Source organism: Equus asinus, chromosome 6 (assembly GCF_041296235.1).
Source record: "Equus asinus isolate D_3611 breed Donkey chromosome 6, EquAss-T2T_v2, whole genome shotgun sequence".
NCBI lineage: Eukaryota > Metazoa > Chordata > Mammalia > Perissodactyla > Equidae > Equus > Equus asinus.
The window spans coordinates 16,798,534-16,939,474 of NC_091795.1; the positions used below are offsets into that span (position 1 = coordinate 16,798,534).

Below are 140,941 nucleotides of genomic sequence, written 5' to 3' on the forward strand. Positions count from 1 at the left end.
GTCGAAATGAGATACTGGACGTGAAAGGGCTGTGGTTCTCGAAATTGGTTGCACATCAAATTCTCTGCAAGAGATTTTCAAAACCAAATCCCCAGGCCCTACCCCAGACCTATGAATCGGGTGTCTGGGAGTGGGAACCAGGCATTGTGTATGCTCAAAGGACTCCAGGCTATTTAATTGTGGTTGTTAGGAGGCCAAAATTCACAAGTTGCCACTGGAAAGTAGTTGGCTAGTTTGTGTTAGAGCTACCATCCCCTTCTATGCTCCAGGGTCTGCTTGGAGAACTAGAGGTGTGTGTGTGTGTGTTGGGGGGGGAATGTCAGCTGTCAGCTGCAACTTTGGGGCTGAAGATGGGCCCAACCTGGATCCCTGAGGAGGGAGGAATGGTCTACCTGGTTTTGAGCGGGTTGACATTAGGCCCTGCTTTGGGTCCTGAGTTTTGGGTGGGAGTGGATTTAAATGGAATGGCAAGGTTTAGAACTGAAGAGTGGCGGCCAGCGCCGTGGCCAAGTGGTTGGGTTCACACCCTCCACCTTGGTGGCCCAGGGTTTCGCTGGTTTGAGTCCTGGGTGCGGACATGGCACCACTCATTGAGCCATGCTGAGGCAGCATCCCACATGACACAACTGGAAGGACCCACAACTAAAGATACACAACTAAGTACCGGGGGGGCCTTGGGGAGAAAAAGGAAAAATAAAATCTTAAAAAAAAAAAAAAGTGAACGGTGGAAAGGAGAGGAAATGATGGGGCCTAGTGACTGTTTTGGAGCCTTTGTCATGGGGTGGGGGGCATCAGGCTTCAAGATGCTCCTAAGTGGAGGTACCTGTTTGGTTTTGAAGGCAGGAAAGTAGAGGAATCACCCAGAACTACTAGAATGCACAGCTCACAAGGTATATGAATGCTCCCTGACCTGGAGGTGTACAGGCCCAGATAGTGGGAGACATTCCCTAGAGAAAAAGAAGAATGTTAGGCCGCTGAGAGGAGGGTAGGTCAAGATCTGACCCAGCTTTCAGGAAGTGCCTCCATGTGTGTGTAGGGCAGCGTTGGAGGCGGGCATGGCTCCTTTTTTTCTGTCCCTTTATCTCCCTCAACACACTGACGGTGTTGAACTTCATCTTAACCCTGTGCTTCTGGAAAGCAGCTACAGTCAAGAAATTCCCCCACCCTTTTGTGTCCCCGCTCACCCCATTTTGAGTTCTGAGAAATGGCTAACCTCAAAGGACTATCCTGCTCTAGAATATTCCAAGGTAAGACTCACTTCCAACTTTCCTCACTAAGTCAGATAAGACCCCTAGCATCCTTCTTCATGATGACTCCCTTGTATGTCTGCCTCTGTAAAACCCCACGTCCCCTTCCTTTTCTTGGATATGTTCCTCATTAATGAGCATTCTCCCTATTGCAATAGTCTGAACAAAATCACCTGATTTATTGTCCTGTGTATTTCAACTTTCATATCCTTCTCCTTTCTTCCCTTTTTCTTCATCATAATGAATTTTCAATGAGAGAGAGATCTACTGAGATGATCTATCAAAAATCCAGCTGACAGGTCACACAACAATGTGAATGTACTTAATGCCTCTGAACTGTATACTTAAAAATGGTTAAAATGGTAAATTTTATTTTGTGTATATTTTACCACAATAAAAAATTGCAGCTGACAGAGACATAGAATGGAAATAATTTTATTCGAAACAATTAGAACCCCTAGTATGTGCTGGGTGATGGGTTCTGGGGTGAGAAAGTGGGCAGCGCCTGGGATAGGAAATGAGTAAGACCTGCTTCCTGTGATCCAGGAGCTCCTGGCCTTGCTGGGGAGACAAACACATAACCAGCTAATTGAGCTACCTAATTCAGGGTGACACACATTATAATAGACATGTGTACAGCTTGATTTGAGTCAGGTTATGAAGGGCCTTCAATGCTACACTAAGGAGTCTGGATTTTATCCTATGGTAATTGGGAGCCATAAGCGGTTTTAAAGCCTGGGTATGACATGAATAGATTCATTGCAATTCCTAATGTCTTATCACCAAACATCTGCTTTTCGGGGAGGATATAAAAGATCAATGGCTGTGACAGTTTTAATTTTAAAAAGTTGATCCCCTGTAAAACAGGCTTATATTCATGTTTCTGCCCATATTCATGTTTCTCTTACTAAATATAGTTAAGTTTAGGAAAGAAAGAGTTAACTTTGATTACGTCTATTGGGAAGACAGGGACACAGATCTGGCAAGTGCTCTGTAAGAAATGTGCTTTGGGGCACATTCAGAGCTCAGAGTCAGGCAACTGCCCCTGGCTGAGGGAGTCAGAGAAGGCCTCCAGGAGAAAGTGGACCGGGAAAAAGGAAAGGGAAGAGGGGAAGCTGGAGCATATAGATGAAGGAAGGGGGCTGTGGACAATAAGGCCAGAGGGCCAGGGCCAGATGGGAGAGGGCTTTGTGTGCCAAGTTGAGGGTCTTGAATCTCTTCCCCACAGGTGATGGTGAACTATCAACGGCTCAGTTAATAATAACAGTGATGATGATATAGTGCCTACTACATGCCAGGCACTATTCTAAGAGCTTTACCAATATTGACTCATTCCATCTTGACACTAAGGAAACAGTATGGTTAGATGGTTTTGATCACTTGGGTGGCCATGTGGATCATGGTGGCCAGAATATCAGCCAGCACACATATTGTTGTGGTTCGGGCCTTGTTATGAAGGGCCTTGAACGCTACACTAAGGAGTCTGAATTTTATCCTATGGTAATTGGGAGCCATAAGCGGTTTCAAAGCCTGGGTATGACATGAGACAGAGAGAGGGATGGAAAAGATTATTATTATTTGAGAAATAATTAGGAGTAAAATCATTAAATTGATTATTTTGGTGGTGGAACTGGAAATTGTGGAGGAACTGGTGAGGAAAAAGAGAGAAGCTGGGATGACTCTCACTTGTTCGGCTTTGGGGCCTGGGTATATCATTTTACCACCCAGGTAAAGAAATGATTGCTCTACTTCTTGGAGGATTTGCTGAAGTCCTCCCGTCCCTTCTACTCTCTCGGATTACTGATTTTAGAAGTGAGTTGTTTAATTTCCAAATATTTGGAGATTTCTGCAAAATCTTTCTGTTACGGATTTCTAGTCTAAGTCTATCACGATAGGAGAACATCCTTTGCTTGTTTTTGATTCTTTTGAATGTGTGGGGTTTTTTTTTCTTGATCCAGACTACCTTGGTAAATCTTTCTTTTGCACTTGAAGAGAATGTGTCTTCTGTTGTTGTTGGGTGGAATTTCTATAAATATCATCAGGTCAAGTTGTTTGATAGTGCTGTTCAGGTCTTTTATAAATTTGATAATTTTCCAGCTACTTTAATTGTGGGTTTGTCTTTTTCTCCTTTCAGTTCTATAGCCTCCTGATTGATAGCTCGGCACAGTCAGGAGATACTACGGGCAGAGAGGAAAGAACGTTTGCATGAGACTGGAAGAAACATTTTATCTCTTTAAATTTTCTCTGGAACGCTGAAACAAAACGAAAATCACTATGTGTCCCAGCAGGCCTAGTGGAGCTTAGGACAAATGCAAATTAGGGAGTCCAGGCATTCGGTCACGCCCCTTTCCAGGGTTGGCAAGGCAACTGATACCCTAGCCAGCCAATTGGAGAGATGCTCACCTGCGGGGGCGGGGACTCGACGAGAGCCAATGAGACGCGGGGCAGGTGGTTCCATGGGCCAATGGCTTGGACGACAAGGCGGGTTTTTAGTGAAGGGACGGCGGTGGGAAAGATGGCGGCGAGTCTAGGGTCTTCTGGGTGGTGGCAGCGGTGGCGGCGGCGTTTGTCAGCCCGAGATGGGTCCAGAATGTTGCTCCTCCTCCTTTTGTTGGGGTCTGGGCAGGGGCCACGGCAAGTCGGGGCGGGTCAAACGTTCGAGTACTTGAAACGGGAGCACTCGCTGTCGAAGCCCTACCAGGGTGAGGCGCCCGGGGCGAGGTGGGCGCGCACGGGGAGGGCTTCTGGACCCGAGCTCTTCGGTAGAGGCGGGGGCGGCGCAGGGCTGCGTGGCCCTGAGGAAACTGCCGGCGGTGGGTGGGGCCCCACGGGGACTCCCACCGCGTTTGGGAGCCACGGGTCCGAAAAGCAGGGGTCAGCTTCCCCTCTCCGCCCCGCACTTAGCGCTAGAAGTTTCCAGCAGGTCGAAGGAGGGCCGTCGGATGTCACTAGCGCTAGGCCTGGACGAAGGGGAGCTTGGAGTTGGACGGGAGGAATGTGGGAAGGGGAGAGAACGGCGAATGGTGAGGAGTGATTGAGGGCCACTAACGACGAGCCGGTCTCGCGATGGAGCTGTGGATGTGCTAGAAATAAAGCAGGAGGCAGAACAGGGTAGAACTTAGACTGAAAAAGAGGATAGCATTCTGTTGCCGATTAAAACACCTGTTCTCCAGTCGAGGAGCTCTACTGATGAAGGAGGCTGGTTAGCTTTGCTCTGTTTAGGGTCCATAGGCCCCTAGGCACAGCGTATCGACTAGAAAATTTATATAGTTAGCTACAAAGAGGACCAAGTCAGTGCAGATGGCTTAACTAACACAAGTCTGTTTCCCCAAGGGAGTGTGGATAGGGGGACAGCAAACAAAAACTCAGACTGCAAGAGCGTAAACACTGTTGCCAAGGGTGATCACTTGTTCACTTAGCAGCTGTATTGAGTGCCTCCTCTGTGCTGCTCTCTGCTGATACTGTGCTCTCACTCTCAAGGGATTTATAGTCTGAGATAGGGGATGAAGTAACTTCACACTTGGATTGTTTAAAGAAAGACTATCATTAAGTCCTAGAGGCCTGAGGGTCAAGCTCTTTTTGGTATAACTGGGGGATGTTTTTTCTTTCATGGTGCTGAAATTTGCTCATAAAACGGGAAGAATGGATCTGAGCTATGGTTACTGTGGCATGGATAAGGTAGAAGCTCTGATGTGCTTTGGGGTCTTCACCTGAGAAGGGCTTTGTGAAAGGAAGCTGTAAAGATGGCAAGGATTTAAGATTTATGAGTGACAGAAAGTGGGAGATTGAGTGACATGAAAAGGAGAAAAAGATGATGACTCTAGCTTTCAAAGGGTCCACGGTGGCCTTCTGAACAGGTTGGTGTTGAAGAGTATGAACTGATCTCCTTCTTTCCATAGGTGTGGGCACAAGCAGTTCCTCCCTGTGGAATCTGATGGGCAATGCCATGGTGATGACCCAGTATATCCGCCTTACCCCAGATATGCAGAGTAAACAGGGTGCCCTGTGGAACCGGGTGGTAAGAGTCTTTCTCTCTCCTGTGTTGGTGACTCAGAAAGTCCTAAAAAGTTCACCAGTGGCATACTGACTTAATTTTACTGTCTGTCTCCAGTATTCTGTCTTCTGTGGATATCAAGGATTTTCATTTCAGAGGTGATGATAACCTTCATAATGAAATCAGATATTAAGGGAAATGCTCTTTATTGCCCTAATTATAGCAAATAATTCATTTTGATTCTGTTTCCTGAAATGTCTTTAATTTCTGATTGACCTGATGGTATTACTCCTTGGAGGTTAATAACTCATGTTTAATTACTTTGCTTTGTAAAGTAGAAAACTGCTCTTTTAATGTATCCCAAACTTCATCCCAGTATCCCCCCTTGTTATTTCCCTTTGAAGAGTCTAATTTTAAATTTTATTTTCATGTGAAAGCCACTTTGAGCCCTTGGTCATTTTATTTGTCCTTCTCTGGACCTTTTCTAGCTACATTGTCTTTCTTGAGGTATGGCGGCAAGAAGTGAATGCCGTATTCCTGGTGTGGCTGCACTGTGATTTTGTACAAGTGTAAGATGATGCTTTCATTTCAGTTTCCAGGGCTCTTTCTAAATCTTTTACGACCGCTTTACTTATGGGAATGACCTTGGCATCCTTTAATACTTTGTCTTGGGTTCTCATAAGTTAAGAACTTACTTTTACATGGTTTTTATTATTAATTGTAGATAAGTGTACCTCAGAAAAGAGAACTATTTCTTTTCACTGTTCATTTTATGTGGCAGAGAATTCTAAAGGAGCAGAGGGATAAGAGAAGTTTCTACATGAACTATTTGCACAGGCTGGCCCCTTAACCCAGATTGTAGTTCCGAGCTCGTTCTTGGGCAGAGTGCAGGGCACTGTGCTCTGGTGGAAGAGGTGAACAGCTGGCAGTTGCAAGACTTGGGTTCTAGATCTGGCTGTATCACAGACCCACTATTAGCCCTGGACAGTTACTTAACCTCTCACAGTTGTCAGTTTCTCCATCTGTCAGATGAGCTTCATAATATCTGCTCTACTTGCCCACCACGGTTATTGTGAGAGTAAAATAAAACAATAGGTGTGAAAAAGCTTTGGAAAGTTAAAATGTTACAGAAATGTGCACTGTTATGTTATTACGTCTGTTATAAGATTCATTGACGGAACTCTCTGGGTTACTAAATGATTATATCCAAAGCTCGATACTTTGCTGCTGTCTTAACTCTTTTAGCAGCAATTTTAGTCTAGGATCTAGTTATCCTGCCCTTTTTCAGATTCTCTGATACCTGTATTTTTTGTTGTCTGACTAGCAGAATGAGCTTTGGAGGTGTTTCTGAGTTGCTTGAATAGAAAGCATTTGTTTGAGCCGTGGTTCTCATTTGGCTGTCCATTGGAGTTGATGCGTGGTTCCCCCGGAGATTTTGATTTAATTGGAATGGGTATGGCTTGGCAATTGGGATTTTTCAAAGCCTCCAGGTGAATCTAATGTGCAGCAAAGTTTCAGAAACACTATAGTTAGCCCTGAGTGAAACTGTATAGCACTGTGCTACTGGAGGCCAAGGATAAGGGGCAGACATCTCTTGGGTCATTGTGAACTTCTCTGGCCTTGCCCTCCTCTCAGGGGCATAATATACCTGCTGGCTATGGAGCCACTGAATTTCACTGGCTATGGAGCCCAGAAATCTAAATGAAACAGCGGAAAGGTCAGAACCCAGAATGACAATACAGGGACTGGGCTCATCAGAGCAGGTAAGCTATTGAAGATTTCAGGGTTCTTTGGTGAATTCGGAAGTATCAGCACCCTTTTCATTTTTGACTGTGTACTTCTAATACTATCACTTTTGAAGACTTCTCAGAAATTAAAAATGAAAACTGAAAGTGACCTAGCAGTACGTTGCTCGAGAGCCGGGATAACCTATTTGGAGAGCCTTTGGCTGCACCCCGCTGGTCTTTCTGCTCTTCCTTCCCTTCTTCCCTCCTTCCTGGTGAGCTTTAACCAGGAGCCTCTCTAAACTAGATACCCACTCTGGTTTCTCCTTGAAAGTGTTCAACTATTTAGAGCACTTAACCATGCACTTACCTTCTCCATTTTCCAAGGTTTTGATACACAATTCAAAAGAAGAAAAACAGGAGTCTCTCACCTCCTTAATGCTTTCCCCCTGGAGGCTGTCCCTGAGGTGGGGATGGTGGTGTTCTCCTTTAGAGCATTTAGTTTCTTGGCCATGGGCATGAGGTTTTGGGGGACTGTAACTTAACCTTCTTGCAGAACTCTGATTTGCGCCTCAGCTTGGCATAGGGCCAAGTCTAGCTAATGAGAGTTGTTTATAGCATCTGCTAATTGCTTCTGGAAACCTGAGAGTAATGACTTACTTTTCTTATTCTTGTGTAATGAACGAGGCATTGACCTTTAAATTCAAGCTTTTTAGAGTCTTTCTGTCAGAAGGGTGATCTTAAGTTGCAAATGAATGTTAGTTCAGCCACCTGCACTCTATGGTCTGAGATACTTTGCTGGGTGGGTGTAGGATCACAGTAGTCTAATTTGGCATTCTTGTCTTTTCCAACTTTGGAGTACTATCCTGTTTCTGTTGGGAGAGGTTGAAGATAATTGGGAGGTTTATTCACTTTTCATATTAAATCTCAGATACAGCTGAATGGCCCATCTCTTTAATTTTACGACACAAACATTTAGCAAGTCTTAGATTTCATTTTTAGCCCTTAACCTAGTGTTACCTGCATTTATGTTGTCCAAGTCCGTAGGCTCTCGACGAGGGCTTGAGGGGTTTCGCATTTCTTGCTCCTCATTGACTCCAGCGTCTTTTTCACTTTAGCCGTGTTTCCTGAGAGACTGGGAGTTGCAGGTGCACTTCAAGATCCATGGACAAGGGAAGAAGAATCTGCATGGGGATGGCTTGGCAATCTGGTACACAAAAGATCGGATGCAGCCAGGTATTGGGACCCTGTATTGCTCTTCTGCGGGGGTGTGACAGGCCAGCTTTTTCATCTGCACTCTTTGAGAACGGTGTGTCCCCACAATGCCAGCAGTTTTACCTCTACCTTGATGTCTGTGGATGAAGACTGGCCTGTCTAGTCTCTGGAATGGGGTCTAAGTCCTAATAAGCAGCTGAACTTGACTCATCCTGGGGCAATTTCTTGCTTATTAGTTCCTTCCAGATTCCCTTTGAAACCACTTGGCCTGTTGGCTGGGTGAAAGCGCTGTCTCTCCCAAACACCGATGATTGGGTTGGCCGCTTTCTTCTGGGCATGCACAGGGGACGATCTCAGCACTCCTGACTCAGGAGAAGAGTTATCTAGTTTTCCTTGTTGTGCGGGAGCCATTGCTCCAAGTAGATGGCAAACTCAGCCTGATTTGACCTGGTCTCTTTTGTAACAAGAAGTGGAACTTGGGAATTCAGTTCTCTCTCGGGGGCATAGTCATCACCAAGTGTTTGTGAAGCAGAATTCTTTCGGGGCGCCTTGGCAACCAGTTTGGATCAGGGAGCAGCTGTAGAGCTAAACACAGTTGCAGTGGCCTTCTCTCTTTCCCCTGCCTTCAATAACAAACAACTACGGATATTTACTGGGTGCTTGTTACAGGCCATGCACTTTGCTGCGTGCTTTTACGTATGTTTTCTCATCTTAAAGAGAGGCCTGGGAGTCATTTGACTTTCACTTTTTCCTCCATCATAGTGATATATTATTCCTTTATCAACTCTTGGCTTTATTTCATTGTTCGTCATCTGTTCTCTCTCTCTAGGGCCTGTGTTTGGAAACATGGACAAATTTGTGGGGCTGGGAGTATTTGTAGACACCTATCCCAATGAGGAGAAGCAGCAAGAGGTAATGGCAAGTGTCAGAGCTTAGGTCAGCTGCACTGACATCACAGTCCTTTGCCTCAGGAATGTCATTCAGGAGGGAACAGAGGGGAAGAAAGTGAGGGGTTCCGTTCTATTTTCTTCATTGATTGAACTTCAAAAGTTAATGTCCTTGTCAAGGTTTTTTCTAGAGAGAACTGTTAATGGTGCACAGTCTTTTGGGAATGGCTGTTGTAAATGGGGGCTTTCTCTTTAGGTTCACAGTATGCTCTCTTATGCACATTAGGTAGCGGATGGAATTGAGCATGTTTGGCTGGTTGGTGATGTGGCTACTATGCCAGCACCAGAACAAGCTGAATTTATGTAACTCAGCTCCCATGACTTAATATGTCACCGCTGTGCTCTCTTCTGCAGCTTGCTCACATTTTCCAGCATCCTTTTCTTCCTCTTCTCAGCCATGAACAGCAATTCTCTCCTATAGGAAAGGCTATAAAAGGAAATTGGTGAAATCCCAGCATTTTGTTGGAACCCAGGATCTGGCTGTTGGCAGAGGCTTCTTGCTTTTTGTTAGCTGACCCTAGGGTTCTTTAGTACTTTCCTGTACTGGCAACAGGTTTGTACTCTCTCTGCCCAATGGCCTTGCTATCAGATGGTGGGAAAATGATTATGACAGGTTGTTGCTGGGTATCCTGTAGCTAAATAATATTTAGCGAGAAAGGCAGAATTAGAAATGGAGGCAGAATTCACTTAATTTTTTCCCCAAAAGTTTATTATGAAAAATTTCAAACTTATAAAAAAATTGGAAGAACAGATCATCATATGTGCAACACCCAGATTCAATAGTGTTTAACATTTCCCACAGAGTTTATTTTAGAGGAAGTGGAAAGTGAGACCTGAGTTAGGAGAATAACCTTTTGGTGTGAGTCAGTTACAGAGTTGCATCTCCATGTTTCTTCTGGCCTCCTCTTCACTCCACCATACATTAAGCACTTTGTAGGTGCCAAAGAATTAGTGAGCAAGACCAAGCTGGTCTTTGCACTCAGTAGCAAAGTGAGAATGCCGATGGGGGAACTGTGGGGCGCTGTGGGAGGACATAACAGGAGCATCTAACCTGGAGTGGACAGTGGTGATGCTGGTGGTCCTTGGTGAAGACTTTTTTCAGGAAGTGACATTTACCTTGAAGTCTGCGGAATTAGGAACCAGTGTTCCATGCAGAAGGAAACGCTTGTGTTAAGGAGATAACATGAGAGAAGGGATGATGAATGTGAGGAAAAAAGGGGGGATCAGAGAGAGATGAGGCTAGAAAGAAAAACAGGGCCAGCAGTTTTGCTATGTTGCACAATTCCAGGAGCCATCATTCACCTTGCTTCTTTAGTATTAACGCTGTTCCCTCTTGGGCCAGTTAACTGGCCACTGAGATTGAGCAGTGTCTGGGTAGTAGGTGGTTTGGCTATTGAGACCAGCACCAGACAATTTGAGTATATGTGACTCATCCTCACCATGCACATTATGGGGCCGGGTTCCTCCTTTTACGGAGTCTAGACTTTATGCTAAGGAGGTAAGTGCATTAAAGCATTTTGATGAGGAGAAATGTCATGACTGGATTTGCAGTTATGCTGAGGAAATAGTGGTGATTAGAATGCGTCTGAATAAGAGGTGTGGGCTTCAGGGCTGGCCTAGAGTTTCAAACCTAGCTCTCTGCTTCCCCCAGAAATAAATTGTTCAGACTCTTCTTAGCTTCCATTTCACCATCTGATAGTAGTAATTCTGATATGAGGGGGCAGAGCTGATGGGCTTATTTTGTAAGGAGAGTAGATGTTAATCAAAAAAGTTAGTTTCAGATGGTAAAAATCAGGACTTCCTTTCTGGCTAGCTGTTATAGTTCTCACCCCCAATTGCGTATTGGCATTACCTGGAAAGCTTTTAAAAATGCTGGTGTCCAGGCCCCCAGCCCGGGAACTCTGATTCTGTTTATCTTAGGTGCAGTCTAGGCAAGCTTACTTTTTTGCAGCTCTCCAGATGAATCACATGCATAACCAGGATTGAGAACCCCTGGACCAACATCAGGTCCTTGCTTGCTGTTTATTTATTAGAACTACATTTTAAAAAGGTAGTAAATCAATTTCTCTTTATGAGGTGGCTATTATGTGGCTGGTACTTTACAAATATTGTCCTAATCCTCATGAAATCTTATAGTCAGTATTATTTTTGCTGTTTTACCAGTGAGTAATCAGAGGCTTAGAGAAGCTAAGTGTCTCCTTCAAGGTAACAGCCAATGTAAGGTGGAGTGAGATTTTGAACACAGGTCTGCCTGATTCCAGAGGCTGTGCTTTTAATTATGATGCTCTACCACCTCTCATCCATCGTTTCTTCTGCCAGGTTGATGTCCCTGAGAATGTAGACGTTTTATTATTTTCATGTGATCTATGCAATTTCATTTCTTAGAACTTCCACTCAATGCAGAGAGTTGTAGAAAGTGTATTTCCTTCTACATCCTGACAACCCGGAACTGTCTTAGAGGGTAAAATCAAATGTGTTTTGTTAGTGCCATGGTTTATTTTGATATCACACATAAAGGGGCCAGGCATTGTTCTAAGCACTTTTGCATGTGTTATTTACTTATCATAACAACCCTTTGGGATAGATATTATTATCCCTACTTGATGGGTAAGAAACTGAAGTGCAGAAAGATTAAAAAACACACAGGTGGTGGGGTCTGACTCCAGAGTCTTCAGTCTCATTATTTTCCTTTATTTATTTTGAGCACATAAGGAGAGGGTGACAAATATGGTACCTTTGACAACTTGAAAATGTCACGTATAGAAGATGTGCTGGACAAGGAGCAGGCAGGAGTGGGTGTGGAACAATTCATCCAATCCCTCAAGGTAGTGGTATAAATGTTTCTCTGGTTTCTTGTTTCCTTGTCACCAGAGTGCTCAACCCTATTGCTCAACTTACTTCCTACTGCATTTGTTCATGAAGAAATACTGGGAAAACACTACCAACCAGTAATGCATCTGAGAAGGGAGTGAGGGAGTTCAATGTGTAAGCTGAGTTTAGGCTTGACTCTCTGAAATCAGGACAGATTGTTGAAAGTTACATGACCTCAGTTTCCTCATCAGCAGTATAGCAATTGTAGTTTAGGTGAGTAAGTCAAGAGCTTTAATATTTGGGAGTACAGGATACTATCTGTGCCACAGTGAGGTTGCCGTATTATAAATAGTTGTTAAAATGATAGTTGAAGAAATAGAAAATCTGGATAGATCTGTAATAAGTAAAAAGATTGAATTAGTAATAAAAAACGAGTCACAAAGAAAAGCCCAGGCCCAGAAGACTTTACTGGTAAATTATACCAAACATATAGGGTAGAATTAATACCACTTCTTCTCAAACCCTTACAAAAAATAAGAGGAGACATTGACCAACTCATTCTTTGAGGCCAGTATTATCCTGATACCAAAACCAGATAAAGATATTGCAAGACAAGAAAACTACAGACCAGTATCTCTTATGAATATAGATGTAAATAAACATCATCGTAAAATACTAGCAAACCAAATCCAGCAACATATAAAAAGAATTATACACCATGGCCAAGTATATTTATCCTAGGAATTCACATTTGGTTTAATAATCTGAAAATTTATGGGATAAACCATATTAATAGAATAAAGGACAAAATCATATGATCATATCAATAGATGTAGAAAAGGCATTTGACAAAATTAATAGCTCTTTATGATAAAAACACTCAACAAATTGGAAATAGGAGGGAACTTCTTCAACCTGATAAAGGGCATCTATGAAAACCCCCCAGCAAACGTCCTACTTAATTGTGAGATACTGAATACTTTCCCCCTGAGATCAGGAATAAGACAAGAATATCCGCTCTTACCACTTCTATTCAACATTGTACTGGAGATTCCAAAAGTCAGGGCAGTGAGGCAAGAGAAAAAAAAAGACATTCAGTTTGGAAAGGAAGAAGTAAAATTATTTCTATTTGCAGATGACATCATCTTGGATATAGAAAATCCTAAATAATCCACAAAAAAACTGTTAGAACTAAGAAATGAATTCAGCAAGGTTGCAGGATGTGAGATCAGCATTCAAAAATCAATTATATTTATGCTTGCATTGAACAATCAGAAAATGAAAGTTAAGAAAACAGTTTCATTTACACTATCATCAAAAAGAATAAAATATTTGGAAATAAATTTAACAAAAAAACATATTCTGAAAACTATAAAATATTGTTGAAAGAAATTAAAGAAGACCTAAATAAATGGAAAGACATCCCATGTGATGGATCAGAAAACTTAGTATTAACATGGTGATACTCCCGACATTAATCTACAAATTTGATGCAATTCCTATCTATCAAAAGCATAGCTAGCTTCTCAGAAATTGACAAACTGATCCTAAAATCAATATGGAAATTCAAGAGAACCAGAATAGCCAGATTAATCTTGATAAAGAAGGGCAAAGGGGCTGGACTGGTGGCACAGTGGTTAAGTGCACATGTTCTGGTTTGGTGGCCCGGGGTTCACCAGTTTGGATCCTGAGTGCAGACATGGCACTGCTTGGCAAGCCATGCTGTGGTAGGCGTCCCACATATAAAGTAGAGGAAGATGGGCACAGATGTTAGCTCAGGGCCAGTCTTCCTCAGCAAAGAGAGGAGGATTGGCAGCAGATGTTAGTTCAGGGCTAATCTTCCTCAAAAAAAAAAAAAGAAGAGCAAAGTCAGGGGACTCACTTCCTGATTTCAAAGCTTAGTACAAAGCTACAGTAATAAAGGCAGTGTGATACTGGTATAAGGATAGACATAGATTAATGGAATAGAATTGAAAATCCCGAAATAAATTCTCATAATCAATTGATTTTTGATAAGGGTAGCAAGACAATTCAATGAGGAGAGAATTGTCTTTTCAACAAATGATTCTGAGACAACTATGTATCCACAGGCAGAATGATGAAGTTGTCCCTTGCCTCACACCATACGCAAATATTTGCTAAATGGATCAATGAACTAAATGTGAAAGCTAAAACTATGAAACTCTTAGAAGAAAACATAGTGTTAATTCTTCATGACCTTGGATTAGGCAATAGTTTCTTAGATATGACAAAAACAGAAGCCACAAAATGAAAAAAATAGGTAAATTGGACTTCATCAAAATTAAAAACTTTTGTGTTTTGAAGGACACGATTAAGAAAGTGAAAAGACAGCCCACAGAATGGGAGAAAATAAACATAAATCATATACCTGATAGGACCCTTGTAATAGTTCTTTATATATTCTAGATACAACTCAATAATGAAAAAGACAACCCTATTAAAAAGTGGCCGGGGCTGGCCCCATGGCCGAGTGGTTAAGTTCGAGCGCTCCGCTGCAGGCGGCCCAGTGTTTCGTTGGTTCGAATCCTGGGCGCTGACATGGCACTGCTCATCAAACCACGCTGAGGCAGCATCCCACATGCCACAACTAGAAGGACCCACAACGAAGAATATACAACTATGTACTGGGGGGCTTTGGGGAGAAAAAGGAAAAAAATAACATCTTAAAAAAAAAAAAGTGGCCAAAAGATCTCAGTAGATATTTCCCCAAAGAATATGTATGAAAGGCAAGTAAACAGATGAAAAGATGCTCAACATCATTAGCCATTAGGGACATACAAATCAAAACAATGAGATGCCGCTTCATACCCACTTGCATCGCCAAAATAAAAAAGATGATAACTGTTGGTAAGGATGTGGAGTAATTGAAACTCTCATACTCTCAATGTGGGAATGTAAAATGGTGCAGTTGTTTTGGAAAACAGTTTGGCAGTTCTTCAAACAGTTAAACATAGAGTTTATATGATCCAGCGGTTCCACGCCCATGTATATACCCAAGAGAAATAAAAACATGTCTACATAAAAACTTTTACATGAATGTTCATAGCAGCATTATTCATAATAAAGCTAAAAGGATACAACTCAAATGTCCATCAACTGATGAAGGGATAAACAAAATTAAGATATATCCGTACAATGGAATATCATTCAGCATTAAAAAGAAATGAAGCATTTATATGTGCTCCACTCTGGATGACCCTTGATAACATGCTAAGTGAAAGAAGCCAGTCACAAAAGACCACATATTGTATGATCCTATGTATGTGAAATATCCAGAATAGGCAAATCTATAGAGACAAAGTAGGTGAGTAGTTGCCTAGGGCTGGGCGAATGGGAATGGGGGTGGGGAGAGTGACTGCTGGTGAGCACAAGATTTCTCTTTGGGTGATGAAAATGTTCCACATTCATTATAATCTTAACTCTGAATATACTAAAAGACATTGAATTATAGACTTTAAATAGGTGAATTGTGTGGTATGTGAATTGTATCTTAGTGTTGCTTTTTAAAAAGATATTGATTAAAACGTGACCTGATCATCTTTTCTTGGCACTGTGAAGCCATCAGCTGATGGTCATTAGTTCTCATGAGAAGCCAGATGTTGGTGAAAAGTTGCAGGGAACTCAGTAGCAATTTTGGACCAGGAATGTTCTTCTTTCAGTGGAAATCAGAGTCTGATGACAAGAGGCCATCCTGGAATGAGAGCACAGAATTGCAGCCCTTTGCAGCCTTTGCCCTCCTTCTTCCCAGTAAGACCTTTGGGCCTCACTCTGTGGCGGCGGACACAGCTGGTTGGAGAGTGGGGAGAACAGCTCACTGCTCTTCCCAGGTCAGGCCAGCTTGGGAGTCTAGTTTGAAGCCCTTCCTATGTATTTTTTAATGTGATGACTATTTTTCCTCCTTTGAAACTGGAGAAAATTAACAATACTGTGCCATCCAACTTAAAAACACATTTCCTCAAGTCGTTATGTTGATAAAGACACTGATCCTCTTGGTCTCTTTATTGTTGGCAGAGAGAATCTTTACATTATTAAAAGAACGCCGTAACTTCTTCAATTCTCTTGTTATCATCCACCTTGGATGTGACTTAGGTTTTTTTCCAGTCTTAGGTGAGGCAGTGTTTTCCAAGAGAGACTCCTTTGGAAGCTAGATCTAGGGAGTATTGGCAAGCTCTCAGATGTGATTAAGCATTGAAGCTGAGCTTCATTGGTGAGAACTACTTTTCGAGGGAAGTAGAGATGTATGGTTTTCTGCTAGAATTAAATAAAGACCAGGAGAAGATGATCTTTCTTTTTCTGAAACAGTGAAAGAGGGAGAGAGGAAGTAGAAAGAAAGCAAGAGCCAGTGCTCCAGAGGACATTGGGTTTTGACCCTTTTGAGAATGTGGTCAAAGTGTGGGCCTACAGAAAGATACAGGTGCATGTGGGATTTTATATATAATTTTAGAAAGTTCCTACATTCCCCAAAGTAGAACTGTAGACAAGATCTCCTATTCTGTAGAATTGATGGCTCGTCTCATTAACAAGCAGTATTCACATACTATCAAAATGATGGGTAGCAGTGAAATTAAAGCATGCATATTAGGCTATTTTCTGAATGTTGATACTTGTACTTTGGGTAGATAAGTTATGAACTTCAGTTTTGAGGGTGTACCTCAAGTTTAAACTTTCCTGATTTTAGAGTACTCTTTACTGAATTCCTCAAATTATATCATTTGGGTTTGTTATAGTAGGGTCACAACTGAAATAAATGGGATTAACATCATTCCATGAGTGATTTAAACAAACACATGGACAAAGAAAACAGTTCAGTGGTTACCAGGGGAAGGGGGTAAAGGGGAGCACTGATGTGGTGACAAGAAATCATGTACAACTGAAATTTCACAATGATGTAAACTATTATGAACTCAATTAAAAAAAAAATCATTCCTTGAGTTTGAGAGATCAAGCTAACGTTCAAGTATGTGAAGGTCTTTCAGGCAGTCAGCTGGCCTGGAGGCAGCACTTTTCTGTATCCTCCAGTCAGGGAGCTTTGGGACTGGGAGACAGGGTCACTAGTATAGGTTAGCGGTTTGAGGGGCCTTCTCATCCTGCCCAGTAATGTGGTAAGAATCTCACTGATCTTGTTACACTCTGAATAGGATGAGTGTTGCTGAGTTAACCAGTCACTTCTTTATACAGATTCCTACATAAGGGTGAGTTGGATGAAGATTACTGTAGGACCAGTGACTTAGAAAATTTGGAAAGTCTGGGGCTGGTCCCATGGTCTGGTGGTTAAGTTCAGCATGCTCCACTGCGGTGGCCTGGGTTCGATTCCTGGGTGCAGACCTACACCACTCGTCAGTGGCCATGCTGTGGCAGTGACCCACATACAAAATAGAGGAGGACTGGCACAGATGTTAGCTCAGGGCCAATCTGCCTCAAGCAAAAAGAGGAAGATTGGCAACAGATGTTAGCTCAGGGCAAATCTTCCTCAGCAAAAAACAAAACAAAACAAAGTTTGGAAAGTTTGAGAAGCATCTGGCAGTGGCAGTGGCAGTGGCAGTGAGTGTGTTCCACTAGTGATCCAAGAGGAGGATCAAATGGAGGTGTGAAGGGAGATGCTGTAGAAGAGGCATTTGTTTTATTAATTCCTATCTTTATATAAAAGCTCATTACAGAAAAATCAGAAAAGGCCAAAACAAAAACAACACTGTACAGACATCTTAAGAACAAAAACTTTGCATCATATTGAACCTACTGTTTTTACCCTTTTTAAAAAAAGATTGGCATCTGAGATAACAACTGTTGCCAATCTTTTTTTTTTTCTGCTTTTTCTCTCCAAATCCCTCCATACATATTGTATATTTTAGTTGGAGGTCCTTCTAGTTGTGGCATGTGGGATGCCACCTCAACGTGGCCTGACGAGCGGTGCCGTGTCCGCACCCAGGATCCGAACCAGTGAAACCCTGGGCCTCTGAAGCTGAGCACACGAATTTAACCACTTGGCCACGGGGCCGGCCCCTTAACTTTTTTAATTTTGAAATTTTTTAGACATAAAAAAATTGAGAGTATGGTAAATACTAGATTCAGATTAATCTTTTAAAAATTTTTTATTTTGATATAGTTTCAGACTCACAGGTAAGTTAGAAGAATACAACACAGAATTCTGGAATGGTCTTCACCCAGATTCCCTAAAATGTTAATGTTTTACTACATTTGCTTTGTCTTTTTCTTTCACCTCTGTTTCTGTGTGTCTCTGTGTGTGCTCATGCATGTGTGTAGATTTATTTCTGAACTACTTAAGAGTAAATTGCCTTCATCATGCTCCCTCAGTCCTAAGTACTTCACTTGTTTTTCCTAGAAATGAGTTCCCTTAGACACAGCACAGTGATCACAGTCAGGAGCTTAGCGTTGACAGCAGCACCTCTCTAATCTACTGACCTTATTCAGATTTCACCACTTGTCTCAACGTGTCCTTCATAGCAAAAGAAAATCCCAGATCTTATGTTGTATTCCGCTGTCACGTCTCTCTTTTCCTTTAATCTGGAACCATTCTCTAGTATTTCTTTGTGTTTCAGGGTATATTAGAGACCTAGATTTTTTGTGTTTTGTATCTAACAGTATATACTAAACATTTTTCCGTATTGATAGATACTGAGAGCAGCATAGGATAGTGATTGAGCCAGGGTTCTGGGGCCAGACTATCTGGTTTCAAATCCTGGTTTCACTACTTAATACCTGTGTTATCTTCAACAAGTTTTGCCTGTGAAATGGGGATACTAACACTACCTCTTAGGGTTGTGAGAATTAAATGAACGCATACGTGTATGTTACTGAGTACACTGCCAGGCACAGGGTAAGCGCTCAGAACGTGCCAGCTATTCTTATTCACACCGCTACATGACATTCCCAAGGGACATTCTGCAGACATCTTGGCAGTAGTTGTGGCTTTGTTCGCCTCTCCCACCCTCCTTTTCTTCATACCTAGGTTCCAGAGGGCAACCTTGGCCAGCGAACTCCACTGCAGTGTGGTTTAGGTTGGCAAAAACTGCTCTAAGGGAGTAGCTTCCAGATGCTGGTTCGTGAACTCATATTGGTTGGTAATGGTGTCACTGGTCTAAGAATAGGAACATTGAAGTGACTTCATCAATGCTAAATGACTTATTATGAAAGCACATAGTTCTCTTTTTTTGGTGTTAAAATGTGCTTTTAAAAAATGATATTTATTATAGGTGGTTGTTCTGTCATTATTGTATTTTAGTATATTTAGTGGGTCAAAAAAAACAAAAATGGAGCTGGCCCTGTGGCCGAGTGGTTAAAGTTCCATGCGCTCCGCATAGGCAGCCCAGGTTCGCGGTTGCAGATCCTGGGTGCGGACCTACTCCACTCATCAACTGTGCTGTTGAGGCATCCCACATACAAAATAGAGGGAAGAAAGATTTTTAAAGATTTATTGCTAATGTGAGGTAAAAAGTGGAAGGCCTAGTCATGAGTTGCTGAAGTAGACAGATTCCAGCTCTAAAGCTGTAAGGCTGTGTGTCTAGTGCAGTATTTCTTAACTTTAGTGACACATTACAGCTGTCTGGGTGCTTTTTAAAAAGTACATCACCCTGCCACAACTGGAGGGACTCACAACTAAAAATATACAACTACATTAAACCAGGGGGATTTGGGGAGAAAAAGGAAAAGTAAAATCTTAAAAAAGTACATGATCCTGTGCCCCACTCTAAACCTACTGACTGAGACTCTGACTGCGAGACCCTCATATACGTGCAGTTGCAAAGCTCCTCCAAGTGATTCTGAGGCCCAGCTCACCTCTGGCTGTTCCCGGCTGACTGGATGCTTCACCGGCCCTGGGAAGAGTCAGACCCACTTAGGTTAAGGGTCGTTGTCCTGGGTACTTTCTTTTTTTTTTTTTTAAACTGAACAGTATTTTAAGATTTTATTTTTTTCCTTTTTCTCCCCAAAGCCCCCCGGTACATAGTTGTATATTCTTCATTGTGGGTCCTTCTAGATATGGCATGTGGGACACTGCCTCAGCGTGGCTTGATGAGCAGTGCCATGTCTGCACCCGGGATTCGAACCAACGAAATACTGGACCGCCTGCAGCGGAGCACGAGAACGTAACCACTCGGCCACGGGGCCAGCCCCATGGGTACTTTCTTGAAAGCTGCAACTTAAACTTCTGATCACAGGTGCTAGAATTGATAAATGAGGCAAGCTTTGGGATCATCAGAGCTCCCCAGGGCCTTTTTTAATCCTTTTTTTCCCCTAATTGTTCACTGAAGTTAGGAGCTTTCTTGTCAGAAGCCCATTTCTGTAAACTGCTTGATAATATACTCATAATTCGCTTATTCTAAATGATAGTTATAGAAGAGTAGTTTTATGGCAGTTTAATGATGCACTGATTCATTTCGTTCCTTTCTGTAGTCTTGTACATATTCCACCAGTGGCATAAGAGAAGAGTAGCTGAGCAGCTGCTCTGAGGCTCGCCCTAAACTCCTGACTGTGGCCTCTGAGGCCCAGTGTGCCCTGGCTCCTGCTTCAGCTCACACCAGCCTTGTCCTCACTACCTGTGTTTCAGATTCTCCTGTCTTCTAGTCCTTGAATATGCCAACTTCATTCTTCTCATACCCCCACATCTTTTGGTGGATCCCTCTAACTGCTTGGGTCTCAGCACAGATGTTGTCTCCTCAGGGAGATGATCCCTCACCAGTCTTTATTGTATTACCTATTCATAGTATTTGTCACTATCTGAAATAATTTTATTGATTGATTGTCTCTTCCCTCTAACGTCAGCTCCATGAGAGCAGATCCCTGTCCATCTTGTTCCCATTGAACTCCCAGAGTCTGGAACAGTGCCTGGCTCCTAATAGGTGCTCACTAAGTATTAGAGGAAGGAGTGCTTTGGACTCTACACCCTGGCCCACCCTTCTGTAGTGCAGGCCTGAGCTACGCTTGTGGAGGTGTCTCTTGTTACTAGGAGATTAGAACTGTAGCAGTTTTCTGGAGCAAAGCTAAATACCCTTGAGCCTTATGATTTTTTGAAATCTGTTGTGCTGCAATGCTCTCACAGAGCTTTTTCCTTGCCCACATGTTGTAGGTTAGAATGACAACAGCTATTTAGAAATATTTGTCCATAAGGCGCAATTAGAGGGTAACTGATCCCTTTGGATTAGAGTTAACTTCATAGTCTCTCAAGTGGTGGGATTTTTGTCTTCTGGGTAAGAGCTGTATCCTGAAATCCTGAGCAGTAAAGAACATCTTGAATTTAGAAGAACTTAGGCCTATTTGTCACTCCTGTCTTTCCCCTTGCTTCAGAAATATTGTAGTCTGGGTACAGATAAACTTGTGGCCTGCTTGGACAGTGTTTTCTAAAGCTTCTGAAAGCCTCATGACCTTAGAGAGGTCTTCCTGATGGACCCCTTTGAGAATCTGATGGTGGTAACAGACCTTCTCCTTAGAAAATGTACATATACCTGTGCATATAGTTTTGCCTGTAATTTTGAGGGGTGTAAGGACTTGCTGAATGCCCTCCATGGACCCTAAAATTCTGTTTGGGGATTTAGATTGCTTTGCTCATCCATCACAGCTGGGTCATAGCTCTTCCATGGCTGTTTCTTTCTGACCCGGTCTCCTGTGCCTTCTCTCGTTTTTATAATAACCTGCTGGACCCTCTCAGGCCCAGAAGAGGCGGTATTCTCCAGGAGTCCAGGTACTTAATTCTTGACCCACCATGGTCATCCCTTATTCCCTGTGTGTCCATCCAACATTTGCTACTGTTTATATCCACGTGGCTGTTGCCTCAAGAGTCACCAGTCTCTGATTTCGACTGCATCTCCACCTTGCATGTTGACTGTTTAGGACAGTGAGGAACTCACCAAAGAAGTGGCATGTCTCATGTTTCCTCTCCTGTCATCACTCTGCCTCTCTGCACTGCCTTAGCACTGGGCTTGTCTGGAACGGTTAGCTCATTGTTTCTAAGGAGAATTTGCTCCTACAACTCTATTGGAGAGAGAGGGCCCCTGAAGTAGGTGGGGAAATGGATGGGATATGGAGAAACTTTCAGTGGGAGAACCTTGCCTGGAGTATTATTGGGAGAAGTTATATGTGGGCTGGAAGGTCTTTTGACTAAGAACAGGTGTCGTGCTGGAGAACACCATCCAGCAGCCTGGTTCTGGCAGTGCTCTTTCTGAGTCCTAATCCATTTAGTATCATATGGTTATAGGATTTTAGAATTTGAAAGGAGCTATCCTGAATGGGAAGATTTCCCTCATCAAACAAGTATTTTCACAATACCTGCTGTGTGCAAAACACTTACCCTGAGGGGGAAGGGATGGAGCTAAGGTGGAGACATGCAAAGAAGCATAATAAATGATTTTTTCTTTAAGAAGTTTACGTGGCAGTTTGGGAGATAAGTGTATATACATAAAAAGAAAACCATCAGTCTTGGGCAATATATAGGTGCCAAATGGTGATCTCTGGGAGTATTCGAGTCAGACTCCAGAGGGCCCATTTCAAGCCCGTCCCAGATCCATAGCAAGGAGGATTCCTGAAGACAAGTGCAGAGTTGAGTCGCTTCCTGGGCCATATCCCTTGAGTGACCATCTGAGTGTGGGTTCTCATGGGCTGCTAATGATGAGGCAGAGTGGTCGTCTGGTCTGCTGTAAGGGGCTCAGCTTGTGTGTACAAAATTCCTATTGCTGTTTGTACGGGCATTCCCAAGAGTACTTCCTTACCATCCTCTGCTTTTCCTTCCCTGCTTCCGCAGCGGGTGTTCCCCTACATCTCAGCCATGGTGAACAATGGCTCCCTCAGCTATGATCATGAGCGGGATGGACGGCCCACAGAGCTGGGGGGCTGTACAGCCATTGTCCGCAATCTCCATTATGACACCTTCCTTGTGATTCGCTATGTCAAGAGGCATTTGACGGTGAGTCCCTGTTCTGGACCAGTTGGCGGTATGGGCTGTCTCTCTCCTGCTTTCGTGGCCTAGCCCTGATTTATCTCTTCTCTTTATTCTAGATAATGATGGACATCGATGGCAAGCATGAGTGGAGGGATTGCATTGAGGTGCCTGGGGTTCGTCTGCCCCGGGGCTACTACTTTGGCACCTCCTCCATCACTGGGGATCTCTCAGGTACTGCTGTATGCACAGTTATTTACCTGACTGAGGTCACATCTCCATAGCCAGGCCTTGGTGAGGCTTCAGAGGGGAGAACCAGATAAGCAGAGCTCTGAGAAGCAAGTGCCTTGGGAGTACTTATCTTCCTGCATTCTTGTATCCAGATCCCTTCCAACCCCCAGGCCTAGGCTATCCTGGGATAGTTGTCTCTAGGACATGGTGGGTGCTAACAGAGAGCAGTGTTGGCCTCTTCATCAAGCCAGCCCTTCCAGCCTGTGTTTTGAGTTCCATACTTTCCTATTTCTGGTGCCCCTTTTTACAGTCAGGTTCCCCTCCTTCCACCTTCTGATGTGGTCAGTTCTTCTTCTCTTAACAAAGCTTTTCCTTGGCTGTGCCATCCCTCTTCTAACTGACCCCTTGGACTCTCCTTTGTTCTCACACTTTTGAATGTGTCATGTGTATGGGCACTTCTGTTTCCCAGCCATCCACCTCTAGTCCGTGCTGCATTCGGACCTGTTTCTCTGCTGTGCTTTTAGCACTATTCTCATAAAATTGACTTCCATTTCCTTGCCGTGTATAGTCCTCTGTTCCAGTCCTCGCTCTTTGTCCTCTCTTCAGCTCATTTGACCAATGATTCTGAAACTTTTGCCTTCATTGACTTATGTGGCATAACAGGACCTAGTTCTTTGACTTTAATATTTCCTCTGGATTTTCTTCCTACTCGTTCCCAATTTGTAGCTTCTTTTCATATGTTTATTCTCCCCCTTGGTGTTAGCCCCAATCATAGCATCTTTTGAGAAGAGGTAAGGAACTGAACTTTTTGTTCTTTTGATTAATTTATTTTGAATAAAGCTAGTATGAAATAGAACTTTCTTGTGGCAAAAAGGAAAGGCAAATACCCATCCGAAATGGGCAGCAGCTGCTCAGTTCCAGCCATTGTCGCCAGGAGAAAATGTGGACTTAATGAGACCCTGTTCTCCAGTTTTTCAAGAGAAGCTGGAAATCTGGATTTTTTTTAAATGAAATCTCATTTTTAAAATCCTGGCAACTAGTTTTTTAAAACATTAACTTTATTGAAGTATGCTTTCCGTACAACAGAAGTAGACAGTTTGAAGAGTTTTGACAGATATTTACACCTATATAACCACCATTATAGTCAAGATATAGAATGTTTCCATTGCTGCAAAAAGTTCCCTTTTGCCCCTTTGCAGTATTTCTCCCCTACCCTGGCTCCAGACAACCACTGATCTGTTTTCTGTTATTTCAACAGATTAGTGTTGGCAGCTGGGTTCTAAATACAGTGCGGGCAGATCAAAGCTGGGGGACAGATCTCACCGTGGCACAGGGAGAAGAGGCACAGGCTTGAGATCTTTGCTATGTAATCTCGTTATATGACTCAAGTTGAAAAAGGTGTTCTTGTCTACACGTTTTTCTTTGAGCTCACAGGTTTCTAGTACTTGCTCAGTTAACCTCCTGATGTACTTTTTTTTTTTTGAGGAAGATTAGCCCTGAGTAACTGCTGCCAATCCTCCTCTTTTTGCTGAGGAAGGCTGGCCCTGAGCTAACATCCATGCCCATCTTCTTCTACTTTATATGTGGGATGGCTACCACAGCATGGCTTGTCAAGCGGTGCCATGTCTGCACCCGGGATCTGAACCGGAGAACCCTGGGCCACAGAAGCGGAACGTGAGCACTGAACGGCTGAAGCCACCGGGCCGGCCCCCTGATGTACTTTTCAATGGGAAATTCTTCCCAACTGTTAAAAATGGCTGAAGAGAATAATTTTTCATTTATCCTAAGGAGTCCTTTGCTCTAGGTTTTTAGTGATAACGCCTAGGTTAGTAAGTCTGTGTTCTCTGCCCATAGAATATCCCTAAGTACAAATTTTTGTCTTTTTCTTCAGGTCTTTCTTGTTGACATTTTCTTACTTGTTATGCAATGGATTGTTGAAAAGTGCTGAGAAAGTTAGGACACCCCAGCTTTCCAGTCTTTGGTGCCCCTATATTGTGGGGAACATTGCCCTGGCTTTTTATCCTGTCCTTTGGTTTGAACTCAGTCCTGACAGCGAAAACATTTTTCTAATTGAAGGTGAATCCAGTTTTTTCCTATCTGGGGGTCTGCTAAAGTTTCTAGCAGTCCAAGTAGCTGTAGATGCCATCCTAGTAAGAGAAATGGCAAGAAATCCAGTCCCCAGGAACCAACCTAGTAGCAGTGAGCACCCCAGCACTCAGATTTGTGGTCTCTTCATACCAATTCCCACTAAAAAGAATGAGAGCTTCTTGGGGAAATGGCTGATGCCAGGTCTGAGGCAGGAAATGTATAAGACTGGAACTTCCCAGAAAAGCAAGGAACGTATCAAAAACTTCTGGGTTCCTGTAAAAGGACTCAGGAGCCAACGTGAATTTGCTCTGACTGGACAAAGATGGGTCGAGTGGAGCACCAATAAGATGTACAACTTCAGTGTATGGACACAGAGCGAATATGTTTGAATCTATAAGTTTATAATGATACTTTAAAAAGAGAGAGAAAAAAATCCAGTGACTAAAATCCGTCCTTTCTCTGGTAATTATTAGTGATTCAGGGTCACAGTTAACAGGGAACTGTAAAGAATTAGGCCTAGTCCGGAAGAGAAGTGTGTTCCATGCCAGTAGCTCTGCCCTGCCTGAGGCCCATTAAACAGCTGCTCTGAGACGCTTTCCTGTCTTGCTCATGTGTGTCGTCTGATTAAAGGGGAGCTGCAGTGCTCCTGTGTCTCCTCTCACCGTGTTAGAAGGTTTTACATATAATGTGGGATTTAATTCTTATATTAGCTCTAAATTCTTAAATTATATGAGTAATGCATGCTTGTTGATAAAAACTTAAATATGGACTAATATAGAATACTCCCTGTTCCATATCCTTATTTTTAGATGAGAAAACAGAAAGGTTTCAGTTACTTTTTTCAAGGGCACTGCTAGTTAGCTGTAGATTGGAGGCTTGAACCATGATACTCCAAGATACCTGTTTTTGAGGTGGCTAGAGTAATTCTTGTTCTTTTTCTCTTTAGATAATCATGATGTCATTTCCCTGAAGTTGTTTGAGCTGACAGTAGAGAGAACCCCAGAAGAGGAGAGGCTGCATCGAGATGTGTTTTTGCCCTCAGTGGACAACATGAAGCTGCCTGAGAGTGAGCACGGGGGATCTTGGGAAATGGTCCCATGGTCAGAGAGGAGGTCGTAGTGCTATGGGAGGTCTGAGGTAACTTGCACCCACAGCTTGTAGGGCTGTCTCCTTTCCGTGTTCTTCCTCTAAAGAGTGTGGAGCACTTACACCTGCTTTTTCACTTGTCTCCATGTTACAGATGAGCAGTAGGAGCGCAGCTTAGTTTTTAAATTGAGACTCCTGGAAAGGGAGAGTCTAAGCTCTGGCTCCCAGAAAGGGGTGTCAGAAATTGGGGATTTGAGAGCTTGTTGGTTGGGCCTTCCCAACTGGGTGGGCTCCTTGATTTTGACTTGCTTCTCTCTTGCTTCCTCAGTGACAGCCCCACTGCCGCCCCTAAGTGGCCTCGCCCTCTTCCTCATCGTCTTTTTCTCTCTGGTGTTTTCCGTATTTGCCATTGTCATTGGTATCATACTCTACAACAAATGGCAGGAACAGAGCCGAAAGCGTTTCTACTGATCCCTCCTACTACCACCTCCTCTGTGGCAGTCCCCCATGAGGTGTGGGAGGAGCAGGTGCTGGCCTGAACACATAGCCCAGCGGGTCTTCTCCAGTCTCCAACAGCTGGTCAGGGACTCTGTTCTGTCACTGGAGCTTTGAATGCAGGGACACTGCTTCCCATGGTCAAGCATGGGGACATCTAACTCTGGTTCAGGAAGCCCACCCACCCCAGGGCAATGCTGCTGTGATGTGCCTTTCCCTGCAGTCCTTCCACTTGGGAGCTACGAGGGATGGAGAGAATATATGCTGTTATGATGTCAGAATCACAGAAGAATATTTCATAGCCCAGGCTGCCTTGTTGTTGGACTCAGAGGACCCTTGTACTTCATTTTTAAATCTGCGAAGAATAGAAAACTGATAAGTCCTCCTACCTTCTGGCCGTCCATTCACTGGTTTTTGCTTTTTGTCTAAGCCTCTGTTCACCTGAGGAGCTTTCCTTGGAAATCTGGATGGAAACTTTTTCCCTACCTTGCCTTCCTCTCCTTCCATTCATTGTCCTCTCTAAATGCAACCTGAGCTGGAAAAGACATTCGGATGCCTCTCTGTTGGGGCCTGGGGCTGCAGAACAAACTTAGGTTTCACTAACCCTCATTAGGTGGCCATAGGGAGAGGGTTTCTGCTTTGGGTCGCTGCTCTAGCCTTGGTTCTTCAGCATGGATCTTGGTTTTATTGGTGTGTTCATGACCTTCCCAGTTAGGTCTCTTTAGTCCTCGGTCAAGTTTGCTTGAAAGTTGGTGTGCAAGTCAAGAGAAGCTTGGAAGACTTCATGGATGCAATGGGATTAACTGTGAGACTGACCAACTCCACATTTTGACCTTGAAAGCAACATTTGCCATGTGATCTGTCCACGGGGAGATGTTTCTGGACTCTCTGGAGCCTGCTTAGCTGCATGTTTTGTGTTTATCATGATTTTTGGAATTCCACTTTGAATGTTCAAAATGTAAAGAAGCTTTCTTCTCATAGCCTCAGCTTGGATACTCCCCAAAGAAGAAATTTGGCTTCTTTTTCTTAATGGATAACAAACAGTTGCTGTTCTCGTGTTCCAAATCTGGGAGCAATAGACCCTTGTCTTCTGTGCCTGGAAGAGTTCGTTGTCATTGAGCGACAGAGCCTGAGTGTCATCCTCTGTGGGTCAACGCTTATTCCACTGCCTTATCTGACAAGGGGCCATGTGCTGCTCACCTGTCTGGCCAGTGATTAAATTGGCTGACAGGCCAGAGCCTCCTTGGAGGGCCTGGAACTCAGAGCTTTCCCAGCCCTGTACTTCTGTATTCTTAAAGTGGCGGAAACCAAACATGAACTTCTGACTCAGTGTCCCTCCTTCTATGGGTGGGTTTGGGGGAAGGTCCAAGCCTTTTTCCTGAACCTCAAGCCCTTCAACCCTTGCCCTGCCTGCTCCTGCGTTGGGAAAGCCCTCAGCCCAGAAGGAAAGGACAGTCACCTTGGCTGGGTATGGGTTTTGTCATCTGGGACTTTTTTATATCCTTCCCACGTGCTTAATTAAGCATCATGGGCTGTAGTGCTCTCCTACAGGTGGGATTAAAATGGGATCTTCCTAACACCCCCGTGACAGCAGAGCAGCTCCAGAGTGCCAGAGGACAAATTGTGACCTAGAGCTTGGCCTTAGGACCTGGGAGAACTGAAAAAGCAAATGGCTGTTTTGTCTTTTTTGAGTTTAGGGGCAGATTGGATGGAGCCCTGTGATGGGAGGCCCTAGGTGGGCTCTTGAGATGGCCCAGGTGCTGCAGGAGGAGGGGATCTCATCATGGGGGAGGGAGTGTATGAGAGAGAGAGAACTTGTGGGTTTTGTATGATTCCAGCTCAGGAGCTCCTTGAGGCTTTTTAAAGAGGTGGGGAAGACAGAAGTGCGGTTCCAGTTTCCACTCCGCTTGGGGCTCACCTTAGAGAAATGTGTGGTGCAAGGAAACTGGCTGACCTTGCATGATGTGTCCTGCCCTAGCTCTTGTTTTCTGTTGTAGAAACAAATGTTTCCCATCATGAATGGGGCCGAATATTGTTCTGGATACTGTAATCGCAGGTGTGCCCTAGAGGAGGGAGATGCCTGATCCTTGGCATGGCTCTTTTGTGTGTGCACACTAGCAGGGAGAGAAGTGGCCTCGGCAAGCTGCTTACCCCACGTAACCCATTTCTTTCCTCATAGTCACCCTTTCCCTCTGTTTTCCTCTGACTTCAGAGTCTTTTAGAGTAGAAGAGACCCTGAAAACTAGAGGGTGTATAAAGATGACATTGTTCTCTGTCCTTGTGAGTCTTGTTTGAAAGGCTGGCGTTTTCAGCCTTTCATATTGTCTTTAACCCCCCCACATTACAAGATGGCTCTCTGTTACAAAACTTGTTTATTTCTGTGGAAAATTACAACTCTGCCCTTCTTGTTGGAAGTGGTTTCTGAACACGATAGCCAGAATATCCCTAGCCCCTTGCACATGTCCTAGAGGAGAGAAACAAGAAACTGGTAGGAAGCCCAAGGGTAGGGCTAGTGGTGGTCAGGAGAAATCCAGGCAAACGTGAGTGAATCAGTCCTGTGGGACTGGAAGTTCTGGAAAAATATCTTGCAGGTGATTCATGGGTCCCTGGAGGAGTTTCAACTCATTCATAGGCTTTATGTTCGGATGCTGGGTGGTGAGGATGGAAGAGTTGGCATTGCTGGTGTTTGATGAACTGATGATATTGGCGTATATTTTAATGGGAGCATTCAGCCGAAGTTCAGGTTTGATCCAGCTCATGGCCAAATAGTTCTAGAGATAACAGGCAACAGTTAGCCTGAGGTAGCAACCTGAAGACTCTCTTCAGAGTCATCCCAAGAGCAACCAGTGCCTTTTTCCCTGTCCCCAATGGTGTCACTCACCGGAGCTGAATAGATAAAGTTGAACAGCAGAAGCCCTATAATCACTATCATTAAGAAGATTATCATTTTGAAGCGGTAGCGTTTCCAGAAAATATGGAAGATATTTTGAAGAGGTGACCGAAACCATAAGAACCACTTTTCGTTGCGTCTGTCCATGAGCAGAGGAAATGTCAAAGAATGGAGGGCAGAGGGAATTTTCAGGTCAAGTAATCCAGAGCAAAGAGCTTTCTTTTTGAAAAGCAACTTCTCTTTACCCCCGCCCCAAGTTCTCTGCTGACTGTAACTGAGCATTGAGCTGGGGTGGTGGGAAGTCATTTTCTCTCCCCACTTAGAGGCCCACTGGTCACCACCCCATGCAAACTACTGGGCCCAGCAGCTCGGCTTGGTGAACAGGGGAGAAAGATTTGGTGCCTTTGCCCCACAGGACCCTTACAGGGGAGGATGAAGTGTAGGGTATTGGTTGGGTTCTGACTGGCCTCGTCCTGCTGGCCTGATTAAGGCTTCCTTCTCGGACAGAATCTCCAGAGTCATCTTCACTTTACCCTAGAAACACCGTAGGTGGTGGGAGGCTGCATTCAGATAGCAGGAGCAAGAATAGTTTTAAGGCCTCTTCCCAGGATCCAGAAAGGAAAAGAGATTTAGCTAAAACTCCCAGAAGTCTGTTAGAGCCAAGTTATGTGGCATAGCAGTCCTATGCAATAGACACCTTCCCCAGCTCCTACCGACAAGCGCCATTTGCCACCATCGAGGACTTGGCAAGGCCACCAGCCGGTTACAGTCTTCTTCTTAAAAAGGGAGAAGCGCTTGTGTTGGAGGAGGTAGGGCCACTTGGGGTCAGCATCCATCATCCTGATGGAGCATAGATTGGCGTGCCGAGCTGGGAAGGGCATGTCAGACAAATCCAGCTCCAGGACCCCTGAGCCCAGAGAAATGCCATTAGCACCAAGGAACTCCCTGCCTTCTGGTCCCAGGCCTCATGCCAGGAACTTACCCAGAAAGTCATCACTGGTGAAGATGTCATTGTCCCAGACCTGGATGATGAGCCGTGCTGGGAACTTCATCACTGTGGGGTCCAGGCTCCATATGTAGTCCTGGAGGAATGGCAGAAGAGCATATTACTGGCCTGCCTCCTTTGAGATTTTCCTTAGCCACCTCAGTAGCCCACTACCCAGCAGTGATGGACTGTCAAGAAAGAGGATTTCTGCCTGAGGCCACATTCTAAGTGTTCTAGTGCAACTTACAGGTTTCCAAAGGGAGAGGAGGAGCATGCCTCGCTCCCAGGCCTGTTACCTTCTGGCTCAGGACGCACACGTGCTCTGCCATCAGGTAGTCCAAGGTGAAGATGAACCGCCAGTTGAAGTTGCCCTCCCCAGTCACGGAGTAGTAGTGGATATCTGTCTTCTGCATGTCCTTCTCTAGCCCGAATAACCACCTGGGGCCAAAGTCCTTTCACCTGAGGTTCATGTTTGTATTGTCCCCATCCCCGAGCTGGCATAGGTGGAAGTGGAGAGATGTCACCCCAGGATTAGAAGGACCCACAGGAATGACAGAACTGGGGAACTCTGAGGGAACTTGACTGGAGCCCTGTTCTTCTTCCTCACCCTTTGACATAGATGTCGCTCAGGTTTTCGGGACTGAAAGTGCTGTCCTTCAGGTCCACCTGGGCAGTTTTCCAGATGATGCAGCGCAGCTCATACCTGCAGCCACTGTGCTCTGAGGCTCTGCTGAGGATAGCTCCCCAGCCACAGCCTTGGTGAGGGGAGAGAGCCTGGGAGGCTGCCCTCCGTGCCCACGCAAGTCATCCTGCATTTGAGGGAATTCTAGGGAGGGAAGCTCCCGACACTCCCAGAGAGGCAAGTTATCACTGCCACTCAGCATGTGAGCGCATGGTGCTCTGCACCTTGGGAAGGCTGCGCCACGAACTGCAGTGAGTGGGAAATGGATTGTCACTCACCGTTTAGGTGTCCTGGGCTTGATGTCGACTGGGGGGCCAGGAGGCCCAAGCTCCGTGGGGAAGATGTCCACCCACATTTGCACCTTTCCCTAGAGTAGAGATGGACTAGCTAGCTGGGCTCTGCTAGCCTCTGTTCTCAGCATGCTGGCCTGGGGAGCCCTGTCCCAGGTTCTGAGGTCTATTGAGGCTGTGTTCCCAATGCTGGGGGTGAAGTATAGAGGTATCTGTGAGGTGGAATGGACTTCAGACAGGACATCAGCAACCACCCACCAGCTTCCTCGTTTTTCTTTTTTTGGCTGGGAGAACATTGCAGTAAGCTTGGTAGTGTAGGATGGCCATGGTGCTGGGATATCACTCGTGACTGGGGTCTGGAGGGTTAATGCCATTTAGCAGGTCATGCTAGACAGCCTTTCTGGATGGGGCTCCAGAATGGGACTGGGGTTTCATTTATTAATCAGCTTAGTGGCCCGTGAGTCAGAGTAAACTGGATGATCAGTCCACATTTCCAGGTCACTTTTATGTTATGTAACCACAGCCTAAGGATATGAAGCTATCCACAAAGCACAGAGATCTAAGAAAGAAGGGATGAAAATGGTGAGAAAAAGGGAGGAAAAAGTAAAAGGGTAGAACTACCAACATTGGAAGATAAATATATTCTTTCAAACTTTCTGACCTAATTTTATTCTTTTGAAGTTGACCCCATTTGAGAAAACAGCTTTAATGAGAATGGTTTTTTAAAAGCTCAGCAGAGAACTTTGTATCTAGAATGTGGTATCAGTTTGAGAAATTTGGAGAATGAGATGAGCCATTCTGGTGGCTGGAAGGTAGATGATAATTAGGGTGCCTGTGGGGATTTTCATTCCTCTTGTTTGGGTTCCTTGCCATGGAGAAAACAGCCTGCAATTAACAGCCATGCCAGGATTGTAATGTCTGCAGGTCTGACCCCAGGTGTGGCCTCCCCACCTGCCCTGAAGAGAGGCTAAGGCAGTGTTGGCATTGGCTGGGAGGGCGCCTTAGCACTTGCTACAGCTGACGCATGGCTTCCATTTCTGGTAGCTGACTTTTCCAGCTCTGAATTTCTCCATTCTGCATGCCCTCACTGGAACTTCTTGCTGATTAACATGTGCAGAACATGCTGGTCTTCTGTGCATATACATCTGTGAATCCTTGGCCTCCCCTTCTCCTCTCATCATGCGCCATTGTCCTGCATGGATGGACGCCCCTATCTCCTGATCCAGCCCCTCCAGCCTCATACCTGGTCGATGCCTGGCTGGCTGTCAGTGTACAGTGTGCGGGTCTCCACGTGCTCAGGTACTAGCCCCTGGGTGTGCAGGAGGTACAGTGCAAGGCGTTCTTTCTTAGGTCCCAAATAATGAGCAGTAGGGGGCTTGGGCTCTGGATTGGAGGGGGATGGAAGGAGGGGATCACAAGGTCATCAGCCTTCCCCTCTCCCATGTAGGCCCTCCACCTTCCCCGCCCCCAGCTGGGACAGTGGATATGGTCACCCTCTACAGGAGAAAAAGAGAAGGGGGTTGTCCTCTGGCAGCTCTGCCATGCTGGAGCCTCCCTGGTTTCAGAGGCCTGGCTCCATGCTTTCTGGCAGTGTGCTTTGCTTCTCACCAAAGCTTTGCAGTTTGAATTTTTTCCCATTGTAAAAAACCGAGTCATCCTCAGTGTTGAACAGCGGTGGAGGCAGTCCTTTCCGCTTGGCATGGCGTTCCAAGAGGAAGCTTGGGGGCATCTGATCCCGCCACCTGAAGGGCCCTGACCTGTGGGGACATGTGAGAGGGAAAGGGAGGAAGGTTTGGGTCCGGGAGAACACTCTGCTTGGAGCTGCAGGATGACCAGTGGTGGGAGCATGGGTGGAGACGGGTTCAGGCCCTGGTTCCCTGACCCAGGAGGCAAGCCTCCTCGAGGGAGCTGTGGGCTCAGTCCTCCCCGCTCCCCTACTCCTTTGCCCTGGTTCGGGCCTCTCACGGGCAGTATGATTTGGAGAGCCCACAACAAGCCCCAAAGCCAGACAGGAGTCGGTTTTCAAGGTCGATGATTGTGGCTCCAATCTTATCATCAGGTGAAAGTAGGTCAAAGTCATATAGCTGGATCTCCAGGTCCTTCTCCAGGGGGATGGTGCAGCTTAGTTCAAACATCCTAGGGGTGAGGGTGCAGACTGCAGAAACCGTGGACTGTGTTATCTACGTGCCTCCCTCTCCAGCATCTTGGCCCCCTGGGCCCGTGCTCCATCCCCTTGTTTGGTCATGGTGAATATGGAGAGCAGAGCCTGGGATGGCTGTTGTTTGCCAATAGCCATCCCCTAGTTATGGCTGGAAATAACTGTTGATGGGATGTGGGTGTGGGACTCTGAGCTCCCTTCCCAGGTAAAGCATGTGAGAGGGAGGGTAGAACTGGAGTGCCCATTCTTTCATCTTCTGTCTGTTGTCCACCTAGAGTGTGTAAGCCCCTATGCCAGGGACTGGAGGCTGGAAAGGAATGCACGGGTTCTTTGCTTTCTGGAGCTTACTGCCAGCACCGTGCAGATGGGAGTGGAGAAGTGGGCCTGGGTGAGTTGGGGCAGCTCACGTGCCAAAGATGGGATCCAAGGTGTTGGGCTGGTACTTGTCTCGGTTGCCACACGTTGTCTTTCCCAGTTTTAGGATCACATAAGGGTCACACTGGGGGTCAGACGTAAGTGAGGGAAGGACAGGAAATGGAGAGTCAATTCAGGTTTGTCAGGGAGTGGGGAGTGGGGAGCCCCTTGCACCAGATGGAGCCTGTGGGGAGTTGGCAGTCTGGGCGTCAGCAGACTGAGGGAGCTCCAGGACACTGGGGTATAGGACAAGGTGTGGGAGGTCCCTGGGCTGGGTGGGGCCCGGGAAGGTGAGCACTGCGGGTTTGGGGCTGCTCGTTACCAGGCCATTAAGGTCTTGGGGCTGCAGGTTGATGGCTCGCACCACGTACACTCGCACCAAGCACTGCTGAGGGAAGTCCTCCTTCTGAGGCCAAACCATGAACTGGCGGGGGGGCTTGGGCGCTTCTGGATTCTCAGGAAAGGGGTAGACACGGAAAAGGCCCTGTGTGTGTTGGGGAAAGAAGGTGTTGACAGCCTAGTCTGGCAGTGCTGGCCTGGCTCTGAGAGCCTCCAGGAGGTACCCCTGGCCCCAGTTCAGGGAGAGTGAGTTGTGTCGATGCTGCAGGGGCGGAACGCAGAAGGATGGGTGGAGGAGGTGCAGCAGAGATGCTCAACAGGAGCTCCCATGTTTAGGAGGGGTGTTGGGCATTAGACAAGTGCCCAGTTTCTGCTGATGTGAACTCTCATTCCACCCCATCTGTCCTCAGGCTTGTGCTTGTTCTCGAAGGCTTTCAGGCCTGGGGAGGCCAGCATAGGCCAGAGCTGGGGGTGAGTGGGCCTCTCGCCCTCTCCTGTGTAAGAGGAGGTCACCCTGAATCCCTGTGTAGGTCGATCTCTGCTCCTCCACTCCCAAAACTGGTTCTCAAGCCATCCCTACCCCATCCTCGCAATGAGCATATGGAGCCAGGGCTTTTAGTAGAGTCTTCTGGGGACGGAGGGGCACAAGGAGACAGGGGCAGCTAAGCTGGGATAGACACGCACCTTGAACTCCCCCACCACAGGGCTGTCCAACTTGGGCTGTTCCTGGTAGAGTTTGAAGGTCTGGCAGAAGTCCTGCAGGCCTTGGAATTCTGGCACAGCCTCCAGCTCACAGTCATACACCTGCAGGAGGGTGCGTGGGGCCCAGGGTTATGGGGAGAGTAGGCCTGGGCTTGACCAGAGGGGGAACATTCCTGGGATCAGGGGATTGAGAGACCACCAGCTCCCAGGTCTTGCCCCAACGCATCTGCCCAGTCAGCAGCCCCAGGGTGAGCACTGTCTGCTGCAGACGGGGCGGCCCTGGTTCCCACAAGCGCGCTGCTGGTGGAGGTGTGGCCTGGAGTCTTGCAGAGACAATAAGGAAACTCCTCCACTTGGTGGTTCCCAGAGGAATCAGGGCTGGGTCTGCTGGCCTCTCCCAGCAGATTTTATTCCATCTCTCTCAGCAATCTCCCCTCCTAGGGGCCTCCAAACCTTCAGGGTATGGTAGTCTTTGTACTTGTACTTGAAGGGCTGCTGAAGATCGCCTGTGGCCCAGAACAGCTTGCTCCACCAATCCACTTCATGCTCGTATTCATCCTGGCAGGGAAGAGGGTCATTCTGGCCCTCGGGGGGAAAAGACACACTGGCCTTTCTCTGCCCAGGGTCATGCTGCTCCCACCTCCCTGAGCTGCCTGGAGTTGTTCCTTGTTCCCTGGGGCTGAGCCTATATCACCTCAGCTTTGCTGGACTTGAACCAGAACTTTCCATAGAGGTAACCTAGGAGCTGAAAAATGAGAGCAGTGAGCAGGGTGAGGCCTGGCGGCCTGCAGCCCACTCATGTCTCCGACTCGGAGAAGAGTGGGGGTCGAGGCGGGCCTGCTTCCCTGGCCCCTGCCCTTCACATAGGCCTTTTAGTTCAGGAATCTTGAGATGTAGGATTTGGGGCAAGAAGGAGGGTAAGCACAGCTCTTAGTTCTCATTGCCCACAGCTTCAGACTGAACTCTGGAAGGCTCAGAAGTGCAGAAGCTCAAGCCCCACTCTCCAGGCCTACTGAATCAGGATTGGCTTTTGCTCAAGGTGTCCCGAGGATTCCTCTCCATTCAAGCGTGACAAGTGCTGTTCTAGAGCAGTAGTTTGAACCTTGCAAAGATCAGAATCACCTAGGGAGGGTGGGGGGGGGCCTTAAAAAATGCTGATGCCTGGGTCCTACCCCCAGCAGTTCTGAAGGAATTGGTTAGAGGTCTGGCTATCTGGATTTTTTAAACTCTTGGGCAGTTCTAGTGTGCAGTCCAGTTGAGAATCACTGCTTTAGAGTTCCCGTGTTCAGTTAGGGCTCACACCGGGACACATATCAGAGCTATGTTTAATCTACACCCCTCCTCAGGGACAAGCGTTGTTCCCTGTGAATTGTGTCGAGAAAGGTGGGACCTCGTGCCCTTTACTCACCTCCTGGTACTTCTTCACAGTCAGAACTGTGTGGAGAAAGTGCAATCATGAGTCTCAAGAGAAGGGAGGAGGGTGAGGAGGAGGGTTGCCAACCCCACAGGCAGCGAGGGCCCCGGGTACTCCCCGTGCCAGCCTGTTGGTGAGGCCTGGGGAAGGGCAAGGAGGAGGGGCCGTACTTGGACGTCGTGGAGGCATGTAGTCCTCAGCCCAGGGGTCACAGAAGTAGGGCTGTAGGGAGTCGATGCTGGCCTGACCCACCACGGTCTGCTGGCCGAAGTCCCAGTTGTCCACCACCTTCAACATGAGGGGCAGTGCGTAGGCCTCCTCTGTAGGCATGAACTGCAGCCCCAAGGAGAGGCCGGAGGGTGAGGCTTCCCGGGAGGAGAGGGCCGCCCAGCCCTTGCCCGAGGCCTTCTTACCAGCGTGAGGAAGAGGACGGACTCAGTGAAGTTGGGGTTGGTCTGGAAGCCCCTGATGGGTTCTGTCTGCAGGGACTCTTCCCAGCATTCCACCAGGAGCTGGGGCGCACGCACCTGCTTCATGTTCCGAAGGCCCCAGACCAGGATCTGCCAGAACAGAGAAGGGGCGAGGGGCAGGCAGTTCCTGCGTCACGGGGTCCTGGCCAGAGAGAGGGGGCTGTCCTGGGAGGGATGGTGCATCCGTGAGCACACAGGGCCAGGGCATGTGGCTGGGTGAAGTCAGAGTCTGAAGACTCCCCCAGGTCACCTGTCCTGTGGGATCAGTGCTTGTCCTCAGGGCCTGGCTGCTGTCCTCGCTCCTCCATGAGGGAGGTGCCCTCCGGTCCCTGTAACTGTAGCCTTCACTGACCTCCAGTGCCCCTTAGTTATGGCCCTTCCTCACTGGCTGTCTTATTTGGCCTCTAATCGGTTCTCAGGAGTGAGTTACTGAGGCTGGCTGCCTTGGAGGCACACAGAGTAGGGAATGCCTCACATTTCTCAGGCATCCCTTAGGCCATCTAGCTCATTGCTGACTTGTATCCCATAGATCTCCATGGCCATTCAGTGACCCAGTACCCTATGACCTTGCTCTAACAGACAGACACTGGGCACCCCAGGAAGTGTCCACGTCCTTACTCATGAGGGCCTCCTCAGGGGCCCAGAGCAGGCGTCCCTGATCTTGGGAAAGCCTCCAGTGCCAGGACCACCTGCCCATCTTTTGCTCTTTGGCAGGTTTGTGGCAGGGCACAAAGATTCCAACATGGGGACCTCCATGCTACGGTCAAAAGATAGATGAAAAACAGCCCGGCATTTGGAGTCAGGCAGGGCTGAGCCCAAATCCTGGCTCTGCCACTTAGCCCCTGAGTCACTGTGCATGGAATACATCGTCTCTCAGAGCCTCCATTTCTTTCTCTGAAAAGTAGTCCCCGCTGCAGAGGGGCAGCGTGAAGCTCGGCTGCCAGGAGAGCTGAAGCCCTTGTCGCCTACCTACTGCAGAGATGCGCGTTAAAGTAATTTACAACGTTCTCTCAGAGCTTCTGCTCTTCCTTTCTCTCCCGTCTCCCTCCAGCTCTCAGAGAGTATCTCCTTAGGGTCCAAGCTTTGGGTCAGGCGGTCAGGAAGGCCCAAGGAGGATCAGCAGAGAGAGCTCCATGGTGCTCGCCTGCCCTGGCTGCTGCCTGCACCCTGCCGGCCCTCCCTGCCCCACACCATCTTCACCTCAATAGCCATTTTCTTTAGTGTGGGTTCAATGCTCTTGGGGAGTGTGTAGACCCCATTCTTCCAGGGAACGCTTAAGATTGGCATCCTCTCTCTGAGACTCTGAAGGGATGAAGTGGGAGAGCAGAGAGCATGAGGCCCCATTGGGCCAGTCCTACTGTCCCCTACCCCCAACTCAAGCAGGTCCCTAAGAGGGCTCAACTGAGGAGGCCCCAGAGCCCCAGGGGCAGAAGCTGATGGGGGATTTAGGGGTGAGGTTGGGCAGGCCCACATCACCAAGCCCAGTGTTCTTGTTCCCAGGCCCCAGGCTTTTCCTGAGGAGGTGGAGTTGGGGACCGCTGGCTATAGGAACGTGGGATAGGGTGGGAGCACTGAACACCACACTCCCAGCCAGCCCTTCTCTCCCGATACCTCAGTCTCGAGGATCAGCTCACAGGATGCCAAGATCTCACCCTCTTCATTCCCCAACTCTTTCACAAGGGGATGCCACCTCATGGGGGGCAGGATCCGGTTTTGTACATCCAGCCAGACCACCGGGGACCACATGGTCCGTCCCCACAAGCTCTCCTTGCCCTGGAGTGGGGGGGAAGTTCACAAAACAGGGAGGCCAAGCTGGCAGGGTTCTGGCTCCTCCCCTGGGATTCTGACAGCTTCAGGATAAGGGCTGACGTCTGTCTACATGATGCACTCTGCGAATCAGGCCCCACTAGAGCACTTTCTGTATATTCTCCTCTAGAGTGAAAGCCCTGCAATGCTGCCCAGCCCAGCTTGCCTTACCTGGGAGCTCCGCTGCCACAGTTCCAACATAACGAGTGGTGGGCTCTCTTTGGTGTCCTGGGGGTTTTCATACAGAAAGAGGTGCTGGAAGATGAGTGTCTGTGCCCATGTGGGAGCTGCAGAGCTCCTAAGGGTTTGGGTGCACTGGCTGTGGTTCAAGAAGATGAGCCGAATGAAGGGCCCTGGAGGGTGGAAGGAGAGGAGTCATGCCTTTGAACTGTCAAGTGAGGCTCTCTTCATCTCTGGCTGCTGCCACCACTGGGCCAGGGAGGCCCATGGTGGGCAGCCACAGCCACTGCCAGCTGCCCAGAAGGCTACCTCAGTGTAAGCCGCAGAGCAAATGGGCATTTAACCAGTGGCCAAGGATCATTTGGTTCTATCCCTGTCTATTTTACACTACCATGGTCGAGGCCCGGGTGTTACAGAGATAGAGGGCCTGGTGGCTCCTCTGAAGGAGTTCTGCGGACCAGGCTACATGTGGCTGTCTTTCCACAGCATCAGAGAGTGGCCTTGGCATCAGGGAACATCATGTGTCTGTCTCAGTATGGGTGCTGATGCCCAATGGACACAGCTTTCAGTAGACACCCGCTGCCCTGGCTTCCAGCAACCTGGTTCCTTACAAAAAATGTGACTAACAGGACAGGGCAGGAGCGTGCATGTGACTCACCTGAAACCTTTGGCAGGTCCTCCTCTGCAAAGGGCCAGAAATCGCTACCCCTCCTCCCCACCCCTCACCTTCTGTCCAACACAAGGAACAAGTGGTTCCCAATGTGTCACCCTCTCTCTTGTCTTCATGTCTCCTCAGTACTCTGCCAGAAAACTCCTCTTCCCTCTTCAAGGCCCAGCTAAGTGGTCCCCTAGGGGAGAAGCCTCCCCAACTCCCCCATCTTGATTCCACAGCACTGGGGACACATCTCAAGAGCAGCCCTGCCTTATATTCCTTGTTTTTGTGTCTTTTCCCCAAACCAGGGCCATGAGCTGCTGGGGAGTGGTCTGCAAGCTTGTCACCCATTTGCTTGCCACATTTTTTTTTTGGAAGATTGGCCCTGAGCTAACATCTGTGCCCATCTTCCTCTATTTTATATGTGGGATGCCTGCCACAGCATGGCTTGATAAGTGGTGCATAGGTCTGCACCCAGGATCTGAACTGGTGAACCCTGGGCTGCCGAAGCGGAGCGTGCGAACGTAACTGCTATGCCACTGGGCCGGCCCCTGCCACATTCTTCATATTGCCGGGTGGCCACATCATGGGGCCCCTGGGCAGCTGGGGGAGAAGGGGTCCCTGCCACCTACCCTGGAAGGAATGGATCTGGTTGGACATCAGGTTCCGGGCCTGGTAGATGTAGCAGAAAAGCTGGTAGTAGTGGGGCTCTGGGTAAGAGAGAAGTCACGTCTGTCACCTGCCCCCAGGATTCCCTCCCTCGCCCTCCCACCTCCTTGCCCTCAGAGACGGGGCCTCTGGGGCCACCCAAGCAGACTCTCAATTAAGTGCTCACTGTCAAAGATGCAGTAGATGAAGGGGAGGTTGGGTAGCTGGATGTCCTCTGGGGCAGGCCTCCAGGCGTCCCCGAGCCTTTTGCTCAGACTCCGTGATGGCGCCCTGTCCACTTCTTTCTCAGTCTGCTCTTTCAGATCCATAGCCTGTGCCCCAGACAGTCTCCCCTGAGGCTGTTGGGGGCTTTTCCAGTCTCCTCTAGCCCAGGCCCAGGTCACCCTTCTCCCCTTATGGGCTCCACCCTCCAAAGCCTGAGGATGTGGATCTGGGACCCAGACTCCCCCACTCCCTGGAAGTCCATGCCCCAACCTGGGGCATCTCCGGCTGGCTGCCACCCCCAGGGTGGGCCCTGGCTCTGGGAGGTAGGGTTACAGGGAGGAGTCACCTAGCCCACTGAGGCTTTACCAAGGATCCCTCCAGACAGAATATGGGTGCAATGCCCTTGTCCTTGTCGGGGGCCAGCCTGCGGTGCCAGCAGCGGCGGCGGAACTGGCTCTGGGGCTGAGGGTTCAGGTGGAACTTGGAGCCAAAGGTGCCATATTCCCAGCCCTGCTCCTTCTCATCCAGGCTAGGGTGGTGCTGCAGGGGGAGAGCAGAGTCACCCGTCTGCCACACACATGGTGGACCCTGTCTGTGGCCCCACCAGGTCCCGGCAAGCGGCCCCCTCACCAGCTGCAGGAAGGATAGGGTCTCCTGCTCGTGGCTCAGCTCCCCGTGGTTCCGGTAGCGCACGCGTGCCCAGCGCCGCCGGCGGTGCGAATAGTAGGTCTTCTCCACCGAGTTCCAGACCCGGGGCAGGCCCGATGGCTGGATCCCCACTCCGTACTCCCAACCTGCAGGGGCAGGACCACGGCCAGGGGTTGCCCAGGTGCCCACAGGCTGCGAGGCTTGGACAGGCCTGAGAGATGGGCCCCAGAAGAGCACGCTAAAGAGGCAGTGCTTTCCCTCATGTCCAGGTCTCTCTGGCCCTGGAAGGTGCCAGAGAGGAACCTTCCTTCCACAAAGGAAGGTGTGGTCGCACTGGGTCACCTGGGAGGCCTGGGCCCAACTGCCCATCGTATAAATGAAGAAGGTGAGGCTCAAAGATGTCCTGTGACCTGCACAATGTCACACAGCCCATAAGTAGCAGAGTCTGCATCTTGAACCCAGGTCTTCAGACTTCCACCCCATTGTTCCTCCCTGGAGCTACCTTAAGTGAACCCAGGCTCCATGACCAGGTTCAAGTGCTCGGGAGGCACTTATAACCTGCCTGTCTCAAAACGGAGGCCCACATCTGCAGAAAGGGTGGAGGCCCTACTCTCTGGAGGCTGGGGAATCCCCAGGAATTCAGGCCCATCCCACCCGAGAGCTCAGCTGCATTCAGGCTGTGGGAAGTCTCGGACCTTGGCAGCCCCAGGCCCTCCTGGCCTCCGCCCATGACCAGAGGACTGACCCTCATTGTCCACTGCGTGGTTCAGCTCCACAGTCCAGTTCTTCTTAATGTACCAGCCTTGGGGGCACTTCATACTCTCCCGGGCCTCCATGGCGTGCCCATCCTGTGGGTGGACAGAGGGGCCGGGCTGAAGGGCAGCTGAGCTGCGAGGCCACTGTCACTCACTCTGCCCACACGATTACTCGCCTACTGTGGACACAGTGGCCCCCCGCCCCTCTGGAGCAGACAGCACTCGCTACGTCTGATGCCACCTGCATATTCACCTAATATGTTTTTACTGACTTGCCTTTTTGAACTGTAAACAAACGTATTTTTAAAAGGAAACTTTATATAACCACTATCAATGGGAAATCAGGGTCACTCACCATAAATAGGGAATAACCACACTATCAACTGTGAAAGCACAAGTGTGACTGAGTCTCGGCTAGATGCTCCTGCCCTGGCCCAGGCCACCCTGTCCTTGTGGAGGGAGAGCAGTGTGTGTGGGAGAGGGGCGAGACCCACACTGTCCAGCGCAGCGGCCACCAGCCTCCTGGGTCTACTTAGATGTAAGTTAATTAAAATGAAACAAAATTCAAAGTTCAGGTCCTCCTCTCACAAGGGCCACATTTCAAGTCCTCAATAGCTGCACGTGGACAGCGTGGATATAGAATGTTTCCATCATCACAGAAGGTTCTACTGGACGGTGCTGGCTTAGACTAGCCCCAAACAGATTCCGTCCTCCAGGGTGCACACAACCTTTGAAAGAGGCCTGGGAAGGAAACACTGCCCCGCTTTGTCGTTCCTTATGGTCCTATTTGAGGTCTCCCTACGCGCCATCTTGGGGTACAAACCCTATCAGTGCTCATGAGGGGTCCCCTGCAGCATGTGGGGGCAGGGCTCAGATGGTCCAGTGCTCTTTCCACTTGGACAACCCCGCCTCCAAGGCACCCACCTGCTTGCGCTGCTTGCCCCCCACATCCCCTGCGCAGCTCTGGCCTCTGCTCACCATGTCCGTGTTGGGGACAGCCGCTGGCACCCAGGCCCCCATGGTGTTGCGGTACTGGTTCTCGTACACCTCCTCCAGCACCTGGCTCTTGTTGATGTCTGTGTCCAGGAGGAGTCTGGGGGCAGCGAGACCCCAAGTTCCCAGCACACCTCCCCGAACTTACAGGACCCCGGGGTCCTCCTCTGCTGAGTGCTCCCTTTCCTGGCAGCCCCACCAGCTCTGTGCCAGGCTGGGCAGCAGGGCCTGGTGTGCAGGGCAGGGTGGTAGGCAGGGCCCTCTGTCTTGTGCACCCACCCCCAGGGACCAGGCTAGAGAGGCCGTGTGCCCACCTCTCTGGGCTGCTGCTAACCAGCCCTCCCAGGTGAGAAGAAGTGTCAAGTCCAGTGCTGCGTGTCCAGGGGCACACAGGCTCCAGGCCCTACCCCCCAGCCTTACCTTCTCTGGGGCTCCACTCTCCACTGCCCCTGCCAGTGCCATCCGTGGGGCGCCTTGAAATCCTCCTTGGGGAGGGCCTTGCGCCCCATGACGTCCGAGAAGTTGGGGCAGCGGGACAGCCCCTGCTGCCCCCACTGGTCTTTATTCTTCGCCTGGTTCTCGTACTGGGGGAGGGGAAGCCATCAGTGCTTGCCACCTCCCCAGCACACACTGGGACATTGGCCTTTCCCTGGGCCCCCAACTCTGGGCTGCAGGCACCTCCTAGAAGTGTGGTCATCAGGCAAGAAAGGGCCCTGTGGCCCCTGCCCTTGGGCCAGGAGCTTGTGTCATCACTTATCAGGAGGCATCCGTTTCCCCCCAGCTGTCTGTCAGCGCAGGCAGGCTGCATTCATCAGCCAAGGGCTTTACATGAACTATCCCCTATGATCCTCACATGCCCATTTCACAGGTGAGGAGAATGAGGCTCAGAGGTCACCCCTACCCAGGTTGCTCAGCTACCGAGGGGTGGAGTCGGGTGGATGCCCGTGTTAGGGCCTGGCAATGTCTGCGATGTGACCTGTTGCCCTGTGTCACTGCTGATCCTGAGGAGCCCAGTCCTGCTCTACCACTTGCCACATCTTTGCTGCCTCTGAGCCTTTGCTTCCAGCTTCCCCTGCTGAGCATGTAGTCCCTGCTCCCTGCCCCTCATCCTGAATCCCCAGTCCCTCTCAGCATCTCCAAGCCCCGAGTGAGGGCTGGTTACTCATGTTATGATACACGCAACTTAGGAACCATAAAGATACGTTTGAACTCAGTAAATTACAAAGCCCGAAACTCAAACTTATTTCTCTTCTGCTCTCAGGGGCTTCTCCTGAGCCATGTCCTCCCCGGGCAGCAAAGGTCATCTCCCGTCCTCTGATTCTAGAGAGGTCCCTAGCTGGCTGCTCACCCACCCGCTGGGTTTGTGGTTCTGTGGGAAGATGCCCCATTTCCTGATCCTCTGACTCTCCCAGGCCTCCCCCTCCCTGAGACCACCAGACTGGCCTGATGGACCCAGTTGGGGTCTGCAGGGGTCCCAGGCTGCCATGTTGGTGACGGACAAGGCCTCCCTGAAAGTTGGAGCCTTGCTCACCTCCTATGGCCTGAGCCAACTGGGAGAAATTCCCAATCAACCTCCACCAGGGAGAGAGGGACCAGCCCTGGGGGACCACTCAGCTGCCCCTTTTGTCACCACATGCCTGTGGCTTGTCAACAAGGGAACCGATCTGGCAGCCTGGTGAGGTTGTGGCAAGGTTGTGGCATCTGCGACCTCTCTCTATCAGACGCCCTTTCACAATTCTCAGACTGCCAGGAACGCTTTTCTCCACCTTCGGTGCTAGGCCCCTGCAGCTTCGCCCTCCCTCCTGCCCCGCCCGCCCCCGCTCACCGTCTCCGCATACACGACCACTTCGCCCTGGCGGAGGAGCTGCAGATGCTTGCTGTCCATGACGTTGCCGAGCCACATGCAGACCCGGAGGTGAGCTGGGAGCGTGTCCTTGGGTCCTTCACCCTCTGGGTACTGAGTCAGAGGCAGGTTAACCTCACAGGGGTGCGGGTCCCCCCAGGGGCAGGGGTGTGGGTGAGGGAGGGGCACACACACTTGCAACTGGTCATACACAGCTGCCCCTTCACCCTGAGCCCCAGAGCAGGGGCCTCACCCTGAGCTGACTGCTGGGGCTGAAAAGCGAAGGATGCAGAGTTCCTACCTTCCAGAGTGGTTATACCTGGGACCCCATGCATGACTGAGAGGCTGGTGGTGGTTGTGGGGAGATGGGCAGTGCTGCCTAGGGAGCCTGGGGAGGCTCCACAGCAGAGGAGTGATGATGGTGACGTAGACAGTGAACTAGCGATCATTTGTCGTGTGCATGCTCTGTGCCAGGCACTGTGCTAAGTGCTGAATGTGCAGTGCATACTGTGATCCCCCCAGACCACCACAAGGTGGGCATCATTATCACCAGGCCCATTTTACACAGGGGCATACTGAGGCCTGGGTACAGTCAGGAGCTGGCCTGGGGTCACACAAGCCAGTGATTTGTAGAGCCGGGATTCGAGTCTCAGTGGTTCTTGCAGGACGAGAAGGGCTCAGATGTACACGGGAGGGGCCTTCCGTGATGGTGGAAAGGGCAAAGGGCAGGCAGGTTTGGGGGCAGGGACGCCCAGAGTGTGGGGCCCAAGAGGGTTCATGCAGGGAGAGGTGGCTGGGGTCGGGCCAGGGAGGTCGAGCCTTCTTCAGAGGCAGTGGGGAGCCAGGGACATCTCCGAGAGGAAGGGAGTGTCCCCATCTGCCTCCCGAGAGGCAGGCTGGAAGCAGGGCTGGGCTGGTGGTCACTCAGCCTTATCTGATGTGATAGGCTGGTGCCCAAACCCTATAGGCATCAAGTATTTTGGACGGCACCCAATCGTGGTCCAGGGGAGAGATGACAGGGGACTAAACCAAGTGTGGCGTGAGGATGACAGAGGAGACCAATTTGAGGAAGATTTATGAGAGACATGGACTTAGTGTCAGCCACATGCTGGTGGTCACAGGCTCTGCCTTCCTCTGGAGACTGTTTAAACCCCATTTCACCTGGTAAAGGACCCCGGAGAGAGGAAGTGGACCTGCCCTCGGGGAGGCTCATGGGGGCTGCCCCGAGTTCAGGGCTTCTCCCTTGGGGTGTTTCTGGGCCCTCGCCAACCCTGAGGACTCCCCGCTTCCCCACCTGCAGGAGGAGGGTCTGTGTCTTCCCACAGAATCTGCCAGAGTACAGGGCCCCTGTTGGGGAGAACAGGATGCTGTGGGCGGGCACCTGTGCGTAGGCCACTCGCTGCTCCTTGGACATCAGCCAGATCATCACGTCCGGGAGGCTCACCTGGGGCTGCCGAGGCAGGAGAGCATCAGGCCTGCGTGGGCATCTCCAAGGCCTGCTCCCCCACCAGTGTGCCCAGTGCCCACCTCGGGGAGCACGGCATTGAGGCGGTACAGCCAGCCCTCCACGGTGGCCACCATGTCCCTGGGCTTGGCTTCCCTGGCCTTTTGGGCCAGTTCCTGCAGGAGGAAGCTGCGGAGCTGCCACCTCTTCCTGTCCAGGTCGGTGGCTTTGTGGTGATCGGTCATGCAGGGCAGAGGGCGCCTGTGGCCAGAACCGGGCAGCGGGGGTTGGGCCTCTGTCCCATCTCACCAGCTCCCGCCCTGCCTACACCAATGGGCCCTTCCTAGACTCAAGATCCTGCCCTGGCCCCTGCGGGCCTGGCCCGGGGAGCCTGTCCCACCCCTCCTCAGGAAGCCTGCTCACTGCAGGTCTGGCCCCTGGGATCTCGTCCATCCCTCTCCAATCCTAGCAGCCCCCACAGTGTGCCGGGCCTGTGCTCAAGGACCTTCTCATGGAGAGGGGGGTGTGTTGTGAGACACGGGCCAAACAAACCCTCGAGGGTAGGGGTGAGGATCCAAGTGGGGTGCGGGGCAGGGGGAGGCCTTGTAGCGAACCTTCCAGAACAGGGAGAGTCCTGAAAAGGGCACTGTGGATAGGAGGAGCAGCAGGGGAAAGGGGGCGGGGCCGGGACCGGGACGGTGCACGGCTTGTCTGGATAACGGGGGAGGCTCGGTTTAGTAGAAGCATCAGGTGTGGGTGTGGGGACAGCAGAGACCGTGCTGGGTGAGGAGGTCAGGGCCATTTCCGGGGTGCCTGAATGGGAGAGAAGCAGCTCTGGTGTTTGGGTTTCAGGCCGGGGGCCACGATCTGAGCAGACTCATATTTCCCGAGGAGGTCGGGGGCGGGGGGTGGGGTTGCCCTGGGTTCCTGGTCTGAACCTCTGAGCAGCCCCACTTGCAGCACGCCCACTCCTACTTGCAGTCCTCCACCAGCTCCCTCCGCAGTTTCTCCCAATGGGGGAGCAGAGCTGGGTCCCTCGGATTCCTCATGGACTTCAGGGTGTCCAGATTGGCTTTCTGTCCAGCAGGAGAGAAACGACGAGTGAGCACGGGGCTCACCTGGGACAGGCTGCAGGGCTGAGTGGCCCCAGCTGTTCTCAGCAAGGACCTTTGAGGAGGAACCTGGGATGTCAGTTCAGAGCTGTCGCATGCCCTTGCAAGGCTAGGATCCCCACGATCCAATAGAAGAAATGAGTGGAAGGAAGGAGCCAGGATGGGGCAGGACTGTGAAGGAGTACAGAGTCCTAACCCTGGGCTTCTCTGCTGTAGGTGCGAGAAAGCCATGTCTGAGGTGGAGGCGCCAGGTGGCTCTCCTGCCTAAAACTGTTCAGTAGTTTCCTTCCTTGACAGACACCTAAGACCTTTTGTGATCTGACCCCTCCCAGCTTCTTTAGCCTTATTTCCACAACACCTCCATGCCCCTGCCCGCCCGAACTTCACATCACCATGGCTTTGCACATTATTCCCTTCTCTGCACTCCCAGCATGCCCCCAGCAAACTCCTCATTCTTTAAGACTCTGCCCAATGTCACCTCCTTTTCAAATACCTCCTCTGAGCATCCTCTCTTCATCTCCCCTCCCCCACCCCAATCTCTCCATCCGGTAGCTCTCGGGACCTGTATCTCTACTGCAGCCCTGGTTGACTGCATAGTAACTATGGGCATGTCCGACTCCCAGATGGTGAGGAGGGGCTGTGTCTGTGCACCTTCGTGTCTTCAGTGCCTAGCACTGGGTCTGGCATTCCCATCTCAATTGGTGTGGGAAGCATGAGCGAGCTGAGTGACCGTCTCCTAGGACTGTGATTCACTTTCCCCCATCTCCCATCGACGATCCGGATCCTTCCATGCACCCCCCTTGCACCACTCACCAGGCGGTCCCGAGTGAAGTGGAGGAGGTTGAGGCAGTTCATGCGGACGCTGACGTCCTCCCAGTAGGAGGTCACGGCCACGACCGGCTTGGTGTTGTACCAGGGCACGTAATGGTAGATGTTCCCTGAGATACAGAGACACATGTGTGTGGGGGGGTCTGAGGGATTCTGGAAGGTCTCCCCTCACTCTGTCCCATCGGAGGACCTTCCCTGAGCTACTTCATTCCACAAGGATTTGATCTGCTAATAATCTTAACTGGACCCCTCCCACCAGAGGGTGGGCTGGGGGCCAGTTGAGAACTCATGCCCTTTGATGAACGTGGCCAGTCTTATCGAGCACCCATTGTGCTCAGGATGTCATGCAGCGTTTCAAAGTCCCCAGTTTACAGGTGGGAAAGTCCAGGCTAGTGGTGGGAAGCAGTTGCCTGGGGTGGCACAGCCAGGTAGTCATAACGCAGGCATCTAACTGCAGGGCCCCGGCCCTTAGCCTCAGGCGAGATGCTAAGGCCAGGGGCATGCCTCGAGGCAGGGCCTCCCTTCTGGGTGGTCTGCAAGGCCGAGGAGGAATGAGCCTGGATTCAGGAGGAGCCCCAGGGTTTGGTTGTGGTGGGCAGACGTCTACCGTAAGGGGCCTGCCAGTGCGGAGGAGTGGGGTCGGCAGGGCAAACACAGATATACAGTGATGGGTATGGCAGGCTGGGTTCCCTGGCGATGTTCCTTACTGAAACGAGGGGGAAAGCTGGATGAAACATAAGGGACTTTTTTCTGAGAGCTATTGCTGAATTGACATAAAAGGAAGAAATCCACAGAAGCCAAAAATCAAGTAAAAGCAGAAAGTCTGCGAGGCAAGTGGAAGCAAAGCTGACTTTTGACCTCTGAATCTCTGGCAAATCTTGGAGAATTTGTGCTTCTTTTTGGCAACTGGTGGGACACAGAGGGTCAGGAGAAGAAAGCCTAGCGCTGATCCAGGTGGGCGGTCTACCAGGAGACCCGTGTGTTATAGGTTGAATTGTGTCCCCTCTAAAGCTATGTTGAAGTCCTAAGCCCCACTACCACAGAAGGTGACCTTATTTGGAAATAGGGTCATTGCAGCTGTAATTAGTGAAGAGAGGTTATACTGGAGTAAGGTGGACCGTTGACCCGATAGGACTGGTGTCCTTATAAGAAGAGGAGAGAGACACAGAGAGGTGACAGCCATGTGAGGACACAGAGGTGGAGGGAGAACACCAGGTGAGGACGGAGGCAGGGATAGAGGCCCGTGTCTACAAGCCAAGGAACACCAGAGAGGGCAGGCAGCCACCAAAAGCTGGGAGAAAGGCAGGCAGCAGGTTCTCCCTCAGATCCATGAGGAGCCAAGCCTGCCCGCACCTTGACTGCAGACTTCCAGCCTCCTGAACTGTGAGGGAACTCACTTCTGTTGTTATAAGCTGCCCAGTTTCTGGTGCATTGTTATGACAGCCCCAGCAAACCAATACGCCACGAAAAGCTGGCGCTCCGAAAACAAACCCTCGGTCCCCGAGAAAGAATCCAGCGTACAGAAGACAGAGAGGAAACTTGCTAATCTCCAACGTGGATCTGGGTAGAGGGGGCGGGATATTTTCCTGAAAATTTGTCACCACAAGCGTGTGGCCTCAGGCAGGTTGCATTCTGCATTCATGCCCCCTGTGTGGTCTGGAGAAGACTTAGAGTGGTCTCTGGGTGGCAGGGCCCGAGGTAACTGGAGGAAGCAAAGGCAGATCCTCTCTGCAGCATGAAACTTTAGTCAAGTCCCAGAGGATTCCCGCCGATAAACTTGCAAGAAAACGAGCAGCTTAGAACCAACGCGCACACTCTGACCCAGCACTTCTGCTCCGTGGTATGCACCCAACACAAAGGTATACACGGCTTCATCAAAAGACTGTAGGAAAATGTTCATCGCAGCACCGTTTACAGTAGTTCAAAACAGGAAACCACTCAAATCTCCCTCCGTCGCAGAAGGATAAATTACGGTATATTTGCACAACGGAATCCTCTACAGCAATGAGAAGAAATGAACTACAACACGCCCGACAGCATCTAAGTCTGTGAATGCATTTTACAAACAAAATGATGAGCAAAAGAAGCCAGACTTAAAAGACTACATACTATGTGATTTCTTTTATATAAAGTTAAAAACCAGACTAAACAAATTGGAGGTTAGGAGAGTGGTGGCTCTTGGTGGGGGTGGAGGGGTAGGACCATGTCTCACGGTCTGACGTTGTCTGTGGGTGTGCTTGCTTTGTGACAATTCATTGAGCTGGACACTTTGGTTTGTGTATTTTCCCACAGGTCGGTTATACTTGAATCAGAAGCTGACTTAAGAATTTAAAAAATGGTGGGGCCAAAACGACAAATACATAAAATACAGTGTGCCAAATGGGGGAAAATGCTACGGAGAAGAATAAAGTAGGGAAACGGGATAAAGAGCTGCCAAAAAGTTTTAAATAGAATGGTTACCCAAGGCTTTTCCTAGAAGATCTAGAAGAAATTATGCAGAATGCAGCCCAGGGAGATGAAAAATAGGGAAGAGAGATTTAAAAATATGAAGAACAGAATGAGGAGTTCCACAGAGGATAGAGTGAATTCAAGGAGATAGAAGAGACAAGGTTGGGGGTGGGGGGGCTGGCTCAGTGGCGCAGCGGTTAAGTGCGCACGTTCCACTTCGGCGGCCTGGGGTTCGACAGTTCGGATCCCAGGTGCGGACATGGCACCGCTTGGCAAGCCACAGTGGTAGGCGTCCCACATATAAAGTGGAGGAAGATGGGCATGGATGTTGGCTCAGGACCAGTCTTCCTCAGCAAAAAGAGGAGGATTGGAGGCAGATGTTAGCTGAGGGCTAACCTTCCTAAAAAAAAAAAAAAATAGAGACAGACAAGGGGAAGAGGTAATTTTCAAAGGGAAAATATCTGATGACTTCCGAGACTTGTTGGAAGACACCAGCTCCAGACGCTGGCACTGAGCGAATCATTAGAATGATAAACAAGATGTCTATCCGTGAATGGGCTTCTCAGATATGAGCGTGGGGACACACACTGGCAATTTTCTTCTACTCTTGGATAGAATACAAAAGCAACAAGGAAGGAAAATAACTCCATTTTCAGTAAAACAAAGAGACAGATATAATCTGCAGACTCAAAATACACATAAGGACTGCCAAAAGCAACCGTGATTGCTGTGGAAGCCTCAAGGGGAGAAGCACAGGAGAAGCCACCTGGGGGCGAGCGAAAGGCAAGAGGACAGCAGGAGGCGCAGCCCGCTGGGAGCGGAGCGCGGAAAGGGCCAGCAAAAATACACTCCCAGAGCGAGCTCAGGGCTCAGGTGACAAATGTGAGCCAGGAACTCAGAAAACAAGTAGAAGAGAAAACAAACACATCACAGAAAAGACTATATAAAAAGGAGCCCAAGGGAGATTAGACCCTGCAGACAGTTCCGTGAGAGGCACCGAAATAAGAAAAGGGACCAAAATAAAATGGAAATGAAGAGTCAAAGAGGATTAGGGAGAAAACGACAGATAGAGAAGAAAACCAAGGAGAATTGTCAAACCCAGAAACGAAGCCCCAAGTAGAAAACCAAACAATGGAACAGGATATTGTAAAATATAATTTGAGAAAACTCACATGAGAAAAAAATAGGCTTTTTAACAAATGGTGCTTGAAAAGTCAGCTATCCTTATGCACATTAATTCAAAATGGATCATAGAGCTAAATGTAAGGGCTAGAACTGTAAAATCTTTAGAAGAAAAAATAGGAGAAAACCTTCATGACCTTGGGTCAGGCAGAGTTGTTAGATATGACACCATAAAAGAAAAAAACTGGACTTCAAATTAAAAATGTTTCAAAAGACACCATTAAGAAAATGAAACAAGCCACAGACTACTTGCAAATCATATATCTGATAAAGGACGTTTATCCAGAATATATATAGAACTCTTACAACCCACCAAGAAGACAAACAACCCAATTAAAAAATGGGCAAATGATTTGTATAGATGTATCACCAAAAAAGATATATGAATGGCTAATGAGCACAGAAAAAGCTGCTCTGCATCATTAGATATTAGGGAAATGCAAATTAAGACCACAATGAGATACATGCCCACTATAATAAACATAACGAAAAAGAGGAAATAACAAACCTTGGTGAGGATGTGGAGAAACTGGAGCCGTCATGCATTGTTGAGGGAATGTGAAATGGTGCAGGCGCTTTAGAAAAGGTTGGCAGTTTCTTAAAAAGCCATTCCACTTCTAAGTGTGTATCCAAGAGAAATGAAAGCATACGTCTGCGCAAAGACTTTACCCAAACGTTCATAGCAGCTTTATTCACAATAGACAAGAAGTAGAAATATGTCCAACAACTGATGAATGGATTAACAAATGGTGAATGGTACATGGTACGATGGAATATCATTTGGGAATAAAAAGATATCAAGTACTGATACAGGCTACACCATGGATAAACCTCAAAAACATTATGCCTCAGGGCTGCCCTGGTGGCGTAGTAATTAAGTTCGCGTACCCTGCTTCGGCAGCCAGGGTTTGCAGGTTCAGATCCTCGGCGCAGACCTATGCACCGCTCATTAAGCTATGCTGTAGCAGCATCCCACATACAAAATAGAGGAAGATTGGCACATATGTTAGCTCTGGGACAATCTTCCTCAAGCAAAAAGAAGAAGATTGACAACAGATGTCAGCTCAGGGCCAATCTCCCTCACCAAAACCACCCCCCTAAAAACATTATGCCAAGTGAAAGAAGCCAGACGTGAAAGACCACATACTGTATGGCTCCATTTATATAAAATGTCCAGGAAAAGTAAATATAAAGAGGCAGAAATAGGCTAGTAGTTGTGTGGGCCTAGGGATGGGAACAGGAAAATGACTATAAACAAGCATGAGGGATTTCTTGGGCTGATAGAAAGGCTCTAAAATGGGGCATGGTGATGGATGCCCAACTCTATAAATTTACTAAAAGTCACTGAATTGTAAAAAAAAAAAGTGAATTTAATGATATGTAAATTTTACCAATAAATAAATTACTAACAAAATAAAAGACTTGAATCTACATATTGAAAGAGTACACCACATGCCAGGGAAAACTGACCTAGAAGGACGAACACTTAGACATATCTTAGTGAAGTTACCGGACTTACAAGATAAAGAATCTTTGGGCAGCTGGCCAAAAAGATCAAGCGATTTATAGGGAAAAAATATCAGAAAAAGAAAAAGTGTGAGTTATGAAACTTTAAGAAACCAAAAACTTCTAGGAGAAAACATGAGATAATTCCTTAATAAATTTGGAGTGGAAAAGACTTTTCTCATGATAACTCAAAAGCCAGAACCATAAAAGAAATAGTTTGAGTACATGAAAAAAAGTCTTCACGGGAAAAAACCCTAAAACACTGTAAGCAAAAATATGAGACAAATATAGGAAATATATTTACAGCTCATATCACAAAGGCCTAATCTCCCTAATATATGATGGGATCCTAGAAGTCAATAAGAAAATGACCAACATCCCAATAGAATAAAAGAGAAAATTATATGAACAGGCAATTAACAGAAAAGAGAATACAAATGACTTTTAAATATAAAAAGATGTCTAACCTTACTTGTAATGAGAGAAACACAAATTAAAACTACACTGAAATACCATTTTTCACTTATCAGATTGAAAAAAATCCAAAAGATTATACCAGGTTTTGTTGATAAGGCGCTCACACACTGCTGGTGGGAGTATAGAATGGTACACAACACTTATGGAGGATTACCAGTCAGGGGCCAGCCAGGAAAAGAAAAAGACCATGCTAGATATTTTAAATAGAGGGATTTAAATACATTTAAAAAAATGTATTGAAAAATCTAAGAGATCAAAAAGGGGAAAGTGGGGTTACTCGGAGATTAGTAACAGGAGGAAGAAGCTAGTACTCCTAGGGTGGGGGAACAAAGGGAGGCAGTGGTGTCAACAGAGACACGTGCACAACCACAGCTGCATCACTGAGGTTGCCGCACAGGGTGCTGGAACCACGGAGAAGGCGATGCCCAACCAGTAGTGGCATTGCAGAGGAGGGGCTCCTGAGCTAAGGCTGGAACCACGGAGGAGGAGGAAGCCGAAGCTGGGATCTCTGAAGGGATGCAGCTATTTCTTGAGATGCCTCCAGCGAGAGAGAGAGAGACAGAGACAGAGACAGAGGGGAGGGGAGGGGAGGGAAGAGAACAACAGTATCTCACCTTGTATCAGCGGCAAGGGAATCTAGGAAATGTAGTTTGCAGGTGTCCAGCCACTAAGATACTGAGTAGAGCAAGGAGGGCAAGAATGGAGCTTGATATAGAACAGAGCATGCAAAAGTCTCTCTTTGCTGGAGGAGCTGAAGGCAAACAGGAAAATGACCAGCACAGTTTTGCAGTAACTGCCAAGATGCAACTACACTTTGACCAAATCCACTTTGGGAAATTTATCCTACTGATATACTGACTCGTGTGAAATAACTTATGAATAAGATTATACCTTGGTAGCATTGTTTGTAATAGTAAAAGATTGGAAAATTCTGTCAAAACTTATCAAGAGAAAAGAAAGAAGGCACACACATACAAACCCCACAAAGCATAAAATAAGGGGAGATATTTTTAGATATTGCAGAGATTAAACAGATAATAAGAAACCTTGGTGCTTCTTCAAAAAGTTAAAGAGAATTAGCATATGATCCAGTGATTCCACTCCTAGGTATACACCCCAAATAATTAAAAAATAAAGACTCAAACAGATATGTGGATACCAATATTCAAACAGCATTATTCACAACAGCCGAAAGGTGGAAACAATGAAATGTCCATCAACAGATGAATGGATAAACCAAATGTGATATATACACACAATTGGGATGCTATTCAGTCATAAAAAGGAATGTAGTTCTGACACACACTACACATGGATAAACCTTGAAAACCTTATGCTAAGTGAAATAAGACAGGCAAAGGACAAATATTATATGATTCCACATATATGAGACATCTAGAATAGGCAAATTCATAGAGACAGAAAGTAGAATAGAGGTAACCAGGTGCTGGGGGGAGGGGGAAAAGGGAATTTATTGCTCAATGGGTAGAGTTTTTGTTTGGGATGATGAAATAGTGGTGATAGTTACATAACACTGTGAATGTATGTAATTGCACTGAATTGTACACGTAAAAATCATTAAAATGATAAATTTTGTTATATATATTTTGCCACAATAAAAAGTTTTAAAGATATTATGAACAATTTTATGCTGAAAATTTTGAAAACTTAGATGAAATTTATAAATTCCTAGACAAATTACACTTACCAAAATTGACTTAAAAAGAAATAGAAAAGCTGAATAAAGTAAAATAAATCTATATTTAAATTATTGCAGAAAAATCCCACCAGGCTCACAATTAGAGGTGAGTTCTACCAATCTTTCAAGAAATAGATGATTCCAGTCTTACCCAAATGCTCCTAGAGAGTAAAAAGAGGAGATGCTGCTCAATTAATTTCATGAAGCTAGCATAACTTTGATATTAAAACCAAACAAGGACACTACAAGAAAGAAAATTATAGATCAATCTTACTCATGAATATAGATGCAAAAATCCTAAACAAAACATGAGCAAAGCAATTCCAGAATGTGTAACAAAGATAAGGTAAAAATGCAATTATACTATTATAACTGCATTGTATAAAATGATATAACTATATTAATTAAATAATTACATTATTATATGTGAAGTGGTATAATAACTCGTTAGCCTATGATAGGTTAAGGATCAATATTGTAATCTCTCGAGCATCCATTAAAAATAATCCATAGATGTATAGCCAGTAAGTCAATGGAGGAGATAGAATGCAATACCAAAAACAAAACAAATAAAAAACACTCGATTAAAACAAAAGAAGACAGGAAAATTCCAGCAGGCTTTTTAGCTAATGCTAAAATTTACATGAAGATGGAAAGGAATCGAAATAGTCAGAAATTGTATTATTTTGTAAAAGAACAATAAAGTTGGAGGATTTACTCTACCTGATCTCAAGACTTGCTTTAGAGCTACACTAATCAAGTCAGTGTGATATTGGCATAAAGATAGACAAATGGATCAATGGAACAGAACAGAGGTTCTAGAAAGAGACCCACAATATATGGTTAATTGATTTTCAGCAAAGGTGTCAGAGTAATTCAATGGGGGATTGAATAGTCTTTTCAGCAAATGGTACTGAACTGGATGTCTGTATAGAAAAAAGGATCCTGACCCCTCCCTCATGCCATATACAAAAAATTAAGTCAAGTTAGATTATAAACCTAAACAAAGAAGCTAAAACTACAAAACATAGAATGAAACACAGGATAACAGCTTCATGATCTTGGAGTAGACAAATATTTCTTAGATCACATAATGTACCACCATAAAAGAAAAGATAATCAATAAATTGGACTTCATCAAAATTAGGAACTTTTGATCTTCAAAAGATACTGCTTGGAAATTGAAAAGTCAAGCCACAGAGTGAAAGAAAATATTAGCAAAACATATATCTGCAAAGGACATGCAAAATATAACTCTTGCAATTCAATATAAAAAGACAAACAACCGAACGAAAGATAGACAAAAGACTTGAACAGTCCCTTTACTAGAGAAAGATATGAGAGTATGAAAAGATGCTCAGGATCATTAGCGATTACAGAAATGGAAATTAAAACTACAGGTACAACTTGACCCAACTAGAATGACTCTAATGAAAAATACTGACAATAGCCAAAGTTGACAAGGATGTGGAGCAAATGGAACTCTCAAACATTGCTGTGGGGTGTAAAATGGTACAACCATTTTAGAAAAATGTTAGGTATTTTCTTATAAAACCCAAATTCCATCCCTAGATATTTACCCAAAAGAAATGCGAGCACATTTCCACAGAAAGCCTTCAAATGTTTATAGCACCTTTATTCATAATACTCCAAAAACTTGAATCAAGGAATGGATAAATGAACTGTCATATGTGTATAATGGAATACTATCAGAAATAAAAAGGAAGAGAATACTGATAAATGCAACAACACGGATGAATATCTGAAACACTACGCTGAGCCAAAGAAGCCAGAGAAAAACAAAGAGTAAGTACCACATGTACAATTTCACTTAGGTGAAGGTGTGCACGAGCAGAACAGTCCATAGTGATAGATGTTACAACAATGACTGCCTCCCAGAGGTTGGGGAGATTGACTGAAAGGGGTACATGCTGCTTTCTGGGGCGATGGAACTTCCTACGCATGGTGGTGACAAGGGTGTATGTATTTGTCAAAACTTATCAAACTGTCCACTTAAAATCCATGCATTTTATTGCTTGTAAGTAATACTTCAATAAAAAAATAAAAAGTCACCATGAAGAGAATGAAAAGCCCCAAACTTGGAGAAGATCTTTACGACACACGTCTGACAAAAGATTGTTCCCAGAAAAAAATAATGTACAAATAATAATGTACAAATAAGAACAACAAAGCCACATAGAATAATGGATAAAAGATATTGCTAGGCTTTTTACAGATGAGAAAAACAAATGTTTGTAAACCTGTGAAAAGAGGCTCAGCCTTCATTCCTAATCAGGAGAATGCAAATCAAGATCATGAGAGAGAGCATTTTCTATCCACCAGATTGGCAGAAATTAAAAGGCTGGGCAACATCAAGTACTGGTGAGAATGCAGAGGGACAGGACTTCTCATCCCATATGCTGATGACAGCGTAATTTGCTGGAATTGCTTTTGCTTTGAATTTCTCTTCCGCTCCTGGGTATATAATTTAGAGGAAGTCTTGCTCTTGTGACCAGGAGACATGTATGAGAATGTTTATAACAAAATTATTATAGTAGAAAACAAAGATACAACTTAACTGTCCCCATATACCTCATAATTCGTGGGAAAATCATACGGTGGTCTATATACAGAAATTAAAACAAACCTCAGCTACACAGACCAATTTAATATTGAGCAAAAGATGCAAACCGATGAATACAGACGGAAAGATTCCATTATATGAAATGCAAAAATAGTATGGTGTTTATGCTGCATACATAGGTGGTAAAAATTTAAAAGAAAACGAGGGTGTGACTATCGCAAGGGTCAGGTGGTGGGTATTTCTTGGTAAGGGGACCTGGGAAGAGCGTCCAGGCAACTTCTCAGATGCTGACAATTTTCTATCTTTTAAGCTGAGTTTGTGGGTACTCATTTTATTTTTCTTCTTTAAACTCTACATTATATACATTTTATATACTTTTTGTATAATACTTCATAGTTTAAAGACAAGTAGAACATTATGCTAAGTGAAAGAAACTGATAACCGAGGACCACATATTGTACGATTCCAGGTATATGAAATATCCAGAACGGGAAACTAGAGAAACAGAGTAGATCAGTGTTTGCCTAAGGTTGAGGAGATGGGGGGAGAAATAGAGTGACTGCTAGAGGGTACAGGGTTTCTTCTTGGGCTGATGAAAATGTCTTAAAAGTGACCATGGGGATGGTTGCACACTTCCGTGAATATACTAAAACCACTGAATTGTATCCTTTACAAGGATGAATTGTATGGTGTGTGAATTATATTTCAATAAGTCTGTTCTTAAAAAACCAGGTAGAGAAGAGGGATGCATGGAAAGGCTCTCAATGGGTGACAAGATGGGGAAGCTGGGGAGGATGAAAGTGAGACAGCGTTCTTCTAGAGCAGTGGTTCTCAAACTTTAGCATGCGTCCGAATCACCTGGAGGTCCTTATCCTGTTAGATCACAGACTGTGGGTCCGCATCCCCAGATTTTCTGATCCTGTAGGACGGGGGTGGGACCAGAAGCTGCATTTCTAACAGTTCCCAGGTGATGCTGACGCTGCCAGCCCAGGGACTGCACTTTGAGAGCTGCAGGTAGCTATCCACTAAGTATGTATCAGAGGAATGGATGAATGGATGGATAGAAGGTGGGCAGATGAGGGGCCAGCCTTGTGGCATAGCGGTTAAGTCTGGTGTGTTCCGCTTCAGTGGCGTGGGTTTGTGGGTTTGGATTCCGGTCATGGACTTCACACCACTCAGCCATGCTGTGGCAGCCATCCACATATAAAGTAGAGGAAGATTGGTACAGATCTTAGTTCACGGTGAATCTTCCTCAGCAAAAAAAAAAAAAAAAAAAAGGGAAGAAGGTGGGCAGATGAGTAGAGTATGGTAGTTGCATGGATGGATTGGCGGTGGTTCAGAGTAGCAGTGAATATAATAGTAGTGTGGAATGCAGTGGAGATGACTTCAAGTCAAGACCTAGTTTCAACTCTTGTGGGTTCACCACCTACTAGCTGTGCAGTGTTTGGCAGGTGACTTCAGCCCCCGAAGCTCGTTTTTCTAATGTGGGTTAACAATGCCTGTGAAGGTTCCATGCGCAAATGCCCTTAGAAGGGCCTAGCACAGAGCCTGGCATGCGATGGATGCTTGCTACTCTGTGGTTGGCTCAGACTATTACCATCATATATCACTGGGCTGTACTGTGTGGTTGAGACGAGAGGCTTGTAGCTCAGGTCCATCTTGTTTCCATAGTGGCCGATGCTGACCTCGAATTGGATCAGGTCCTTAAAGTTGGGCATCATGGTACAGGAAAGGAAGATGACGCACAGCCCATACTTTTGGCGGTACTGTTGCTTCTAAAACAATAACCCCCCACATTCCCAGTACATAAGCCATAGGATGAACAAGCCTATAGACACAGTCAGGGAGGCAAGATCGAGGTACCCTGTTTCTTTCAAAAGCTGTCTTTGCTTCTCTTCAGGGTAAGCTAGACTATCACTGACCTCCGCACCCCCCTCAAAACCCTCCCTTGACTCCCATTCAGGGCAGATCAAGGGCAGTTCTTCCATCACCTCCATCACCTGGCCGCCTCCACCCAGCCGGCTCTGCTTCCTTCCCTTCCTGAAACTGGCCACGAGGGTCTTCTCCCTGGTCAGGCTGGGCTCTGAGTTGGGCTCCCGCACCCACGTTGGGCCACCCCATCCCTCTCCTTTTTGCCTAAATGCCCTCCTTGGATGAGACAGAGTGTGGGCAGGAGTGTGCGGTGGAGGTTGCACACACACGCACATCTGCTCTTGGCCCTTCTCCAGCCCCCTCCCACCATGTCTCCCATCTGCTCGGGGTCCTCTCTGCATCATGTGAGCCCCTCTCTCATTTCTGTTGCCAACCTCTGCCTACTCCTGCACTCTCCCAGTCTGCTCAGTAGCTCACGTCTACCCTGTCTTAAAAAAATAACCCTCCTTCTCCCCTCTCAGCCCTTATACAGCTACTGCCTGCTCTTGTCTCCTTCCACTTTCCAGCCAAGTTTCTATGCAGTTGCCTCTATGCACCATCTGCAACCTCTCCCTCCCACCTACTGTGGCCTGGCTTCTCTCCTGAGCCAAAGCTACTGAAGCCCTCCTAATAACCAGGGGACACTGTTGAGTCCTCACCCTTTCTCTCTGCCACATTCAGATCACCAATTGTTCTTGTCTGCAACTCTCCCCTCCCGAGGCTGCCTCAGTGCTCCTCTTTGAAGACTCCTCCTCACTCTCTTCTGCAAACCCCTCCTCCTCCTCCACCTGCCTCTTCGGCTGTGGCATCCTGATAGGCTCCAGCCTCAGCTCTCCTCTCATTTCACTCCGCCTACTCCCCTTGGGCAACTCCTCCACAACCAGGGGCTCAGATCCTGGTGTGCGGATGACACACCCATCTGTCCAGCAGCCTTGGGGACTGGTCTATGTGGGTGTCTCACAAGCACATGTCAAAGGTGGGATTCATCCCCTCTGCCAGCCCTGCTCCTCCTTCAGGGAGCCCATGGTGAGGCGCCACCCCTGACCACCTTGCCACTGGAAGCAGCGGGCGTCAGCTCAGGGGAGCCAGCCTCACTTCTCAGGTCCCGTTAACCGCTGGCTCTGGCCATTCTGTTTCCAAAGAGTCTCTGGAACTTGCTCCCTCCTCTCCAGCTCTCCTCCCCCGTGACTGTACGCCCATTTCTCTACAGTGAGTGGCCCAACTTACTCCACTCTAGTCTATTCTTAACGCTGCTCCTCCTGTCCTCTCCTGCCCCACGGGCCCTCCCCTGCCTTCAGGAAGAAATCCAAACTCCTTTGAACATCATTTCTCCTTAACTAGATTACACATTCCTTAAACCAAAACTTTATCTTGTCTTTACTGGGTCCCGTGACCTCCTGGGATTTGGCATAGCATGAAGCCCCCCAGGGACTTAGTGAAGACTCAGGCGGGTTGACCAAACATCCTCGTGCACCCAGCAGTGCACTCAGCTGGTGGCCAGGGCCTCCTGCAGTGTCAGAAGATCCGGGGCAGGCCGCGGGCCTCTTTCTTCCTGGGTTACCTGTTTCCGTGGTTACCTCCACACTGGTCACTTCATTGGAGAGATCCTTCATCCTAGAGTCTTGACGGGACTTGATTTGGGTGACTACCTCCAGGAAGACTCGGCCTCGATAAGCTAAACCATCTTTAACAGAGTGGGGAATAATCTAGTAACAGGGAGGAAAATGGGGAGAAAAGAGATGAGAGAAAAAGAGCAGGCCAATCTCCCTGGAAACCCGTGCACCAAAGACGGGGCTGTCTGCAACTTCCTCCCCAGGGCCGCCCACAATCCCAGTGGGGAATTCCAGAAACCCCAGACGCGGCAGTGCCAGGAAACCCCTGGTTCCTGACCCCTCTTCTCCACCCTTAGGCCCACCGCTCCTCTGCTGCAGTCCACCTGCTGGCCCACTCGAAGTGCCGCGTTCCCCACAAAGGCATCCTGCTTGGAGGGGACCGTGGTAACTGCTGAGTTGGCTCTCCCCGCCTGGCCAATCAGGGCATGCCCCGCCTCCTTGGTGACAGTGATTGGTCCAAGGGGATCACACATTGACCTAAGGAGGCCAATTAGAAGGCCTCCCTGGCCTCCCTATTAAAGGCTTCCACCGCCGCGTTCCCAGCAGGGAGGCCTGCCGGCAGTAGGAAAGAATGAGGCCCCGGCTAAAATGATGCGAGATGCAGTGAGAGGGAGAGCCACCTAATGGCCGGACGTCCCGCTTCCTGCAGCTCTGCCTCGCTCGGAGTCCTTCCTAGCTCCATTCCCCGAGTTGAAGCCGACTGGAGTTGGCTTTCTGTCATTTATCACCAGTCTGAAATAATCCAATGCTTTTCCACATTTACTGGTGCCCTTTCTTTTGTCTCATGTGTCCTTTCCACCTGTTGAAAACCTTACCCGAGGCCTCGTGGCAATGCCCCCTCCTCCGTGAACACCCAGAGCGCTCCATCTGTGCCTTTCTTGTGCCACAGCACAAGTGCCGTGTCTATGTGGCCATTTACTGCAGACCAGGCGACCTCTACTAGAGTGTGGCGGCCAGAAACCAGGACCGGGCCCTGCTCAGGCATTTCCCAGGCCCCAGTGCCCTGCATGTGGTCAGTTTTACCTCCACTGTTCCCCAGAGCGGACATGAGAAGCTTACAGTGCCTTCCTCCTGGATCCTGAAAGGGGCCTTTTTACCCCCATAGAGAGTCAGGAAGCTGGGGCCAAAGCAGGGTAGGAATCCCGAGTACATTCCTGCAAGAAGAGAGGGTGAGAGCGGCCAGGATGCCGGTGGGCGAGGCGGCAGGCTGGGGCCGGGGCTCGCTTGCCTTCGGTTTCTGCTCCGGTGGATGAGATCTGGTTGAGGGACAGGCTGACAGTCCCTATCTCATCCCGGCAGTTGTTCCTGGGGCTGGAGAGAAACACGCTGCTAGCTGAGCCCCTGCCGCCTCTGATTTTCTCCTCCCCGCTTGTTTTTCAGCCTCCGCCCGGTTGCTCACCAGTCCAAGACTCTGAACCTGATGTAGCTGGAGAGGCAGGGCAGCTGCAAGGGGAAGGCGAGAGGAGCAGTGGGTGCCCGCTCAGATGGTCTGGTCCTCGCGGAGACTGAGAGCGGTTGGGAAGTCCTGGGTCTGGGCCCGAGACCTGGCTCAGTTACCGATGAACCGTGTAACTGCAGCCCAGATGGATTTGCCATGGGAGGTTACGGACCTTTGGCTTTGGGGCCCTTTGTGAGGCCCTGGGAGAGACCTAGGACCGTGTCCCATGATGGTTTTGTATTCTTGTTCTTACAGCAGCCCCCTAATTGCATGAGCCTCAGAACCCGCAAGACCCGGGTCCGCCTGACTGTGGGCTCGATGACGGCCGTCCACACACGGCCCTTCACAGTCCGAGTGCATGTTTACCAAACCATCTCCTGGGGAGGCTGTGGGCCTGGAATGTCTCCATCAGGGTTAGCAGTTGACTTTTAAACAGCAGGACATCTATCTCTTCAAAGAATAAATAATAATAGCTGCCACTCTGGGGAGGGTTTCCATTGTCCCCTGGCCTGTGCTCAATGATCCATGTGGATCACTGAGTGACTCCTTCCAACAACCCCACAAGCCAGGTGCTGTTATTCCCATTTTCAGACAGGAAAACTGAGGCACAGAGAGATGGAGTTCCTGAAGTTCTTGTGTTACACGCAGGGGCTGAAGCAGCTTCAGAGCTCCTAACCACTAGTCTGCCATAACCCAGCGAGGGCTGTGATTGTTCCTATTTACAAATGGGCATTGAGGCCCAGAGAGGCAGAGGGACTTACTCGCAGTCACACAGTAAGGGGTGGAGTCAGGATTGGAACCCAAGCTTCTGAGTCTTATCTCTACTCTGCCACAGGCTTCCCTCAATTATGAACACAAAAAAATCCGTGTGGAAAACAGAGCTGCTGGGGTTGAGGCCTGGGTGGGGCCCAAATCCTCTCTGCTGAGGCCTCACCCCCTCACGGTACCTGGGGCACAGCCGGGAGCCCTCCCAGTTCTCCCCTCTCCTGGTCCATTCTCCCCTTGCTGCAGAGGCTGGGGACCTAGGGGCAGTAGGGAAAGAGCTTTCCAGCTGAGCAGCCCGGGTGTAAGAAATGAGGAAATGGCCAGGGTCAGGAAGGACGCTGGGAGTGGAGAGACGGGTGCCGTCAGGCGTCCAGGTCTTCCAAGGTTCTGAATCCTCCAAATTCTGATTCATGGCTGAGCCATCTTTTCATCCACCCTGTTGAGATTCTCCTCCCCTTTCCCAGTTCCCTGTCTTGATTTCCCTCTTGTCCTGGGGTCCTTGGACTGTAAACTGGCACACCCCCGTTTTCACCAGTGCCTCCCCTCTGCATCCTGCCTTGCTGGGCCCTGACCAGCTGGCCTCAGATGCTACCATCTATGTGGTCATCCTGCCACTTCAGAGTGAGTTCCCATCTGCCGATTGCATCTCCAGAGGGTTAGCGACAATCAGGCCTGCATCCAAATGGCCCCAGCCCTAGAAACTGTTCTGTGGGAAATGGGGGAGGGTCCAGGGACTGGACATCTTCAAATGTTGGAAGGCCGCTTTCACGACAGAGGAGGGCCTGGCCTGTGTCACTGGCTTCTGAGCCCGAAGGCAGCTGAACATGAGGGAGGACTCCTAAGGCTCTGAGCATCCACAGAGCAACTGAGAATCCTGGCCACGAGTCTCATCATAGCCAGGCAGAGGGGGAAGGGAACAAGGATGGGGGATGGACGAGGCCCCCTCTAAAATCTCCCCCTACTCTAAGAGTCTATAAAATCACCCAAGAAGGTGGGGATTATGAGGAATGGTTAAAAATTATGACTCACCAGGAGGCACATTGGGGAAGCTTCTAGAAGCAAGGTGGAGGGTAGAGGGGAGCTCGTTAGCTAATTGCCCATCACATAAATACAAGATACGAGAAAAGCGAAACTCTCTCTGGGTCACCAAATAGATGCCACACAAAGTTCTGTGCACTCCCCCTCACGAGAGCACTCCGGTTCCCTCTCAGAATTGCCTGCTCTTCTTTTACACGCAGCTCGGGAGGCTGGCATGGAGGCAGAGGCACTCAAGGCTCTCCCAGGGCTTCGAGAGAACGGGCATCCGCACCGCTGACGGGTGACTGAGGAGGACTGAAAGGCTATGAAAATCAGACCTCAGAACCCCACAAAGAAGAGCATCTCGGGGCCACTTAGTACAGGAACAAATAGCCCTGTACTACATGTAGCCTGCAGAATAGCTATGTTCCCATGACGCCTCTGCACCACCGACAAACAGCTCTAATCATATTCAGGCTACTTTGCCTAGAAGATAAGAAAATGCACAATACAATTTAGAATGAGTCTTTAAAGTGATTTTTTTTTTTTTTGAGGAAGAGTAGCCCTGAGCTAACATCTGCTGCCATTCCTCCTCTTTTTGCTGAAGAAGACTGGCCCTGAGCTAACATCCATGCCCATCTTCCTCTACTTTATATGTGGGACGCCTGCCACAGCATGGCTTAGCAAGTGGTGCCATATCCTCAACGGGGATCTGAACCTGCGGACCCTGGGCCGCTGAAGCGGAACTTGTGAACTTAATGGCTGTGCCCCAGGCCAGCCCCTTGTTTTGTTTTATAATATAGGTGAAAGGGCACATTTAAGTTCTCTGGGAAGTTCAGCTGTATGGCCCACTCATTTCTTAGTACTAGATAAATAGCGTAAAGTTTTCTGTAATATGTTCTGGGCTTCCTCATGCTCCCTATCAGGCAGAGCCCCAACTTCCCCTCACATGCTCCTTGGCCCCTACTTTCCATCCACACCCCAACTCAACCACCCAGTTGTCCCTTCCGTTTGTGGGGCAGGAGGAGGAAGGTGGGCATGAGGGAACAGCGGTACCTGAATCTGGAAGGTCAAGATCTGGTTCCATATCGGGTTCTCGGTATGGTTCTGCACGTTTGTCTTGAGCTGGGAACATCCCAAAGCAGTGTCAGTGCCAGCCTGTCCCCTCCTCCCTCCGCTGGCCTCACCTTCCAGCCCGTCCCATCCAGCCCACAGGTGGACGCTGCCTGCAGCACAGGGCTGATCGTGGGAGGCCCCGGTCTGCAGACACTCTGATAACTTCTCATCGGTGGCAACTTCAGGCCTTCGTGTGCCTGCCCAGATCTAGATTCCTTAATACTTTTCCATCAACTTTCAATGGACTTAATTTAAAAATAAATATAGTGTTACCAGCTTTATTATATGAGGGCATACACATAGATTTTGTTAGATAAACACTAAGATCCCAACAGAAAAGTGGGCAAAAACAATGCCAATGGCAGCAGCACACAAGGGCATGCCCCTTTTCAGAGCATCACTTTACTTAGTTTTTAAACCTAGCCTTCTTCTAAGCAATCATGTCAGTGAAATCCAGGGTTAGTTGGATTAGTTAAATGTTTTAATACACACTAAGAAAAACACAGAAATATTAAAATTTTTGAAAAATGTGCGCCACCTACCACCCAAGAGCATCTCACCTAGATCAGGAGGACCCAAACCACTCGTTGGGAAAGAAATACTCAGTGTGGTGCTTTAAAATTATGTCCACAAATCCTTTATACTCCTCCCTTCAAAAGGTGTACACTAATCTCCCTCCCCTTGTATGAGCTGAATTTAATGACTTCTTCTAATAGGTAGAATATGGTGGGAATGATGCTTCATGCGTCCTGAGACAAACCTGTTTGACTTTAACCCATCATTCCCCAAGTTTGAACACAGGATCCTTTTTCTGCACATTGGTATTTTGGAAAGTGCTATTCTGTTTGCTCTCACCACCGCGGCCTGGGTTCGTTTCCCGGTCAGGGAACCACACCACTCATCTGTGGGTTGTCATCCTGTGGTGGCCGCATGTTGCTGTGATGCTGAAAGCTGTGCCACCAGTATTTCAAATACAAGGAGGGTCACCCATGGTGGACAGGTTTCAGTAGACCTTCCAGACTAAGACAGACTAAAAAGAAGAACCTAGCCACATACTTCCAAAAAATTGGCCATGAAAACCCTGTGAATAGCAGCGGACCACGGTCTGATATGGCACCAGAAGTGAGAGGATGGTGGCAAAAGACAGAGCAGGTTCTGCTCTGCTGTCCACAGGGTCCCTAGGACTCAGAATTGACTTGCTGGCACTAACGACAAATTCATAGAGGTTCAAGGAATGTCAGCAACTCTCTTGCCCAGAACCTTCAATTTATAGATGATGAAAATGAGGCCCAAAGGGGACGGTGACAGTTTCAAGGTTGTGCATTCGCGGGCATGCTGACGCCTGTTGTTTCATTCCTTCATTCACTCATCTGTGCATTTGCATATTTGGTTTTCAGTGGCATGTCTCCACACAAGACAGTGGGCACAGCTCTGGGGATACAGGGTGACTCAGCCATGGCCTCCACCCTCAGGGAGCTCCTGGTCCAGTGGGGTCACATCCCATTAATGAGAGAACTGGGATACGATTCCTGGGGTCTGCCCACCAACCCACTCTTTTCACCACACCGTTTTTTTCCAAGTGACAATTTCTCTAAGCCTCAGACCTTTTCTACTCTTACCTTTTCCCCAATTAGTTCCACCTCCAACGCAGGACTCACTGAGTAGTGTTTCTCTGTGAACAAGAAGTTAAAAGATTTCTGAGACAGCATCATTTTTTTTTTTTTAGGAGAAGGAAATGGAGGTGACAGAACAACTTAAAACTCTCCCCTATAATTTGGTTTGGTGCCCCCTGGGCAACCTCTCCCATTTCCACTCTATTTCTACGTGCCGTTATGAGTTATGGCACATAATGGCAGCAGGGGTGGGGGCTGGTGTAGGGAGCCTTGAGTCTTTATCTGGGCATCAAAGACAGGTCAGGGGCATATGGCCCATTTTAAAGGGCGTCTACAGGGCCTTCATAAAACAATTTTTGTTGGATTTCAGTTTTACTCTCTTCTCCCACCCCAAATTAGGTTAGTGTCAAAGAGGAGCAGGGAAGTCCCATGAGACTCCAGGGTGCCGCTATGTAGGGCACCTCAGAGTCGCTCCCTCCCTGCCACCCTGGTTCTAACTGAGATGAAGGTCCTCTGCGCAGTAGATGAAGAACTGCAAGTAGGCCACTTTGACGGGGACCACCGTTGACTTGAAGATCTGAGTAGTGGCGTCCTTAACCCCGTAGGGAAGCCGTTGATCTACCTAGAGAGACCAGAGAGCTGGTAGGGTCAGGGTCATAGGGAGGTCACAACCAGGGCCACCAGATTTGGCTTCCCCGACCTTCCACTTGGTACAGGGAGGGTGGACAACCCTGAAGTGACACAGTAGACAAATGAAAGCACGTGAAGGTCAATGACCACTTTGAGAGCCACAGAAGCAGCCAGGGTAGGAAATATTTCTGGGGTGTGGGGGGGCAGCCTCACCAGGGCCTGGTCTCCCACACCAAGGGCACAGATGGTGACTTTCAGGTAGCCTCTCACACCATTGTTGGGTTCATTTGGCTGGCAGAGGCCTAGCCACGTCCTCAGGAGTGTGTGACCTGGAGAGGCAGAGGGCCCATGGGAGACCAGCCTCCAGTCTCCATTCTTCTTCCCTGAAACCAGTCTTTGTTTCTCTGGGAGAGGGATGTGGAGACAAATCTCATATGTTCTGGTTCCTATCCAGTAGCAGAAAATGGGAGTCAGTCATTCCTACCATTAAGCAAAAATAGTGCTCTCACAAGGCTGTGATTGCCTTCAGGAAATAGGGACCCCTCTTTCCCAACCTGGGAACTTACAGTTGTTACTGTCTTGGTCTGAAAAAGGCAAGCATTTTCCCCAAACCTAAGCCCCAACCCCAACCTGGTGTGTATGTTACGGCCAGGTCACAGTGGAAACCACTGCTCAAACTTCAATCCCCCAACACTGGCCTCAAGAAATGGAAATTCAACCCAAGGGTGCAATAAAAGGTTAGCATTTGACCCAAAGGGATGCCTTGAGTTTTGCAGAGAAAGATGTTACTATAAAACAAGATAAATTACAGTAAAATATTATCAAGTACAGAAAATAATTCATATGCTCTAATACTCTCCCCCCATATGTTGAATATACAGGGATTTTGAGATGTTTTGACATTTGGCCTGATTTTTCTCAGAAGACACACATATTTGCAACAACTGTTACCTACCTGGAGAATGGTAGATAAACCCAATATCTGTCTGAAAAGACAAGAGTGGAGTAAAGATTAGTTAGGTCCTCCAGCCAAGTTCCAGAATGCCAGCTAGCCTGAGGACAGTCCTAGCCACGGGGCGCAAGCACTTGCCCTGCCCTCACTCCTTTAATCTTTACAACAGCCTGGAAGTTGGTTCATTATCACCTCCACTCTACAGAAGAGGATACTGAGTTTGAGAGAAGTTCCCAAAGTCTTACAAGTAGTGAGGAGGCCTGATTGAAAGGATCCTTAACCACCACGCAGCCCTGCCTGGCCAACAGAGCATTGACTCTTCCCTATCTCTGGAGGGAAGTGTGTCTCCTGTCCTGGGGAAAAGGATGGTCAAGGGAGGAGTTGGCAGAGGCTATGGGTTTTCCCTTTCCCCTGGGAGACAGCTTCTGACTGAGGCCTGAGGGATGTGGTACAGGATTGAAGGTGGTGTGGGGCAAGGCGCCATAGAACATTCAGGCCACCCTTGTAACCCACATCTGAAGGTGCCATAGAGCAGTGCCCAAATCCTGCATGTAGGCCTGCTTTAAAACTCAGTTACCCTCTTAGGTTAGGTAGGCAAAGACTCCTTAGATATAGTAACAGAAGCACGATTCATAAGAGAAAAATTTGATAGATTGGACTTCATCAAAATGTAAAACTTCTGCCCTTTGAAAGACATTGTTAAGAAAATGAAAGAACAAGTCATATACTGGGAGAAAATATTTTGAAATCATGTATCTGATAAAGGACTTGTATCCAGAATATATAAGATATAAGAAATATATAAGAAAATCTCAAAACTCAATAGTGAGAAAATAAGCAACACAATGAAAATAAGCAAAAGATCTGAACAGACATTTAGCCAAAGGAGATATATAGATGACAAAGAAGCACATGAAAAGATGGTCAACATCGTTAGCCACCAGGGAAGTATAAATTAAAATCACAGTGAGATACCACTACACATAATTAGAATGGCTAAAATAGAAAAGATGGACTATATCAAGCGTTGATGAGAATGTGGAGCAACTGGAACTCTGATACACCAGTCAGGGGAATATAAAATGGTAAAACCTATTTGAATTTTGGGGAAAGACTGTTAGGAATTTTCTTCAAAAGTTAAACATAGACCTACCATATGAGATAGTCATTCCACTTCTATATATCTACTCAAGAGACATTAAAGCATAGGTCCACACTAAGATGCATACATCAATGTTACAGAAACTTTATTGTAATAGCCCCAAACTGGAAACAATCTAAATGTCCATCAACAGATGAATGGACAAAGAAACTGTGGTATATCCATGCAATGGACTACTACTCAGCAATAAAAAAGAATAAACTATTGATACATGCAACAACATGGATGCGCCTCAAAATAATTATACTGAGTGAAAGAAGCAAAAAAAAGAAGTACATGCTGTATGATTCCATTTATATGAAATTCTAGAAAATGCAAACCAATCTACAGTTACAGGAAGCAGACCAGTAGTTACCTGGGGATTAGAGGGGGTAGGATGAGCGTGAGAGGAAAGAATTACAAAGAAGCACAAGGAAACTTCTGGGGGTGATAGATGGGATAGACCTATTCATTATCTTGATTGTAATGATGGTTTCATGGGCGTATATTTATTTTTAAATGTATTAAATTATCCATCTTAAATACATGCAATTCGTTGTATGTCAATTGTACGTCAAGTTGTACAAAACAAAATAAAGCTCAGTCACCCCTAATGAAGCAATAGATGTAGGCAGTGACCATCGCTAGCTGTTAACATAAAGAGAGAGATCAGTGGACATTCTGCGCCTCCTGCTGAAGTCATCTTGCAAAATAACTGACCCAAGTGTGATCAAGCCTCCAGATGGACATACCTGGACAGAGGGACATGTGAAATGATACCCTGGAGGTGCAATCAGCAAAATCTAGACTGGGGAAACTCTACAGGACAAACTGTCTAGTTTCTTTAACAAATAAATTTCAAGGAAAAAAAGGAAGTGGGGCCAACAGAATAAAAGAGACCTAAAAATACGTATTAACCACCTGCAATGTACGCACGTGGTTTCGATCCTGATTTGAACAAACTGTAAAAGGAATTCACAAGATACTCAAGGGAATTTGAACACTGACTAGCCATTTAATGCTATCCAAGAATGATAAAGATTTCTAAACATGACAATTGTATTTGGTTATGCTTAATAAAATCTTTATGTTTTAGAAATACATACTGAAATATTTAAAAATAAAATGATAGGATAGTCTGAGATTTGATTCAAAATAATCCGGTAGGGGAGGGGAGGTGGGCCGGGTGTAGATAAAAGGTGATTGGCAATGAATCAGTGAAGTTGAGCGATAAGGATGTGGGAATTCATGGCACTGTTCTCTCTACTTTTGTGTACGTTTGAGATTTTCCAAAAGAGTAATACTAAGAAAAAAAAAGGTCAGATTTCCTTTGACCTCTATAACTTACTCAACAGATCATATCGTTAGTCATTGTTGGGAAATTGCACAGTGACCTTTGTCAAAAGCACGTTTTTGACCTCCTGCCATCTAACCCCTCGGGAGGCTCTTAATTGCTCACCCTGTGCTGCTCCTTTGAGGGTGGGATGGGGGAGGGGCAGGTCTTGGCTGGTCCTGTGATTATTCCAAGTGGTGAGAAAGAACACATTTTGATTTGTCTCAAAGTTGCCTTTCCCAAGGGTGGGGCCCCTTTTCAGGGGCTGCTAGGTTAAGCAAATAAAAATACAAATGCCAGCTTAAATTTGAATTACAGGTAAACAACGACTACTTTTTTCGTGTACATATGTCCCCTGCAATACTTCATGAGGAGCCATGCGAGATTTGGGACAGACTTAGATTTAGAAAGTATTTGTTGTCTGAGATTCAAACTTAACGGAGCATCTTGTGTTTAATCTGACAAACTTATTTTCCTGATCTTTCTGGATTTGGAGAATCTTAGTTTAGCCCTGCATGACTGTGTAAACCTTCCTCAGCTCTCAGTCTGTGTCTTTCCAAAGCAAATCTTTTTCCTCTCTCCTCACAGGGAGCAAGCTTTCTCTGGGTCTCTAACAATTAGGCTGGCCTTTTTGGATCTTCTGCTTCCATCCTGGAAGAAGTTTGAACTGTGTCCACCGTATCACAAATGTGGGGAATTTAACATGGCCCCATGCTTTCATAAATGTTGCATATTTTAATCCTCACAAGGACCCTGTGGGTTGAGTATATTATTATCCCCATTTTGCAGATGAGGAAATAGAGGCTCAGAATAACTTGTCTAAATCACCCAATTGGTCGGTGGATCCAAATCAGGATCTTTCTGCTGAAAAACCCACGTCATTTCCCCTAGACTGGGGCATAGACCCGGGAGGGGGTCTCTAACAATTTCACCAAACCTCCTCCTCCATCCAGTGCTCACCTGGAATCTCCCGATCTCTGAATTGAATCTCATCACTGAGGAATTCATCACCTGCAGGGCAATTCCCAGAAAGATCTCAGTTATTCACAACCCCGCTTTCCCCCACCCCATGGGAGGGATTGTAAGGGCACATTCAGGATTCTCCCCGATTATCAACACTTCCTAATGGCTGACCCTTCCACATAGCTTTTCCCGTGTAATTCTCAGAGAAACCCGGTGAGGTTCAGATTTCTAGTTCCATTTTGCTGATGAGGAAATTGATCAGAGAGGATGATTCACTTGGTCAACACAAAGCAAAGCATTGCACTCAGCTGTCTTCAGGGCACGTTGTCCTGGTTGTTTCCGGTGTGCTTGCGTTCCCAAGAACATGTGACCTCCTCAAGGGAGGGGCCTCTTGTTCTCCTTACCCTGTGCTGGGCACATAGGAGGCACTTGATAAACAATGTTCACCTCTATAACAGGGCTCCCTCTGGTTGAGGCATGGAACGTCCCAGGTTGAGGGGACATTTGAGGAGTCCTTTGGTGGCATGAGAATCCTGGCACTTGGGAAGAGGCTGCTTTGTTCATCTCAGCACCTAGGGCAGGGCCCTCCATAACGTTTGTCGCATGAATGAATGGGGAGTCTGGGCTGCTTGGGAGTGAAGAAGGTGGTGGAGGTGCTGCCTTGGGGTCAGAAAGACCATCTGAGGTGACTCTGGCTCTAAGAGTGGGGCTGGGGGGCTGAAATGCTTCCCAGAATTGAGGTGGGACAAGGAAGTGGATGCATCTTGTTTGGCTCCTCACCTGGATTAAGATGATCTCATCAAAGAACTTTGCAGGAACCTCATAAAAATTCTGGAAGAAGATCTGAAGCAGAGAGAATGGGGGAAGGGGTGGACGATGTTTCTTCCACTGCTTCACCCAGGGACTCAGTGAGCCTGAAGCCTCAGAATAACATGCTACTTCCTGTTTATTTGCCATTTCAATAACTTTCAGCTTACTACCGTCCTCACCTTCTTTCTCGGGAAGCAGAAAACCCTCCAGGCTCCTGGAGGGTTTTCTGCCCAATTAAAGGGCAGGGGCAGGAGATCCCTGGAGAACCTGTCATGAGCAGTAGCTGCCCTGTGGAGATTCAAGCCTCTGCCTCCTTCTAGATTGCCCTGTCAGTCCTTTCCACCCCCACTCCCTGCTGCAGCCAGAACTTCCTTTCCCAAATACAAACCTGGCCCTGTCACTCTCCTACTTAAGTCCCTCCTTGGCTCCCAATTGCCATCCACAACAGGGCCTGAGCCCATTTTGCAGGCTCCCCTCCAGCCACACCCAGATCTACAGGGCTGCCAACAAATCCTGCTGCTTCATGCTTCCAAGCCTCTGAAAACCCTATTCCTTTCTCCTGAATTATCTTTCCCCGCCCTGTCCCTCTTTCCCTGGTAGACATTTCCTTCAAGGTTTTGGGAGCCTTTCCTGAGTCCTTGTCACCCACTCCTCCCTGCTCCCACTCTGCTTTTCTCTTTTATTTGTTAGTCTATTTGCCAATTAATTCAGCGAGTATTGATGGAGTTCCTACTGTGTATCAGACACAATGCTACAATTTGGGATTCCAGCAGTGACAAGACGTACACGGTCTGGGCCTGCATTTCATGGCTGCATTAAAGGCACTCTCAGATCTCTGTCAACCCCAGTCTTTGTTCCCACTGTCATTGTTTCCCTGTTCAGAAGCCAAGCCCCCCACAGACCACAGGCTCCTTAAATGCAGGACTGCGAGTTCTTCCTTCTGTATCCCCAGTGCCAAGCACAGTGCATGGCCCTTGGCAGCTGCTCAGTAAATGTTTGTGGAAGAAACAAATGAAAACACCTGAGTCAAGAAGAAAGCTTGCCAGCTGCCTGCAAGAAATGCCCAGCCCCTGACTGGCCCAGTGGGCCCAAGAGACCCATTCAGCCCTGAAGGGCACATGCGGCCCACCTCATCGAAGAAAGGGTTGTTCCCCATCTTGATCCGCGTGCGCTGTTGATGGCCTCCAATGACCAACTTCACCATTGGATTGAGGTTGTTACCCATAAGCTGTCGGGCTTCAAATATCTTCACTCGGACCTACAGAAGAGAAAAGGGGGGACCTTGACGTTGGGGGCCCAGAGGACCCTTTCCCAGGGACTCTTCTCTAAAGGAACAAAATGTTGTGATAAGAAACATCTACTGCGGGAGCCGGCCTCGTGGTGTAGTGGTTAAGATCGGCGTGCTCCGCTTTGGCAGTCTGGGTTCACAGGTTTGGATCCCGGGTGCAGACCTACACCACTTGTCAGCCATGCTGTGGCAGCGACCCACATATAAAGTGGAGGAAGATTGACACAGATGTTAGCTCAGGGCTAATCTTCCTCAAGCAAAAAAAAACCAGGAAAATGAGTGACAGATATTAACTCGGGGCTAATCTTCCTCAGCAAATAAAAAAAAAAAGAAACATCTACTGTGGATAGAAGAGAAGCCACAGGGAGAAGGCTAGGAGCTGGCCTCAGGCAAGGACAAGCCCTGGGGAGGCCTTGGCTCCTTCTGTCCCCTCTTATGGGAACTGCTACCCCCACTTCTTTGCCCTTTTTATCTTGTGTGCACTTAGTGTTTCTCTTCTCTGTTGGTATGGGCTTATTACAGAATAGAGAAAGAAAATCTAATGTTTCTCAATATGTAGTTCGTTTTTCACTTTTGTCCCTGATCTTTTAAAGGAATTGAAAATTTTAAAGTTCCCTGCAGTTAAATCTATGATCTGTGATTTGATCTCTGATTTGTGATTTCTTCTGCTGCTTTTATGTACTATTGTGAGACTCAGTAAAGGGACTATGACATCTGAGCCTAGAATTCGAAGGCCAGAGGGAGAAGAGCAATGTGGAGTCCATGTAAGATACAGGCTGGCTAAGGCCCGAGGGAGAAGGCACTGGAGATGACAGTGGCTAGCAGGGCACAGTCATGGGAGCTTGTCTTCTTACTACAGGTAGTAAACAGCATACAGCTCTCCCAATCCAGGCCATGGGTCCAGCCATTCTCCATGAGGTCTCCTGCGCCTCCATCAAGTCCAGAGACCCTTCAGGAACTGACACATATGCAGCTACCTGACCATCAGAGACAAGAGCGGGCCAAAGCAGGCAAACAGCCCTCATGCCACAATTTTGCCCTAACCTCTAATACATAGGAAGGGTGGTGATTTGGGCACACCGACCCAGCAGGGAGGGGGAAGGTACTGCAAAGGAGGCAATGGCAAGTGCAAAGACCTGGCTGCTAGAGAGAGAGGCTTGAGAATGGGACTGCAAGTTGTCCAGGATGATAGTGCCAGGTGGGGAGGGGCAGGAGCAGGGGAAAGATGGCTTGGAGGGGCAGGCTTGGGTTATCAAGGGCCTGAGAAGCCATTATAAGGAGTTTGGGTTTTATCCTGAGGATATTGGGGTGTTCTCATTTTTAAGGACATTTTAAAGCAAGCGCATGGCGTGACGAGAATGACATCTTTGAAAGACCACATGACTGAAGAATGAACAGGAGAGAACTGGAGGCTGGGAGTTTGGGAGGAGCCTATCAAGGTGGTCCAGGGAACCAATGGTGGTGGCTCAGGCCAAGGAATGGCAGTGGCGATGGAGAAGTGGGTGCAGTCAGGTGATATTAAGAACTGGCCTTGGCCAGTGACTGGATGCAGGGGGTTGGGGGAGGAAGAGGGGCAGTCAAGGATGGCTCCCAGTCTCCCGAGCGAGTGGCAGGTCACGGAACAGGCAAAATCATGGCGGGAGTGTTAGGTCACAGGCTGGAGATCAGAGGGAATGGGATGGGGGTTCTAGAATTCGCACTGGAACCTGTAGACCTCCCCATAGATCCCCTCAAACTCTCCTCCGCTTCTCCTGTGCAGTTAATTTCATCTTGCCTGTAGCTAGCCTTGGGTTGTCAACAACCCTGAGGACTCCCGAAGGGCAAGGTCCAGGCCTTCTGCTCTGCCTCCCCAGCATCTACCAGGGCTGTTGGTTCACAAGCACCAGTGCCTCCTTTTGCCTCACTGAAAGTATCTAGCTTCAGCCACATGCAGAAGTTCCCCAGAATGATCCCTGCAGGAGCAGGGGATGCGGTGAGGGTCTGAGGACCTGTAGCCCAGTGTGAAGCTCCGACCCTCTGCCACGACTTTGTGGAGAGGCAGGGATGGCCTGGGAACATGGTGAGGGTGTAGACAGATCATGTGGCCTTTCAACCTGGAAGAAGCTCACCTGAAAGTGTTCAGGCTTTGAGGACAGAGCCTTGGGAATGGCAGAGCCAGGAACCATCAGTTTTTGCTTGGCTGCTTCTCGTGTAGCTGTGCCCAGGAGGTCTTCATCCCCTGGGGAAACACAGTCCAGGGTGGGCTCTCAGAGGCTGGCGCTCAGGAGGTTTTGATGCATTTCCCCCAAGGACCAGCTCCTAACTAAAAACATGGCCAACAAGCCCTGATAGGGGCACATGTCCTCCCCAGAATATTCCCATGGGTCCCCTCCTACCCTCAGTAACCCCGGGCCCCACTCTCCATACTTGGTGGCTCCCGGAAATGGCCATCTTTGCCTCCCTTTGTAGCCCACTGGAGGCTGGGTCTTACATCTAGAGATGACAAGTGGACATATTGGGGTGACATGGCCTCAGCCAGGTGTCTGGAGATCTAGCCTCTAGACCATAACCTGGTTACAGTCCTTCTGCAGGCCTCAAGGGATGGGTCTCGAAGGTTTCAAAGAGCCCATCCAGCTATACTTGAAAAAGGGCAGGGGTAAGCTCCATGGAAGGACATACCTGTCTTCTCAATATCCTGGTGGGTCATAAGGGCCACCTGTAGGGTGACAGTGCACTGCAAGGGAAAGGCAGGGGAGCTGTAAGCCAGATCCTGCAATTCTTGGCCAAGTGATAGCACTGGAACCCCACCCAGCCTGGCGGGTTCATGCCTAGTCGTCCTGGGTGGAGCAATGCCGACCCTGATACAGGGCCAAACCACAAGGGCCTGTGCAGTCTGGGGTGGTGGGAGGTTATGAACTGGCGGGGAGAGAGCAGTGGGTTACAGTAGAGAGGATTTGGAGAATAGGGGAGCCATGTAGATAGGTAGAGGAGAAAGAGAGGGGACTTGGGGCGAGCCGAGAATTACTGATGCTAACAGCTCTGCTCTTAGCCCAAAATCCCATAACTGACCTCCTGCCTCCAAGTCCCCTCACTACCCATCCATCCTCTGGAATTGCCCCCTAAACACTCCCTAAGTGCCCTAAAGAATAAAGCCACAACTCACCAGCATAGAACACAAGGGCTTTCACCTCTGGCTCCTGGCCGCACACCCAGTCTCAGCTCTCCCCCGTTTCATGCCCTCTGTTCTATGTGCTCACCCTCCTGAGCCTGCCCTGCTGTCTATTTCTCCCTCCAGCCTTCACACAAGCACCTTATACTCCTGCCTGGGATCGTCTTCCTTTCCTGTCCATTGGGTAAACTCACATCCCTCCTTAAGATTCGCCTGAGAAACTGAATATCCAGATGGACGGTGGCCAGACCAAATATAAAAATGGAACTCTGACCCACAGTCCACAGCAATCAGCCCAGGAAACCAACTAGTATCTGCAGTAACCAGCCCAGGAAGCCAGCCCGCTATAAGTCAGCCTTATAGGAAGTCTGACCACCAGCTCTAGCAATGATCCAGAAAGCCTAACAATAGCAATCAGCTCAAATGGCCAGGATTTGGTTAATAACTGACAGCTTCCCTAATTTTTGTCCCCATCTGCAGCTTAGGACCAACCGGAGAAAGTCAAATACACACCCCTAACCCATCACACAGGATGCCCCGCTTCCAGTTAGCCCTCCTCCAGCTTCCCCATGCCAACAGCCTCCAACTGGGGCACACCTGGAGTCTTCCCTTTTTTCCACGATAAAGCTTTCCCACTCCTCTGCCTGCCTTTGAGTGTCTGCCAAAACACGAGTGATGGTGGCTGACTCACCTGCTATAGAAAGCTCTGAATAACTAGCCTTTGCTTGTTCTCATTTGGTTAGTCTTCGTTTGTTTCCACACGTCTTAATTACCTTTGTAAAGCCTTCCATTACCTCCCAAGTGGAATCAGTTATTCCCTCCTGATCTCAGCGACCTAGCTTTACTCACCCTGGTACCCGTGTGCTGGAGCACTTGTCACCAAGTGGTGCCCACTCCAACAGACCGTGAGTTTCGTTCAATTTTGTATCCCAGGCCTAGCACAGTTGCTGATATCCAGTGGACAATCAAATAAATAATCAATCTAAGGTGGGTGAAGGGTGGAATGGCGGGTAGGTAGATGGGTGGTGGGATGGGAAAGTCGAGGGGACGATGGCCGTGTGATGAGGCCCCCCCGGGGCAGGAAGCACTCTCTGGGTGGGGACACTGGGCCTCTGCTGGAGCTGAGTAGCCCAGCTTTACTGGCTGCCCCTACTCCTCCAGCCACCCTTCTTGGGGCCCGACTCACTTCTGTGGGCTTCATGGAATGGTTGAGCAGGGTCAGGTCCTTCACAAAAAGCACTTCTCTGGGTTTTTTCACCAAGGGCGTGAGCATTATTGTGGCCAGGCCCATGAACCTGGGGAAATGAGGAGCAGGTATGAGATCCTGAGCCAGGGAAAAGGATGTCCTTCTCTGTTCAAGGCATGATTTTATCTAGAGATTCTTTTTTCTCCTAGACACTGTGTTATCCACGAAGAGAGGCTGAAGGAAGAATGCAGCGATGGGGAGCATCCACCAGAGGGCGCAGGACTCTCAAGTCTCTGGGAACTAACTGGCTTTGGGGCTTCCTGGGCAGTGGGTGCCCCAGTTACTGGCTCTGCCCTGCCCAGTGCCTTCCCAGAAACTGCTCCCACACTCCTCTGGAATGAGAACTCTGCCAAGTAACAGCTGTTTGGATCACGAAATAGACACCTGACCGAAGCTAAGCCAATCAGATTCTCTGTCCTAGGAATTTTTGACCTAGGATACTGTAGCTTCGGTCTCAGTGGGATGTGAGTCTCAGCTGGGCACTAGAATCGGGGTGTGATGGGAAGCCAGGGTTGGGCAGAGAGAACCAGAGACTTGAGATCCAGTAGCTTCAGAAGAGACAGATCTGCTCCTGGGTTCCCAGGTTCCCGGTTCTAGTCAATCTGCACTCCTAGCCTTGCTACCTTTCCACAAATCTCCCATTTTTTTTCATTAACTGGCCGGAGTGGGTTCTGGTCCTTGCATCTGAGTGAGTTGTGGACTAGAGATGCAGCATCTGCTGTAGCTTTCGTTAGAGTCAGGCACCTCCTACGTCTCTCTGCCTCACCTTTCTTTCTTTATTGAGCCCATGTCCCGAAGGATGATTTGCAGGAAAGAGTCATTTTTCAGGGGGCGGTTCCAGAGGTGCCAGATTACGGTCTGTGGGAGGCACAGAGAGATCAGCATCCTTCCTCTACCTCCCCCTTCCCATCCTTCTAGGCAATGAGGAAAGATGCAGGGAATGGGCTGGCACTGTGTTTCCCTTGAACTGAGGAACCTCTCCCAAGTCTAATTTGCTAAGAGGAAGGCCTTGCTACCTTTCATCAAGGTGCTGGGCATCCTATTTGGGTTCCCGTGACTTTAGCTGTAGTATCATGGGCGTGTTAGTAGTTAAGAGGTTTGGGAACCAAGCGAGGGAGGACATGGATGGATGGAAGATGAGATCCTGCACAGGGAGCCTTATCTTTGCTTCAGGTTTCTGGGAACATTAGAGTGGCCCAGTTGGACACGATGGGCTGTACTATGCCCATCCCCAGAGTCAGGGAGAAGGGCCAAGAACAGCTATGGGCAGATATGGCTGTTGTGGCCCTCAGGCCTTCACAGCCTTGTCAGCTCAGAGGCTGCTCCCAGGCCAAGATGCCCCAGCCTTGGGAAAAGCCTTTGAGGCTCCCTGTCCTCTCCCTTCTGAGGACGGCCTGGACCCAGCCTCACTCCTGGGGTAGTTAAGGTCTCTTCGGGGCTTTCCTAGATGGCTTTACCTCGTTCCATGTGGGGTTATTCCCTTCTGTCTCACGAGTTCTCCTCTTGATATCTGCAAAGACACCAAGGGGCTGGCATTGGTGGTAGGAAATATTTCAAAGTCTAAGTTCGAGTCGGGTAAAGAAAGGAAGGAAACTTCAAGTCTGCATTGGCAGGTGTGATATGGCACTATTCTTACTCTGGAGATTTCAGACTTTCCACTTTTTGTAAGAGTAACATCAGCCCACATCACAGATACTATGACGTGTTCATTTCATTTTCTTCTTGGCTGTGCAGTTCCTAGCCACCTTGCAGCCGGTTGGTGCCTTGTGACTTGTTCTGGCCAATGGGGTATGGGAGTGATATTCACCACTGCCAAGCCTGGCCCCTAAAATTTCCCCTGAGATTCTCCATTCTTGTCCTCACTCCCAAGTCCACACTCACGATCTGCTGGCAGGGTGGTGCCTGGGTGACTTTGCAGCCACAAGCAGCGAGCAGCTGGTCTCTAAACTACTGTTTGAAGGAGGCTCTCTGGGGAGCTGCCTGACCAGCCCCATCCACGCAGGGCTTGAGTGAGCAAGAGGTAAACTTTTATTGTGTTAAGGCAGTTTAAGGGTTTATTACCAGAGCAAAGCCTAGTGTACCCTAAGACACCCCAAAACATCTATAATGGGTTGGGAGCTCTTCAGCCACTAAAATCCCCCTCCTCCAGAAATATCTTTCACAAAGACCAGTCTATAGCCCTGCAAAGAACCTCTAAATTGCTAAATTACTTTGAGATTCTTCCCAAGGAAAGGTTGCAAGAGAGAGAGAAAGAAAGGGGGAGAGTGAGCCTCTTAGATAGCAGGAAGGGGTGCAGCGTTGTGGATGGTATTTGGAGAAAGAGGGCTAGGAAGAACAGGTGAAAAAGGAATAAAAAATATCAAACAAACATTCAGTTATAAGAATTGGTAGGTAAATCTATGAGTAAACCCAGGATTCTGGGTTTTAGGCATCTGTGTAAGAATTATTTCTAGGAGGAGAAAGATGGTGCCCAGGGGACGGTGGGGAAGATGGCTCAGAATCAGGGAGAGGAGCCGCAGGCCTGTTCCCTGGCTCACCATTAAATGAGTGAGTCAGGGCAAAGACACATGAACAGCCACTGCACCGCTTCAAACCTCAGACTGGGAGCATAAACATCCATCGCCCTGGGAGCCTGGAGTCCCAAATGTTGTCATGTTCAGCAAGCACAGTTTCACAGACCAGGAAGAAAATGGAAGGAATTTCATTCTTCACTCATGTCTCTAGCCACCTCCCCAGACTCTCCGCCCACTGTTCGTTTTTCTTACTCTTCTTTCTCTTTTGCTCCCCGGTTTGTTATATAAATATACTTCATATTTTTTATTCTCTCTCATAAATCCTTTCACTATCTCCCTCCTCACCTTTCTTAGACTTTTTTCCTTATCTATAAAATATAGAGACAATAAAACTTGCCTCAATTGCCCCATGGAATTGTTGTGAGGAGCAAAAGTCATTATATTTATGAAAATACAAATTTGATTATTGATTTTAAAAGTGATTAATATTATTGAGCAATTATGAGAAGTTGTACAAAGAGCTGTACATATATTATCTTTTAAAATCCTCACATCAATCCTATGAAGCAGGTATTTTTTTCTTTAAACTGTAGTTTGTGGCACAACTCTAGTTCACAGAAGAAGCTTGAAAAAGAGTTAATCTTCTCTTTTTCCTATAGCCATTTCCTGGAAAAAATGGGAGGCAGAGATGTCATAATAAGAGAAATAAGAGCAATAATAGCAATAAAGATGATAAGTTTTGAAAGAACGAGATGGTGTCTACCTCACCTTTCTGTTACACAGGGCATCATTTACACAGTAGGGCACCAAGAAATCTATCTTTTCACTGAATACATCTCGCTTCTCGGGGCTCCTCTCTCCCACCCAGGGCCTGGCTCTCACCTCTGAAGTAGACGGTCACGCAGGGTCTGGGTGGGGGTATTAGGGGAGGGTTAATGTTGGCTGACTCCACGACAAGCCGCAGCATGTCTTCGACCTACTTCCGTCCGTCCCTCTGTAGCAAAGCTTCCTTCTTGGAGCACCTCGATCAGAGGCTTCTCCCACGGCTCCTGGGGGTCAGTGGAGCCCTGAGTCTGTTGCTTAGCAATAGAGCCCATGTCACAAAGCTGGGTGGTTCTTGGTTCTGGAAAGGAATCAAGGCGAATGAGAGAAGTAGTTACAGGGACTATGGAGCCAAGGACCTGAGGTGACTAGGCCTGGAAAAACCAAACAATTTGGCCGCTCTTCATTTCCTCTTTCTTTTCTGTTTTATTCTTGCTGTCCTTCTGATTGCAAGATCAGGTCTAAGAGTCATATTTTCTCTTTCTACAAGCAAGTTGTCTGAAGTGAATCCTTGCTAAAGTTACACAATTTATATGAGGAAATAAGAGAAGCGAGGAAATCTGAGGAAAGGAACAGGGACGTCAAAGACGAGTTCAGGGACATTTCGGAAGGAATCCTGCCTGATGTCGAAGCAAACAGTTAGGCCTCATTTTTCTAAAGGAAACCTCAGTTCAGACGTGTCTCTCTTTCAGAAAGGGAAATTAGCTTTTTACCTAATGAGCTCTTTCGCCAGCTGGGTTTGTAAGGCTGAAGAAAAACCTCAGAGCTGATACAATTTTGCTGTGGCGTCGTGACAGCTTTCAAGGCCTCTCCGCGTGACGATGGCATAGGGACGAAGCTGGGTTGTTGGTTCTTGTCCACATTCAGGCTTTTTCTGCTTTAAGGTTGAACATTTTATCTGACGATTAGCCTGAAAATTAATGGATGTTTTAAAAGTCTAGTTGGTTGATGAAACAATTTAGCAGTAGGCTTCCTACGCATTCTAAGACATGCACGGCATTCACAGACCAAAAAGCTGGATGTGTGATCTTGGTGCCATGATTGATTGCTTTCTGGCACAGCAGATTTAAAAAGAAAAAGCACTTCCTGACAATTTTTCTTGAAATCCAAACACAACACAATGCTTTTTGCTTTGTTAATCATTTTCCAAACTAAGCAAGGCACAAAAGGCAAACCCAATAAAGGAAAAGGCTGGTAGATTTGACCGCACAAATTTAAAATTTCTGTACAGAAAAATATACTTCAAAGTTAAAAGACAAATATCGAAGTAGGGAACCTTTGCAACATATTTTTTTTCTCCCCAAATCCCCCCAGTACATAGTTGTATATCTTAGTTGTGGGTCCTTCTAGTTGTGGCATGTGAGACGCCGCCTCAACATGGCCTGGTGAGCGGTGCCATGTCTGTGCCCAGGATCCGAACTGGTGAAACCCTGGGCCACCAAGGCAGAGTGCGCGAACTTAACCACTCGGCCACGGGGCTGACCCCTCTTTGTAACATATTTAATGTCCAAAAGATTATCAGCTTTTCTAGTGGGAGCTCTTATAATTCAATAAGAAAAAGACGAATATTTCTAAGGAAAATGGGGGCAAAGTTTCTCTCAGATAATGCTCAAATGGATATAAAAAAAAATTCAGTCTCTTTAATAATCAAAGAAATGCAATGTGATATCATTTATCACTTTGCCAAGTTAGATTCAAAAGCCAAAAAACGATGGAAAAAAATTCAAGCTCATTAATAAGGAAATAAATGCAACAAGATATGAATTTATCACCTCCCCAATTGGCAAAGAATGAAAAATTTGGTGTGCTAAGGAAGGAAGGAAGGAAGGAGGGCAGAGAAAAGATACAAATCATACACAGCCCTGATGAGATATAAATAGAAAAATAGCAGAATCCTGGCCCAAGATGACTGCCCCGGAGAGAGAATTAAGGGTGGGGAGAGGCTGGGCAGGAATGGCTCTTTTTTTGGTCATTTCTAGTAGTAGTATCCTCTGTATTTCTAAATAGCATATTTAAATGACGTCACTTGAATTTTTCAGTTAGAGACATTGTCTATTGCGTCAGCTCTCTGACTGCATCTCTCATGCCTCTCCTGCCTCCCAGCTTCTCTCTCCCCAGCCTACCCCAACTCATCACCTTTAGACATTAGCTACTGCTGCTCATTACACATGATGAGGCGTTTATCCTTTTCACATTCTGCCTTACCTGTATCCTATTCTCCCAATATAATTATATCTCATTTAGAGGTTAAATCTAGCTTCAGTGTTTTCTCTACTGTGATAATGTATAGTTTTTCACTGCAGATCAAGTAATATACTCCAATTCCATGTCCTTTCTTATTTAACTTCGTGTTTTTCCAAAAGTAAGAATTGCTTCACTTTTTCATTTGCTTGCTTTTCTTGAAAGTCTAACCAAGTCTTCCCACATCCTTTGACAGCTCTGTGATACTCCTTTTAATACAATTTCCCCCAGATTCACATCCATCAGGTATTTTACCAGTTTACTGTTGTCCTAGAGATATCCGTCCTGGCCGTCTCTCCTCCCAGTCTACACCGATTGCCCCCCAGCCTGTAGCATAGCTGTCGTCCTGGGACTTCCCTTCACCACCATCTTTAGAATTCCCCTTGTCTGCCTTTTGTGTTGGACCCTGTTTTCTAGATCCTATGTCTTCCTCTTTCTTGATTTACTCTCTCACCTTAGTGGAACACAATTTTTAGTAGCTTTCTGAATTTTTTGAGTGTTTGCAGGTCTATACATGTCTTTATTCTCCCTTCACACTTGATGGATCGTCTAGTTGAATGGGCTATGTTATGCTGAGGTAACAAACAAACCCAAAATCTCAGCGGCTCAAAACAATAAAGGTTTCTTTTTCGTTTTAATAGCAGCTTTACTGAGATATCATTCACATACCATAAATTCAGCCTTTTAAACTGTACAACTCGGGTTTTTAGTATATTCACAAGGTTGTACAACTATCACGACTGTCTAATTCTAGATTATTTCATCACCCTAAAAAGAAACCTCATATCCATTAGCAGTCACTCCTCATTTCCTCCTTCTCATAGCCCTTGGAAACCATGAATCCACTTTTTGTCTCTACAGATTTGCCTATTTTGGACCTTTCATATAAATGCATTCATGCAATATGTGGCTTTCTGTGACTGGCTTCTTTCACTTAGCACAATGTTTTCAAAGTTTGTTCATGTTGTAACACGTATCAGTACTTCATTCCTTTCTACGGCTTAATAAATCCATTGTAGAGATACATCACATTTTGTTTATCCATTCATCAGTTGATGGACATTTAGGTTGTCAACACTTTTTGGTTATTGTAAATAATGCTGCTCTGAACATTTGTACACTTGCTTTTATGTGTACGTATGTTTTCAGTTCTCTTGAGTATACATGTAGGAGTGGAATTTCTGGGTCACATGGTAATCTATGTTTAGCTTTCTGAGGAAATGTTTTCCAAAGTGGCTGCACCATTTTACAATCCAACTAGCAACGTATGAGGGTTTTAATTTCTCTACATACTTTCAACACTTTATTTTATTATTATTATTTTTTAAGGAGGACTGGCCCTGAGCTAACATCTGTTGCCAATCTTCCTCTTTTTGTTTGAGGAAGATTGTCGCTGAGCTAACATCTATGGCAACCTTCCCCTATTTTTGCATATGGGACACCACCACAGCATGGCTTGATGAGTGGTGTGTACGTCTGGGCCTGGGATCTGAACCAGTGAGCCCTGGCCCCCTCAAGTGGAGCATGCAAACTTAACCACTCCGCCACTGGGCCGGCCCTTGTCAACACTTTCTATCGTGTTTTTTGCCGTTGTAGAGTTTTTAGCCATCCTAGTGGGTGTGAAGTGGTAAAGATTTATTTTTCAGCTTGCACCATGTTTCTTGCCTTGGTGTCTTGTTATCAGTCAGTCAACCAATGGATCAATCAATCAGTCAACACAGGAACCGTCCCCTATGTCCTGGGCTATGTTCTCTGAAGGATATGAACAGGGTTAACATCCCCAGTTTTGAGGATCTGTTCTCTCTTTACAAAACACAGAGGAAAGTTAACACGAAGTAGTCTGTGGTCAGTACCAAAATTCTTTTTTTTTTAAATTGAGGTAACATTGGTTTATAACATACAAATTTCAGCTGTACATCATTATATTTTGATTTCTGTGTAGACTGCATCATGTTCGCCACCCAAAGACTACCATCTGTCACCATACACATGTGCCCTATCACCCCTTTTGCCCTCCTCCCTCCCCCCTTCCCTCCTGGTAACCACTAATCTAATCCCTATAGCTATGTATTTATTTGTTGTTGTTATTTATCTTCCACTTATGAGTGAAATCATATGGTATTTGACTTTCTCCATCTGACTTATTTGATTTAGCATAATACCTTCAAGGTCCGTCTAAGTTGTTGCAAATGGCACAATTTCATCTCTTTTTTATGGCTGAGTAGTATTCCGTCGTGTGTATATACCACATCTTCTTTACTCAGAATTCTTGCTGGGGCATCTAGGGTCCTGCAGACTCTGGCATATGTCTAGCTCTCCAGCTTTGTCTCTCTCCACTTGCTGACCATTGCTTCCTAGCTACACTGTTCTTGCCTTTTTAAAAAAATGCTATCAAGCTCCTTTCTCCTCAGAGGCTTTGTCTTTGCTGTTCCTTCTCCTGGAGAGCTTCTCTCCCTGCTTCTACCATGTTACCTCATTCTTCTCTTGTAGTTTCAGCTTCCATGTCACCTTCACAAGGACACCTTCCCCAACCCAAGCCAAGGCTGGCTCACTGTTCTGTGCCTTCTCTCACCTTATACTTTTACTTTTCCTTATTGCTGTAGGCATGGTGAGGAGTGGAGCTGTGAGGGGTTAAACACCTAGTTTGCAGAGCCAGATGGCTGGGTTCCTATTCTGCCTTTGATACTTACTAGCTGTGTGACCTTGGGAAAAATACTTTACCTTTCTGAGTATGACTACAATAGAACCTAGCATTTAAAGTCTTTGAGAGGATTAACTGAAATAAGTCATGTATGTCACTTAGAGCTTGTTTGGCATTCTCCAAATGTTAGCCTTATTACCACAATTATAAGTTAAGCATTTATGTAGATTAAAAGGAAGTATGCCTGGTCAGTGCTATATCCTCAGCACCTAGCACAGTATTTACCACATAGCAGAATTTAAGAAATATTTGTGATTGAATGAAGGCCAAGTGTATCCTACAGGATATCAGAGGAAGGAGAGGCATTAAAGAGAAGAGATGGCCCACTCTTATCAATTGGCAGTGACAGCTTGGAGTCCTGTATGGAAAAATGATATTGCAGCTGCCTCTGGGTTCACAGGTAGAGTGGACTGTGATTGATTAATCATGTCTGCCATGGGCACAGGAAAAAAACCTGCAGCACAAGCACTAACGATTTGACATCCCTGCTGTAGAGAAGGCTCAGAGTTGTGTTGAAAACAGTACAGAATTGTGAAGTGACAACTTGCTCCTTCTCTCCACTGCCGGCCCTGCTTTCCTCTAGGCACTCAGGACTCCGCGTGGCATTGCACAGGCCCTCCGGAGCACTGTGTCTTTCTTTGGGCTGGTGTTGCACCCTGTTTCCGTCAGCATTACAAGTCAGTAGGCTCACTCCTGCCCTGATAGAGCAACGAAAATGAACCAATCCGCTAATCACCCTGAAATGACTGGACTTGACCCCTGATTGTGTTTTCCATCCCAGGGACATCTGCATTTAAATCTAGCTGGGGCTGGTGTGTGTGTGCGCCTGTATAGGGATGGGTGATGGATCGAACGCCACAGGGGCCAAGGAGGCCTACTGAAGCTGGCCAGAGCACGGGCATAAGCAGACCCCACGCCTGCCACACCAGAAGGTCAGTCCAATGCTGCCACAGCCTCCAATTTTTCAAGAGAATCCAGAAATCTGGATTTTTACATGAAATCTCCCAAGTTTAAAATGTTTGCAGTTAAATAAAATTTTAAGAGAGTAATGTGCGGGCTAATGAAAACAGTGTTGGGTGTATTTGGCTTATTTGCTATCTCTGCACAGGTCCTCACCAACCTTTCCAATCCTTCTGCAATGGCCTGGTCCTTCAGAGCCCAGCCTCAGGTGACTTCCTCTTCATGACACCACCCCCATCCTCTGGTCAGGAAAGCTTTCTTCTAGAACACTCTGTGGTCCCTCATGGTAATTACCATCTTGAAATCTATTTATGTTTCTGCCAGGCACCATGCATTACCCATTTCATTCTCTCAGCCACCCAGTGAAGTGTTTGCGCATTTAGAGATGAGGGGACGCTGCGGTCTTGCTGGGGTCACGATGCCAGCTAGTTAAGTGCTGGAGGTGAGATTCCAACCCCCTAAGCCTGCTCTCAGCCTTGAGGGGCACTGCCTTCCCTTTATCCTTCAACTCCATACCGGCGGGGCCCTGGTCTTGATTCATCTCTGCAGGAACCAACACCACTCTGGAAAGCTGGATAAATGTTTCTTTTCTTTTTATTTAATACACTTTCTTTTTAGAGCAGTTTTAGGCTCACAGCTACCTTTTAGTTTAAAATTTATTCTAATTTTTATCGTGGTCATTTCTAAAGAGTAAATTCTTAACGAGCACACGCAGCGGCGCCCCGCCCCCACCCCCGCTCTGGCGGAGGTAGAAAGTCGGTTGCGCGCCCTCCCACCCCTGGCCACGCACCGGGCAAAGGAACAGCGCAGGGCGGGCAGCGGGAACCGGGGCTGCAGGAGCCAGCCTGCTCCTTTGCCCAAGCTTTCCCTGCTGAAAATGCAGGAGGCGGAAACTCCGGACTCTGCGCGGACTTTCGGCCTCCGAGACCGGCGCGCGTTCCCGGCTCTCCTCTTCCCGCCTCCCAGGCCGCCGCTGTATCCTTTCCGGGTTTTCCCGCTCACCGCTCCTCCCTTCCCAGGCCGCAATCCGCTTCCGCGTTTTGCCGGGGCCCGGAGCGCCGGGGCGTGGAGGCGGTAACGCGCACGCGCGCGGGGTCCGGCCCGGGCCGAGCGCGCGGCCCGGAGATTGCGGGTGAGGGCAGGCTCGGCCCGGCGCGGTGGCGGGCCCTGGGAGTCGCGGCCGGGTCGGAGCGGGCGGGGGGCTCGGCGAGGGCCGCAGGGCTCCCGGGGCATGCGGGGACCGGGAGCTGGAGCCCGGGGCCGGGGCGGCCGGGGCCGGATGGCCGTGTTGGGCGGGGGGCGGACTTGGGCCGCGGTGACGCGGGCGCCGGGCCGGGGCAGGGCCCGGGCGGGCGGGAGGCGGGTGCGAGGCGGCTCCTCCTCGTCGCGAACTCTCGGTGACCTTGGCCAAGTCCCTTCATCCTCTCGAGCCGGCGCCTTCGTCTGTAAAGTGCGAGTTATGAGCCCTGCCGACTAGATGGGCCGTTTTGAGGTTCCGTGGCGAGACCCCCGCGGGGTCCGTGGAGTACCGGGCGGTTTGCCGGGACGAGCCCGCCCCCGGGTGAGGGAGCGAGGGCTTCCTGGGGCAGCGTTTTGTTGCAGGCTTTGGGGAGGCGCTCTCACGGGTATATTTTAAAACCTCCAGAGTATTATGAAGTACTTGCAAAACTTTTGTTTAACGTAGAACAAGAGCCTTCCAGGGCTTTCGAGGCCCGGGCTGCCCCGCAGTCGCTGCGGCGCTCAGGCTCCGGCTGCAGAGACGGCTCTGTGAAGCTTTAGAGGGTGGGAGGGAGCAGAGACCCTTCGCTTGGGAGGGATTAATATTTTTGATTCCTCTTGCTTGCCCAAACCCTTCCCGTCCGCATAGAAAATTCTGGCGCCGGCCAAGCAAGTGTAGTATCTGTCATGTGAGGCCTTTGGGAACAGTGGAGCCGCTCAGCCTTCCAGTTAGCGAATTTTGTAGAGGTCGGGTGTGGAGGAGCTCATGGTGCCATAGCCTGTGTTGGTGGTGCTGTGGGATCTCAGGAACCCTCCCTGTGGGGCGGCAAGCATCTGCTGTGTAATGGATATTCAATTATGATGATAGACGGTCACAAAAGTAAGAAGCATGTTAGATGTTCTAGGTTGGAAGAGTATTTGAATTGACTTAAACTGAAACTTTTTGCTGCAGGTGACTAGCATGCAGTTACCCATTCTCTGACTTGCTGCCCTGTTACTGACATGGCCCACCGGGGTGGGGACAGGGACTTCCAGACTTCAGCGCGGCGCATGGGCACCTCGTTGCTCTTCCAGCTGTCAGTGCACGAACGGGAGCTGGACCTGGTTTTTCTGGATCATAGCTATGCCAAGCCATGGAGTGCCCACCCGGATGCTAGTAGTGCCCGCCCCACCCGCATGCTTTTTGTTACTCCCCGGAGGCAGCACGAAAGTACCATGTGAGTTTGGGCTTCTCTCCTGAGGCCTGCCGTTGACGTCATTGGGCGGTGATCAGATTGTGGCATTTAGGATTCTATGTGGGAGATTATAGAGGGGGTTCGGGTGTTTAATTCAGGCATCTCTCTTAAGCATTGTGAGGCTATCAGGCTTATAGGTGGACATCTGCATTCAAGCCATCTAAGGAGTTAGGAAAGCAAGATGTTCAAAGGAGGGCCAACAACCTATTCCACTTAGATAATAGGACTTGTATGGAAAGAGGAGATTGAAGAGGATTATTTAGCTGGTGAAGAAAAAGACTAAAGAGTTGGTTTTTTAAAAAATTTTTTATTTTTCCTTCTCCTGAAAGCCCCCCCAGTACATACTTGTATATTTTAGTTGCGGGTCCTTCTAGTTGTGGGATGTGTGACGCTGCCTCAGCATGGCCTGATGAGCAGTGCCATGTCCGTGCCCAGCATTTGAACAGGTGAAACCCTGGGCTGCGGAAGTGGATCGAGCGAACTCAACCACTTGGTCACAGGCCAGCACCTAAAGAGTTGATTTTTAAAAATTGCCGTACAGGATTAGACTCATTCCTTTAGTCCAGTGTTCTGGCTTGTCCAACACTGGCAACAGTGACCTTTTTACGGTAATGCAGTTTGCTTTTTCTGGCTTCACCTGCAAAGTTTAGGAGCATATTCCCAAGACCTTGCTTCTCTCTTAGCTTGTTACAGAACTGTCACCCATGGGTTGATCTAAACCCTTCTTAGGTCTGGTTATATTTTCAGCTGGCCTACATTATAGGGTGAGGAATTTTTCCATAAATTTACTGTGTAATATGTGACACAATTACATTAGGCCTAAATAAATTTGTTTACCAATTCTTTTGAGCTTTAAGGTATTCTAATTACTTTACATTTCAAGATTGTTGATGTATTTTATTTTGATGATCACATCATGCCCTTAATAATTTTGTAAACTTTTTTGTTTGTTTGTTTGTTTTAATCTGACCTAATGTTTAATCTTTCCTCTAGCACAGGTCTTAGGTTTGTTGGGGAATAGAGATCTTATATTTTGCTACTTTAGGTTCCCCAGTGAGCCTTAATAAGCTAAAGGTACCGTGATGTATGTATTTTAAACACATGTCGAATAGTGGTTTTTGTTTCATTTCCCAATGAGGGCAGCATTTTGTTGGCTTCTTTGGTTGTACAGGGCATGGGATCTGTGACTACAGGGAATAATCCGCCTTAATCCTGATGCCTCTGGCCTAGGGCATAACTGAAGAGCTCCTTCAAATAGAATTTGAAGTCTTTTTTCTCTTAGTTATGTAATAGCTTCTTGCTAACATTGAAACTCCTATGTTGATATCTCATGATATTTTCTTAAAGTGAGATTCTTTGGACTTGGTCATTTCAGTACTTAGAAAATTATTTCCTCTTATATACTGTCTCCATATATTGGCCCTGAAAGTAGGAGTTTGGCACATTCTGGGAACCCTTTTTAGGCCATTGTGTCTAGAATATGGTTGCAATGGGGGTGTAAGTGGGAGCTAGGGGAGAAGTTGACAGAGGCTGCCTCATGTAGGAATTTGATTCTAAGAGTGGTGAGAAATTGTTGAAGGGTCTTAGACTTCCTGCTTGAGCAGCTGGGTGATGCCATAAGTTGGGGAAGACAGGGAGAGGATAGGTTTGGAATGGTGAAATCGAGAGTTCTCTTTTGGGCATGCAGGTCCAAGCGCCCAGCTGAGTGTCTGGTCCAGACAAGATAATCAGCTCTTTCACCTACCACCAAATCTAGCTGCACATTGTTTCACTTCATTTCATAGTGATGTAATTGTTCCAGCCATTGGGAACGGGTGCAGTAAGATCATCGAGGTCAAAAAGTTAAAGTGGCGTTTGGTAGACAGCCAGTAGACCAGTTTGTTTGGCGTAGTGTCGTGAGTCACAAAGGTGGTACGGTGAAGGACCCTTATAGCACTTTTACAACACTTTAAACTTATACAGCATTTTAAAATATGGAAGATCCCTCACATATCCATTTCCATTTGTTTTTGTTCTAGGCTCCTTGTGCAGTGACTTAAATACCTAAGGTGTCTACATTTCAGGTGATCTGTCTTAGGGAGTCATAGGCTTTCACAGCATATAATTAACTATCAGTTGGCTTGTTAATGAAAGGGAAAGTTTATGTGGATAATTTAAAACGCTAGACCAGCACTGTCCAACAGAACTCTCTGTAGTGGTAGAAATGTGTATCTGTGCTGTCCAGTATGGTAGCCACTAGCCACATATTTCTGTTGAGCACTTGAAGTGTCGCTAGTGTAACTGAGGAACTGAATTTTTAATTCTCTTTAATTTTTATTAATTTAAATAGTTGTGTGTGGCTTATAGCTATTGTACTAGAAAGCACGTTTAGGCAGTCAGCTACTTGCTTATGTAATATATTTGTCTTTTTAAAAAAAATAGCTGTTTGTCATTTTTTGCGTGGACTCGTTTTAAAACGACTTTGTGTTCCCCTTGCACATACCAGCATGTCAGAGGCCAGAGATCTAGACAAATGTGAGAAAGATGACTTTGGATCCTAATTTTCTTCTTAATTATATTAAAGAGACATCTTTTTGGCAACCCGATGATCATTAAACACCTGTGTTGTGTGAAGTACATGTGGCCTGGTCCTATTTTCTCACCTGTTTACAGTGAATCAGACGTCCCAATAGACGTGGAGACAGTCACAGCAACCCCTGTGCCACTGTATGACAATCAGAAGGCGCGCAGCGTGATGAACGAGTGTGAACGGCACGTCATCTTCGCCAGGACTGATGCGGATGCCCCTCCCCCACCAGAGGACTGGGAGGAGCATGTCAACAGGTAGGCCGCTCCTCAGGTGGACTGGTCACTACTGGATTAATGGTCACCACACTGTAGATGTTTTGTATCATCGTCATCAAAACACATTTGTTAGGAGTTTATTTCATTTGCAGTCATGCAAGTCAGAATATTCTCTTAACTCTCTGTATTGTAACTCTCAGCTTCTTAAGAGGAGGGCTTGTATCTCAGCCGTCTTTGCATCCCTGACACCTAGGACACTGCCTGGCACATAGTAGGCATATAATAAATGTTTATTGAATAAATAAATGAATTAAATTGGATGGATATGACTAGCTCTGTAGCTTATGTAGTGCAAATTATGGTATCGGAGTTACTCAGGCTACGAAAAAAAAACCCCAAACCATTAAATAAATGTACGTTTAAGTATAAGATACTGTATTTATATGGGCTATAACTCAAGTAATGAAAACATTTTGGGAGTCATATGAAAAGCTAACAGATGTTTGATTTGAGTGGCTTTTAAAAATAGGTTTACAGTCTGTGGTTTTGAGGGAGCACTTCAGCCCATTTTCATGAATTTGCTGACTAGTTTTGTTCCTGTGCTTCCTGCTGACCTGGGGGCCTCAACACTCCTCTTCAGGTCATTTGTCATTCATTTGGCAGACATTTATTTATCTTTTATTTATTGCATAATGACTTTATGAAGATAAAATTTACATATACAATTCGCCTATTTAATTTGTACAATCAATGTGTGTTTTTAGTATATTCATCACCCCACTCAATTTGATGAACATCTTCATCATCCCAAAAAGAAACTGTACCTCTTAACAGTCACTTCCCATCTCCTCCCAACCCCTGGCAACCACCAGTCTACTTTCTGTCTCTCTAAATTTGCCTATTCTGGACATTTCATATAAATGGAATCATACACTATGTGGTCTATGATGGACTTCCTTGGCTTAGCAGAATGTTTTCTGGGTTCATCCATGTAGTAGCATGTATCAGTACTTCCTTCGTTTTTATTGCCGAGTGATATTCCATTGTATGGATATACCACATTTTGGTCATCTGTGCATCCATTGATAGATATTTGGGTTGTTAACACTTTTTGGCTATTGTGAATAATGGTGCTACAAACATTCATGTACTTGTTTTTATGTGGACATAGTTTTCAGTTCTCTTGTGTGTATACCTAGGCGTGGAATCGCGGGTCATGTGGTCTCTATGTTTAGCCCTTGAGGCATTCCCAGACTGTTTTCCAAAGGGGCTGTGCCATTTTACATCCCCACCAGCAGTGTGTGAGTTCCAGTTTTTCCACATCTTTGTCAATGCTTGTTATTATCTCTCTTTTTGTGTTAGGACCATTCTAATGGATGTGGAGTGACGTCTCATTGTGGTTTTAATCCGCATTTCCCTGGTGGCCCGCTCTCTCTATATTTACCTACTATGTGTAAGGGAACGTTAAAATGCTTACATCAGGAGTTGGTAGGTGGTAAACTTGCCGTAATGTTGGAGAGCTCTTTTTTTATAATAACAGAAGAGAAAGAGGTAATTTGGTACGAAGGAGGGTAGGAAAGTTTGAGGCAATTGGCCTGATTTATGAGTCTGGTCGGAAACAGGGAACGAGAGTGAGCCGGTGTGCTTGTGTGATCAAGGTAGTAGCTGTTGAGGGAGGAGCAGTTCTGTACCCTGATTGAAGAGCGTGTGAGGCACTTGTTTGAGGTCTTGAATTGGAGTTACTGTTGTGCCTTAAGAGGGAGAAATGCTCTCCAGAGCTTTAGATACAGAGGAAAACCCTGCTGTGAATGAAGATCAACTACTGGAGTACTGCCTAGGTCAATGAATTCAGCAAAACGGCTTATCACCATTGTTAGAGTTAATAATAATAAAAATAGTGACCAATGGTAGTAACAAAAAAGAACTACCATTTGTTGAGTGCTTTCTAGGTGCCAGGCATTGTGCCAAGCTCTTCATATGCGTTCTTTCTTTTGATCCCCACAGTGACTCTCCAAGGTCTATCCTGTCTTCATCTCTATTTTACACGGTGAGGAAACTGAGCTCAGGGAGTTTAAGAAACCTTAATTAGGAAGTGATGGAGCAGGGATTTGTTCAAAACAAGCAGTCTGACTCCAGAGCCCAGTGTTCTTGGCTACTGTACCCGCTGTTTAAGGGCAGTAAAGAGAGAGACCAGTTAGTGGTGGCTGAACAAGGTGACCTCACAGAGTTGTGTCTCCCGTTGTGGTGTTTACCGATTGCCTTGTCCTCAGTTTGCAATTTCAGTAACTGCACAGGAGAACTGCATAAAGTTTTTTATCAGTTCACCCAGGGTCGTGATCAAGAGGTTTTAGGGGACTCTTCATACTTGCCAAAGTCATCAGAGGCTTAATAATACACATGAATACAATTTCTTAATTTATAAGGAGAAATATAACTGCAAGGCAGATGAGACAGTAGGGTGGCCTGGCCAGAGCACTGATTCTCAATGGGAGAGTCTGGGAAGCCATTCAATTCCAGAAGTGGATGGCTAGTGGAGAGTCTGCACAGGAGGCACCCTCCTTCAACAAGGTAGCTGGATGCACCCATCTTTCCTCAAAGCAAGATGGGACCATAGCCTAGGTCAGGGCACACCCTCACCTGCCCAGTCCTGCAGAGATACAGTGACAGGTTCTTATCGTTGGCTTGTCTTTCTCCATGTGGACCTCCATCTTGTTATGACATTCCCACAGATTGATATGCTTAGTTAGTGCTCAGTTTATCTCAGATTATTTGTTTTTTGGTGTCTGATGAGATTTTGGAGGTGTCCTTCTCTCATTAGCAGCGGGCTTAGAAAGCTTCTCTTCAGGTAGGTCACTTTTGCACACAGCTAATTTGGTTATTTGCTGCTACTTACTGGCTTCAGTTCTGGAGGTCACCATCTTGTGACCTTGTCCCTGGATTCTGGATCTGTAGCCTATTTGGAGGTTGCAGTTGCCTCTGCTCTGATTATAATCATCTTGTTGCCGTTCTTTCCCTTGACTTGATTGTTAAATTGCTGCTTCTTTTCTTCCTGTATAAAATCATGTGAAATTACAGTTTCCCTCATCAAGAACTCACGGACTGTGGGACAGCTCCCTAGAAATCTGTTGGCCTCAGAGCTTACTGATTATCAGTGGAGTCAGAAACTTAATTTTCTTTGTTAGTGCTCTTTTTCCCCCTCTTGAATTATTTCAGTAGAAACTGCCTTCAGATAACTTTCTGAGTGTAGAAAATGAAGTCCCCCCCCCCCGACTCTCACTTTCTCTGCTAAAGCCTGATGTTTTGTGAGACAGTTTAAATCCCCCTTTCCGCCTGATTGAATTGTCTAGAGCAGGGGTTGGCAAACTGTGGCCCATGTGCTGAATCTGGCCCATTACTTGTTTTTCTATGGCCCATAAGCCAAGAAGGTTTTTACATCTTTAAGTGGTTGGAAAAAAATCAAAAGAAGACACATGAAATTCCCATTTCAGTGTCCGTAAATACGGTTTTATTGGAACACAGTCATGCCCGTTCATGTAGGTGTCTGTGGCTGCTTTTGTGCTACGACTGCAGAGTTGAATAGTTGTGACGGAGACCATTTGGCCACAAACTCTAAAATACTTACTATCTAGTCCATTACAGAAAAGGTTTGCTGACTTCTGGTCTAGAGCATGTTCTCGTGTCTACGTGCCAAAGCCATGACGTGCAGAACCTTTGAAAGTGATTTACGTTTGCTGGTGTACTAACGTTGTCCTGAAGAAGTTGGACTTGCTTTTTTTCCCAGATGTTTGTCAAATACCAAGTTTAATTAGATGTACAGCTTTTGAAAGACATTTAACAAAATACTCCTGGCACACGATACTTCTCAGCATTGCTCAAATGGATTTTAGACATTTCCAGCTTTTTAGTAAAAGAATCTAGTGTCCTAAAGCAGGTTGTTATATCTTAGGAATCAGAACTTCTGAATTCAGCCAAAACAACCCCATTCTCCTTTTTTACATTTACTCTAATTATATCTCTCAATATTGTATGTATCTATCTGTGCATTAGTCTTAGGTTGGATGTTTGACATTTTGAGTCCAAGGTGTTTGAGTTGTTTATTTTCCCTCTTTTCTACCCCCCCTTCATTCCTTCCTTTCTCCTGGTATTTCCCCCACCTTTCCCCTTCCTTCCGTCCTTCCTTTCTCCTGATGTTTAAGCAAAGAATTTTTATAATCTGAAAAAGTAAGAGTGACCTATTCTGTCTCTCTGATGTTCTTTGTCCCTCCTTGTTTGACTTCTGGTTAAAAAAAAAAATCCTTTTAGATATTTTAGTATTGAATTAGTCTCCCTTGAAACAGTATCAGAGAAAGAATAATTACCTTTGAGAATACCAGGCTCTTCTAGGACCAATGTCAATTTTTGGCTGCTTTGGATAAGATGAACCAGAGGTCAGAACATCGTTCAGGTTAGTCAGAGCATGAGAACGTAAGATTATCTGAGCTCATCTCAGAAATGAAGAAAAGGCATGTTTGCACTCCTGAAAATTGAATAGGTTTCGGTGGGGACACACTGGCTCACCACAGTTCCCGTCAGCTATTTGACTCCTTAGGCTTGTATTTAAAATTCTGTCTCCTGTTTTTAAAATTTTCCTTAATTATATCTTTTGCATGCTCTTTATCTTAATCTTGGGTTAGATCATTTTTTTTTTCTTCCCACTTAATTTTACAGCCTCCCACGAAGCTGACAAAATATAGAGAACATGTTTCAATTCTTGGAATCACTTTGTTATGTATCCAGCAACAATCCTAAGAACTTTTTCTGGAATTTTAGACTCTCAACGTTGTGGTTTTTCAATTTAATTTCAGCTGTCATTGGTGTATGGTAGTAATTTCTAAATAGCTTTCTAGCCTCCGCCCCCCCTCCCATTTCGTTCACATCATTTTGGGTTTCAGAATAAATACAGAATAAGAAAAACAAATAGAGAAGACATCCTGTTACAAAATAAAGAACAGGATAATTTTGGAAATGCTGTTGGTGCCTCATAAATAAATTATACCTCATTCTCTGTCCTTGGAATTAAAATTTGCAGCATGATCAATAGGCTTTGAGAAAGCTCAAGAGGTTGTTAAACATGAGGAAATTTACTCATTGCTTAACCTGCTTGATTATCAGTGATCATTGTTGCTGGACGTAAGGCTGTGGTGTAATACTGCTTTCAAGATGTCGCAGATTATTTATACATATTATTTTCACAGAACTGGTAATTTGAAAATTTTAACACGGATAGCCTTTGCTCTTTCATTTCCACTTCAAGAAATTTATCCTACAGAGATACTTCCACAACCCTATAGAGATGTAGATTGATGTGTGTATTGGTGGGGAAAGGAGGGATGGTCACAGCAATGTTTATAAAGGAGACGCAACCTAAATGCCCACTAATAAAGTAGAAGCGGCCGTTCAAAACAAACAGGTGTTTTAATATGGAAATATATCCATGTATTTCCAGAGAGCTTTTTAAAACTACTTGTGGGAGTCCTCTGCCTCCTACCCCCACCACCAAATCCCCAAACCCGCCTGAGAATCACTGTACATCAGAGAGATGCTGGTTGCGTGAGTGTGTTGTGCATTTAAATAACGTGAAGGAAAATGAGGTTCAGAACCAGTGGGCTGGAGCTGCTGGTCCCCACAGCCTTTCTGGTGCCAAGGTCGTCTGTGTCCCAACATTGAGTTGAAGCTTCCACTGCCCGCCTCCCAAGTCCAGAATCTCTCTGCATATCAAACCACAACAAAAGCTGATTGGATCCTGATGAAGCAGCAGGAATTAAGCCAAGAGAACTAGGGGAAAATAAGAAAAAGGACAATTCCAAGAACCTCAAGGCTGCTTTTATTTATTTATTTATTTATTTTTTTTTATTAATGTTATGATAGATTACAACCTTGTGAGATTTCAGTTGTACATTTTTGTTAGTCATGTTGTGGGTACACCACTTCCCCCTCCGTACCCTCCCCCCACCCCCCCTTTTCCCTGGTAACCACCGATCAGATCTCCTTCTCAATATACTAATTTCCACCTATGAGTGGAGTCATATAGAGTTCGTCTTTCTCTGACTGACTTATTTCGCTTAACATAATGCCCTCGAGGTCCATCCACGTTGTTGTGAATGGGCCAATTTCGTCTTTTTTTTTGGCTGAGTAGTATTCCATTGTGTATATATACCACATCTTCTTTATCCAATCATCAGTTTCTGGGCATGTAGGCTGGTTCCACGTCTTGGCTATTGTAAATAATGCTGCGATGAACATAGGGGTGCAACGGACTCTTGAGATATCTGATATCAGGTTCTTAGGATAGATACCCAGTAATGGGATGGCTGGGTCATAGGGTATTTCTATTTTTAACTTTTTGAGAAATCTCCATACTGTTTTCCATAGTGGCTGTACCAGTTTGCATTCCCACCAACAGTGTATGAGGGTTCCTCTTTCTCCACAACCTCTCCAACATTTGTCGTTCTTGGTTTTGGATGTTTTTGCCAATCTAACGGGGGTAAGGTGATATCTTAGTGTAGTTTTGATTTGCATTTCCCTGATGATTAGCGATGATGAACATCTTTTCATGTGTCTATTGGCCATATTCATATCTTCTTTTGAGAAATGTCTGTTCATGTCCTCTGCCCATTTTTTGATCGGGTTGTTTGTTTTTTTGTTGTTAAGCAGTGTGAGTTCTTTGTATATTATGGAGATTAACCCTTTGTCGGATAAGTGGCTTGTAAATATTTTTTCCCAATTAGTGAGCTGTTTTTTTGTTTCAATCCTGTTTTCCCTTGCCTTGAAGAAGCTCTTTAGTCTGATGAAGTCCCATTTGTTTATTCTTTCTATTGTTTCCCTCAACTGAGGAGTTACAGTGTCCGAAAAGATTCTTTTGAAACTGATGTCAAAGAGTGTACTGCCTATATTCTCTTCCAAAAGACTTATTGTCTCAGGCCTAATCTTTAGGTCTTTGATCCATTTTGAGTTTATTTTGGTGTGTGGTGAAAAAGAATGGTCAATTTTCAATCTTTTGCATGTGGCTGTCCAGTTTTCCCAGCACCATTTGTTGAAGAGACTTTCTTTTCTCCATTGTAGGCCCTCTGCTCCTTTGTCGAAGATTAGCTGTCCTCAAGGCTGCTTTTAGTGCCCTCCACAGGGTTACAAAAGGCGGGAGGCTTTGGAGGTTAAGGGGATTTAGCTGTAGCGAGGAGAGCTGCTGAAGACAAGGTGCTTCTCATGAGTTCTGTGCTCATGGACTTTGGCAGCTCTCTTGTACCTTTTGCTCCCGTCAGTAATCATAGCTAACCTGAGTTTTTATTGCTGGAAGGAAGCTGAGACATCATCCAGTCCTTGTCTGTTTTACAGTCAAGGAGACTGAGGGCACACAGCCAGCTCTTTTTGCAGAACTGGTTAGAGTCCTGGCTCCTAGTTGGTGTTCTCCTGGACTGTGTAACTGTGGTAAGTTGTTAAAATGGAGATGTGGTAGGTGGAGATTTTATTTTATAGGAGAAGAAGTTGGACCATTTTCCTTCTTTCTAGAGGGTATTTACTCTTTCCGAGGACAGTGGGATGGTTATACGAAGTGAATAACAAAGGGTAGTTTGTCCTCCATCTGCACATTTACTGGGCCGCGTTGCTGGTATTCTTAGAGAGATGACTTGTGGGAAGAAGGGTATCTGGTTGGTGGGGTGTGGTGGAAAGGGTGCTAGTTGGTTAGAAAGTAAGAGAGATTGAGATTGTTGAAGTCGTTTCAGGCAGCTTCCCTGCAGTTTGACCCTCCTGGTGTGGTGAAGGCTGTGGTTACAGTTGAGCCTAAATGCTTTTCAGTGCCCCTGCTGTCCAGTGCCCAGGTGCCTAGTGTGGTGGGCAGGGGGAGGGTTTGAGTTTGTATTCAGCTATGTACAGGACTTGGAATGCAGCATGCACACAATTCTTGCATTGATTTATTCAGCAGATGTTCACGTCCCTACTGTGTGTCACACACTGTTTTATGTGCTGGGGATGTACCACTTGAAAAAAGCCAACAAAAATTCCTGCCGTCTTGGCCTTTACATTCTAGCAGAGGGAGACAGACGAAAATAAACAAATAAAATGGATAGAAAGCGAGGTGGCGATATGGCTGGAAAGGGGGAGAGGGAATCTGGAGTGGGAGTAGGATGTTGGCAGTTTAAAATAGGGGTGAGTCAGGGGAAGCCTCAGTAGAAGGTGACATTTGAGCAGTGACCTAAAGGAGATTGGAGCCATTGTTTCAGGTAGAGGAGTGAATGACAAGGGCCCGGTCCGTGATGCGGGAGCAGGCGTGGTGTGTGTGGGGGTGGCGGGCTGTACAGTGAAGCCTTGTGTAAGCCGGGCGGTCATGGATGACGAGGTTGGAGAGGCAGTGGGGTGCAGACAGCCCATTGCAAGGATTTTGCCTTTTGACTGATTGAAATGGTGTCACTGAAGGGCTTTGAGCAGAGTGACATAATCTGACGTGTTTTTTGATTGAGTTTTTCCAGAGTTGATTTTCCAAATTGACTTTCCAAAGGTTGTATTAATTTACATTTCCATCAACAAAGTGTAGAGTGGCCTATTTTCTTACACTCTCACAACACAGAGGATTCTTAAACTTCTTAATTTTTATTCATTTAATAGGTAAAAACTAATATTTTATTATTTTAATTTGTATGTTTGATTTTGAAGGAGGTTGACTGTACTTTCCTTTGTGAACGGCCTTTTCATATTCTTTGCCCATTATTTTTGTTTTGAGTATTTTGTCTTTTTCTTAATAGTTTTCTAGAGGCTTTCTCTATTTTAATGGAATGGCAATTATTTTCTCATTTTTGTTTTAACTTTATGATACTTAATTTTTTTCTTCACAAAAGTTTGAAATTTTTAGGTAGTTATATTTGTCTATCTTCCTTTTATGGCTTCTAGGTTTTAGGTCACACTTAGAAAGTCTTACTCATTCTAAGATAGTTTTATATATGTGTACATATATATATATATATTTTGTCATTTACTTCCAATGTTTAATTTTTTTTTTTTGCTGGGAAAGATTTGCCCAGAGCTAACATCTGTTGTCAATTTTCCTCTCTGTTTTTTTTTCCCTCCCCAAAGCCCTGGTACTAGTTGTATATTCTAGTTGTAAGTCCTTCTAGTTCTTCTGTGTGAGCTGCTGCCACAACGTGGCTAAGGATGGGTGAGTGGTGTGGTTCTGCAGCCGGGAACGAAACCCAGGCACCGGAAGTAAAGTGTGCTGAACTGTAACCACTAGGCCATCAGGGCTGGCTCCAATGTTTAATATTTTTAATCTGTTTTACATAGTTGTGATTTATTTTTTTTAATGACTATTTTTTCCTAGTATTTTGGTAACTTTATTTTTTAATATTTATCTTTTCCACCTGAAATTTATTTTGGTATAAAGAGTGATGTGTAGGGATCCAGATTTGCTTTCTCCCCTTGGCTAGTGGTTGTCTCAGCCCTACTTACTTTATCCCTACTGATTTGAAATGCTATCTTGATCTCATTCTGGGTTCTCATTTGGATCTGGCATCCACTTAAAATTTTGTTAAGGTAATTTAATCACCAGTTTATGGCAAGGAGAGTTGGTAAACAAATATTAGTTGGCCATCTTCTATTACCCTTCTCTTACTATCTTTAGGCAGATTACTGGCCAGAGTTGGAGTATCAGAGTAATTAAGATTGCCGGAAGTGGTGTGGAAGGGGGCTTTAACAAGCTCCACCCCACTGTGCCGGGTGTGATGAGTGGGGACAAGAGCAGCAGGACAAGTTTTTAATTGCAGGGAGTACAGCTGAGTTGGAGGAGGACACATAAAGCTGTCCGTAAGCAAGGTAGACGTGTGTATGCCAGTGTCACATGCTGGGATGATACGGTGTCAACCTACATGGAGCAGACCATTCAAAAGTAAATTTGTTAATTGTGTGATAAACAGAAAAAATATAAAAAATATACGTGGAAAAGGGAGCAAGATTAGTGGGGGGGGTGGAAGATTAGGGAGTGAGAGAATGCCACCTCATTTCGTAAATTTCTGTTGTATTTTTGTTCATAAATCTAATTTAAATAGGCCTCTTATCTTAGTTTGACGTTTTAGTACATTAAAATGTTTGCGCATCCTGTCTGCCTTCTTATGTGAAATAGTAAACCTGTGAAATTCAAATAAGTCTGTGCAGTGGTGCCATGCTTTTATTTGCTAATGGATCATTTTAGCCACTAGGTAAATAATTAGCTTTGCTAGCTCTAAAAAGACTTGATTCGTGACTGGTTTTGACTTGTAGTGTGTGTATTAATACAAGTGTAAGCTGAGGTGACTCCGTGGCAGGATTGGGACCAGAATCTAGGTCTTGTGCTTTAGCTCAGTGGTCTTAGATTAAGCTACTTTGAGTTATAGTGTTTCATAGTGGGAACAAAAAACATGGCATAATCTTCTTTGTATAGTGTACCTGTATGGGGAGTGTCCCCTGAGTTTGACTTAATTCCTCTGAGTTTCTCTTACAGGACTGGCTGGACAATGGCCCAGAACAAGCTATTCAACAAGATCCTCAAAGCCCTGCAGTCTGACCGGCTTGCCCGCCTGGCCAACGAAGGGGTAAGACTCCAGAAATCTGTCCACAGTGGGCAGCTCTCCCTGGTTCAGGCCTCACTGGTAGACTGACTTGTTGCCCACCCCCCACCCTCACCCTAGTTGCTAATAAGGTGGCCCTCATGTTTTATCCCTCCACGTTCAGGCTTGCAATGAGCCAGTGCTGCGCCGTGTTGCTGTGGACAAGTGTGCAAGGAGAGTGCGGCAGGCTCTGGCAAGTGTGAGCTGGGACACCAAACTGATCCAGTGGCTGCACACCACCCTGGTGGAGACCTTGAGTCTGCCCATGCTGGCAGCCTACCTGGATGCTTTGCAGACGCTGAAAGGGAAGGTAAGGCCATGATTGACGTCTGCCCTGTCCTGGGGTAGCCAGCCTCTGTTACGGGTTCAGGAAGTGGGCTTGGGCAAGGAGGGCATGACTGAAGCTAATGGGTTTGCTATTAAAAATAGGAGACATGGTATCATTTCATGTTTTTGTCTGATGTAAACGTCTGCAGCTCTTCTGTCTCTAGGATGAGGTGTGGGGCCTGAAAACCTGAGTACGCTTTTAGCGTATACAGCCCTGTGGCTTGTGGTTTGAGTCACTTCTGAGGTGAGGTGAGAAAAAAATGGAATTATCTCGAAGAAGATGAAGGGAGGAGTGTTGAAAAGGGGGCAAGAAGCAGACCCTTGGTGCTGAGTGCAGGGTGGGGGCTGGGGAGATGTTCTAGAGCTGGAAAGTACAATAAGGCCTCAGTCTTTCTTCATCATGGGGTGAGCCTTCAGTAGCAACACTCTGACTTTAATAATTCTTTGTAAAATGAGTCATGACATTTTCCTGCTTTCTTACTTAGACAATATTGCACAAAGTTAAACTTTTTATTGATGATTCCAGTTTATTGTGATATCAGTTACTGCCCTGGACTGTGTTCATGTGGCGGAATACAGGTTCTGGTTGAGACTGTGGCTGACCTTATGTGGATCACTAATTAGCTGTGTAATCTTGGATTCGTGTCTCAGCTTCCTTATCTCTAAAATATGGCTAATAATACCTAAGTAGGATTTTTGTGAAAATCAGTTAATTCAGATAGAATGCTTGACACAAAATTCGGCACATAGTAAGCGCACAGTAATAACTATTAACAATTATATAAGTGGTACCTTCATAGGTTCTTGAAATTTTTGGAATGTTTTGCTCCAATACAAGATGGCCTCAGACAACTGGGGTTAATTCAGTTCTTGACCATTTTTTTAAAAAATAGTTTTTCTTTCTTCTCCTTTGTAGGAAGCTGGCCCATTTGGCTGCTATAATTTGCTTGGCCAACAGATTCCCCCCAGCCATATCCCCAAAATTTTCAGACTCGTTTCCTACTTTTTTTTTTTTTAAAGTTTTTTTTATTTTTTCCTTTTTATCCCCAAAGCCCTCCGGTACATAGTTGTGTATTCTTCGTTGTGGGTTCTTCTAGTTGTGGCATGTGGGACGCTGCCTCAGCGTGGTCTGATGAGCAGTGCCATGTCCGCGCCCAGGATTCGAACCAACGAAACACTGGGCCGCCTGCAGTGGAGCGCGCAAACTTAACCACTCGGCCACGGGGCCAGCCCCTCGTTTCCTACTTGTTTTTAAGTTAAAGGACGCTGTTTGTTTGAAAGCAAAAGAAGGCTGGTTCAGTGCAGAAATAAAACAAATCTCAGGACTAGATGCATTAATGATAGGCATGGTAGGAAGTTTGACATTAATTTATTCATTCAACAAATATTTATTTCGTGCCTACAATGTGCTAGGCACTGGGGTGAGAAAAACAGAAATGCTCTCTACTCTGATGGAGCTTATTTTCTAGTGGAGAAAGAGAAAAAATAGTCCCAGACTTCCCCCGTATTGCTTCTCTGCAGTAGAATCCCTGGACCCAGGAGGTGAATGGTGGGCAGCCATGGGCGCAGGTGGGATGAAGGGCCAAGATAAGTCTCTGGCAGAGAGTGGTGGCCTGTGAGTATTTGAAGCATTTAAATGTTCTTCACAGCATACTACCTATGGTGAAGGTACAACATTGCTGGATACGCTCCAGGGAGTGCCTTGTTAGTAGTGGCCAGAGTCCCACTTCTCTGTGACGCTGCCTTACTTTGCATGGCCAGCATGACCTGGATGTAATTTCCCTCATAAGGAAGTGCAGTGCTTCCCCATTTAGGTTACTATCTTGATGTTCCCCAGTGAATGAGGTGGTGGTCAGGTTGTATGAGCATGACAGACCACTGAGGAGACTCCACAGGTGTACACAGTAGCATGCTCCCCAGCCATGCTGCTAGGTTCGTGCGGGTTAGCTGGAATGGCAGAGGACATGCTAGTGCGCCAGCCAGCCAGGGCCTTAGACGGCAAGGCACTGTCCACCCTAGGCCATGCTCTCAGCAGTGTTTCCTCTACCATCAGCCTCTTATTTTCCTGTGACTCAGATTCACTTCAAATACTTTGGTTGTTTCCGAAAACTTAATGTACCTGCTGAATGAAAATGCAGGTGGATGGGATCTTGCTCCTGGCCCAGCTACTTTCACCATGGATCCATTGTAAAGGGAGCAGAGACTGTATAGACCCTAGCCTCTTAATTGTCTGTTGAGAGTGATGCAATGCTGGGAAGATCAGGGAAGCTCGTTCTGCCTAGGTCCAAGCAGAGAAGTGGTTATTGATTAATTATTTCTAAGTATTCTATATTAACAGTGAATTTCAAGGCTTTGTCATTTCAGAGGTGTACTCTACTGCCAGGTAAAGTCTAATTTAGATCAGATCCTCCGCCTCAAGGTGTTGAAGGCTTCAGTTATAGAGTAAATTACAAAGAAACGGCGAGTTTGGAGTGAGGATCCTTGGCAGTTTGGCCCTAGCCTTTGTTACTAGCCTTATGTCCTACTTCCTTACTCGAGTCCTCAACTTCAGGCCATCTGCGCCTAGAACAGGCCCCGTACATTCTTGCTTCTGTCTGGTGTCTCTCGTTGGAAAGCTTTACCCCATCTTCCATTGGAACTCTTGAGAGCTCATCTCACTTCACATGCTGTATCTTCAGTTCATCTCCTCGTTCTCTGTGGGATGGTATGAATCATAGCAGTGTGGGCCTTCTGTTTCTTTATGGCACTTATCAGCCCCCTTTTGTTATGTGTCTGTTTGTCTTCGTTACCTCTTGTAGATTAAATTCCTTTGCGTGACTAGCATGGTGCCTTGTAACAGCAGCTGTTGCATAAACATTTGCAACACTTGTTTCCTGAATTAAACTGAGAAAGTCTCTTAATATTCCCCTACTTTCTCAGGTGGAAATCTGTTTAGTCTTGCTTTTTTAAAATTAGAAACACTGTCTGCTTGTTATTGCCTGGAGCAGCTTATCTTCTTGTACTGTCTTGGAACTTTTTTTAATATTGAGGTATAATTGACATATAGCGTTATATTAGTTTCAGGTATACAACATAATGATTTGATATTTCTCTATATTGCAAAATGATCACCACAATAAGTCTAGTTAATATCTGTCACCATACAGAGTTTCAAAATTACTTTTTTCTTGTAATGAGAATTTTTAAGATCTACTCTCTTAGCAACTTTTAAATATGCACTACAGTATTATTAACTATAGTCACCATGGTGTATATTATATCCCCTATTACATGACTTATTTATTTTATAACTGGAAGTTTGTATCTTTTGATCCCCTTCACCCATTTTGCCCACTCCTCAGCACCCCCTTCTGATAACCACCAATCTGTTCTCTATATCTGTGAGGCTTTTTAAAAATTTTTAGATTCCTCATATAAGTGATATTTGTCTTTTACTGTCTGATTTATTTCGCTTAGCATAATGCCCTCAAGGTTCATCCATGTTGTCACAAATGGCAAGATTTTCTTGTTTTTTTTTGCTGGATAATATTTCATTATATACGCCACATTTTTTAAATCCATTCATCCATTGATGGACACTTAGATTGTTTTCATATCTTGGCTGTTATAAATAATGGTGCAGTGAACATGGGGTACATATATCTTTTTGAGCTATTGTTTTCATTTTCTTCAAATAAGTACTCAGAAATGGAGTTGCTGAATCATACGGTAGTTCTATTTTTAATTTTTTGAGGAACCTCTGTATTGTTTTCCATCGTGGCTACACCAATTTACATTCCCACCAACAGTGCACAAGGCTTCCCTTTTCTTTACATCCTTGCCAAGACTTGTTAACTTTTGTCTTTTTGATAATATCCATTTTAACAGGTGTGAGGTAATATGTCATTGTGGTTTTGATTTGCATTTCCCTGATGATTAGTGATGTTGAGCATCTTTTCATTTACCTGTTGGCCATCTGTCTTTCTTCTTTGGAAAAGTGTCTATTCAGATCTTCTGCCCATTTTTATGGATTGTTTATTTTTTCGCTATTGGGTTGTATGAGTTCTTTGTATATTTTGGATCATTCCTCTTATCAGATATATAATTTGCAAATATTTTCACCCATTTGGTAGGTTGCCTTTTCATTTTGCTGATGGTTTTCTTTGCTGTGCAGAAGCTTTTTAGTTTGATGTCATACCACTTGTTTTTGCTTTTGTTGCCTTTGCTTTTAGTGTCAAATCCAAAAAATCACTGGCAAGACTGATGTTAAGGAGCTTACCACCTATGTTTTCTTCTAGGAGTTTCATGGTTTCAGGTCTTACGTTCAAGTCTTTAATCCATTTTGAGTTAAATTTTGTGTATGGTGTAAAATAGTCATCCAGTTTCATTCTTTTGCATGTGGCTGTCCAATTTTCCCAAAACTGTTTTTTGAAGGGACTGTCCTTTCCCCATTGTGTATTCTTGGCTCCTCTGTTGTAGATTAATTGACCGTATATGCTATATACGCATGGGTTTATTTTTGGGCTCGCTATTCTGTTCCATTGATTTGAGTCTGTTTTTAAGCCAATACCATACTGTTTTGATTACTATAGCTTTGTAATAAAGTTTGAAATTCAGGAGCGTGATGCCTCCAGCTTTGTTCTTCTTAAGATTGCTTTGGCTGTTCAGGGTCTTCTGTGGTTTCATACAAATTCTAGGATTGTTTGTTTTATTTCTGTGAAAAATGCTGTTGGAATTTTGATAGGGATTACCTTGAATCTGTAGATTGGGTAATACGGACATTTTAACAATATTAATTCTTCCAATCCATGAGAACAGAGTATCTTTCCATTCATTTGTGTCTTCAGTTTTTTCATTAATGTCTTGTAGTTTTCAGTGTACAAGTCTTTCACCTCCTTAGTTAAATTTATTCCTAGGTATTTTATTCTTTTTGATGCAATTTTGAATGGGATTGTTTTCTTAATTTCTCTTTCTGCTAGTTCATTATTAGTGAATAGAAATGCAACAGATTTTTGTATGTTGATTTTGTATACTGCAACTTTACTAAATTTGTTTATTAGTTCTAAGAGTTTTTTGGTGGAGTTCTTAGAGTTTTCTGTGTATACTACGTCATCTGCAGACAGAGGCAGTTTTACTTCTTCCTTTCTAATTTGGATGCCTTTATCTCTTCCTTCCCTAATCGCTCTGGGTAGCACTTCCAGTACCATGTTGAATAACAGTGGCGAGAGTGGGCATCCTTGTCTTGTTTCTGATCTTAGAGGAAAAGCTTTCAGCTTTTCACTGTTGAATATGATGTTAGCTGTGGACTGAACTTCTACAACCCACCTCACCATAGTACTCTTTTTTCTCCAGTTTCTCAAAAACTTTGTTTTTCTGAAAACTACCTCTAACATTTAAAGATCTTTCCTTTCCCCTAGGTCACTTTGACCTTTTGTGAGTAGCATGGAATTCACACAGATATTTCTTCTCAGTGTAAGCATCAGCATGTCTGAAACCTATATTTACACATCTGTGAGGTCACATTTTTGGTGAATAGTGAAAAACAGGATATGGTATAAATCACAGTATAGTAGGATGTAATATTTTGGGCACAATAACAGATTTCTCTAACATGCCACAGCTTGGAGGCAGTATTCTAGAACTAAATGCAGAATTTTAAAAAAGTTTATAAAATCAACTAATATTCATTGAGGCAATGTAGAAAATACAGAAATCTAAAAAGGAAAAAGTCATCCATAACTCCATAAAGATCACCATTAACATTTTGGCGTATTTTCTTACGGTATTTTTTCTGAGTAGAGGTAACTTTTATATTTTCTGTTTTACCTTTAACATTTTAGCAAAATTATTTTCCTATGTTATTACAGATTCTTTTAAATATTTCAAATTAAACTTAATATCTAATTATGTAGATAATTTACTTACTTGCTCCCTTATATGTGCATTTAGGTTGTTTCTACTTTTTGATTATTATTGAGAGTGAATTTGTCTTTTGCATAACCCCCCCTCTCCTGAGAGTGTGTGTTTGTATTTGTGTTTCTGATATATTTTGTTAGGAAGGGCTCTCAGAAGTAGAATCCTTTAAGAAAGGGATAGGAATAAATTTAAGTTTCTTGATGTGTATCACCAGATTGCTTTCCAAAGGATAAAACCCACTTACCTTTAATGGTGGGAGGGAGGCATACTTTTTTAGCCATCCGGTTATTTGTGCTTTTGCTCCTGAGGAAAGTTTCAGAGGCTTAGCGTCACTGCGGCTCATAGTGGAGCGCTTCCTCCAGGCTGATTGCTGCTGGTGGGCAGGTCTTCTGCTTCACACTGGGAGCATCTTTGGTCTTCTTGCTTCTAGATCCCTAGCTTGATTGACCGGATGCTTGTGTCATCCAACACGAAGACCGGGGCGGCAGGAGCTGAGGCCTTGTCCCTCCTGCTGAAGAGGCCCTGGGACCCCGCTGTGGGGGTGCTTTCTCATAACAAACCGGTAAGTTGGGCGGCCCAGGACTTAATTATGGCGCATGAAACTTTTAGAATCCAGTCTTGGAACCTTGGCAAGAGGATAATGAATGGCTTGTTTAACTTTTTTCATTAATAACTGGTTATGTGTAGTGCTTGACATAGTTTCATAAGCAAATCAGCATTAGTTGGGCCAAGAAAGGTATTGGGATACTTGGGATTTTGTGGAGGAACATGTCTCACTCACTGGTTCTCTGGTGGGGTCTTTCTCCTTAGAGCAAACTCCCTGGCTCTCCTCTCATTCTCATTGCCTCGTCTGGGCCCTCTAGCTCCGTGTTCCCCACCTCACGCCGCCACCGCTTCTGGCAGTCTCAGCTGTCCTGCTTAGGCAAGGTATGTGTGGGGCCAGAGGACCTCTCGTGGGTGGAGATATAGTCTTGGGGGCTGGAGCAGACAGAGTGCAGGACTGGGTCAAAATGGATGAACTTAAATGTGGAGCATCCCCCACTTCTCTTTTTGTTTGGAATTGGATGGTGCTTATCCAGAGTAGAAGGGATCTCTGGTAGGTTAAGCAGAATTGAGAGATTTGAAACTTGCCTCTATTGGCATGGCTGCCACTTTCTTTCGTTTAGGTCATCCCTGTAGCCACCCATCTACTGAACAATGGTTGTGGGGTAGGAGTTTTGCAGTGTCTTGAGCATATGATCGGGGCAGTGAGAAGCAAAGTGCTGGAGGTGAGAATGCCCCTGTTTCAGTTCACTGTGGCGCACCCAGCATTCTGGGCTTGTTCTGTCCCCATCTGTGGCCTCCTGTCTTACTTCTTCTTTCTGTTCCCACGAAGGTTCACAGCCATTTCCCCCACAAGCCCGTTATCTTGATTGGCTGGAACACAGGAGCTTTGGTGGCCTGTCATGTAAGTGATTCTCGTCTTATGTGGTGGTTGTCCTGGGGTGGAGTAATGCTGCTACTGCTGCTGAAGGCTACCATGGGGGCCTTTTACGTTCCAGGCACTGTGCCAGGTGCTTTGCCTATGTGATTGCATTTAAACTGTAGAAGACAAACTTCGTTTTTTAACTTTATTGTGGAAAATTTTAAGCAGAAACTTAAAGTGAGAATAGACTAGTATAATAAACCCCCTGTGGGGTCAGCCTGATGGCGCAGCGGGTAAGTGCGCACATTCTACTTTAGCGGCCTGGAGTTTGCTGGTTCGGATCCCAGGTGCAGACATGGCACCGCTCATCAAGCCATGCTGTGGTAGGCGTCCCACATATAAAGTAGAAGAAGCTGGGCACGGATGTTAGCTCAGGGCCAGTTTTCCTCAGCAAAAAGAGGAGGATTGGCAGATGTTAGCTCAGGGCTAATCGTCCTCAATAAATACGTTAAAAAAAAAAAACAAAAAAAAGCCCTTGGGCCCCTCACCCAGCTTTACCAGTGATCAGCTCAAGGCCTGGCTTTTTACTTCTTACTCCTGTCCACTTTCTCTCTCCTCCAGTTATTTTAAGGAACATCCCAAATATCATTTCATTTGTGTATATTTCAGCATGTATCTCTGAAAAAAAATTCCTTTTTCTTCCCAAACATAAGTACTATTCTTCCACCTAAAAGGACAAAACAAAACAATAATTCCAGCAGTTCCAGCAATAAAAGCAGACACTTTGAAGACTTCTAGCAGGCAAAAGTTTTAATAACTCTGGAATTTGATGTTGTGTTCATGTTCTTTCTCTTTCCAAGACATCAAGGATCCTTTTCTTTATTATTTTATATACAATTCTATGTATATTAGTTGCGTAAGTGTCCCTGACCTGTCCAAAGCCCCAGTTCTCAAGTGGATCAAATAAACAAAGTCTGTGCTGCTTCACGTGGTCTAGTCAAGGGTGACGTCTAAGACCACAAGAGGAAGAAGGCCATCTCCTCATACGCCCTGGTCCCAGGGATGGCAGAACTCAGCGACTGCTCTAAGAAGTTTGAGCAGACTGGGAGCTATCCATTAAATTCAAAAGGGGGAGATTTTCTTTACTTAAGGGAGAAGAGCAACATTTGTGTTCTCCTGATTGCATTTCTTATTGGTGGAGGGAAAAGCAAGCAGGAGCACTCTAGTCTAGGGAATTGACAGAAGTATTAAACCTCCCATCCTATGGTTCAGCCCTCTGCTGGGTTACTCTCAGGGCCCCAGTTCTCTGGGTGGTGGCTGCTTGTGGAACAGTACGTCTTGTGTTCTGTGCTCTTACTGCTGCCACTGTGACTGGTACCCATGGAGTTAGGACAGGGAAAGAGGAGATGGGACTAGCTGGTAGGTTTGGATCACCCCTGGATTCTGCGTAGGAGTAGCTGCAGTGATGTCACTTGACCTTGAGACAAATTGTTTCATTATTTCCAGGTGTCAGTGATGGAATATGTCACTGCAGTTGTCTGCCTTGGGTTTCCTTTGCTTACCGTGGATGGCCCCAGAGGGGTAAGCATGGGGTGCAGCTGATTGCTGGGTCATTGGGAGGTGCGAGTAAGGGACTGCATGCCTCAACCAAGCAGGTGCTCAGCGACTGCAGTTGCCCAGCTGACTCCTGAGCAGACTTGCCAGGTCAGTGCTCAGTGAATATGAGCCAGCCAATTGTAAAACCTGTACCTGTTTTAGGATGTGGATGATCCCCTCTTGGATATGAAGACTCCAGTCCTGTTTGTCATTGGTCAGAATTCCCTGCAGTGTCACCCTGAAGCCATGGAGGACTTCCGGGAGAAGATTCGTGCTGAGAACAGCTTGGTAGTGGTTGGGGGAGCTGATGATAATCTCAGGTGAGTGGGTTTCCTGAGAGCTGCAAGAGAGCCATGTTGCAGTGTTAGAGAGATGCCTGTAAGGGAGAGATGTAACTGTAGACTAATCTGGTTCAGTGGAAGGGGGATGGTAGAAAACATTTTAACTAACAGATTTATAAAAAGTTTAAAAAATAGTACAAAAAAGTCCCATATAGCCTTAACCTGGATTTCCCAAATGTTGGCATCTTACGTAACCAAAGGATAATTATGAAAGTCAGGAAATTAACATTGATTCGATACTATTGTCTAATCTACAGACTCAGATTTTGTCACTTGTCTCTCTAATGTCCCTTTTCTGGTCCAGGATCTAGTGCAAGATCACAGGTTACTGTTAGTTGCTGTGTCTCCTCAGTCTCCTTTAATTTGATGCTGTTACTCAGTCTTTCTTTGTCTTTCATGACCTTGACACTTTGAAGACTTCTAGCCAGTTATTTTCTAGGCTGTCAATTTGGGTTTTTGACTTTTTATTTTTTTTATTTTTTTTTATTGAGTTATTGATAGGTTACAATCTTGTGAAATTTCAGTTGTACATTAATGTTTGTCAGTCATGTTGTAGGTGCACCACTTCACCCTTTGTGCCCACCCCCCACCCCACCTTTCCCCTGGTATCCACTAAACTGTTCTTGGTCCATAGTTTTAAATTCCTCATATGAGTGGAGTCATACACAGATTATCTTTCTCTCGCTGGCTTATTTCACTTAACATAATTCTCTCAAGGTCCATCCATGTTATTGCAAATGGAATGATTTTGTTTTGTTTTGCAGCTGAGTAGTATTCCATTGTATATATGTACCACATCTTCTTTATCCATTCGTCTGTTGATGGGCACTTAGGTTGCTTCCACGTCTTGGCTATTGTAAACAGTGCTGCAATAAACATTGGGGTACACAGGACTTTTGGGATTGCTGACTTCAGGCTCTTTGGATAAATACCCAGTAGTGGGATGGCTGGATCGTATGGTAGTTCTATTTTTAGTTTTTTGAGGAATCTCCATACTGTTTTCCATAGTGGCTGCACCAGTTTGCATTCCCACTAGCAGTGTATTAGGGTTCCTTTTTCTCTGCAACCTCTCCAACATTTGTTGCTATTAGTTTTAGATATTTTTGTCATTCTAACGGGTGTAAGGTGATATCTTAGTGTAGTTTTGATTTGCATTTCCCTGATGATCAGCGATGATGAGCGTCTTTTCATGTGCCTATTGGCCATCAGTATATCTTCTTTGGAGAAATGTCTGTTCATGTCTCCAGCCCATTTTTTGATTGGGTTGTTTGATGTTTTGTGGTTGAGTTGCGAGAGTTCTTTATATATTAAGGATATTAAGCCTTTGTCAGATATATGACTTGCAAATATTTTTTCCCAGTTAGTGGGTTGTTTTTTTGTTTCAATCCTGTTTTCATTTGCCTTGAAGAAGCTCTTTAATCTAATGAAGTCCCATTTGTTTATTCTTTCTATTGTTTCCCTTCTCTGAGAAGGCATGGTGTCCGAAAAGATCCTTTTAATACTGATGTCAAAGAGTGTACTGCCTACGTTTTCTTCCAGAAGCCTTATGGTTTCAGGTCTCACCGTTAGGGGGTTTTTGACATTTTTTTGTGATTAGATTGAGAATATGCATTTTTGGCAGGAATGCCACAGAGGTGATGTGCCTTTAGTGCATCTGCTCAGAATGCGTGATGTTCCTGTGTCTTATCACTGGTCATGTTCACCTTGATCACATGGTTAAGGGAGCATCTGCCAGGTTTCTCCACTGTAAATTTACTATTTTTCCCCTTGTAATTAGTAGTTATCTTATGGGGAGAAGATACTTTGAGACTCTGTAAATATAGTCTTTGTCATCATGCTTTTCCTGGGGTAGGCCTCTCTGTATATTTTGTTTCTTACTGAGGATGAGTATGAACATAGATTTTATTTGTATTAAGCATCCTCTTATATATTTTGGAATGTAAACAGTCACAGTTTGGAAGGGGTTTTAAGAAGACACTTTAGTCTTTGAGATGGCCGTTCTTCCCTTACAAGTCTGGCTGCCTGTAGGGCCTTTAGTTATCTTGTCAGGAAATGTACTGAAAAAGAGGTTGTGTCATTTATTGAGCCTCCTTTTTTTGAGGAAGATTGGCCCTGAGCTAACATCTGTGTCCATCTTCCTCTATTTTATATGTGGGATGCTGCCTCAACGGGGCTTGATAAGCAGTGCATGTGTCCATGCCCGAGATCCAAACCGGCGAACCCTGGGCTGCTGAAGCAGAATGCAAGAACTTAATCCCTGGGCCTCCTTCTTTTATGTGCTCAGTCTTAGAGATTAATTTCATTTGTGTGCTGTAACTAGAGAGCTTAGAGCAAGTACCTGCTCCCACCTGTCTTGTCGGTTTCCTACCCAGAGATGTTTTGGAGAAGTCTTCCTGGCGTTTGTCTTTCTCTAGCTTCTTAGGAACCTAGTATCTAATCCTTGGATGCTCAGGGCAGTGTTTTGTTGTAAATACATGACTTTTCTTGGTAATTCAGACAGGAGAATCGATTGTATGTGTTGCGTTGCTGTGAGGGAGTGGGAGAGGTAGGAATACCCTTAGTGAGAGTTGGACTGTGACGCTGCTTTGGACACACATTTGCGTGCGGCAAAGAGCGCTGGACTGAGAATTGGGAGACCTCAATTTAACCTTGGCTCCTTTTGCTAAGAAGCTTGAGTAAATTGCTTAACTTCTGGGACTCACTGTCCTCATCTGTAAAATGAAGGTGTTACACAAGGTCAGAAGCCAAAAACCAGTAAATTGGGGTTTCAGAATTTGGAGGCTCACAATGTCACTTGGTGCCCTGTTTCTCTCTGCTGAGACCCCACTTGGAAGCCAGGGCTTTTAAGACGAACTTTCAGAGGGCCATGTAGCTGGCTGTGGTCATTTTCTCTTATCCCTTTAGAACTAACCTGTGACCACCCTTCCTCTCCTCCTACTCATCTCATTTCAAAGCGCGCAGTCATCTCAGGGTTTGGGCCTGTGCTGGAGGACATCTAGATAAAGTCTTAGCAATTGGGTAGAGTTTATCTCTGAAGCCGTAGGTATAGGACTTCTGGAGTATACAGTCCCAGGCACTTTCCATGTGTTCTTTGGTTCTTTACATATGTTATTTTGTGTAATCCCCACAAATCCACGAATGAGGTGTCATGATTCTCCATTTTGCAGATGTGGAAACAGGTTCAGATAGGTTGTGATACATGCCTAAGGGCTAATGTAGTCTTCCTTCCTGTGCACTAGAAAATAATCAACACAGAAGAGAAATCCATTCTTATTTCCATATGATGCCATGGAATGTTTAGAAAGTAAACATTTCCTCCTTTTTTTCTCTTAGAATAAGCAAAGCAAAGAAGAAATCAGAAGGATTGACTCAGAGCATGGTGGATAGATGTATTCAGGTACACAGTTGCTTTATGTGTTTTTCTTGGCTAGGCCTACCTTTCCATAACCTTTTAGGCTCGGTCTTGTTGGCAGCAGCCTCTTTGACTCTGAAGGGTGAGGGAGTATCCACTGGGACCATTGGTAGGCCTAAATCATAAGCAAAGAGAAGGGGAAAAGAGAGAGGGAGAAAAAGGGAAAAGGAAAGGAGCGAATGAAGACGTGAGTAAAGCATCAGAGGAGAAAGGGTTTATTGGAGGAGTCGTGGGGTGCGACTGCTGCAGGGCGCCACCTCACAGAGGCTTCTGGACTCAGGCTCCTGCTGGTCTTTGGCTCAGGCTGGAGTTTGTGCCAGGCTTTGTGTGCGGGGGAGGGACCGGCACATCTGATGCCAAAGCAGAGATGAATCGATTTTAGTTGCACATGTTGGGGAGGTTCCTGTTCTGCAGATGAGGACTCAGAGGCATCGGCCCCTCTTTACATAGGATGAGATTGTGGACTTTCTGACTGGAGTGCTCACTCGTGCTGAGGGGCACGTGGGCTCCGAGCCTCGGGATCAGGATGCTGAGAAGAAGAAGAAGCCCCGGGACGCAGCCCGCAGAGACCTGGCCTTTGAGGTCCCTGAGCGGGGCAGTCGACCTGCCTCGCCGGCTGCCAAGCTGCCTGCCTCACCCTCGGGCTCGGAGGTAATGCAGGCAGGGGGAGAGCTCTTTTGCTGGGGAATCAGGACTGCAGAGTTGGTTCCTCGCTTCCTGGGGATGCCTGTCTGCCTTGCCAGTGCTGTGGGCCTCTGAGTTCCTACAAGGAGAATTCCTGACCAGGGAATTCCAGAGAGGCATGATGATTGATGGTCAAATCCAAACAACAATGGCTACACCCTTGTCCCCACCCTACTCAGGATCTCTCCAGTGTGTCCAGCAGCCCAACCTCCAGTCCCAAGACCAAAGTGACTACAGTGGCCTCTTCCCAGAAGTCCAGTCAGATTGGGAGCTCTCAGCTGCTGAAGAGACACATGCAGCGGACAGAAGCTGTGCTGACCCACAAACAAGCCCAAGGTATGGGCACCTGGCCCCATGGCCTCTCTGGGGTTCTGCCTTCTGCAGTTGATGTCTTGTAACAGTTGGAAAGTATTGGCATCTGCAGCTTTTTCCAGGGGTGTGTGAGAGGCACCCTTTCCCACATTTCTGTCCAGGCAAAATTTGGTTGAAATGAATACTGAGGGCTGTTAAACATCACAAAAGGTCTGCACTGGTGGAGCTGTACAGTTCCTCTGAGTACAGCTTTGTCCTGGTGTTTTGGGAAGTTAGGCTTTGTGAGCTGACTACACATATATTGGCCTCAAATGGTTTTCTAACTCCCAGCTGGGGAAGCTGTGTGTACAGTTCTGGGCCCTGTGCAGCCACTCGTGCAGTCAGGGAGCTCTCCACATCCTGGGGACGGAGTGATTGGCTTTATTCATCGGATTCTAGGGCAGCTTAACTGGTGTTGCGCCCTTTTTTTGTTCTGCCCTTGAAAAATTAAGATTCCCATTCTGGGACTTTTTTTTTTTTTTTAAACTTTATAAATTTTTTTTTTTAAATGGGTCACTTTTTTTTTTTTTTTTTTAAAGATTTTATTTTTTCCTTTTTCTCCCCAAAGCCCCCCAGTACATAGTTGTATATTCTTCGTTGTGGGTCCTTCTAGTTGTGGCATGTGGGACGCTGCCTCAGCGTGGTCTGACGAGCAGTGCCATGTCCGCGCCCAGGATTCGAACCAACGAAACACTGGGCCGCTTGCAGCGGAGCGCGCGAACTTAACCACTCGGCCACGGGGCCAGCCCCCCATTCTGGGACTTTGAGTGAAGTTTCCCAGGGGTCTCTGTAGATAGTTTTTAGATTAGACTGGGAGATACTTTTATGGTTGAAAATAGAGTTTGGAGAATAGTGAGTGCTGTGTAAGAAGCTATAGAAAAGGGAGAGTTCAGTGGGAAGGGAGAGAAGAAGAAACAGTAGCTCTACCTCGCCCCTGCTTTGATCATTTGGGAAGCCCTGAGGTGAGGCCTCTTGGGCGTTGGTGTCTGATGATGTGTCCAGGAGTGTGTGTCATCTGAGATTCTCAGGTACCTGGGAAGAGGTAGCAGCCAGAGAGATGTCAAGTAGAGAGATGTGGAGGTGACAGGAGGCTGATTGCTCACTTCCCCTGTGTTTTAGTGGAGCCAAAGGGTCAGGACCTAAACCCAGGCCTCTTAGAGGTTGCCCTGAAGAGTGGTGCTAACAAGGAGCAGAAGTGTGAGTAGAGTGGTGAAGGCAAAAAAGAGACTAGGCCCTAGGGTCCACGTGGATGTTCTGTGACCTGGATCTTCTTAAGTGGTGGCAAGTTCCCCGTGGGTGGTGACCCTTAGACTTTTGATGAAGAGAAAGCCAGCAGTCTGCTGTGCTTCTGGAGGGATAATCACTTGAGGATCTAAGAAACTCTGGAAGGCTGATGGGTGAGCTGAGTTTGAAACGGGCCCCAGAGTGTCGTGGGGGAGAGCAGCAGGTGCTGCACCCTGGCTGTGGCAGAGCCCATGGGCAGGGGCATGATAATAGCTCGTGTTTATAGAACCTTTACTGCGTGCTAGAGCCTTTTCTTGGCACTTAATTTGTTCTTGCTCATTGAATCTTGGCAGTGGCCCCATGAGGCAGGTACATTTATTATTTTCAGTTTATAGATGATTCTAAGGAGCTACTAAATGGCAGAGTCAGGTTTCAAATCCATACAGTAATTCCAGAAAAAGCCCCTGTTGACCATTTTCTAGAACACTTTCGTATCTTTTTCTTACTCCTCCTCTTTCTTCTTTCTCTGGCTGGCTATGATTCTGTAATTCTTTCTGATTCATTCCAGCACAGTTTGCTGCTTTTCTGAAACAAAATATGCTGGTGAGGAAAGCTCTTCCTCCCGGCACCTCCTCCTGTCTCTTTGGTGAGTATCACTCTTTCTCTCACCTTTCACCTCTGCTCTCTGCTTCTCTCCCCTTCTCCCTCTTATTTTTTCCCCATCACTGCCTCTCGTTTGTCTCTGTTTAGTTTCCTCCTGTTCTTTTCTGCCTTTTTCTATCTTCTGAGTCTTTTTTTTTTTTTTTTTACTAATTCTTTCTGCTTACTCCATAGTTGTTGCTTTTTCTCCATTCTTTCTGTTTACCTCTCATGGTGTTTTTCTCTTTTTGTCTCTTATTCTGGTTCTTGGCTCTGCTTCTTCTGTGTGTGCCTATGGACCATTGCCTGTGAGCCTGAGTTTCCTTGTGTGTTTTTCTCCCCGCCTTTGGCTTCCTACTTCATCTTGGCTGCTGCAAGCACACACCATTTATCAGCATAAAACCTGTAACTCCTTTCCCTTTTACCCCCCTTCCTACTTTGATTTTAGTCAGTGCATTTATTCCCTAAGCAATCCTTCCAGCTGGTGATGCCCTGACCTGGTCTAGGGTAGCTCCCTGTGGCCCGATGCCAGGATTACCCCTAATCCTTGTGTGACTGCTCTCTTTCTCCCCACCCTACCCCTGATTGCCTATGCTAAGAAGAGGGACTAGATGGGCTTCTGGGTTTAAAGAGAAGGGGATCTATGAGGAAGCCTGACAGATAACTTGAGTCTAAGAGGCTTGGCCATGTGTAGGATGAGTCTCATTGGTTCAGTGGAGGGGGAAACCCATGTGTGAACAGATGGCCTTTACTCTGTACTAATAAAATGACCTAGGGACTACGTTGTGACATGGGCCACTGTTGCCTGTTATTTTTGGACAGGAACTATAAAGTTGTCTTGGCTGAGGTGTTCCCTTACCTAGTAGATGCTCAACGCCAGCCTTGAGTCCTGGTGATAATCCTTCTCGTTGCTTCCGTTTGGCAAGCAAACCCTCAACCTTGGGCTCTTAGGGCAGGGTGGGACTCTCAGAGCCTTGTAAAAATCTCCCCTTGGAGAGGACTGGATAGCCTGCTTCTCCACTGCTTCTTTGTAGAATGTTTAGTGTCCTCCGGCTGTGTGACGTGGGGCAGGGCCTGAAACAGGACGATCATCATGTTCTTTGAGTCTGGGGAGCACTGTTTAGGCCCGTGTGCTGAGTCCTCTGTCTTTTGATTGGCTTCTGCTAGGCAGGGTCGGGATGTCTTCTCCTTTCTTTTTGTTCCTACCAGCTTAAAGCCCCTTCCTTCCTATTCCAGGACCGGGTGAGGGGTGGGGGTGAAGCCATCCTCTGAGAGGGCCAAGGTGGAGCTCCAGCACAGGTGGGGCCTGAGGCACTGGCAGCCTGCTGATGTGTGACTTCTTACGTGGAATGGTTCTTCCGTGTGTTCCCACACACGGCCATGCCCCTGCTGGTACTGGCTGTCAGTGTCTGTCGGCCTCTTTCGCATTGTGGAGAACCTTACCTCAGATCCATCTCTTAGTTCCCATTTCATCAGAACAAACGGAGGAAGCAGAGAAGGAGGATCTTAGGGTCCAGCTGAAGCGGCATCATCCCTCCAGTCCTCTTCCTGGCAGTAAGACCTCCAAGCGACCAAAGATCAAGGTGTCCCTTATCTCCCAAGGGGACACACCTGGAGGGCCTTGTACTCCTTCTCAAGGAGGAGCTCCAGAAGGTGAGTTTCTCTTGGCCTGTTTAAGTAAAAACTGACCGAGCTCTCGCAGGGCAGAGCGTTGCTCTCTTTGTGATTCTTGCTGGGTGGCTCAGCCTCTGCTTCAGTGCAGGAGGTGCCTGGAGTGAAGAGAGTAGGAGGTTGTACATGGAGGAGAGTGGGCAATGACCTGATGTGAACTAGGATCAGGGCGGCAGAGCCAGGATCAGAGGAAGCTGTGGGGTCATTCAAAGCATCGTATATTTTGTTCTTTTTTGGTCTCAATTAAAGATAAAATATTATAGAAAGTCTAGAAATAGAAGGAGAAAATAACCCCAACTCTCCCTATTCTATGTAGTTATTCTTCATTTTCCATCTTCTGGTCTTTGTCCATAATATCTTGCATTTAGCCTGGGCTGTGGACCCTGAAAGGTTGGGGCCATACAGGACTGACCTGTGACCTTTGGGTTTTCTGTTCTGCAGCTGCGGGAGGGAAGCCGGTCACCATGACACTGGGGCAAGCTCCCACAGGGGCCAAGGAGCTCACAGGGCTTCTCACCACAACCAAGTGAGTCTGTTTCTTGGTCTGTTTGGCCCTGTTCTCTTCTTTCTCTTCACCTTTTCTTTGGTCTATTTAGTGCTTTGGGAAGATGATGGATTTTGGATTCTGTCAGTTTTGGTAATGTGACTTCTTTCTGAGTGGTATCTTTTTCTTTTGGGTCAACTCACAGTTCATTTCTACTTAAAGTTTGCAAAGCACCCTGTAGCTCTTGCTTCAAGGCCTGACTTTAAAAAGGACTTGAGGCCGGATTCAGCAGGTGGGACAGAGAAACCAAAGGTTCTAGCCTTGTGTCCATTGCTGAAAGCCTTGCTGGGCCCCACTTTGGACCCTCACTGTCTTGTCAGGGTCTGCTACCCTTCGACCTTTGGCTAGTGGAGCTCCTGTCTTTGTCTCCAGGTCAAATGCTTCTGAAGGGGGAGTCTCAGCCAGCCCAGCCTCCTCGGTAGTCTCCAGCAGCACTACGCCCAGTGCCTTGCACACACTCCAGAGCCGCCTGGTGGCCACCTCTCCTGGCAGCTCCCTCCCAGGTAACTGGTAGCCCAGCCTTTCCTACCTCCCAGCCGAGCCTTTTGGGCTGCAGCAGGAGGGTGGTCCTGGGAAGCATCCCTGGAGCCGAGTCTGGAGAATGCTCCTCTGGTCTCAGGCTTGTTAAAGAGGCTCGACGTGAAGCTGGAATTAGCTTGGAGTTGGGGGAGCTCTTGGCCTTAATATCTACAGGGACTAAGTATCCCAGTCTGTACTATAAGGAGGAGAAGCAGCTGGTGGGAGACGTATGTATTGTGTTTCATTTTGGTGTTTTTAAGCATGTCTGATTGAGTGAAACTGTAAATGGTGCTATACTGGGCATTAGGAATACGAGACATTTTCCTGCCTGTGCTCGTCTCCTCGCTTTCCACACCCCGACCCTGCACTAAAAGGCTAGTCGCTGGAGTCCAGCAGGGCCAAGGCACTGCAGATGCTCTTCTCCTGCAAGACCTTCCTCTGCTTTGAGGCCACTAGACTGTGTGTAAAGTAAAGTGTATTGGGGATTCTTTTGGCTTAAAAAGTCCTCCTTCTTCCCTGAAAAGAAAGGAGGGAATTAAGATTTCTGGGAAGTGGGGTTCAGTCTCTCTTTGGTTTTCCTAAAACTGTCCGAAATGTAGGACAGGTGGTTTGGAGCAGGTTGGGATGTGCACAGCAAATCTAAGGCAGTGTGTCTGGAATAGTACCTTTCCTTATGTGGGCATCCAGCGTGCATGCCTGGGGAGCCCTTCCTTGCGTCTTTTTTTTTTTTGCTGAAGAAGATCTGCCCTGAGCTAACATCTCTGCCAGTCTTCCTCTATTTTGTATGTGGGTTGCTGCCAGGGCATGGCTGATAAGTGGTGTAGGTCTGCGCTTGAGATCTGAACCCGGGAACCCAGGCCACTGAAGCAGAGCGTGCTGAACTTAACCACTATGCCAGGGGGCTGGCCCCCTGGCATCTTTCTGAGAGCGCTGGGAATGTCTGAGGGAAAGAGCATTGGTGTCTTGGTTGTTGAGGGTGGCTGGGCGTGGCCGTTCTTGGGATAAGGGACTGAACCTGTGCTGATGTCTCTTATATCCTCTCCTAGGGCCCACGTCAGCCAGCAGTCTTCTCCAAGGTCTCAGCTTCAGCTTGCAGGATATCAGCAGCAAGACCTCTGGCCTCCCAGCAAATTCCTCCCCAGGGCCAGCCCCACAGGTACACATCTGCCTTCCACTGGACTGGGCAGGTGTGGGGAGGAGGCCTCCTCAGCTTAGTTGGTTTTGGCAGGGAGACTGGGTCTGGAGTCTGGGTCAAGGACAAACAGCTTTCTGACTTCACAGTTAGGAGCTACCAAAGGTTAAGGCTCCATCACTTACTGTGTGACCTTGAGCAAGTTTCTTGACCTCTCTGTATCTGTTTCCATCTGTGTAAAATGAGAATAATAATAGTACTACCCTTGCAGAGTTGTTTTGAGGATTAAATAAGATAATATATGGAAAATGCCTAGAAGAGTACCTTGCATGTAGTAGGCACTTGATACATGGTAGCCCTTAATATATGCTATGGGCCCTCCACACTCGAATGTTGCTGTTGGACAACAGCTTCTGATCAACTGGGCTTGTGTGTCCCACAGGCCACCAGTGTGAAGTTGCCCACCCCCATGCAGAGCCTGGGTGCCATCACCACGGGCACCAGCACCATTGTCCGTACCATTCCTGTGGCCACCACTCTCTCCTCCTTGGGTGCCACTCCTGGTGGGAAGCCCACAGCCATCCACCAGCTGCTGACCAATGGGGGCCTCGCTAAGTTGGCAAGCAGCCTCCCTGGCCTGGCTCAGATCTCTAACCAAGCATCAGGTGAGTCTCTCATCAGAACCGTGGGGACTCCCAGGTAGGGGATCTTCCCCCAGGACTTTCCCATCTCACATGGGCGGGGTATGATGTTGAACCCAACCCCAAGGGGTCCTGGCATTGACCCTCAGGGATTCAGCCATGTGGGTCTGTCCCCCAGAAAGGTTGAGAGAATACAGGCTGTTTCCTGCTGTTTTTCAGACTGACCAGTAGGGCACAGGTGACCCAGCTGGGGAGGAGGCCTAGGCGGGAGGCCGAGGGGGATGTGTTATGTGGGGAAGAAACTCTCCAGGAAAAGAAGGTGGAGGCTGTGGGAAAAAAAACCTACTTTCCTCTCTCACTCAGGCTTGAAGGTCCCCACCACCATTACTTTGACACTACGTGGCCAACCGAGCCGAATCACCACGCTGAGCCCCATGGGCTCAGGAGCCGCGCCGTCAGAGGAGCCCACCTCCCAGGCACTGCCCTCCAGCTCACAGGTGAGTCTGCCTGGGAAAACTGAGGACACAGGCTCCATATTGGAAGTTGGGGGCTGGCTGACTGGCTGCTTGGAGGAGCTGCCAGTGCACTGGACTTGTAGGCAGACCACATTCAAATCCAGACTCGGGGGTTTGTAGCTTTGTAACTTTGAGCAAGTTAGGGACCTCTGTGAGTCTCTTTTTCTCTAACGCTCCCTGGATTGTTGTGAGTATTAGATATGTAAGTATGTTCAAGTGTGTAGCTGTGCCTAGTGCCTAATCTTTTTGTTTACTTTCCCTCTCCATTCCTCTTCTCCTCTCATTCTTGGTTTCATCAGTCAGAAGTTGTGATGGAAGCTAGTTAGCTAATACTCTTCTTTGACCAACGGTTTTCCAGCATTGTGCCATTCCAGATCTTGGCATTCGTTGCCATCTTTTTTAGGGCACAACTAGGTTTTTGTAGCTCTTACCCAGGAACTCACCATCAATTCCTCCTAGCTGATCTAGTTTCTGTTATGGCCTTTTTAAGTAAAGTGTTTCTAATCTTAAAGAGGTGACTGGAGAGCCACCCAAAGATCAGAGGTTAAAGAAAAAAGTAGTTGGAGTTCAGTATTCAGGGTGCTTTCCTTCAGTATCTTCTGTTTCAGCCAAGGCCTTCCTGTGCAGGGCACGGTGCTATGCAGGCTGCCGTGACTGAAGGCCTGGTCCTGTTCCCCTCATTCCCACCACACCAACCCTGTCTGGGAACTGGGCGGCTGGGTACTGTTGGCAGGTGACAGTTCCCAGCTGTTCCAGAAGCTCTTCTGCCTCTTCCTTTTCAGGGGACATTGCTGCACAGAGATTGTTACCTGGTGTTCATAGGGATCATAGCTACCGTGCCCCCCCACCCCCAGCCTTTTTGCAGAGAGGTTCTTACTTATTTTATTCCTTGTTTTTTCAATTACAAAAGTGATTACCCTTATTTTAAGATTGGCACCTGAGCTAACTGTTGCCAATCTTTTTTTTTTTCCTTCTTCTCTCCAAAGCCCCCCAGTACATAGTTGTATATTCTAGTTGTGAGTGCCTCTGGTTGTTCTGTGTGGGGCGCCGCCTCAGCATGGCTTGATGAGTGGTGCCATGTCCACGCCCAGGATCTGAACCGGCGAAACCCTGCTGCACTGAAGCGGAGCTCACCAACTTAACCACTCGCTCACGGGACCAGCCCCTGATTACACTCATTTTAAAGAATTCAAACATTACAGAAATAATACAATTTGGAAAGTGAAAATTTCCTATGATACACTCTCGGAGATGATATCTACAGTTAGTAGCTTGATACACATTCTTCTAGATTTTTCTTTCTACACAAAGTACTTTATTTTATTTTATTTTTTTGACAAAACTGGGATCACAGAACATGGACTGTTTTGTAACTAGCCGTTGTTTACAAAACATGAGACATGTTTTGTTGTTGGTTACACAGAGACCTATTTGTTGTCAATGGCCTAGTATTTCACTGGGCAGGTGTACAAAAGCATGCTTTACCACCTCCCGTTAGATAGAGAGTGAATTATGTTTTGTTTTCTGATAGCGTAAATAGTGGTGTAGGGAACACCCTTGTTCATGGTATATGTCTGCAGGCTAGAGGCCAGTAAGTGGGGGGGTGTGCCTCTAAGGTCAGGCTGGCTGCTGACTAATTGCCCTTCAAAAGGTTCTGCTGGTTTACAATTCAAGCCACAGTGATGAGAATGCAACTGTGGAGATCAGTATTTTTAATTTTCTTGATTTGATGGGTGAAAAATGAAACTGTTTTAATGTGCATTTTCCTACTACTTATGAGGTTGCATGTCTTCTTATATGAATTGCTTGTCATTCTGCATCTATTTATTTGGTTTAATAGCAGTTTTATATATTCAGATGTTAATCCTTTATCTATTATACAAGTTGCATATACTTTATTCCAGTCAATGGCTTATCTTTTTTTCTTTCTTTCTATTTAAGTATTAAGTGCTTGTCTTTTAACTTTTGTTTCAGGATCTTTTATGATACAGACATTAAAAATTTTTATATAGTAAAATCTTCAAATTTTTCCCTTTATGGCTCCAAGGTTTTGTGTCTTAAGAAAGCTCTTCCCATTGCAATAATATAATCTGTTTATGCTTTCTTTTCATGTATATATATATATATTTTTTTTCCTTCATCTTCCCAAAGCCCCCCAGTACGTAGTCACATATTCTAGTTGTAGATCCTTCTAGTTGTGGCATGTGGGACACCACCTCAGCATGGCTTGATGAGCGGTGCCATGTCCGCACCCAGGATCCGAACTGGCAAAACCCTGGGCTGCTGAAGTGGAGCGTGCAAACTTAACCACTCGGCCACGGGGCTGGCCCCTATGTATTTTTTAAATTGTAGTAAAATTTACGTATGTGCAGCTTACCATTTTACTCTTTTTAGGCTTACCTTTCAGTGGCATTAAGTACGTTAACGTTGTTGTGCAACCATCACCGTCATCCATCTGTAGAGCTTTCCCATCATCCTGTACTGAAACTGTTTTCGTGCTTTCTTAAAATGCTCCTGTTTTTACCTTTAGTTTTTCAATCCACTTGGAATTTATTTTTATATGCTAAGTGAGATAAGGATCCAATTTTATTGATGAGTCCATTCATTCTTCCTTCCTTCATCTAGAATCTGCTGCTCTCACATTCTAGATTACTGTACACATGTGGGCCTATTCTGTACCCTTGACCTGTCTGTTCCTACATGAGCTTTATATTATTGTTTGATAATGCTGGTCCTTAAGTTAAGGAAGTACCAATCGTGTTTCTAGTTTGCTAGGATTATCTTCATTCTTTTCCTTTCTCTTGATAAGTAATGGGTTTTGAATTTTGTTCATTGCCCTTTTGGAATCAAATGAGATGAGTGAGCATAACCATTTTCTTTTAATCAGTTAAAATGAGGAATTATTTTAATAGATTTCCTAATATAAAACTGTCTAAATTCCAGATTGAGTAGCTTGTTCAATATGTCCTATTCTGGTTTGTTGCACGTGCCCAAATTTATTTTTATCATGCACGCAAAGGAAACAAGAGAGTGAAACAAAAAAAAAAGGAAAGCAGCTAAGTGCTTTAGAGGAAAGGTGGATCTACTCCTTTTTTTCTTCTTTTTTTGCATGAGGAAGATTGGCCCTGAACTAACATCTGTTACCAATCCTTCTCTTCTTGCTTGAGGAAGATTGTCCTTGAGCTAACATCTGTGCCAATCTTCCTCTGTTTTGTATGTGGGATGCTGCCACAGCGTGGCTTGATGAGTGGTTTATGTCTGTGCCTGGGATCCAAACTCACGAATGAACCTGGGCTGCCAAAGCAGAGCGTGCCAGACTTAATCACTGCGCCACTGGGCCAGTCCCAGGAAAAGCCTATCTACTCTTGATTTGCTTTTATTTTACTTAGGATTTTGGCCTCTGTGCTGATTAGTGAGACTGGCCTATAGTTTTCTTTAATCTGGCCCTGCTTTTGTGTGTGTGTGCTTTCCTTGTCCAGTTGTATCAAAGGGGTAATTCTATCTTATAGAAAGAGATGGGAAGCATTTTAATTTTTTTCTCATATTTTAAAACATTTATATAGCACAGAAATTATCGGTTGCTTGATGGTTTGATGGAAATGACCTATAAAGCTGTGTGGGCCTATTTTCGAGGAGTCTTAACCTCTGCTGATGCCACGGTGATGCTCGAGTAGAGCACAGATCCCCACCGTGTGATCCCTTCCTCCTCTCTGAGGTGATCCTCTTCGGCCTTCTGTGGCCTGGAGGAGGGAGGTAGTGTTGAGAAGAGAGTAGAGGCCGTTGAGAACCCTTTTCCATGGCTAAATTGAAGTACAGCCTGAAGATCAAGATCTGGCTTCTACCTGATGGTATTAACTCAAGAGCTTAGTTTTTGTCTCAGTAAAATGAGTGTGTAGCTATTAGGAGGGTTCTAGTGGTGATTCTTTTCTTACAGACAAAGGAGGTATTGTTAGATTAAGACTTGCTGACTTGAAAGCTTCTAACAGTTACCTCAGGGTTCAGACTGCCAGGGAGCATGCTATCAGGGAAAGCACAGGGCCAGGGGTCAGGCCCCCTGTCTTCAGCCAGCTGTGTGGACCTGAGAAAATCACCTAGGCCCTCTGAGCTTTTGTTTTCCCATCTAGTCTAGTGAAGAGGTTGGTCTAATCAGTGATTATTTTGGTGGTGGGATTAGTAGGGGCTGTCTCAGAATCTCCTCAGGCTTTGAGAAGATGAATTTTTAAAAAAGTTTTTATTGTGGTCCTAATAGTTTATAACATGAAATTTCAGTTGTACAGCATTGTCAGTCACCGTATGTGTGTGCTCCTTTACCCCTTATGTCCACTCTCCAACCCTCTTCCCCTCTGGTAACCACTAATCTGTTCTCTTTGTCCTTGTGTTAGTTTATCTTCCACATATGAGTGAGATCCTACGGTATTTGTCTTTCTGTGGCTGCCTTATTTCGCTTAACGTCGTACCTTCAAGGTCCATCCGTGTTGTTGTGAATGGGACGATTTTGTGTTTTTAATGGCTGTGTAGTATTCCATTGTGTATAAATGTGTATACCACAGCTTCTTTATCCATTCCTCAGTTGATGGGCACTTGGGTTGTTCCCACTTCTTGGCTGTTGTGAATAGTGCTGCAGTGAAAATAGGGGTGCATAAGTTTCTTTGAATTGTTGATTTCACGTTCTTTGGATAAATACCCAGTAGTGGGATAGCTGGGTCATATGGTATTTCTGTCTTTAATTGTTTGAGGACTCTCCATACTGTTTTCTACGGTGGCTGCACCAGTTTGCATTCCCACCAGTAGTATATGAGGGTTCCCTTGAGAAGATGAATTTTTAAAGGTTGAGCAACAAACCACCCATTTATGGTATTTATGAGACAATTGGAAATTTGAACACTCACTGGATAATTGTTGATATTAAGGGATTGTTAACCTTTTTATATGTGATAATGTTTCAGTTTGAAAAAATAATCCTTTTTTATTTTGGGATTACATACTGCAATATTTATGAATAGAATGAATTTGAAAAGAAAGAAGATGTAAACACCAGCTAGGCTCCTAAGGTCTATGCAAGCACTTAATTATCTGTTTTGTTTCTGGCACTGATGAATATTTACTGTTTCCTTTATGGACCTGGACTATTATGTACTCCTTACAGCTGAGAAGCTGCGGGGGGAAGGGGAGGGACAGAGACCATGTTGTCTCTGACGCCCTCCCTCAGAGTCTTGAGAATGCACTCCTTTCCTGTGGTCACAAGGTCTTCTCTCTGTCCATACTGTGGACACCTCTGGCCACACCATGACCTTGTCAGGCTGGCAGGCAGCCCCTCTAGCTGTCCGCCCAGCAAGGGGCATTGCGGCAACCCTTGCGCAGCCCCTGGGAGCGGGGCTCACTCTCAGGTGTAGGCCTAATCAGGGCAGAGCAATCATCTGTGCACAGCCCTGCCTTTGGGCAGGTGAGCAAATGGGAGGCGGATCCGTTCCAGTTCTGATTGTCAGACCCTTCATTCCCCCTCTCCTGTGCCCTCCATCTTCCTGCCTTTACTGCATTCTCAGAGACGTCTTAGGCGTTTTCCAAAAGTGAAATCTAGACAAGTGGGGAAAACCTTGGTGAAAAAAGGCCAACTCTCTCTACCTTGCTTCCTTCTTCCTAAGCTGCAGGGCTCAACAGTTTATGGCATCCTCCACGACACACAAAAATTGACAATACCTAAAAAAATGATATTGTCAGAGCAATCAAGGAAAACTTCCCTTCAACTCTGTCACCCTTAACAATTCACCTGTGTCCTTTTCTCTACGTTATTTTCCTGTCCTTAGGCTAACCTTTGTAGTTGAACACATAGTATACTCTAGGTACTTTATGTAGATTGTCAACAACCCTGGGGAGTAGATGCTGTCATCTGTATCTTACAGATGAGAAAAAGGAGGCTCAGAGAGCATAAGTCACTTGTCAGTTTCCATAAAAAGTGGTAGAGGTGAGTCTGACTCCAGAGTCTGTATTCTGTTAACCACTTGGTTGCTAGAACGTGTCCTTGTGCATCCACCTTTTTCCCTATCAAGAGTTACTTCTTTGGAATAAATTCTCAGGAGTAGGATGATTGGGTCAGAGGGTCTGGATGTGTTAACCTGGCAAAGTTTTGACTCTTGTTCACCACCTCTCCTACTACAGCGCCTGCCTCCAGCACCCTGAAGATACTGTGTGATACATCCTCCCTTACCAGGTTGGTGATGGCTGCTGCACGGTGAGCCCTGGGCACATGTGCTGTCCTGCTGAGCTGTCCACTTATCTGAAGACCTCTTTAAGACAGTCGTTTTTGCCTCCCCGCCAATTGTCTTGAGGGTTGTGCCTCTGGGTCTTGTGAAACCATTAGGCTAGGTGGTATGGCGCCAGCAAGAGGAGCATTGTCTTCCAGCATCTACAGAATCTCCAGCTCCCCAGCAGATCTGGCTGTGTGTGGATCAGAGGCATTTATTCCCCAGCAGTAGCCAAGGAGAAGTGTTGGACTGCTCACTGCATTTAATAAAGGAGTTCCTTCTGGAAGTCTGTGCTCTCCCTGTGCCAAGTTGGGAGGAGACTTCCATGTGGTCTGGAGCTGTGGGAGTGAGGATTGAGAGCCCTTTGCTGAGGCCTGGGATCATCTGGGCCCACCAGCCAGTTATTCAGTGCCAGAAGGGCTTGTTTTGGACAAAGCTGTTGGCTTCACTAAGCAGCCATGGGAGAGTGCTCCCCATGCAACTCCCTCTTAGGAACCACGCCAGCTGCCGACTAGCCTGCTGAGACCTGGGAACTCCTAATTTCAAACCCACCATAGGGCAAAGAGAACTGAGCTGTCATTTTTCAGTCCCTTTGGCCACTACAGATGTGGGCAGCAGCAGTTGCCAAGAAGTAGAAGCTGGCCCTTTTCTTTTTTTCATCATGCCTTGGGCAGTTACTGTATCCAGAAAGTCTGCAGGTCCAGAAAGGCTGAAGAAGAGAAACAGAACAGCAAATGAAGTGGCTTTGAAGGACGTGCCAGTAAGTCCTGTGGTGAAAATGATTTGGGCTTGAGGCTTTGCATCTAGTACCTAAGGCACTCTTGATACAACTGGAGGTGAAAGAAGAATTAGCCAAGTCAGAGGGAAGAAACCCGACCCCTAAAATTTCTCTCTGGGGCTTGGAAGTGGAATAGGGATAACCAGCTGAGTTAACATCTTGGCTGCCAGAAAGCTTAGGCATCAGGATGATGAAGGCTGTGTTTCATTGTTTCTGTTCCATACAACTTTTTGTCCTTTTGCACAGAAGTGGGAAGAATCTTGGCATTGACTCGACTGTAAGGGCTCTTGGTACTAACTTGAACCCTGGAGGTGCAGATCCCTGGAGAAACAATCACTGAAGATGGAGCTCTGAGCCCCTCCTTAACTCCTTCTCATAATACCTGTATGCGAAGGTGGTTTTAAGTTTGGCTGAGAACCTATCTTCCAGAGCAGGCTTCCTTCCCTTCCGTGCTCTAGAATGTTTCTGGCTAAGGTGACAAATAAGGCAACCAAAATGTGACTCTGTTCAGTATCTGGAGGCAGGGAGGGCCCACAGCATGCCGTGACTGGAATTGTGGTCCCGGGTCTTGACCCATGGTGCAGCATATATCCAAACCAGGCCACCTGTGTTCAATCCAGGAGCCTCACCTGCCAGTCCGAGTGGCAGCCAGGTAGAAGTGTACACTGTGCAGGAGTCTCAGACAAGGCAGATTGGAGTGCTGCGGGCAGGGCCAGGGGCCATGTTAGAGGATGGGAGAGGGCATCTTAAGCACTGTGCTCTCCCTCCCTGACCTCCTGCAGAGCTGGTTTCAGCAGTGAGTCACACAGAATTAGACTGCCTTCTTGCATTACCTGGTAGGTAACAGCTTTCTGAATTCAGGAGGCGGTTAGTAAGTTTGAGCATATGAAATCTGAAAGAGGCGTCCGTGGGTAGGGAGTTTGATAACTTTACAGGTAGGATGATAACACACCAACAGGAACCGAGGACAGTAAGACTGTGTGAGACTGTGTGAGCTTTTAGGAATCATTGAGGACAGGCAGAGGTCCTGAACCACCCATTCATGACTTAGGAGTGTAGCCTAGACAGCACTGGAGGGACTGCTCCTGAAACATGCTGGCCCAGTGTGTGCTGGGACCAAAGGAAAAACTAACACATTGTCCTGCATTTGTGTAAATCCTCATATGCTTCCCGTGAGTGACCTCCTAAGGCTTGGGTTGTACACCTTGAAGAATGCCAACACTGGAGAAGGGGCGTGGTGAGAACACTGATTCTTCCTCACCTTGGAGGGACAGGCTAAGAGGGGGGAAGTGGTTGAAGTCTCTTGAGTCATGTTCTCCAGTTCTAGACTTCTCCAACCACACTTCTTGAAATGTAAAAGGAAGCTTTCCTCTACCTATCATATAGCAGACCTGGAGTCCATAACCTCAGAAGGTAATACTACTAGCGAAAAATGTAGAAGGATCAGGAAGGCTGTCATTAAAGTCTTTGGGTGACAGATGAGTGTTGATGCACTATGGAAGACGTCCTTGTGCTTTGAGAAGAGGTCCCTGATGGAGGAAGACTTTCTGTCTGTTCTTAACCTCACCACTAGAACAGTCTTGGGCTGGATGGTTTATAGAGCTGAGTTGCTGTGATGGCTCTGTTCTTACATTAGCAGAAACAGTGGAAAAAAATAAAAATAACTTTGGATTGCTTCACCTTCTTTTCAGTTGACTTCTCATGTTTATTCTGGGAACCACCCAATGAAGTGGCACAGAAAATAAAAGCTAAGATAATGTGGTAAAGCCAGTAATCATCTCACTGATGCCTGGTGCCATGAGGTGGGTACTGTAATTCCGTTTTTACAGGTGAGGAAACTGAGGCACAGAGAAGTCACAGCAGGAAGTGGCAGAAACAGGACTGGAGCCCATACAGTCTGAAGCCAGTGTCTGTTCTACTCTGCACTGTGCTGGGTTCTGAGATGGGAGACCAGAAGTGGAGATTAGCCCAGGAGGTGAGGAGATGGTGGCTTGGCCTTCATCTGACCCTTTTCAGTTTACTTCCCATCAGGCCTAGAGTGGTTGCTGCTGCCGTGGTGGGGCTCTTGGCTGGGGCTGAGTTGGTAGGTAGGGTCCTCGCCCTTGGTCCTGAGAGATTGAAATCCCTTTGCACATCATATACCTCCATCCCCCTCCAATAAAGAAATAAAGTCTTAACGATGAGTGAATGAATTCCAACCTCCAGATTATTTGTGTACTTTTATCCAGGAGGACCTTCCTTTCTACCCTTAAATTCCAGGTCCCTACACTTAGCTTTGAAACCCTCTTGGTGGAAGCCATAGTTCGGGTAGACTGCCTGGAGTATCTAGTACGTATGGGGTCATCTTGTTACCATCCTTAGTAGAGACCTGATACTTTTCCCCTCCCTTTCAACTCTAGTCTCACTGACTTGGGTGAGTCAGATGAAGTAGAGATAAGGATTAGATTGTCTAAATGATAACTATCTTAAACTTCAGGAGTATAGGGACAGGGCCATAGCAAATTATGATGCAGAAAAATCTTTGTTACTTTATCTCCCTTTCCAAAGCGTATGTTTTAGTCACGGACATTGGTTGCAAGAAGCAGAAACCATTCACCACCTAAATTCGTTCTAAAAGGGAATTTTCTCTCAATAGGCATTCTCATAGACAGGGAGCCTGACAGTTTCTGCTACTTGCCTCATGACGTCAGCTGACTTGGACTTGCCAGGGACCAGTTGTCACCGGACTTTGTCGCTGTGGGCCTTTGTGGATGGCCAGTCTCTCTTTCAGTTCAAATTCTGAGCACAGTGAACCTCGTTGGCTCAGTCTTGCTCATGCGTTGGCTCCTCTCCCACCCCAGTCCAGTAATAGTGTCCAGAGGATGAAGTCATGTGAGCCAACACCTTTCTAAGGAGAGAGTAGAAAGGATAAAACAAACAAAACTGTTGGGCTATTCAGATGTGTGTGTTTGGTTTTTAACTTGCAGTTGTAGTTTAGAGAAGTCCCATGTTTTCTTTATCCAGTTTCCCCCAATGCTTACATCTGACATAACTGTAGTACAATATCGAAACCAGAAAATTAACATTGGTACAGTGTGTGTGTATAGTTCTATGTCATTTTATCCCCGTAACCATAATCAAGATACAGAACTATTCCATCGCCGCAAAGATCTCCCTCATGTTACCCCTTTCTAGTCACACCCATCTCCTTCCCCCTCACCATTCCTCACCTGTAGCAACCACTAATCTTTTCTTCATCTCTGAGTAGAATGATAAATAAGTAGAATCTTATAATACACGACCTTTGAGATTTCCTTTTTTCCCCACTCAGCTTAATTCCTTTGATGTTCATCCAAGTTGTTGTGTGTATTAGTAGTCCTTTTTTTTTTACTGCTGCTGAGTATGAATGTTCCATGGTGTGGGTGTACCACAGTTTCTGTAACCACCTTTTGAGGGACATCTTGATTATTTCCAGTTTGAGGCTGTTACAAATAAAGCTGCTGCGAACAATTGTAAGCAGGTTTTTGTGTGAATATTAGTTTTCATTTCTCTAGGATAAATGCCCAGGAGTGTGATTTTTGGGTCATATGGTAAGTTTTCAGTTTTTTAAGAAACTGCCAAACTGTTTTCCGGAGAAACTACCATTTTACATTCCCACCAGTAGTGTAGGAGAGATCCACTTTCTTTGAACCCTTACCAACGCTTGATGCTGTCTGTGATTTTTTATTTTAGCCATTCTAATAGGTGTGTGGTGATACGCCATTACGGTCTTTAAAATTTGTTCAGGTTTGTATATGGTCCAGGGTGTGGTGGTTTATCTTGATGTATGTTCTGTAGGCACTTGAAGAGTGTGTAGTCTGCTGTTGGGTAGAGTGTTCTGTAAATATTGGTAAAATTCTGTTAGTTGATGGTGTTGTCGAGTTCTTATATCCTTGCTGATTTTCTGTCAAGTTGTTCTGTCAGTTGTTGAGAGAGTGGTGGTGAAATTTCCAACTATAATTATGGAATTGTCTGTCTCTCCTTTCAGTTCTATCAGTTGTGCTTCGTGTATTTTGCAGTTCTGTTATCTAGTGCATACACATTTAGGATTCCTGTGTCTTTTTGGTGGATTGAACCTTTTATCATTATGTAATGTCTCTGTGTACCTGGTAATTTTCTTTGCTCTGAAGTTTATTTTATCTGACATTCAGATGTCAGATCTGATGTCAGTCTCTGTCTTTTAATTGGTGTTTTTAGACCGTCTCCATTTAGAGTAATTATAGATATGTTAGTGTTTAAGTCAGCCACTGTAATTTTTGTTTCCTGTTTGTCCTCTGTTTTGTTCTGGTTTCTTTTTGTTGCCTTCAAGTGAGTTACTTGAACTTTTTTTTTAGAATACAATTTTGATTTAGCTGTAGTATTTTTGAGTGTATCTCCTTGTATAACTTTTTAAGTGGTTGCTCTAGATGTTGCTTTATATATACACGTAACATGTTACAGTCTGTTGGTGTCCACATTTTACCAGTTGGAGTAAACTGAAGGAGCTTAACCTCCCTTTACGTCTCTTTACCCTCCCCCACTTCTCATACAATTGGCTGTATACATTGAGAGCCGTGTTAGACAGTGTTGTAAGTTTTGCTTCAAACATAATTTAGAAAACTCAAGAGGAAAAGGGAAATCTATTGTATTTACCCATATTTTTATTCTTTCCATTGTTCTTTCTTCCTGATGTTCCAAGATTCTTACTTTTATCATTTCCTTTCTGTTTAGAGAACTTCTTTTAGCAATTCTTTTAGAGAAGGTCAGCTGGCACAAGTGTTTTTAATTTTCTTTCATCTGGCATCTTAATTTCCCCTTTATTATTGAAGGATATTTTTGCTGGATGTAAATTCTGGGTTGACTGTTCTTTTCTTTCAGTACTTGAAAAATGTTATGCCTCTTCCTTGGTTTCTGATGAGAAATTATTGTCATTCAAATTGTTTTTTAACCCTATAGGTAAGGTGCTGTTTCTCTCTTTGTGCTTTCAATATTTTTCTTTGTCTTAGTTTTCAGACTTGACTTTGATGTGTCTTGGCATGAATTTCTTTGGACTTTTCTTGTTAGGATTCACTCTGCTTCCTGAATCTGTAAGCTTGTGCCTTTTTACCAAATTTGGGGAATTTTCAGCCATTATTTTTTCAACCCCACCCTCCTTTTCTACTCCTCCAGATCCCGATGACATGAATGTTAGATCTTTAATTATAGTCCCACAGGGCCCTGAGGCTATTCCTTTTTTTCCCCCTACTCTGTTTTCTCTGTTTAGATTGTGCAGTTTCTATTGTTCTGTCTTCAAGTTCACTAATTCTTTTCTCTATCACCTCTATTCTGCCGTTGAGCCCATCCACTGAGTTTTTCACTTAGGTGAGTATATTTTTCAATGCTAGAATTTTTTTTTTCCTTCTTCTCCTTAAAGCCCTCCAGTACATAGTTGTATATTCTAGTTGTAGGTCCTTCTGGCTCTGCTATGTGGGATGCTGCCTCTGCATGACTTGTTGAGTGGTGCCAGGTCTGCGCCCAGGATCCAAACTGGCGAAACCCTGGGCCACTGAAACGGAGCTCGTGAACTTAACCACTCAGCCATGGGGCCAGCCTAAATGCTAGAATTTCTATTTTGTTTTTTTATCTCTTCTGTTTCCTTGCTGAGAAATTTTTTATTTGTCTCAAGTGTGTTTGTAATTGCTCACTGAAGGATTTTTATGATGACTACGTTAAAATCCTTGTTAGACAATTCTAATACCTTTGGCATTGAAACGTTGACAATCTCTTGATTGTCTTTTCTCATCCAAGCTGAGATTTTGTGGGGATTGTTGGTATGGTCGTTGAGTGGTTTTAGTTGAAATCTGGACATGTTGGGTATTACTCTTGATCTTACTTAAATCTGTTTTAGCAGGCCTTGTTTGAGACTGCTCTGGCAGGAATAAAGAGGAGCTGCTTTGTCACTGTTAGGTGAGATGGGAGTCTGGGATCCCCACTCGGCTTTCAGTGATGCTGACATGGGAGAGGGGCTACTCTTTACTGCTGAGTGGAGGTGGAGTTTCAGCTCCGCACTAGGCCTCCACTGATGCCAACTCAGCTGGAATGGGAAAGGGTACCTTGTTTTTTTCCTCATGTTGCCTCAATTTATGCTGCAGAGGTTATGTGTCCTTGTTACCCTGGGCAGTGGTGAATGTTCTGACTCTCCACTAGACCTTTGCTGACCACCCCAGCTGGGGTCAGCGGGCGGGGAGGGTGGGGAGGCCCTTGTTACCTCCTGGTGGGGGTAGATGTCCAGGCTGACCATATGGTCTCCAGTGACACAGTAGGGATGAGGGTTGGAGGCCTCATTATCACTCATTGGAATGAAAGTTTTGGTTCCCCACTTGGCCTTCTTTGACACCAACCCCCAAATAATTAGACACTTTAAGAGACGATCACTTCATAAAAAAAGTAGCACACTGGACCATATATACCTTCTGAAGCAGAATTATTGGAAGAGTTGGACCAAGAAGTTAATATGTGATGAATATACGTAAGGAGTTAAAGTTAGAAATTATCAAGATGAAACAACCATAAGAAAACACCAAGAGAAATCAGATAGAAATATTAACTATGGAAAATATAGTATGTGGAATATGGAAAAAATAAATATAATTAAAACAAGATAATGATGGGATAAAAAGTAGAAGGAATATGACTAAAGAATGAATTAGTGAGTTGGAAATTTATAATTAGGAACTCTCCCTAGTTGTTGGTTTACAATTAGGAACTTCTCCCTGGAAGGCATCAAGAAAAGCCAAGAAATATGGAGAATAGAAATAGAAATAGTATAACACAATTAAGAATCTTGGAGAGGAAAATAAAAATAAAACCAAGGAAATAATTTTCAAAAGAATGGAGAATTTCTAGGAATTAAGAGAAAATGGAAAGGCCTCAGTTTGAAAGGGTTCACATGAGTCCAAAAGGGAGAAATAAGGAAAACAAATGTCTGGACATATCATACAGGCATATCTCAGAGATCTTGCAGATTTGGTTCCAGACCACTGCAGTAAAGCAAATATCACAATAAAGCAAGTCACGTGAATATTTTGGTTTCCCAGGGCATATAAAAGTTGTGTTTACACTATACTGTAGTCTGTTAAGGGTGCAATAGCATTATGTCTTAAAAAAAAACCAATGTACACACCTTAATTACAAAATACTTTATTGCTAGAAAAAATGCTAGCCATCATCTCAGTCTTCGGTGAGTCATAATCTTTTTGCTGGTGGAAGGTCTTCCCTTGATGTTAGCGGCTGCTGACTGATCAGGGCAGTGGTGCTGAGGGTTGGGGTGGCTGTAGCAGTTTCTTAAGACAACAATGAAATTGCCATATCAGTTGACTCTTCCTCTCATGAATGATTTCTCTGTAGCATGTGATGCTGTTTGATAGCATTTTACCCACAGTAGAACTTTCCAGATTGGAGTCAGACCTCTCAAACCCTGCCCCTGCATTATCAACTAAGTTTATGTCATATTCTAAATCCTTTGTTGTCATTTCAACAATCTTCACAGTATCTTCACCAGGAATAGGTTCCTTCTCAAGAAACCACTTTCTTTGCTCATCCATAAGGAACAGCTCCTCATCCATTAAAGTTTGACCATGAGCCTCCACTTCTAGTTCTTTTGTCATTTCTACCACATTTGCAGTTACTTCCTGCACTGAAATTTTGAGCAGCTCAAAGTCATCCATGAGGATTGGAATCAACTTCTTCCAAACTCCTGTTAATGTTGATATTTTGACCTCTTCCCATGAATCACAAATCTTCTTAATGGCATCTAGAATAGTGAATCCTTTCCAGAAGTTTTTCAGTTTACTTTGCCCAGATCCATCAGAGGAATCACTATCTGTGGCATCTGTAGCCTTATGAAATGTATTTCTTAAATACTAAGACTTGAAAGGTGAAATTACTCCTTGACCCATGGGCTGCAGAATGGATGTTGTGTTAACAGGCATGCAAACTACATTAATCTCATTGTACATCTCCATCAGAGCTCTTGGGTGACAGATGCATTGTCATTGAGCAGTAATATTTGAAAGGAAGCTTTTTTCTGAGCTGTAGGTCTCAACAGTGGGCTTAAAATATTCAGTAAACCATGTTGTCAACAGATGTGCTGTCATCCAGGCTTTGTTGTTGCATTTATAGACCATGGGCAGAGTAGATTTAGCATCCTTCTTAAGGGTCCTAGGATTTTTGGAATGGTAAATGAGCACTGGCTTCAACTTAAAGTTACCAGCTGCATTAGCTCCTAACAAGAGAGTCCGCCTGTCCTTTGAAGCTTTGAAGGCAGGCATTGACTTCTCTCTAGCTATGAAAGTCCTAGATGGCATCTTCTTCCAACATAAGGATGTTTCGTCTACATTGAAAACCTCTTGTTTAGTGTAGCCACCTTCATGAATTTTCTTAGCCAGAGCTTCTGAATAACTTGCCACAGCTTCTACGTCAGTACTTGCTGCTTCAACTTGCACTTTTATGTTATGGAGACAGCTTCCGTTAAACTTCATGAACTAAACTCTGGTACCTTCAGACTTTTCTTCTGCAGCTTCCTCACCTCTCTCAGCCTTCATAGAATTGAAGAGAGTTATGGCCTTGCTCTGGATTAGGCTCTGACTTAAAGGAATGTTGTGGCTGGTTTGATCTTCTATCCAGACCACTAAAACTTTCTCCGTATCAGCAGTAAGGCTGTGTAACTTTCTTGTCATTTATTTGTTCACTGGAGTAGCACTTTTAATTTCCTTCAAGAATTTTTCCTTTGCATTCACAACTTGTCTAACTATTTGGCACAAGAAGTCTAGCTTTTGGCGTATCTCAGCTTTTGACATGCCTC

At 46.1% G+C, this 140,941-nt stretch overlaps 3 protein-coding genes across 20 annotated transcripts in view; 2 read left to right on the forward strand and 1 right to left on the reverse strand.

Moving 5' to 3' along the window:
• The first annotated feature begins 3,723 nt into the window (after positions 1-3,723).
• On the forward strand, positions 3,724-28,062 carry LMAN2L (lectin, mannose binding 2 like). 3 transcript variants are annotated; one of them, XM_014859140.3, is made up of 9 exons: positions 3,725-3,949; positions 5,147-5,265; positions 8,084-8,201; positions 9,010-9,092; positions 21,621-21,653; positions 22,710-22,871; positions 22,964-23,078; positions 26,110-26,229; positions 26,578-28,062. In XM_014859140.3, the coding sequence occupies exons 1-9, from the start codon at positions 3,763-3,765 to the stop codon at positions 26,718-26,720; spliced, it is 1,080 nt and encodes a 359-aa protein (XP_014714626.1). In that variant the 5' UTR covers positions 3,725-3,762; the 3' UTR covers positions 26,721-28,062. The 3 variants fall into 3 exon arrangements, with proteins under 3 accessions (XP_014714627.2, XP_014714626.1, XP_070367793.1); XM_014859141.3 differs by lacking the exon at positions 21,621-21,653 and having other exon boundaries at positions 3,724-3,949; XM_070511692.1 differs by lacking the exons at positions 9,010-9,092; positions 21,621-21,653 and having other exon boundaries at positions 3,726-3,949.
• A 1,087-nt stretch (positions 28,063-29,149) lies between these two features.
• On the reverse strand, positions 29,150-82,694 carry FER1L5 (fer-1 like family member 5). 2 transcript variants are annotated; one of them, XM_070511690.1, is made up of 53 exons: positions 82,498-82,694; positions 80,560-80,612; positions 79,869-79,960; positions 79,043-79,151; positions 77,367-77,421; positions 76,817-76,926; positions 74,550-74,678; positions 73,391-73,453; positions 72,608-72,658; positions 69,177-69,207; positions 68,435-68,550; positions 68,090-68,213; positions 67,598-67,650; positions 65,919-65,987; positions 63,042-63,085; positions 62,871-62,953; positions 62,702-62,796; positions 61,607-61,735; positions 59,716-59,893; positions 48,208-48,332; positions 47,258-47,358; positions 46,366-46,543; positions 46,133-46,288; positions 44,821-44,952; positions 43,416-43,579; positions 42,981-43,095; positions 41,993-42,095; positions 41,230-41,393; positions 40,966-41,139; positions 40,562-40,706; positions 40,359-40,436; positions 39,066-39,247; positions 38,673-38,861; positions 38,289-38,378; positions 37,032-37,178; positions 36,789-36,951; positions 36,613-36,638; positions 35,899-35,949; positions 35,658-35,762; positions 35,187-35,306; positions 34,486-34,647; positions 34,157-34,248; positions 33,557-33,727; positions 33,200-33,348; positions 32,835-32,974; positions 31,580-31,668; positions 31,227-31,322; positions 30,916-31,057; positions 30,617-30,716; positions 30,348-30,541; positions 30,059-30,168; positions 29,626-29,773; positions 29,150-29,515 (listed from the first exon to the last, which is right to left on the reverse strand). In XM_070511690.1, the coding sequence occupies exons 1-53, from the start codon at positions 82,580-82,582 to the stop codon at positions 29,294-29,296; spliced, it is 6,192 nt and encodes a 2,063-aa protein (XP_070367791.1). In that variant the 5' UTR covers positions 82,583-82,694; the 3' UTR covers positions 29,150-29,293. The 2 variants fall into 2 exon arrangements, with proteins under 2 accessions (XP_070367791.1, XP_070367790.1); XM_070511689.1 differs by lacking the exons at positions 62,702-62,796; positions 62,871-62,953; positions 63,042-63,085; ... (12 more) ...; positions 80,560-80,612; positions 82,498-82,694 and adding an exon at positions 61,966-62,695 and having other exon boundaries at positions 38,289-38,390; positions 38,700-38,861.
• Positions 82,695-89,119: 6,425 nt separating this feature from the next.
• KANSL3 (KAT8 regulatory NSL complex subunit 3) overlaps positions 89,120-140,941 on the forward strand; it is a 58,257-nt gene continuing 6,435 nt past the window's right edge. Inside the window, exons 1-24 of one of the 15 annotated variants that reach the window (XM_070511697.1) lie at positions 89,336-89,471; positions 90,510-90,774; positions 93,445-93,615; positions 104,081-104,171; positions 104,311-104,496; positions 110,839-110,970; positions 111,219-111,335; positions 111,575-111,676; positions 111,784-111,855; positions 113,320-113,394; positions 113,572-113,729; positions 117,084-117,147; positions 117,613-117,813; positions 118,026-118,182; positions 119,990-120,067; positions 121,522-121,713; positions 122,173-122,257; positions 122,648-122,778; positions 123,841-123,950; positions 124,369-124,591; positions 124,931-125,064; positions 131,239-132,084; positions 133,932-134,077; positions 134,738-135,597. In XM_070511697.1, coding sequence (XP_070367798.1) covers positions 90,560-90,774; positions 93,445-93,615; positions 104,081-104,171; positions 104,311-104,496; positions 110,839-110,970; positions 111,219-111,335; positions 111,575-111,676; positions 111,784-111,855; positions 113,320-113,394; positions 113,572-113,729; positions 117,084-117,147; positions 117,613-117,813; positions 118,026-118,182; positions 119,990-120,067; positions 121,522-121,713; positions 122,173-122,257; positions 122,648-122,778; positions 123,841-123,950; positions 124,369-124,591; positions 124,931-125,064; positions 131,239-131,259 — 2,715 coding nt within the window. In that variant the 5' untranslated portion in view covers positions 89,336-89,471; positions 90,510-90,559 and the 3' untranslated portion in view covers positions 131,260-132,084; positions 133,932-134,077; positions 134,738-135,597. Of the gene's footprint in view, positions 89,472-89,689; positions 89,901-90,509; positions 90,775-93,444; positions 93,616-104,080; positions 104,172-104,310; positions 104,497-110,838; positions 110,971-111,218; positions 111,336-111,574; positions 111,677-111,783; positions 111,856-113,319; positions 113,395-113,571; positions 113,730-117,083; positions 117,148-117,612; positions 117,814-118,025; positions 118,183-119,989; positions 120,068-121,521; positions 121,714-122,172; positions 122,258-122,647; positions 122,779-122,894; positions 123,022-123,840; positions 123,951-124,368; positions 124,592-124,930; positions 125,065-126,068; positions 127,111-131,238; positions 135,598-140,941 lie in introns of those variants that run through there. The other 14 variants (XM_070511702.1, XM_070511695.1, XM_070511696.1 and 11 more) reach the window with 14 other exon arrangements.

What these genes read in the sequence shown, in the direction of transcription:
- LMAN2L (XM_014859140.3), top strand. Translation starts at nt 3,763, where the DNA reads ATGGCGGCGAGTCTAGGGTCTTCTGGGTGGTGGCAGCGGTGGCGGCGG. An exon ending in GCTGTCGAAGCCCTACCAGG is followed by an intron (nt 3,950 to 5,146) that starts GTGAGGCGCCCG and finishes TTCTTTCCATAG; the next exon opens with GTGTGGGCACAAGCAGTTCC. An exon ending in CAACATGAAGCTGCCTGAGA is followed by an intron (nt 26,230 to 26,577) that starts GTGAGCACGGGG and finishes TTGCTTCCTCAG; the next exon opens with TGACAGCCCCACTGCCGCCC.
- FER1L5 (XM_070511690.1), bottom strand. Translation starts at nt 82,582, where the DNA reads ATGCTGCGGCTTGTCGTGGAGTCAGCCAACATTAACCCTCCCCTAATA. An exon ending in TTGGATCCCATCTTTGGCAC is followed by an intron (nt 33,728 to 34,156) that starts GTGAGCTGCCCC and finishes CCTCACCCCTAG; the next exon opens with GATGTTTGAACTAAGCTGCA. An exon ending in GTGGCAAATGGCGCTTGTCG is followed by an intron (nt 30,169 to 30,347) that starts GTAGGAGCTGGG and finishes CGGTGTTTCTAG; the next exon opens with GGTAAAGTGAAGATGACTCT.